At 45.0% G+C, this 106,560-nt stretch overlaps 4 protein-coding genes and 1 pseudogene across 17 annotated transcripts; 3 read left to right on the top strand and 2 right to left on the bottom strand.

The window, feature by feature from the left end:
- The first annotated feature begins 989 nt into the window (after positions 1 to 989).
- TMEM216 (transmembrane protein 216) lies at positions 990 to 5,004 on the top strand. 6 transcript variants are annotated; one of them, XM_037838248.1, is made up of 5 exons: positions 990 to 1,102; positions 1,746 to 1,847; positions 2,399 to 2,491; positions 3,932 to 4,133; positions 4,420 to 4,561. In XM_037838248.1, the coding sequence occupies exons 1-5, from the start codon at positions 1,090 to 1,092 to the stop codon at positions 4,433 to 4,435; spliced, it is 426 nt and encodes a 141-aa protein (XP_037694176.1). In that variant the 5' UTR covers positions 990 to 1,089; the 3' UTR covers positions 4,436 to 4,561. The 6 variants fall into 6 exon arrangements, with proteins under 6 accessions (XP_037694176.1, XP_037694173.1, XP_037694178.1 ...); XM_037838245.1 differs by having other exon boundaries at positions 3,881 to 4,133; XM_037838244.1 differs by having other exon boundaries at positions 1,081 to 1,120; positions 3,881 to 4,133; positions 4,420 to 5,004.
- Positions 5,005 to 7,689: 2,685 nt separating this feature from the next.
- On the bottom strand, positions 7,690 to 32,760 carry CPSF7 (cleavage and polyadenylation specific factor 7). Of its 4 annotated transcripts, XM_037838238.1 has the most exons (11): positions 32,662 to 32,759; positions 31,902 to 32,010; positions 22,586 to 22,804; positions 21,635 to 21,738; positions 21,087 to 21,259; positions 18,096 to 18,251; positions 17,837 to 17,894; positions 17,252 to 17,370; positions 14,892 to 15,060; positions 14,078 to 14,245; positions 7,690 to 9,773 (listed from the first exon to the last, which is right to left on the bottom strand). In XM_037838238.1, exons 2-10 carry the CDS (start codon positions 31,953 to 31,955, stop codon positions 14,083 to 14,085), a joined length of 1,215 nt encoding a protein of 404 aa, XP_037694166.1. In that variant the 5' UTR covers positions 31,956 to 32,010; positions 32,662 to 32,759; the 3' UTR covers positions 7,690 to 9,773; positions 14,078 to 14,082. The 4 variants fall into 4 exon arrangements, with proteins under 4 accessions (XP_037694166.1, XP_037694165.1, XP_037694163.1 ...); XM_037838237.1 differs by having other exon boundaries at positions 17,837 to 18,251; positions 21,114 to 21,259; positions 32,662 to 32,760; XM_037838235.1 differs by having other exon boundaries at positions 17,837 to 18,251.
- Positions 32,761 to 32,765: 5 nt separating this feature from the next.
- On the top strand, positions 32,766 to 82,083 carry SDHAF2 (succinate dehydrogenase complex assembly factor 2). Of its 5 annotated transcripts, XR_005217302.1 has the most exons (6): positions 32,766 to 32,921; positions 33,678 to 33,901; positions 33,981 to 34,090; positions 63,150 to 63,333; positions 66,289 to 66,343; positions 66,885 to 68,041. XR_005217302.1 is itself a non-coding variant. In XM_037838242.1 (4 exons), the coding sequence occupies exons 1-4, from the start codon at positions 32,886 to 32,888 to the stop codon at positions 63,278 to 63,280; spliced, it is 501 nt and encodes a 166-aa protein (XP_037694170.1). In that variant the 5' UTR covers positions 32,766 to 32,885; the 3' UTR covers positions 63,281 to 64,220. The 5 variants fall into 5 exon arrangements, 2 of the variants coding, with proteins under 2 accessions (XP_037694170.1, XP_037694171.1); XR_005217304.1 differs by lacking the exons at positions 66,289 to 66,343; positions 66,885 to 68,041 and adding an exon at positions 81,858 to 82,083; XR_005217303.1 differs by lacking the exon at positions 66,289 to 66,343.
- Positions 40,293 to 41,194, bottom strand: LOC119535822 (annotated as a pseudogene).
- Positions 82,084 to 83,140: 1,057 nt separating the features above from the next.
- Positions 83,141 to 92,844, top strand: PPP1R32 (protein phosphatase 1 regulatory subunit 32). 2 transcript variants are annotated; one of them, XM_037838241.1, is made up of 14 exons: positions 83,141 to 83,160; positions 85,314 to 85,452; positions 85,870 to 85,987; positions 86,265 to 86,418; positions 87,277 to 87,405; positions 88,323 to 88,386; positions 88,827 to 88,939; positions 89,406 to 89,465; positions 89,562 to 89,648; positions 89,872 to 89,985; positions 90,074 to 90,168; positions 91,774 to 91,938; positions 92,479 to 92,561; positions 92,748 to 92,844. In XM_037838241.1, the coding sequence occupies exons 2-13, from the start codon at positions 85,344 to 85,346 to the stop codon at positions 92,546 to 92,548; spliced, it is 1,278 nt and encodes a 425-aa protein (XP_037694169.1). In that variant the 5' UTR covers positions 83,141 to 83,160; positions 85,314 to 85,343; the 3' UTR covers positions 92,549 to 92,561; positions 92,748 to 92,844. The 2 variants fall into 2 exon arrangements, with proteins under 2 accessions (XP_037694169.1, XP_037694168.1); XM_037838240.1 differs by lacking the exon at positions 83,141 to 83,160 and adding an exon at positions 84,697 to 84,772.
- Positions 92,845 to 106,560: the final 13,716 nt, after the last annotated feature.

Raw genomic sequence — 106,560 nt, 5'->3', positions numbered from 1 at the left:
CTTTTAGAGACGCACATCTGAGGCTTAGAGCAGGAAGTTACCGCATGTCTCACACGAAGCTGGCAGTGGAGATAGGTGTGCTGGATCCACCCTGCTCCAACTTGCTCTGTGCCCTTCACTTAAGAACTTCATCGAAGCGCTCCTTTGCCCTCCAGCCTGCAGTTAAGTTCAGCCAATGGGGGTGGGGTGGTGGGTACCAACAGAAATCAGACGGGACGGGAGGAGTACAAGTATTCACCAGTGCCACTGCCACCTTCCAGACTGTCACAGCTTTACTGGCAGTTAGTCTCCATACACAGTACGCTCTCCAGCTTCCAGAGATGGCTTGTGCCCCTTTCCCTTTAAGCCTAGAAGTAACAATTACAGTCTCTCTTCACCCAAGGACCACCCGCCCCCCTCCACTAGCCAGGGGTACAGTGCTTTCCCTTGAAAGTTGATTGCTCTCTTCAACTTCTGAGTGTGCCATGTGTTTCCTGAGGGACCCTCACTGATAACGGATTCACAGCCAAGTCAGCCTGAGTCCACTCAAAGCTCTTTCTCTTTCCGTTCCCCTGCCTACAATCACCAGCAGTAGCCTCTACTGCCCCAGATCGTAACCAGGCTTCAAAACCCGAAAGGCTCTATTCGCGATTCATTTCGGTGTTTTCTGCCTAACTGGCGGGTAAATTTGCCGCACAAAACACCAAGGCTAAACCCCACCCGGCGTTTGCTGAGCACCATCGCGCACACCTCTGCTCTCTGGAGGTTGTTAAAAAAGAGAGCCGTGGGGCTGGGATCTATTTGCCAGTTTTCTGGCCTCACTGTCACAACTTGCTACTGCTGCCCAATGTCCTGCAACGCAGAGCGACAGCTTCACGAGAGGCCGGAGCTCCCCGCGCTCCGCGAGCTGAACTCGTAGGAACAACTGCATCCACGGTCCCCTTTGGCGCACGCGCAGACGGCACCCAGACGGCCCCCGCCCCGGGCAACCATAGAGTACGGCGAGCGGGCAGAGGGGCCAACGCGGGCCGCTCCATCCCCCGTTTTCCGTGGGCCTCGCTGCTCCGGGAGCGGCTTTTGCCGCGTACGCAGTTTCCATGGGGACTTAAGATGGCGCCGCGAGGTGAGGTTCTGGAGGTGTGTGAGTCGCTGGCCCCCTGTCCCTTCGGTACTCCCCACCTCCCTTCTCTCCCAGAGCTCGACCTGAACACTCCTCTCTCAAATGTTGAGTGCATCGCTCCTCACACGTCCAAAACGGGGGTTTGTAGCCCCACCCACCTTGAGTGCCTGAAGGTGCGGGTCTCAAATACCCCCCAAATCCTTGGTTGGATTTGTTCTGGGCCGGCTCGGTTACGAATTCGTTGCGTGACCTTAAACAGGCCATTGCTGGAAGGTGCGCCTTAATGTCCTCTCTCAAACAGGGACGGGATTAGATTTTAGAGGCGCCTGTCAGGTGTGATATCCTCTGAGTTTCTTCTTGACTTTCACCCCCGAAGCCAAAAGACAAAGTCGAGTTTGGCGGTGATTCAGAGGAGAAAAGGGGAGTGAAGGAAGACCCCTCACAACCCACTCCTCCGCCATCTCACTATCAGCAGTCAGAAGTGCCCCAAATGGCCCTTCCCTCCAGCAGCGACCTCGCGTTTTCTGCAAGTTAGACACCGAACCATGCAATGAACCATGCAGTGAACCATGCAATGAACCATGCAATGAACCATGCAATGAGCTGACACCCCGCCCATCCCTCTTCTCTGTGCTCATCTTTTCAGGTAAACGGTTGTCCTCCACGCCCCTAGAAATCCTGTTCTTTCTGAATGGGTGGTATTATGCTACCTATTTCCTGCTGGAACTCTTCATATTTCTGTATAAAGGTAAGGCTTGGGGCTTACCCCTGCTCCAATATCCCTTCCCCACTTCACCCCAGAGCATATTTCCACCAAGAACCTTCTTAGTTTTCATTCTTTTCTGTCCCTTGTAGCTTCTCTTCACTGCAAGGGAGAAGTCTTTTCATCAGATGGCTTCCTTGAGAATAAGTAGGAAGCCCCTCAACAAGAATTTCTTGAGTTTGGGAAACAAAATCTTCTCCATTGTGACTCTCTTCTGTCACTCTTCTTTGTTCAGTTCAAGGCCATTGGTGACCCTCAGAAACTATTCACTGGCCTGTGTACCTATGCATATCCGATCATTTGGATGTATCCACAGATTTTTGAAATTAGAAATAAAGCCTCATTAATGAGTCTTTCTCTAACAGACTTAGTCACAATATGAGTTAACTTATCCGACAGCTGTAATAATGTCCACATATCATTAACTAGTTCATGGAAAGCTGATAACACTCATGTTCTCTTTCTTCCCAAGTGTGTGGGAGTCCTTGTGGATGCTCTTATGTGTTGTTTGCAAACCGTGTCTCTCATATTGGCAGGTCTCCTGTTACCATATCCAACAGCCAACCTAGTACTGGATGTGGTGATGCTTCTCCTTTATCTTGGAATTGAAGTCATTCGACTCTTTTTTGGTGAGTGTTATTCAGAGACTATTTCCATTCCTTATGAGATGAGTTGGTATCTGTAACTTGATTAATGAGAAAACGTACATAACCTAGGCTCACAATCAGATTGGATCTGGTGGGGTATCCCATTACTCCCCCTCTGAAGTTTCAAGCTGCCTTATATTTTGGATCAAGATTTGCCTGTCTGTTGCTCTGTAGGGCTAGAGGTGGGTAGCAGCGTGGAATATTAGACAATACCTTCCAAATGCTTCACTATTATAGGAGTGTCAGGTTCCTTTCAATGCTTTGCTTTGGGAGGTTGGTTTCATTGTAACTCTGTGCCCAGGCAGTATATACCTCACAGGTCAGCACTAAATAAGATCCCCTCTACTTCTCTGAGTAAGGATCTCTAAGACAAATTTTATATCCCCCCAAATACTGAGCAAATCCCTTTTTAGTTAGAATATCTCATCTCTGAACACAATGACAAATCACAGATTTAGAAAAGATACTTGCAACACATGACAGAGGATCAAAAAGGCTCACGTAAATTACTAAGGAAAAGACAATTTAATAATAAAAAGCAAATTAAAACAACAAAGTAACATTTTTCACTCATAGATTTATGGTAAAGATTAAAAAGATTGACAATACCCAGTATTAGAGATGGTGTGGGGAACAGGTATTTTTATACATTCTAGTGGAAAATTACCATGTAATAGTCATATCCTTAAACCCAAAAATTTCACTTCCAAAACTGATTTAAAAAAAAAAAAACACTTCTACAAATCTGCAGAGATATCTTTAATCTATATGAGAGTGTTTATTGCCACATGTTTTGTACCATTAAGCATTAGAAACAATATAAATGTTCATTCATACAGGATTAGTTAAATACATTATGGTACTGGTTCAGTGGACTCATTCGTAGCCATTAAAAAAGAAGGCAGTATTTGTGTGTGTGAAAAATGTCCAGGTTACGTTAAATGGGAAAAAATAATTTGCAAAACAGTATGTAGAGCATGATTCTATCTTTGTAATGATAAACAGCAATATGTGAGTATAAACATACAAAAAATCTAGAATAGTACACATAGTTCTGTAATAATGGCTATTTCCAGGGGGTAGCGTCACAGGAGTCTTTCACATTTTATATTTGCTAAAATTATTTTCTATACTAGTTGAAAATTTTTCAGTGATGATGTGTTATTTTTACAATTAAAAAAGTTTTTTACCCAAATAAAGAACCCATTGTCCCTTAAGGAGGAGCCATACTGGAAGCAGGACCTTTGGAGTGAAGACTCCCATCCTGCAACCCCCTCAGTGAGACCCCATTTATAAATCTCCACACCCCCATTCAGGATCATTTTTCTCCGCCTTGCCAGACCATCAACTCCCCATCTACTTTCCTCTAAGGCCAGGGAAAGCAGGCCACTTGGAGGCGACTCCAAAAGCTGTGTCTGACAGGTACAAAGGGAAACCTCTGCCAACGAAAGATGCCACTTGGTATTAGCGTGGCCTTGACCTTCCCATCTGCCATGATGGCCTTCTATTACCTGCTGCTGCAGACCTACGTGCTCCGCCTGGAAGCCATCATGAACGGCATCTTGCTCTTCTTCTGTGGTTCAGAGCTGCTGCTTGAGGTGCTTACCCTGGCTGCTTTCTCCAGGTATTGCTGCTGAGGAGCCATTTCCCATCACCTGAGGGTTGGTTTCCTATCCCATCCCAGGGAGGGATTAATTGTTTTTCTGAAGCCTGAGGGGTCTAGTGGACTTTTAAGGCAAAAAGGGGTGTCTATTGGACTGCCATTCCCATTTAGGGTAGACAGTTACCTGCTTAGGGATATTCTCCTTGTACTTTGGGGCCAAGAGGCTTAGAATATAGAACAGTTTGGGCCAGCAGCTGCTCTTATTCACTGGTCTTTTAACATTGTGTTTCTTTCTTTCTGCCATCAGTATGGACAGGATTTGAAGTACAAAAATGTCAGCCAGCAGCCCTAATGGGCTGGCATCACATATACTTCTGGCACTGTAGCCATACCAGTGGGAAATGGTGTGGGTCAAGTTGTCCTGGGCAAGGTTGCAGCCTTTTCTCAGCACAGACATTTGGCCAACAAACCGATCATAAAGCCGCTGGGCACCATCTTCTAAACCAGGACCGTCAGCCCAAGAGACTCTTCTTCACTCCAGTATGGGGAGGGGCAAGGTCATTTCCATCCTGGCCCTTCTCAGAACCAGTTCCCTGCTGACCTCGAGCACTCCTCTTTGATCATCGTGGCCAGAGCATCTTGGGTGGACTATCTAGGCTTGTTGGGCTTCCGGCAGGACCTGAGCCACATCCTTCCTGTGCGTGTTGTGCCACACCAGTTCCACACGAGCACGGAGAGCCTCACTATGGTGCGCTCCCAGGGTGATGCAAAAGCCTTTCATCCCATCCCTCAAAGATACTAAGCTGCAGAACTTTTTTAGAAGCTCATAGTGTTATTTTTCTATTCTCATCATGAAACAAACATTATTTTATAATAAATTTGTATTTTCTGTTGTGGGGGTTGCAGCCTTTTCCTTATGGCACCTTTCCCTAGAATTTCATACCTTCCAAGAGAGGGTGGAGACTACCCCAGCAGTTTGTTCTCAGGCTGTGGTTGGTTACCGTGTGGACACAGAGGCCATGGTGAAGGTATCTGGCTGTTTTTCTTTCCCCCAAACTGCAGCCTGAATTAACGCTAAAAGCGCTACCAACCTCCTTCTCTGCTGCAGAGCTGCCCTCCTACAGGACTGGTTGTATCCTTCACCTCTGCCCCAAAGTCAGCATCTTTTCTCTCATTCCTCATACAGAGAACTTGTCAGCGCCTTTCCAGAGCAGGGCAAGTGTAATTGGAAGAAACGTTTATAAATTTACCAAAACTTGATTTTGGGGGTGTGGGGTGTAATATTTATTTTAGAATTTAGAGGTAGCGAAAAAGGAAGGTATACAGTTTTTAAAAAACCGTCTTTAAAACTGTTTCTCATGTTGCTTGGCAGCATCACCTTGCTGATGCTGTTTCTTGTTTTCTATCCCTTTTGTGCCCTTGCTTCCTAGCTGCCCTTGGAGTCTATCCAAAACCTACACTAGACAAGTCTAATCAACCATGAAATAGTAAGAAAAAATCCAGTAGGAACGTCCCTGTTTCAATCACAAATCCCATTAATACCTTAATTTCCTTTTTCTCACACTGTGGCTTTCTCTAGCCCTGTTTTGAAACCACTAGCATCCAACTGGAGAGGAACCCATACTCCATGGTCTCCCTAGTTCATTTAGAGGTTCAGCAGTTAAGTTACCCAGCAACACAGATAAGTGAATGGAAGGCTCAGTTGGAAGTTGAGAGATGGCTTATAAAATCCAAATGTTAGAATTGAAAGGGGCCTTACAGATCAACTAAATCTCATCCCCCACTTTAAGGCTTAGAAATGGAGTAGCAGAGCCAGCATCACAATCGGTTCCTAATGGAGCTAGAAACTACGTCTTATGAGTCTCAGTCTGTATCAAGTAAATTCCATTTCTCAATAGGTACCCCTTGTGGATGAAGAGACATGGTTGAAAAATGAGGCTAGATGAGGTATAGGACCTCATCATTCCCTTTATGGTTATGTGGACACTTGGTGCGTTGTTATGCTTCTTGTGGGCGGCTCCACAAACTTTCACTCTTCCTGATGCTTGTTGGAGCCACCTGAATGGATGTAGTCAGTCACACCAGAAAGAACATAAAACAGAAACCTAGGCAGTGGAGGATGGGAACCACTGCAGTTGTCTTTCAGGGTTAACATGGCCAGAGGCCAGGCTCCCTAGATTGCCAAGGAAGCCACTCTATAGCTCATACAGACCTGGAGGCACAAACATTCTGGGACAATGGAGAGGGCTGAGCCAAGAAACAGGCCTTGGTCATGAGTTAGCAGAGGCCTGTTCAGATACTCATATTCTGTGGCTAGCACTGTCATGACTGCAGTGACCATTTCTGTGGGCTGAGGTGTAGCCCAGTTCAGGAAGCACAGGACACAGATTCAGGTTTCTGGCTCCACACCATGGCAGCAACTCCTAGGGGACTAATTACTCAAGTGCCTGGCAGAATATATTTAACCCACACAATGATCCTATGAGGCAGAAAGAAGTGCCTCAGACATTAAATAATGTAGGGCATTCAGTTTAGAAATGGTTTGGGATATAAACCTAGCATTAACCCCAGGTTCATTTTCTTTCTACACCAACATGGCGCTTCGTAGATAAAATTGAATGTATTTGCTTCTGTCTCTACCAGCAGTCTGCATACTTTATGTAAAAACCATCCGGGGCATAAGTTGATTCCTGGACATTAACTAGCTATTGATTCAGCCCAGGATCAGGCATTTTAACATGCAAAGCAGGTAACCATGGTGAAAACACTGGTCTGAACTCTGAGAGGCACTCAAACTACTCTTCCTCTCCTTTAAGTTTCACATCATCACAGACCCTCTATAAGCAATTTCCCTTCTAAAGGTTGCTTGTTCTTATACTCATCTTTCCTTTTCTGGTCCCAACACACATTATCATCTAGTCCCTGGTTCATCTTTAACCATCTCTTCCTCCTCTTGTTCATGTGGCTATTTAAAAAGCCAGAAGAAACCTTTCTGGAATCCCAATGAGATCACCTCAGGAATACTACTTCTAAGCTTTCTCATCGCATGTCCTCATACTTAGACAGCAATTCAGTTTACAAAATATGTTCACATATATCTCTGATAAAACATCCCCGTGAGGAGGGCAGAACAGCTTTTTTTACACAAAAGAAAAAAACTGAAGTTATGTTGCTTGCCCATGTTTAGATGGTGGAACTAGGCAGGCACTAGCAATCAGGTCTTCCAACTCTGTCAGAGGGCTCTTCCTTTCTTTAACTAGACATCAGACATAAACAGTGTAAGGCAGGAAATCTGCTCTGAGAAACAAGTCTTAGGAATCTTGAAAGGGAAAGGCTGACTTGGAGGTTTTCTTCAATGAGGCTGTTTAGAGTGTTAAGGAACAAAGCTGAATCTCAAGGAGAGCCTCCAAAGGTTTGCACTAGTCTCCTAGGTGGGCTTAGTGCAGTCAACTACAGCTGGGAAGGACCCACTGCCCAACATGCAATTTCAGCTAAGAATTCATCCCACAACCTCTACATAACCCCATACCCCGTGCTCCAGACACCTCAACAAATCTATTCAATGCAGAATCCATACAACAGCTCACACCCCATTTATTATTTAAAAATATTTTGTTACAAAAGGAAAAAAATACAATGCAGTATAAAAGATTGACAGCGTCATCAAGTTTATTACACAATTTTCAACCTATCAGAAAGACAAACAAATCACCGACAACAGGGGGACGGGGCCTTGGCCTTTTGAGGGTTGGGTGTTTTTTTTTTTCTTTTTTTCTTTTTCCCTTTTGCTATTAGGAAATAAAACTAAAAATTGTGTCATTGAGTAAAAACAAAACAAAAAAAATGGGGAGAAAAAAATTCTCCAGGTAAACGGCTTTCCTGGTATTCTATATATATTTTCCTTAAACTGTCACCTTATGTGGTTTTCTCTACATTTTAAAAAGACACCCGGAGCTGCTCGAGGATAAGCACATCACTTAACACTTGGCCGGTTGGGCAGGGTGTCATGTTTTGAAGTGGGGATGGGGCTGGGGAATGGGGAAAAAGCTACTCCTGTAGCCTCTATCCCAAGGGAATGTGCCTCTTCAACCGTGGGGGTACTCCCGCAGTGACTGACTGAGGACTATGTCAGAAATGTGCTGGGAACAGAGGAAGGGTTCAAATTCGGTGTCTCCTCTGAGCTAGAAGTGTCTCCAGTGACCCTGTGTCTCATATGCCATGTCTGGTCTCACATGCCACGTCTCTTCTCATCTTAGATGTCATATGCCCAGTAGATGCATGCAGAAGTGGCATCACCCCATGGGTACTGCAGGACCTCGTTGCTGCCGCCTTCTTCAGCAGCAACCACATCACAATTTGGATGTTCTGGGAGAAGCAATTTCGTTTCCTATGTAGAAAGTGGCCCCCTGAATGGTGGTCCTTAGAACTCAGAACTGAGTTCATTCAAGTTAGGCTCTATTTCTTTCTTACTCCTTATCAGAGGCAGGAAGTACCTCTAGGCAGAGCGAGAGGAGCTATTAAGTCAACAGTCAAAAGGTGGAAAGACACCAGATTTGTGACTTAACCTGCCTACTAGTGCCAGGTTGTCCCACAGTAGGTAAAGGCATGTACCTCAGGAATGCAAGCCCATGCTTACATCAAACCTGGAAAAGAAAAGCCTACAGAAGTAGGCAATATCCAGCCCAATTCCCCTCCTTCCCCATTCCTGGTACATCACAAGGGTTCTTCATTGCTGAGGTCCCAGCATCCCAATATCCCAGTGGCAGTACCTTCCTCTAAAACAAGGAAGCAGCCTTTGTGGGGGAAGGGCTCCATGTATGAAATGGAAAATCCTCTGGGAAAGAGAACACCTAGCAGAGCTGGTTACTGTACAGGCAACCAAGCACTGAGCAGCAGAGGGTGGTAATTGGCTCTGCCAGGTTCCCCAGCAGAAAGCAACCTCTCGGGCCTTCTGGCCTTCTCTGCTTAGAAGGGGAGCAAATCCACTGAGGAGGCTAGGCAGCAGGGAGTTGAAAGGATTAAGTCCTCTGGGAGGTCAGGGAAATAAACCGTCAATATGCGAGAGGGAAAAGCAAGAACAGAGGAAGCTTTCCCTAAGATGACTTCTGTTTTCAGATAACCTCCTCAAAGGGCTGGGAGGGTAAAGAAGAGTTAAACAGAGAAGTGGTGCATTAGCAAGGAGTTTGGACACTCTTGGCCCCATCAAATCTAGTGCCGAGAGCAGGACCCGAGGCATATTTTGGCACACCCAGTCAGTCTCCTAGACCCCACACTGAGGATCCATTTTCTTTGGGAAAAAAGTCTTCCCATCGACCTCACCACCAAATTGCTCCTGGAGAATCAGAAACTCATATGTTTCCTTTGACAAAGCACCATTCTCTTTGGAGACCAGGGGCCTGGACATGGTGTTTTTTCCCTGTCTGCCACCCCTCCCAACCACATAAAGTCTTTAGGTTCTTTCCCCTGGCAAACAGGAGGTATAGGATTGGGAGGGCTGCCAAGCAATCTTCAATCCTGTGGGGCAGAGGGTATTCCCTGGGTGTCTGGAGGGAGTTAGGGGTTTACAGGAAGGGGAAGGGGTGGAGCGGCCTCCGTCCTTTAGTCCTGATCAAGGTGAGGAGATGCAAGTCCATTAAAAAAAATTTGCTTCCAACCAGACTCCTGCAAAGAGAATATCAGAAGAGAAGAAAGAAAACACAAGTTAGAGGTACTTTCTGATTAATAGGGGCTTTTATGAAATACACTGGCATTTTCTAAGGTTGTAATATAACAAGTAGGGGATGTAGACAGTGAGAGTATGTAAGTCTAGGAAAGAAAAAGTCAAAGGAAGCAGGATTGTCTGGGATATTCTGAAAAAGAGAGAAGCAGGAGCTTCCCTGGCATTGTGAGTAGTGAGAGAATGATTAGAAGAGAAGCTACAGTGAAAAGAGAGAAAGGAACAATGACATTTTACTTTAAGGGTAGGGGAAAAACAGATAATGAAATGTGATTTCTGAAAGCTGGGGAGTCTTTGGCTGGGAAAGTATGGAAGCTATTACATTTCAGGAAAAGCTGCTACCAGCAATATGGTGAGTTTAAATATTGTTTCAGAAAATCTGTTCTGAGCAAGCCTTAGCTTACCTTAAAGGGAAGGAAACAATCTGGAAATGGGAGGTACAATGGTAAGAAAACAAGTGTGTATATAACCAAATCCATTACAACACAAACACCCAGAGATTCTAAGTTGTATTAAAACTCGAGAGACTTTTAAGTCTTTCCCCAGATGGCAGCTGTGGATAAGGGACCAAGAAGGACACTAACAATAAGCAGGAGTGGCCTGGCCTGGCCAGAACAGAAAGCATGGAAATAAAATAATCAGTAGTCGCCAACAACGAAACCTAAAAACATGGTTTAAGAACTTCTGCCCAACAGTCCCATCTCCGCCAAACTTAAGGTCCCTATTTTACTCAGCCTTTGTTCCAGTGTTGCAGTATGCACCTGTGGGCGGTGGCCTGGTCAGTCTGATAGTGATCCCAGATAATATAGAAATAAGTCAAAAGGAAAAAAGAGAATTAAACTCAGGCTTAGAATTTCTATTAATTCTCAAACTGGCACACACAGCCTACACACAAACAAATGCTCACTTCCTGCATGCACTTCCCTCTAAGAGGCCTTACAAAAGGCATAAACCTGAAGGAGTCATCTAAGGGGAAAAAAAGGCCACATGCTGCCTAATTGTTCTACACACTGAAATGGTACTAAAATATTTTCAAGCTTGGGATGCTCAGAATCTGTTACAGCTTCTGCCTTACTGGCTTTTCTAAATATCTAAGCAGGCAGGTATTTGTCCCATTTTCTAAAAGGAAAAATTTAAACAGTGCCTTCTCAATTTCACACCTGTAGGGTTTCTGAAATCTTTGGAATGGATCAAAATTGATCAGAAAGCTCAGTTTTCAGTGGATGAGAGGATAGGAATGGGGTGAGAATGACTCAAGTAGGATAATGTCCTAAAATAATGAGACAACTGGCATAGCTGAAAACTAAAATCAAAACCTCAGATTACCTAAAAATATCCTCAAACGCCAAAGAATATATACATATACTCTGGAAGAGATGTAATTTGCGAACTATCCCTATACAAGATACAGAGGGCAACTATTACATCAACAGAAGTAGAGGACAGCCCACAATTCTTAAAGGTCTATGGCTACATTTTAGGCGGTAATGTCTGAGAACAGACAGAAGCCAGAAACCCCTGCAGTGGCCAACGGCCTCTAGGCCCCAGTAGTGGCCCCCACATAAGGATGGACAAAGAAGGTTGCTGCTCTATTGCCGCTTTTTACTCAGGGATCACCTGTTCATACAATATAAATACTATTATTTTCTAATTAAACATTTATAAAGCTAAGTTTTCTAAGAGAATGAGGCCTATGCACTGTCTCCCCAATACATAAAACCTCTGAAGTCACTACTTGGTAACTGCAGATGGAATTAAAGAGGCTGCAGGATGAGAATGTGAGAATTTAATGTTTTTTTGAGTATCTGATTCAGTTCTTTTCCAGGACAAAGACAGAATAACCAACACATATAGGGAGTGATCAGGAAAAGTAAGGAAGTAGAAAACCTGCCTCAGAGTTCATTTTTCTTATCTTGATATAGGTCAACACCCATCAGATGACTTTTCTGATAACTGCTGGGTTACAGGATTTTCAGAGCTATCCAAATTGAATCTCTCTCACACTGGAAGAAATAGTTCCATTTTATAGGCAGAAGAAACAAGGCAAAGTGATACCTAAACTTACATCGAGATGTTCAATTCAAAGTACTGATAATCAATGGATCTCAGTGACAATTTCTCTGTCAAAAGACTCTCAGGGGCAAAGTCACCAGTATTTGTGACACACAGTTACATATCCCAGCCAGCTCCAAAGGACACATACTGTGGGCGGTAGGGGTGGGAGTGGCATGGTATTGGTCCCACAAACAATACTAGCAATTATGCTAGCTCAAACAAGAAAAGAGAAATGCTGACACTGCTACAGAAAGGATGGCACTGGACCAAAGGCCTACTCTAAAGTCCACTTCCCCTCCTGCCCATTTCTCAAAACTGAACTGGTAAGCCAAAGCTGTTGGTAGGATCCATTTACACTTGAGTGTCCTTTTCCACTTGGCCTGGATATGTGGGCACCTCCCAAATCTCGACCAAATCTCGACCAAATCTAGAAAGAATTATCTAGAACCCAGAGCTTAACTGTTGATTCTAAATGGGTTATCCTGATTTCAATAATGTCAAGCACTCTAGGTTTTGTGGAATAAATGAGACGTTTAAGAACATACAAGGGAGACAAGTAAAAAATGCAACTTTTCATCTTTCCACCTGCCCCGCCTCCAAGAGAAGACAAAAACAATTACTAGCTATGCTTGTTTGAGTTGTTTGCAGATAATGCCAAATGACAAGAGTTCAGTAGACAAACAGTGTAACAGGAATATTTTCTTATCTGCTAGCAGATTGTCACTAGGCAAAATACTGCAGAATTTTCCAACCATTTACAGTCTAGCTATTGCTCATCAACTATAGGGACTCACAGGTGGTAGGGAGGGTTTCTTTTCCCTTCTTCATCCAGTCACCCATCTAACTCCACACCAATAAAGACACACAAACAGAACCACTGTTCATTCCCCTCACTCTCCTTTTCAATTACCATTACTCCGACCAAACTGGCAAAAAACTAAGAACGTCTTCATAATGCACTTAATGTGAAATAGAAGAGTGTAACGTCTGCAGCCACAGGATTAAAAAGAAACCCCAAAGTCATCTGGGTCATGCAACTGACTTCAAGAACCACAAATAGACCATCTCAGTCAGAGTCTAGCCTACTTGTAAAGATCTCCAGAGAAAGAGAGTCAACAACCTCTCTTGCTTACTTGTACACTACAAATATTTGCTAAAAGCTTTCTTTGAAGGTAGAATTGCTAAGCTGGTAGGATTTAACCTAGAGGTACAGGAGACCCCCAATACAGAGCCTGAAAATGAAAACAGAGGAAAGCAGAGCTGAATGCAGAGAGACTAAGTCCTGATGTCATAGCTAGAGGCCCTGGATCCAGCCAAGCTTAAAGTTAACCTGAGCCATAACTGAATCTTTCCATTACTTGAGTTAAATGTAAGTAACCCTAATACTCTTGCCTTTGTTCTGCTTAAGATAAAAACAAAAACAAAACACAACAAAAACTTTGCTGTCAATCAGTTTTTTTCCCCTAAAACAAAAAAATCCTTCCCTTGGGGTTAATTATCCTCCACATAATCTTTAAAAGTTAATAAACAATAATTTTTTATCCACTTTTCCTCTCCAACTAAAGTATTTAATTTTCAAAAATTTTTAAACAGACTTTTAAATCATTGATGTTGCACAATGATAACTAGGCAACAGTCTTAATTTTCTGTCTTGGTTAATTTTCCCAGTATTTTTTAAATTGAAAGTTTGGTGGGGTTAAAATATAATAATGATAATGGCTAACATTTATTGAGAACTTACTATGTGATAGGCACTATGAGTGCTAACTGTGCTACATGGGTTATCTCACTGCACACTCAGTAATCAAACGGGATGGCTTTTTTTCTTATCTTCATTTATAGATGAGGAAACTGAGGAACAGAGTATAGCTTAAAAAAGGAGCAGCAGGGCTTCAAACTCTTGACACCTGAGCACAGACTCCGTGCTCTTAGTTAATATGCCATGCCGCTGCTGCTCACTCAGATACCAGGTTAAGACCATCAAGAATCAAGCAAAAGCTGTTTAATCTTAGCTCCATCTCAGGGTGAGACTCCATAAACAAGAGGAAATCTGCCCTCCTGAACTTGCAGTAGTTACCTAAGCCAAAAAATCCTTCCACCCCCTTTATTTGCTTTAAAAAGGAAGAGAGAAAGCTTCACTATCAATAATTTCTCTTTCATAAAAAGGGCATCCACCAGGAATGGGGCTTCCCACCTTCCTCAGTGGTGCCGGTCCCGTTCTCTATCCCGGTGTCTCTCGTGCTCCCGGTTCCTTTCTTGGAAATAATCATCATGCCGATCTTCATTATGAAGCAGGTCCCGGTGTCTCCTGCTGCTCTCCCGGGACCGGCTAGGTGACCTCTCCCGGGATCGATGTCTTTTCCTATTAGAAAGATCCTTTAGCCTCACTCAGTGGGTCTAGCACATTCCTTCCAAGAGTTTTGTGTTTTGGTGTCTTCCAATATCTGTCTCAACTACTATTCTATTACTCCATCACGGGCCCATTTGTCTGAGAATGTTAGTTCTTTGAGGTCTAGTCTCTTTTTTGGAAAATAACAACAGCTAAATCTGTTGAGCTCTTACTTGTATCAGGCATGGTGTTAAGAGCTTTGCATGTATTATTTCACCTAATCTTTACAGCAGATCTATAAGATAAGTACTACTATTGTTCTTTTTTTAAAAAATGAGAAAAAGGAGGGTTGGGAAGTTGAGTTACTTCCTCAAGGTCACACGGGTAGTCAGCAGAACTGGAACTCAAATCCCAAGCCTGTGTAGCTGCACCACCCATGTTCTTAATTATTTATACCAGTCTGTTTTTTTTTTCCTAAATGAGCCCAATGCCTCACCCAACACAGATTTCTGACATTACAATATTTATTAATGGAAGTGTTTGATTAATTTCTTTCCCTGAAAGACAGGTGAGCTAGGTCCACTCTTGCCTGATAGCCCAGGCTCCTTTTCACTCTCTACCCATCCCTGGAGGAGTGCTGATTAGGGCTAGCAGGCCACTGAAACAATCGTCAACTCACCTGGAAGAGCTCCCACTGGCACCCACACTGTAGGACTTAGCTTCGATGCCATGAAGACAGTCCTTAAGGGAGGAGATGAGGACACGGCAACGCTCATCATTGGCGACCCTGGACTGTTTGATAACAGCAATGGCTGTGAGCAGTGTCTCAATCGCGTCACTGTAATCCCCTGACAGGATGGATGGGAAAGGCCAAGGATGAGCAGAAGCAGTAAACGAACTGGACCAAAAAGAGAACTCGGGAGGACACAAACCAACAGTAACCAGCTGTCCCAAAGAACCAAAGATGAGGCAGAAGTAGCACAGATAAAACTACAGCAACTATATTCCAGTGGTTCAGAAATCAGATGCTCTCAGATACTACCAGATAAACATCATCGCCCAAGGGCATTTTGACAACACCTATTAAAATAAACAATGTGCATACTTTTTGAACCAGCAATTCTACTAAAAATTTTCTACTTCTGTTCACAACTATGTATGTTTGAGGATGGTTGTTTCAGCACTGTTTGGTAAAAAACTGGAGAAAACATTTCTTCAATAGAGTCTGGCTATATAAATTATGAACAATCTAAAGAAAATTATATCGTTAAAAAATATGAGGTAAATCTGTATGTAAACAAGGTACATGGAAATCCATGGAAAGCGCTTATTAGCACAGTGCCAGGCACCCAGTAACAGCTCAATAAATGTTAGAAATTATTATATACTGATAAAATAAATGGCCAGACTATATTAATTTAAAAAAAAAAGCATGTTGCAAAACAGTATACCATTTTTGTAAAAAGAATCAAAATTATATATGTCATTGTTTGCACAGAAAGAAATCTGGAGAAATATACACTAAACTGTTAAAGGTAGTCTTGTTGATAGTCCTTGGATAGAGATCTTTCATTTAACATTACATATTTCTATGACTGAATTACCAAAAAACATATTACAAATATATCATCTATAATTAGAGATGTGCATATACCTATAAATATGCATAACATATATATGTAATATATATGTGATAAAAAAAAATGTTGCCATCAAGAATTAGCCCCTTCATTTCCCAAATATGAGCAATGCCTGGCTCACGAATAGTGGTCAGGGAATGGGTATTTTCACAGTGCTGTTCCAAGCTGGGTCAAGAACATGAAGGACAGAAGATAATGCAAGGAAAGCATGAATCTGAATGGGTTCAGTAAAAATAAGGACTGGCAGCTTCCTCTGTACAAGGAAACAAGGAAACAAGAATAGGAACTCCACAATCCTGTGGAAATCCAGAAACCCAGGGCATCAGCTCTGTAAAGATAGGGAATTTTGCCTATTTTGTAGGCATTCAATAAATATTTGTGGTTTGAATGACTGGAAAGAGAACAAAAAAGGAGATTTGGTTATGATTATCTTGGTGGGGAAGAAGAAATGATCATTTTCTTTATACTCATATATATATATATGACTTGTTACAAAAAGTATATACATATACATATATATATAAATTTAAAAAAATTCACTCACTTGTCAATGAAGGTTTTCTGGCAGGAAAAAAAAAAAGGAAGATAATAGATTTTCTGTCTTTAACTTACTCTGTGGATTCAAGTTTTACAGCCAAAGATGAGAAATGACAGAAAATAGATGATAATGTTTAGCATTAACTTATTTCTTAGGAGATCTGACAGACTACAGGTTATTTATGTTCATGTAAGAAAAGACATGAGAAACTCAGAGAGTGTGAGGAACTGAATATGACTAATGCCATTCTGTGAAACTTGAACCAGATCCTTGAAACTTCCTATATCCTTTTCCCTTGGGAACCAAAACAATGCCCACTTAATACTGACAGCAGGGCAAAAAAGTTAGCTGTAAGGGCTTATGCCTTAAAATGCTCAAAAGGCTTGCCTCCTTCTAGGACAGGCTATGTGGAGACCATCAGCTCTGCCTAGAAACCCCAGATATAATTCAGACTCCGTATCAAACCATCATCTAGTGGAGCCATTGTTCCTAAAAACCCAGGGTCTATACTTGGCATTGGACTCACTACACATCTACTTATCAACCACTGAGATCGAGATCTCCATGAAGCAGGAATTTCATTCTACAACAAATAACACAATGAAATGTTACTTGTTAATTATATTCTAGATACTAAGTTGGTTTTAAGGGGGCAGGTCTAGATAAAGGCTAAATAAATAGCAACACTGGAGCTTCCCAAAAGTTAAGAAATCTGATTACACATTACTCTTCAAAATATGCCATTCTTGAGAGAATCTTAACAGTGCTTCAACTTTATCTTGTTGAACTTCTTGCCACTGAAAATGAGAAAACAATGGAAAAACTAACGGTAAGAAGACAGTAAAAGTAAGGATGTATTACCTGCACTGGCTCCAGATACCGCTTTGGAAATAGCACTGCTGGAAATTGCTCTGTTTCGCTTCATGATCTCTTCAAATTCAGCTTCACTCACCGTGGAGGGCGGAGGGCCCGAATCTCGACTGCACACAGATAATACCAATCCTGATCGTTCATACCCCTTATTATCTTAACTACACTCTATAGTACTATGTTATTTGATTATGCTCTGTGTTTTATGTGTTCATCTTCTCTTCAAGGACAGAATTTGTCATTTACTTTTGTAATTTTTGACTGGCTCCAACAAGGCCAGACATTCACAGCAATCATTAGCAGTCCCTTATGGCACTCACTTTACTCAAACTCCTTGAAAGAGGATATGGAGGACATGGTTTGGGGCAAGTGAATAAGAGGCAAACAAAACAGTCAGTAAAACCACTAACAAATAGACGGTGAATTATTTCCCAGGACTCAAGACTATGACAACAGAGATCCCCCTAAGGAAAGCACAGGGATTCAGTGTTTCCTTCCTCGGGGAGAACAAAATGCTTAACCCAGTCTACACTACTATATCTGGCTCAGAACTGAAAGGAACAAGACAATCCTTACCTGCCATGGTGGTTATAGGGTGCAGAGGCCTTCATGTAAGTATCTGGTGGAGGCCCCACTGTAGCATTTGGTGGGGGGAAGAAGGCTGGATTGAGGTGAAGGGCAGGTGGGATGGCCCCAGGGGGAGGAACAGCCAGATGAGGAGGTAATCGAGGAGGAGGGGGCATGAGATGCTGGTAGTGGATACCAGGAGGAGGAGGTGGGACCCCGAAGCTTGAGGACAGAGGTGGTGGGGGCGGAATTGGGGGTGGGGGCAGACCCATCAGGGGGAGGGCTGAAGGAGGGCGATTGAAGTAGGGCAGCACACTGGGAGGCTTATCCACACGGGTAGATGAGGGTACAAGGTTCTCAGAGGGTGTAGCGCGTCCATCAGCAGAATCACTAGAATCTCGGGAGTGAGCCCGTGGAGGTATTCCTATGGAGTAAAACAGCACTAATATTACTGTTCTGGCTTTAGACATACCCATGGTACCAGTTCATCCTTCAGCAAGAATCTTCTGACACCATACTGGGGCAGCTCAAAAAAAAAGGGTAAAATCATCTACTGCTTTTTTTTTTGGCTGCAGAGAAAAAGGTTAGAGGCAACTCAGTTGAGACATAAACCTAGAAAACACTACTACCCTAAATCCTCTAGGTCAAAGAAAGCTTTTCATTCAGAACTCTTAAAGTTCTTTATAACATATTTAATTTATCCTTACATTTATTTATTTATTTATTTTTAAATGCAGAGGGATCCTAATAACCCATGAAAAAATAACAGCACTGTGTTTACTGCTGCTCAGCTAGATTCAAGCTGATGTGAAATTCCACGTCTCTGGGTAAGAGTTCAGGGCCTCCCTCCTTAAGCTAGTACTGCTTGACCTGCTTTATCCTGCTACCCATCTGGAATTTTCTCTTTGCAGGGAATCTGGAGAGGAGAGGAAGGGCAGGGAATGGATGACACTTCATCCGCAAACCAAAATTGTTAACTAGGGTGGGAAAGAGACACATAAAGCGTAGAACATTAGAGGGTAAGTGAGAGGTAAAGAGAAAACAGGAGCTAAGCCAAGAAATATCTGCCCACAGAATGAGCAGATGGTATACAGCTAACAGCAGGAACTTCTAGCAAAAGCTTGGTACAAAACATGCTTCAAATCTGGGGAACTCCCATTACATTTTGATGGCCCAGACTCTCTGCCCCACAGAACAGCCTACAGGAAGGGAACACTATCATAGCATGCTGGTAGGTGTGCACAACAGGGGCTCAAAACCTGTTGTATATAGCTGGAAAAATGGCATCTGACATTGTCACGTCCCTTGATTACACCTGTTCCCTCTCTCCAATTTAAGTCTACTCTAAGCCTGGTTAATGTGGAATCCAACAGAAGAATATCATCACATGGCCCTGGAAGTCATGCAGGTAGAAAGATGCCTTTAGCAGACAAGTGTGGTGGGAAAGAAGAGTGCTCTTACACTAATACTTGTTTATCAATTCCAGCTTCTGATTAAAGCATAAAGTGGAATGGATCACCTTGATAACCATCTTGATTTCTCTACCACAGTACACTGCCAGTGCTGTCACAGCATACTCTTGTTCTTTGTGTTTCAAACACATGGCAACCTGCCCCTACCTAGAGATCTTTCAAATTGAAGAAAGAAGTATAAGGCAAGTGTAACCCTCTGAAAGTTAACTGCCTTCCCAGCTACTGTTCCACATCTTCTGTTTTGAATCTATGGCTACAAGTCCCAAGAGTGGCAATCATTTTTAAGCAGAGGAAGCCCAGCAGCTATACTTAGTGAATTAAAAGAGCCCAAGTCCATCCACATGACAGAGCAGAAAAATACTATTCAGTCACCACCATCATTTCAGCAATATGAGGTAACACTGAGGAGTTAACAGCTAAGTGGAATAGAAATGTTACCACTAAGCTGCTAATTATGCATCTCAGGCAGAAAAAGTCAGAAAAGGGTTAAATTATCAAAAGACTGAAACAGAAGGGACTTGAAAATTCAAGTTGTCCAGAAATGTGTGCCTTCTAACCCAGAACAACGGCAGCTCACATATCCATCTAGACTCTCAATCTAGTTAAAGAATAATTATTCCTCTGCAACAGAAGTGCTCATACTACCACCTGGGTGATACATCCATTTAACACAGGGGACTAGTTTGAGATCAGGACCTAAACAGTGGCAGAATGTAGGTGACAAAATGTTGCCATCTCCCTGCTGTAGTAAAAGTAACAGAAAGGTTAAGGCAGTTGGCTGTTTCAGGCAGGGCCTTGCTTGGTGGCTGCACTCTGTGAGGCCAGGACAATCCAAGGTCTGGTCCTCAGTTTTTTTTTTCACGTTCAGAAACTCGATTTTATCAGCACACCCGAGGTTGACTGGACCCTAGGAGACTGATTCATGCTAACCAAACTCACAAGAGACTGATTCATAAACCAGAATTTATTAATTTACAATGAGAAATATAACTGCCAAGCAGACCAGAATACCTGTCGGCTGGTCAGTGCATTCTCTTCCCAGCAGGAGAGCCTAGTTGGGAAACCAAATTAGTATGAGAAGGTTGCTTAGTGAGTAGAGTCAGAATAAAGGGAGGGATGCCATCAAGCTAAGGTAGTATGACACAACATTCTTTACTAATCGGATATACTTACCAAGCAGACTAAAATATTTGGTAATCAAAAGAGTACTCTTCCCTGGATAATGCTGGAGAAACATGGTTACAATTCTTATTTTCCAATGTTCCTTTTGAGATTCCTTGCAGACCACCCTTCCAATGTATATTTATGGTAAGTTTACAACTATCTTTATACACATTAGATATACTTTAGGGTGGCTGCTTCTTGATAATTTATAAAGAGGCATCTATTTCTTATGTAAACTATTTCTAAATCATAATGTACAATGGGTTACAATTAAGCCCATTCACCATATACCTAGTTTTAGATAGAAACAAAAAATTTAGAGTTGATAGAGACTTTAGACATCATGTATTTATCTGAGGTGGGGAAAGAGGCCCTAAGCAGTTAAGTGACTTATTCAAGGTCACAAAAGTTACTGGCAGAGCCCAATTACACACTAAACCTACATGACTCCTAGCACAGGCCTCCTCCTTCTACACTAGACTTATTTTTTAGTCAACCTATTAAGCATGCCACTACCCATAACCATCAGCCACCCCCCCCCATCTTCACATTGTAGGCTGAGCCTACAGACAGAAAACAAACCCACAAACTTCCCCCCTTTCATACAGATGGTCTCCACGTACCCCCTCTTGGAACTCGGACGCACTCACGTTTCCGAGCCTGTGCCTCAAACTGTGATAGGTTCTGCCGGGTGGCTGGCCTCACGTCCACTTTTTCTCCATTAAGAACTTTTCCTGGCAGAAGTTCCAACAATTTGTGGACAGAATTTTCAGAGGCTACCACCACTTCAGCATACCTTAAGGAAGAAAAATTAAAAATGAGTGAGAGCTACTAGAGAGAAACAACGAAATTCTCTTTCATTTTTAGTGGAAAATGGTAAAGCAAGATACCGTGCTACTACTAAAAACAAAGATAAACTACAATAACAAAAAGGCATCAGCCTATAATCTTCTGATTTACTTGGAATTAAAAATCAGTTTTCTTTGCTCGTCAATGGATGGATGTTCCTCTACATTGCAGCTAGGACCCCATTCTAAGGTGGTTTGCCAAAAAGGAAGGAAGTTGGGGCAGAGGTGGGAGACACAAAAACCAGGATCAAAATACAGTGCAGAGCAGATCTGTTATCCCAATGGTAACAAATTAAAAGGGGCTTCTCAAATCCAGACCTCACCCTTTAGACTGGCCATTTGCTCGATTCTCTGCAAATTTCAATTCCACCACATCATAGACTCCTATAGAGCGAATAACCTGGATCAGCTGCTGGTCTGTGGTCCACTGGGGCCGGCAAGATGGAAAAGGAAGAAATGTCAAGAGCTACAGATACTCCCTCCTCCCCACCCAGAATGTCCCACACCCTTCTCCCAAACCTAAGATTCTAGTCACAACCATTGCCTCCCACAGGAAACCCTAAAGCACAGCAATATTTTAATTAGCATAGGCTTTTCTTATTGTCCTCACCTAATACAGAATTAGAAAAAACCCCACCCCTCCCCACCGTCCCATCACCAATCCCCATCTTTGAAAGATCAAAGCCTATTTAAATTATGACTGCCATGAGGGTTGGTTGTCTTCAGTGCAAAAACTGATTGTCAGCAGCTTTAAATTACTGATGTGATAGGTCAGAGTTAACAATTGCCAGGAACTTTTCCCTCTGTATATACATTTCCTAGTTTGGGAAAACCAACCCCACCAGCAGCCCCCAAATATGTTACATAACAATTTCTGCACAACAGTCACCACCTACCCAGTATGTACTAGAGCTATCAAGGTTTCTGAGCTCCATCACCCACCATTATCACAGGACCATGTAATGATCACCCAGAGTTCAAGGTGTTCACTCTGAAATCTCGTCCCAATGACCCTGCTAGACATAAAGCCCAAGGGCCAGGGGCAGTAACAATATGGTAGAAAAAGCAACTACCCACTTAATGATTGCTTTCTTTGGCACCAGTACATCCTCAGGATAGTTCTCTTTCTGAGATCAATACAACCTGATCCCAGGAAAAATAAATCCAACCCCATCAGAGCACAAAACAGTGCAACAATGGTTTCTGAAAATGCCATCACCTTCCAGTACTCACCCTCCACTCCACCCATAGCCTTTTGGGTTACCCATGCTCACCCAGGAAAAGCTGCCTACATAGACAGCAGCTCGTCTATTACGCAGGCCACTATAGGTATACAGAATTGCAGGGGTCTTGTTGTTGGGCTTGGGAGATGGCTCCTGACGAACAGGAGGTGGTGGCTCTGTGCTGCTGCTTCTGTCATCTGAGGGCTGAGAGGTGGCTGTCAGCACATCATCATACAGGTCAATCTGATCTGTATTGTTGAACTCTGGGTCCTAAAAGATGAGGGGTTAATCAAGGTAGGTTTCCAAGCCTTTCATTCTGTTTATTCTACTTCACTCTTAGCATTCACACAAATACTTTGTAAAATAATGTACAAAATGTAAAATGTACAAAATGTAAAATAATGTACAAAACTTCCTTCTCCTCCTCTAGGAAAACTTCCCCATTTAAACAATATTAATAATACTTATGTAGGTTTTTCTCCCAAAACCCTGTTAGTGGTCTGTGATGTTTCTGGCTTTAGCCACTGCTGAGAATCAAGATGCATAATGATCAAGCAAGCAAACTAAAAATATAATGAGGTGCATGTGCTACTAATTATGTTATTAATGCTGTCAGCTTCTTAAGACCACATCTAAGACACATTAAATGAAAATTATTTTCAACATCTTATGCTATTTCCAAAATAAGGCATTACATGAAACTCACTAAAATTTCAGAGCCAACATTTAATCTGCTTTTAATAAAAAATTGAGTATATTTATCTAGAAATAGAAAATGAAAAAAGTGTGTTAAAATGGGTACTAAAATGCCAAAGAAGATTGGCAGTTACTGGTTTGAGCTCTGATTTATAAAAGTGATTCAGGAAAGCTCTAAAGCTCATATTACACAATCCCAACTTTCTAATAACTGTAAAAGAAACATAAAAAGCAATAAAAGGGAAGGGAATAATTATTTTTTTCCTTCACCCTTCTAAGGTCCTTTCCTCAAATGACATTCAGATGAAATTCAGACCTAAAACATTATCATGTTATTTATATAAAAGGCATCTTTGAACAATACCAGAGATGTTCAATGGTATACAAAAAGAAACAATAAAAGTTCTCTAAAGTATAAGGTTCAGAAAACAGGACAAGAACCCGTATCATAAACTGCGTCACAGTAAGCATTTAGAACATAATTGTGTATTCTGGAAGATGTATAAAATTTAACTTTTGCCAGTGTGACACATTATTATATACCAAACCCCCCTAAAACTGTAAGACCTACTATAAAGGGACTTTAATTTTTCAGACTTTGCAATGTCAACAACTCAGAGACCTTTTGAAGAATCAGACAAGCAATTTTTCAGACAACGCTCCAAAGCATTTAAGCAGTGCTAAAGAATGATGCTGCCAAAATTACAAGAGATGATGTATTCACAGAAGTTTAAAGTGTTTCAAGGAAACCACAGCTCATTTCATTGCTTTCTTTTAAAAGAGGGAATAAAGGGGGAACCTAAGTTTGGTAACTTGTTTAACTCCATGAAGAAACAGTTGCTCTAACACAATTCAGGACAGGTAGCTCCAGTGATAATTTTCTCTCCCCAATACCATCACAAGAACTACTGATTCTGAGATGAGACTTGAGATTCAATACAAAATTCATTTTTATATCTTTTTAAATCTTACTATCACAAATCTTTGCAAACAGTCTTCTAGTTTCTCAGTTTATCTTAAGTACAAAGGAAAAAACACACACTAAGGTAATGATCTTGGATCACTGTAGACTTTTTGAGTGTTCTATTGAAAACACACTATTGAGAATTCTATTGAAAAAACAAGGTGTTGTTACGTTTGGATTGAAATCTGCTACTATTAATTCATTTTAGTTCAGCTGGTAATACGGATAAAGAGATAAGGGCCTGATAATGATAGGATTCTACCTATACCAAAACTTCCTATAGCATGTAAATAATTTCAGATGTTATGAATACTCAAAAAATCCCACAAGAAGAGGGCTTATATCTTGTAAAAATATAATCAGAAAGGGAATGGTAAAAGAGGGTAAATTATTAGGGACACCTTAAAAACAAGAAAAGGAATCAGTGAGGCACATAAGCACTGGTAGTCAACCTTTACAGACCTTGCAGGAAAAAGTTAATGTGGGAAGAATGAGGAGAGAAGCTAACACTTGAGAGCACAGGGTGGATAATAAACTGATTAAAGTGAAATCAGCTAGGGCAAATAACTTCACATTTTCTAAGTAAGTAATCCACACTGCATAGTTCACAGATCTTATATCTCAAATCCTCAGAACTCTAGCCAAACCACTTATCTATTCAAGTACCAGATATAGTGGTCTGTCTTTGTGGTCCAAGGTAGAGAAAGGACCCAAAAATCACTTGCTCAAACACAATGCTCTAATCCTTCGAGAGCACTAGTTCATATCAAGTCTCTTTGTTAGGCATGGTTTTGAATCAAGGATTTTTAAATGGAGCTTAAGAGAGAGTAAGGAAACATACCACCTTGGATAATCAGTGGAAGCAAGATGGGATTCCTTCCATGCTGTATCTGTGATTCATACATGTGTCTCTAAAAGTTGTAATACAAAATTTACTATTGACAATGGTAACTAACAATACAGATCTGGACAGTTCAGAAACCAAATACATCACAAGGCAATCTTTCATACTAGAAGTCTAGGCAATCAATCCACTCTTTCAGAGTCTCTTAAGAGAATATGACAGACTCATTCTGGAGGACGTTCGTATATGATAACCATTTTAAGAATAACAAAAGGATGAACACAAAATTGTGAAAAGATTCAAATGGTCTTTCTGGGCCACAGAATCTCAGTTCAAAGAATCTGCCGGTAACTGTTCTAATACACATGTAGACCTATTGAGGGTTCTATTGAAAACACACTATTGAGAATTCTATTGAAAAGACAAGATGTCAAGTTATGTTTGGATTGAAATCTACTACCACTAATTCATTTTAATTCAGCTGGTAATACAGATAAAGAGATAAGGGCCTGAGGTTCTTCTGATTACCAAATGAGTCGGTAGTTTACACAGTGATGGATTAGGTCAAGGAAAAACCTAATTCTGTAACTGAAATGAGAAATATGTTTAACATGCGTTGACATTAAAGGTTTCACTCATTCCAGGGAAATTAAATAGGATGTATGTATTTAATAATGAATGAATATCCCAGAAGAATTTTGTGTTTAGTAACTCTGTGGTTATCTCACAAAGTTTTTTGCTTATTAAACAAGAGAACTTGCATGATCCTGAATTTAAATTTCAGTAAGATCTTCCCTACCTGTATGCTCAATGTTCCTATCCTCTAGCCCCGAGGATAACTGAGGGAAGTAATGGCATAGGATTTATTTTTCTCAAACCCATCTACTTAATTCCATTATGTTTCTTTTAATTGTAACCTAGGTTCAAATTTTTTGGCTCTGAAATTATCATTTCCTCAGTTCTCATCTCACACCCTCTTTTTCTGAATACTGTACTTGTTATTCTGCACTATCACTGTGCACTGCCTTCATCAAACAGACTGGAATCTGAGTAGAGAGACCCATTTTTCCCCCTTTTTACCTCCCCGGCACAGTGCCTGGCAAACAGAGGTAGATCAATAAATACTAGCTGATGGAAGTAAGAAAGGGAACTGGGCATACTTTGTTTTCAGCACAAGAAGGAACAAAGACAAAACACTGAGCAGAGCAGCTACCTCTAACCACCTTTCCAGAGTTCTCTACCCCATCCCAAGAGAGTAGTTGTGAACCCCAGGAATTCTGCTGTAACAGGTATAAAGCAGTTCTGTAAAAGAGGCTTTTGCAGTACATGTTGTAAGAGATCAGGGAGTCAGCATCACAGTGCTCCATCAATTTTCCCAGGGAACCAAAGGGCACATGAGGGGAACTCTTGCACATGGGCCAGCCGGGGGTGAATCAACACCATTCTTAAACCACTCTCGAACTCAATCTATACTGGCTGGCCTCAATCTAAACCTACTTCTAGAAATCCTAGCTAGAAAGTAGTTTCCAGGTTACACTAAAACCCGCTTTGCCAAAAATTAACTTACTTATGTGTGGGGGAAAGTAACCCTCCCCCCCACCTCCTCCAAATCTACATTTTCTCCAGCTTCTCCAGCATCAAATACTGCCTGTTTGGTATAAATGTCTATTGGGTTCCATGTACCATCTCCGGCCTATCTTAAGACTCCAAAAGATCCTTTTCAATCGTAAAGACCATAGAACAAACTGTTGCAGTCATTAATTTCTACCCTGAAAGAGCAGTGAGGTTTGGACAAGGCTGTGTCCTGTCTTTGGCCTGCAAGTTATATTGCTTAGGGAATTACAGTTATGAAATCTAATATTTTTCAGACCAAATGTGGCTAGACCTGCGATCAAGGATCCTACTGTATCTATTACCCAAAGCAAACCAGTAGCATTGTTATCAACCCACAGATGAGGAAGTTATTAAGTGAAAAAAGCATCTCTGATAATAGAGGGAATCTAAGGGAATCTTTTCTTGATTTGTTAAAAAAAACATAATTTGCAAAAAGTGTAAGTCTGATGAATCAAAGGAATATGTAAACCTCAAGAAAACAATGTTTTAGAACAAAATTAATAATTTTTTGCTTCTACCCAAAATTCTTTGATTTGTTTGAGGTAAAAGCAATTTTTCATGTATCTAAGACAAACAGAAGTATACATGACTCTAGTTTGCCCGAGGAAATAAGGTAAAACTACTATTAACAAGTGTACTTGTTGAAGCTGTATAAGGATTACAAGGAGACAAGTGCACCATTCTCATTACTTTTTCTGTAATATCTGTGTTAAAATATCTATGTTAAAAAGCCATACTGAAGCAATAACCCTGATCAAGAAAAACACTTCAGGGCTCTGTCCCCCCAATCCTGCAAGCTTTGAACACCAGCAAGAACATGCAGAAACATCTTTCTAAAAACTCCAGACAACAGTTGTGCAAGTTTGAAACTGTTAAGGATCCCAGAAGAGCCATCTTTTAATCCGATCTTCTTGGCTGGAAGCTTCTGGTTGAGTGTTTCCATGGAAATGTGACTCACCCAACTGTGGTGGATGAGACCTCTGATTAAATTATTTCCATGGAGCTGTGACCCCACCCATTCTGGGTGGGTCTTCATTAGATCATTGGAATCCTTTCAGAGAGCTCACTGAGAGGAGCTCAGAGAAGCTGAGAGGGATATTTTGGAGAGAAGCTAAGAGCCAACACAGACCCAGATGCTTGGAATTGCTTGGAGATGCAGATACAAGGACATCTGGAGATGCTAAGCTAAGAGATGAAGCCCAGAGATTGCCCTAGAGAAGCTAAGAGAGGACTCCCAGAAGCTTAGAGAGACATGCCCCAGGAGAACAAAGCAGAGAGCTGAGAGAAGCTAAGACAGACAGAAGCCCAGAGACATTTTGGAGAGAGCCATTTTTAAACACAACCCAGGAGCAAAGGACCAGTAGACGCCAACCATGTACCTTCCCAGCTGACAGAGGTGCTCCACACGCCACTGGCTCTTCTTCAGTGAAGGTATCCTCTTCTTGATGCCTTAGTTTGCAAACTTTTATGGCCTTAGAACTGTAAATATGTAACCTAATAAATCCCCTTTCTGGTATTTGGCATAACGGCAGCATTAGCAAACCAGAACAACAGTTAAACAACAGTTAAAGTTACAGTAATAAGGCAAGTGCTTAATAAGAAAAAGTCACCTAAAAGCTGTAGGATCTCATGGTGCTCTGGCTGGCACCTCTCCCATTTCCTCACCTGCCCAGCAGAGCCAGCCTGTGCTCCCAGTGAGGATCCCTGGTCCCATTCCAGAGGGAACAGACTAACCCTCGTGCACATACTGGGAAACATGAGTATCTGGCCCAATCTGTCTGGTGTGGCTTGAGGCATCTGCTATCCCAGAACTTGCCCCATATGTAGAAATCAACTCATCCAAGGCAGAATGCTATGTGAGAGCAATCAGGTAGTGCTGTCTAGGGTAAGGGATTGCTGGCTATAGGACTTAGAGTGCAGTGCCCGGGCCCACAAGGAAGACGGTTTCCTAAGGAAGAAGGAACATTCCCAACCACTGAAAAGAGGGAATTCCTGGGGCTACTTGTGCATGCTCCAAGACACAAAATGCAATTGATCAGGGAGGCCCCTGTGCATTGGCCTGGAGCTATTCTCTAAACATTCTATATGGATAAGCTCAGAAGAACCAATGCACAGGTTAATCTGCAAAGACTGGTAAAGTTATTTTCTTCTTTTCATCTTCTTTTTTCCTTGTTAGCTCCTGGCATTTAAGAAAAACTCTGTCACAATGCTAGCTGGATCCAAGACTAAGAAATGGATGCCTCAGAATACAAATTCTAGTGATAACACATTAAAGTATCAAAATGTCCAGGTTTGAACAAGATTAGAAAACATACAAAGAAATAGGAAGTGATGGCCCAGGCAAAGGAAATTAAAGCATTAGAAACTATCAATGAGGAAGACCAGACCTGGGATATTCCAGACAAAGCCTTTTTAAAAATGGTCCTAAATATGCTCAAAGAGCTAAGGGAAAACACGAACAAAAAACTAAAAGTAATCAAGAAAACAATAGAAGAAAACAAGAAGAATATCAATAGAGAGACGGAAATTATGAAAAGGAACCAAACAGAATTGAGGACCAGAAATCAAAAATTCCCTAGAGGGATTCAACAGGAGATTGGAGCTGCAGAAAAAAGAATCAATGGACTGGAATATAAGACAACAGAAAATCATCCAGTCTGAAAAGCAGAAAGAAGAAAGAATGAAGAGTGAACAGAGCCTGAAGAACCCATGGGGTCACCACCAAGTGTACTAATATACATGTCGTGAGAAGCGGCAGAAAATATTTAAAGAAAAAATGGCTGAACACTTCCCAAATTTAGTGAAAGATAAGAAGATACTCATTCAAGATGTTCAACAAACTCCAAATAGGATAAATCCAACTAGATCCACATTAGGCCATGTTACAGTTGAATGCCAAAGATCAGAGAATTCTGACAGCCACAAGAGAGAAGCAATGTGTCACATACAAAGGATGTAAGATAGCAGTGAGATGACATCTTTAAAATGCTGAAAGCAAAAAACTGCCAACCAAGAATTCTGTATCCAGCAAAACTGTCTTTCAAAATTGAGGGAGTAATTAAGACATTCCCTGATAAACAAAAGCTGAAGGACTTCATCACTACTAGAACTGGCTCTAGAAAAAATGCTAAAGGGGGTTCTGCAGGTTAAAAGGAAATGTCGCTAGACAACTGACTGAAGCCACATTAAGAAATAAAGATCACCAATAAAAATGACATGGTAAATATAGATAGTAGTAATAATTGGATTTTTGTAAATTCACTTTTTATACTTCCTACAGAATTTAAATGGTAAATGCATGAAATGTAATGATAAATCAAAGGTTTGGTACTCATAATGTATGAACACGTAATTTGTGACAAAGAAATATAGTAACATAGTTTATGTATGCTAGTGATGTTATTAAGTAGGTATCAAACAAAAGAGATTGTTACAGATTTAGAATGTTAAATTTAAGTCCATTAATAACTACAAACAAAGTGTCATGAGAATATGCAGACTTATAGAAACAGAAAGTAGTGTAGATTACCAGAGGTGGGAGGCAGAAGCAAGGAGGAGATAATGTAAAATGAGAGTTAGATTTGTGTTTGGGAAGAAGAGAAAGTTATAATAATAGATGGTGAGGGTACTGCAACACTGAGAATATGATTAACCCCACTGAATGGTATGCTTAGGAGAGGCTGGGATTGGACAATTTATGTTGTAATATGTTTCCACAATTTAAAAAAAAAAGAAAAAGAAAAAACTAAAGAGACAACAACATTTAAATACAATCATGATACTGTATGTGATCTAAAAATGGAGAAAAGACTCAAAAGGGCATTACTAAATAAGACAAAAAAAAATTTTTAAAAAGAAAAAGGGCAACACTGGGACATAAGAAAAAATTAAAATACAGAATGCAAGCTTTATTAAATTTCTTGAACCTGATAACTGCATTGAAGATGATTATGTAAGTGAATATCCTTGTTCATAGGAAATGCACATGGAAGAATCATGTGTTCAAGGACTATGACATGCAACCTGCTCTGAAATGTTCAGAAAATACATATATAAATAGGTAGATAACAAAATGACAAGGCAAAGGTGTCAAAATGTTAAAATTGGTGGATCTGGGTATCTGTGAGTATGCTGGAATTCTCTGAATGAGTCTTGTATTATTTTTGCAACTGCCCTATAAGTTTAGAATTATTAATAATTAAAAAAAAAAACAACAACAATGCAGTACTTTTTAAAAGATACAAAATTAAGTCAAGTGAAAATAATGGCATTTATCAACCTCTCCTGCTCCCTCACATCAAAGTCAGAGTCCAACCAGGCCACTTCCCTCCTCTATTATTCTTTTCTCCTCTTTTCAGGTCTTTATGTGAACTAACTGGAAGACGTCCACAGAAAAACCAGCTTACCCAAGTAGAACGGTGCTGAAAATAAACCAGGCAAGATATTAGTAAACTTTAAGTAGAGACTTCAAAACATTCTTGAGATTTGGACTTCAAGATTTCAAAACCAAAATGCACTTAAAAGTATCCTTTTTAGAGAGAAGATATTTTTGTATACCGTTCTTCAATATATCAACATTAACAAACCAACAAACTCAGCTTACGATAGGTGCATGAGTGTATACCTGCTTTTCAACTAGTGAGTTCAACATCTTTACCTGTTCTCCCCCTAGAAACGATAAGGTTCATGAATAAAATTTACTACACCAAAATGCCTATGGACTTCTCAAGAATGAAGCCAAGACACTTAATGAAGTAAAATGTAAAACAACTGAAAGAGAGATGAAATAAAACGTTTTATACTGCGCCTTTGTACCACCCTATGGAGGGGTGGGACTACCTCTTTTTCCAATTGCAGTTTGTGAGAATGGAAAATCGTTCAAAATCATCCTCATGAATACTGCAGCAAACATAATTCTGATTTTTAAGTGTGGTTAGTCATTGAGAAGTACCTCCAACTTTGGCTTCCTGAGGGAGCAAGTTCCACAGGTTAATTCACCATTCAATTAAACCTGAATTTTTATTTGCTCTTAAACTCTTTAAAATTAAGCCTGGAGGCTCAAATGAATATAGAGCGGAATGTTCAGTACTTTTTAAGGTCTCTGCTAAAGAGAAAAGTTTAAACCTGATAGGAGTGTTCAGGCTTAGCAGGTCCTTAAGGACCAGCACAGCTTGGAAGCCCTGTAAGTTTGCTGGAAGTGATTCCTTAGCTGATGGAGAAAAAGCACAATGCTCCTGATGACTCCTCACCTGATTAAATTCCTCGTCAGCGTATATATCAATCAAGTCCACCCCTTCAGACATGGCTCCAGAAGGAAAATCGCGAGTTCGGAGAACAGACGAAGTAAAAAAGATGACACTGCGATATCCAGAAAAGAGTAAGAGTTAGAAAGCAGAAGGGTCCTGGGCTGGGAGGAGTCCAATGCTTGCCAACCTCCCGTCTCCAGAGACGCAGCATCCCGGCAGCCCAAGCTCGGCCCCACCCGCCCCGCCCCCGGCCTCGCACCGCCCCCCCGATCCCCCTCCCCGCTCTCCCAGGCCGCCCGGCTCGCGGGGCGAGCTGCCCATCACCCTGGGGCCCGACTCGAATTGCGCCGCAGCCGTCTGTGGCGCGACGGGGAAGTCCAGGCCTCAGCTCCTGAGGGCCCTCGGGCTACGCTGCGAAGGACGACCGCGGCGAAGCTCTCAGCCCCAGCCCACCACACCTGCCTAGGCCCCGAGGTGGGCCCGGCCAGAGCCCCTGTGGGCCTGGGAGCTCCGCCCGGATCCGCACCGCCTCCAGTCGCCTCGTTTCCCCATCCGGGCCGAGTCCTCGCCCTCCGGCTAGGCCCGCCCCGCTCCCTTCCCACAAACCGGGCCCGGCGTCCTCGGCCACCTCCCTCAAAGCCCCGCGCCGCCCTCTGCCCTCCGGCTCCGGACGCCCCAGGCTCAACCGACCCCCTCCCCGCCTCAGCGCCGGCCCCGACCCCTCTTCCGGCCCCGCCGGCCCCTGGCCGCGCGCCCCCGTTACCGAGAATATGGCGTCGGCGAGTCCGGACTAGGCCCGAAGCGCGCGAACCGCTCTCGGTCTCAGGTCCCGCCCCCACCGCCGCCGGCGTCACACGCACTGCCATTTCCGCCATACGCAGAAACGCGTCTTCCGGCTCAGACCCTCGCGCCCAGGTCCTCGAGACCCGCTGCCCGGGGATTCCCGGAAGTGACTGGGCCGGAGGCTTCCGGTGGTGGTCGGGGAAAATGGCAGTGTTCACGGTGTTCCCGGCTCTGGCGCGGGTGAGAATAGCACGGATCTAGAGTTTTAGGCGGGTGGCAGCGTTGGCTGAGGCTAGTCTTCTGCCGCAGTCACGGAGACCGCCGGAAAAACCCCGCTGCCGGAGAGTCGAGGGAAGGGCAGGTCCAAGGGCACGCCGATCCTGCAGCTCAGGAGATTCGGGTCGCCTCCACTCCTTCGTGAGCCCACTTCGTGCCTGTTCCGTAATATCGTTGAACGATCAATCAGGGTGCGGGACCCAATTCAGATGTCACCTACTTCCTGGGCAGATTCAGCCGGACCGCTTACGGTGGCCCCTCCTCCCTGTTCTTAAATGCTCTCTAACGTGTATTGTGGTTTCACATCGTGTCTTGATAGTTTTGTGCTCCTGTCTAAATTGGGAGGCTTTGTGGGGGAAGGGTTAGGACCTTGTCATTTCTGTATCCTCACATTTTTACACAGGCGGGTGACTGGAAACAAACCATACTGTAATAATCTTAAGGGAGCGTAAAGAAAGGAGACAATATTTCTGTTGGGAGACTCTCTTGGAGGGTACTGGTTAAGAACACGTTTGCAGTTAAGACTAGGTTCCAATCCTAACTGCAATTACTATTTGGTGGAATTGGGTAAGTTATTTAACCTTTTTGAGCCTTGGTTTCCTTGGCTGTTTAATGGTATTAAAGGCAAGCTAATGCACCGACTACCTAGTGAGAGTCCAGTGAATGACAGTGATAGTAGCCATTGTTATTATAAATATGTTTACTGTTTATTTGTTTCAGATGCTTGCTCTGTCAAGTCGCAGCCAAGTGTCTCCTTTGGTCAGTGTGACATCATTCAGACGCTTCTACAGAGGTGACAGCCCAGCAGATTCTCAAAAAGACATGATTGAAATCCCCTTGCCTCCATGGCAGGAGCGAACTGATGAGTCCCTAGAAACCAAAAGAGCCCGTCTACTCTATGAAAGCAGAAAGAGGGGAATGTTGGAAAACTGCATTCTCCTTAGGTAGGGGAATAAGAGTCTTGGCGTCTCTTCACTTTGACCAGAGACAGCTTTTTTAACCCCTTTCTCTTTTTCATTTTAGCCTCTTTGCTAAAGAATATCTGCATGAAATGACAGAGAAACAGCTGAACCTCTATGATCGTCTGATTAATGAGCCCAGTAATGACTGGGATATTTACTACTGGGCCACAGGTACTGGGCATGACAAGCAGCACAATGTGAAAATAGGATGACTTGGGCTGATAGGAGTCTGGAATTTTATCCTAGGCATTCTTTTTTCTTTTTTTTTAATTCATGGCAATGGACACACAACCCAGACACTCTTCAAATTTTCCCAAAATGTGTGAAATTTGTTTTTAGGGCTCTTTGTTTGCAAGTCACAGAAACTTGTCTAACTTAGGCAAAAAGGGAACTTAGTGAAGGTATATGGGAGGCTCACAGCATCATAGGAAGAGCTGAAACTAGACAGCTCTGTCTCCCTGCAGAGCAAGAGTTCCTCAGCAGTCTCTCTGTGGCACTTACTATCTTTGCAAGGAATGAATTCTAGTTGCGTATATTTAGGATTAGTTTTGGTTATGAGTAAAAAACAATTCAAAACAATAATGGCCTAAACAGGAGAGAATTATATTTCTCTTTCTCAACAATAGAAGTCAAAAGTTAGGCAGTCCAGAGCTTATAGAAGGGCTTCAAAAAGTCGTGAGGTCCAGGCTTCTCTTGAGTTGCTGCTCGTCCATCCTCAACATGTGTCCCTTACCTCATGATTCCAGATGCTTGCTAAAGCTTTGTCAGTTGTGTCCGTATTTCAGCCAGGAGAAAGTGTGAAGAACAGTATACCCCCTTTTATAGATCCTTCTCAGGAAGTTATACATTCGACATCCACTCATTTTCCACTGACCACACCTAGCTGTAAAGGAGAAATAATATAGTCTGCTCTGGGGCCATATGCCCAGCTAAATTGGACCTTCTGTTATCAAGGGAAAGGGAGAAGAATGGATATTAGGATATAACAGCTCATTTGTTTCTGCACACTATGGGTCTCACGTTTTTATGTCTCCACTCATATTTGTATCAGAAAACAGAAGCCAGCTTATAGGCTCCAAGGATGAAAAGAGATAATACAGGCTTATACAATCATTAGAAGGCTGGGAGAGTGATGGTCAGCTGACAGTCATTGACCATCAGCCCGCAGCAGCAAAGTGGGTAGTTCTTAAGAGCTGGTCCGAAAGTTGCTATGAATCTCAAGCTTTCACATTTTGGAACTTCCTCTGTCTGCAGAAGCAAAATGGGTGGATTTCAAAGACGTACCAAGAAGCTGCTTTAAACCTCATGTCAGCCCACTTAGGTCTGCAACCTCAGAGGATATTGGCGTGACCTCTTTTTGCCTCCCAAATCTCACATGAGTGCTTCTCATTGGCAGACTCTAACATGGAATCATATAGGAAGAGGGTTTTGTATCCCATGGTTCCTTGGCTTTCTTAGAAAGATTGTGGGATTGTCCAGTTGACAACAGATAAAAATCCTTGAAGAGAAAGTCCAGTTGGTTGAATTTAAGGCATATTTAGCTGTTTCACTTAACTGTTTCACTGTGATAAGCAGAAGGATCTGGAGGAAGGAGCTTCCAGGGACCTTGCAGCTTATGTAGTACAAGGACAGGCACAGATTTACCTTCTTACGAGGTCTGTACACATTGGGAAGAACTATTTCCCTACAAAAATGGGACCTGAATGCTGTTAAGAATTGGAAGGTGTTAGTAAGAGGGCTAGTACATTAGGTGTTTTTAACTCTTATAGGGAATAGTCTCCTGAAAGGTAGGACTTCTGGAGGACCATCATAAAATTCAAGAATATAAGTTGTGCTGTGTGATCAGGGTGAGGTCACAGATGAACCTTTCCCTTGCTGCACACAGTTGGCCAAGTACGAAGAAGAAATCACTTTCCTTCTGTATGTCAAGAGTGTTTGACTAGATGATCATAGCAGTACTCCATGCTAGAAGAGGGGATAGCCTGTTTTTCAAGGCACCAGATGAAGGAAATCAGCTAATAGCAAATAACCTTATTGGTTATGATATGGAGGTTTGACCCTTTGGGGCTGACAGCATCCCTTCCCCCTTCCTGATAGCACAACAGTTTGTTTGATTTTTTAATTAAGTCAGGTTTATTGAGTTGTGATTTATGTACAGTAATATTCACTCTTTTTATTATATAGTTCTCAAGCAAATGCTTACTGTTGCCTAACTACCAGATAGTGAAGGAATAGAATGATTCCATCACATCAAAAGTTCCCTTGTACCCCTTTGTAGTCATTCCCTCCCTTCATACCCAGTCTCTGGCAATCACAGATTTATTTTCTATCTCGATAGTTTTGCCTTTCCCAGAATACCATATAGATGGAAACACACAATATGTAGTGTTTGGGCCTGACTGCTTTCACTAAGCACAGGAGGCTGCAAATTATGGCCTGTGACCCGAAAATGGTTGTTACATTTTTTAATGGTTAAAGAGAAAATCAAAAGAAGAATATTCCATTACACATGAAAATTATGTGCAATTCAAATTTCAATGTCCATAAATAAAGTTTTATTGGCACGCAGTCACTTTTTTGTTTACATAGTCTATGGCTCCCTTCACTCTACAATGGCAGATTTGAGTAGTTCTAACAGATGTTATGGCCCACAAAGTCTAAAATATCTACTGTTTTGCCCTTTATAGGAAATGTTTGCCAATCCGTGACTTGGATAATGCATTGGAGATTCATCCACGTTGTATCACTGGTTTGCTCTTTTTTATCATTGAGTGGTATTCCATTGTTTGGCTCTACCACGGTTTGTTTTTCCATTGACCATTTGAAGGACATTAGGGTAGTTTCAGTTTTAGGTGAGTGTGAGTAAATCTGTAAACATTTAGTTAAGCTTTAATTTATCTCAAGTAGCTATCCAGGAGAAGGATTCCTATGTTAACTGTATGGGTAAAAGAAACGCCCCAACTATTTTCCAAATTAGCCGGGCCACTTTGCCTTCCAACCATAGATGTCTAAGAGTTCTAGTTGCTCCCATCTTTGCCAGTACTTGGTATTATCAGGTTTTATTTATTTTTAAGCCATTCTTTTACCATAACACACTAAGAAGTGTAGAGGTATATTACTGTAGTATTAATTGGCATGTCCCTAATGTTTAATCATATTGAGCATCTTTTTAAGTGCTTATTTGCCATTCATATATCTTTGGTGACGTGTCTTTTCAAACCTTTCACCCCTTTTTAAAATTGGGTTGTTTGTTTTCTTATTATTGTGTTTTGAGTATTGGTAATATGTTCGAGATTCAAGTGCTTTATCATAGCTATGTGTCTTATACATTTTCTTTCCTGGTCTATGGCTTGTCTTTTCATTTTCCTAACATTGGTTTTCAAAGAGCAGTTTTTAATTTTGATGAAGCACAGTATTTCAATTTTTGTAAAATGGATTGTGGGTTTTGGTATTGTATCTAGACACAAGAACTATTTTTTGAACCCAGTTTTTGTTTTCTTCTAGGAATTTTATAGTCTTAGGTTTCATATTTAGTTCTTTGATTCATTTTGAGTTTTTGTTTTGTGCTGTTTCTTCATATAGGTGTAAATTGTTCAAACACCATTTGATTGGTTGAAAGACTGTTCTTTCTTCATTGAATTGCCTTTGCACTTCTGTTAAAAATCAGTTGACCATATATATGCACATCTATATCTGGGCTCTCTTCTGTTCCATTGATCTTTATGTCTTTCCTTTTCCAATACCATCCACTGTCTGAATTATCATAGCTTTATGAAATGTTTTGTAATCAGGTAGTATGAGTCCTCCAACTTTTTTCTTTTTCAGAATTTTTTTGGCTCTTGTCTTGGTTTTCTAGAAGTGACATAACAAAGTGTCACAAATGAGGTGGCTTAAAACAACAGAAGTTTTTTCTCTCACAGTTCTGGAGGTCAGAAGTCCATGTTGGCAGGGCTGTGCTTCCTCTGAAGTCTGTAGGGTTCTGGTGGTAGCTTGCCAGCAACCCATGGTATTCTTTGGCTTATGGCATATCTGTCACATGACTTTCTTCTCTCTGTGTCTGTCCAAATTTCCTGTCCTTATAAGGACACTGTCATATTGGAATAAGGCCAACCCTAACTCATTTTGGCCTCATTTAACCTAAACATTTTCATAATCCTATTTCCAAATCGATCACATTCATGAGACCAGGGGTTAGGACTTGAACATATCTTTTGGGTGAATACAGTTCAGTCCATAACAGCTCTTTTAGTTACTTTGCTTTTCCATATGAATTTAGGATCAGTTTCTCAGTTTATCAAAAAAATAATCAGAAAACCCAGCCTAAATTTTTGTTTTCTCCATTGCACTTTTATTTGAATATAATATTTGGGAGAGTTTTCCTAAAGGGCCAATATTTCCCAATTTAATCAAAAGTCATAATAGAACATCAACGAAACAGTATTTGGGATTTCATTTTCTCACCCTTATCATTAAGACTCACTGCCTCCCATCGTTAGTATTTATTGAGCGTTTACAGTATACTAGGCACAATAGAACATACAGAAAACATTGTCCCTGCTCTTGAGGAGCTTAAATTCTAAAAGAAAAAAATATATACCTCTTTTAAAATGGTGTTTTTGTTTGGTGTTTTCTGCAAGGTACTGAGGAAATAGTCTGTAGGGTGAGCTTTGGGTGTAGCTTAGCCCGATCGTTATTTAGAGAATAGAGGAAGGATTTAAGGCAGACAATGACAGACCATTCAAGATAGGTAGGGCTTAGAGGGAGATAAACACAATCTCATCAACTAAGGAGAGATTTGCTGCTGTAAATAGGATGAGGGAAGTAGTCTGTGGGATGCCAGCAAAGGAAGTAGGGTAGTATCTTAGACATTGAGTGGAGCCAGAAAGATAGATCACGCGGTCTTTTTCCAAGTGCACGGCCACCAAGTAGGAATGGTCAGTGATGAGACAGAAGAAGGCTAAAAAAGGAAGGTAATCCTGTATACCCGACAAATAGAAGGAATAAAGGATCAAAATGAAGGCAGGCTACAAGAGTATCAAGAAGTTCTTAGAAGCCAAAAGTGGAGGCACAAAACTTACAGTTAATGCTATCCAGCATCATGGTGGGCCAAGAACATTGTGGCTTGTGTCTTCCTAAGTTAGAAAATGCCATATCCAAAAATTTAAATGAAAGGCATTACTTTTATCCAATTGACAGCCCCCCCGCACCCCAATAAAATTGTTTGGGTGAGGGGAGGAAGGGAAAAGAGAATGGACATGGTTGGGAACAGTAGTTACATGAGTAGAATTTTTGTCATTATGATAATCTTCTTATTTAAATTTGGTAAAAGCCTATTAACTGCCAAAAGGGAATAAGGAATAAATTTCCAAAAATGTACAATTTCTTTTAGAGAAGTTTCAGAACCAAAAGACTAATTTACATGAAAAGCTGTGGAGAAAGTTGTTGAAAAGTCCATTCATAAAACTTGTATTCCACTTACATCAACTTAATACACGTGTTCTTAACAATTATGCTTGGATTGTTCATGAAAATTTCATAAGACACTAAACAAAGCTAGCCATCATCAAGTTATTTCCCTGTTAACTCTTTTTACAGTGCATGTATGTTAGACAAGTATCAAAGAAAAAAAATCACAAAAGCAAAAAACCTAAAAAAACAAAATATATGGGTTTTTTGTTTTACTGCTATGCTTGATATACACGAAGTAATGGATATCAAGCAACTCATTTTCACTGCGTTGTTACTTGTACATTTGTTCTTACAATGCCTAAAACATTTAAATACGAATAAAATGAGTGTAGAAAAATAATGAAAGCAAACAGTAGGTAATTTAAATAATGGGATGTAAACCATTTCTGCCCTTCTTCAGAGTAAATTGGGTCATAACTTTTGTCTAAAGGAACACTTCTGCAGCTGTAATCAAAGGTGTGCACATTGAGACTGTGTATTCCACAGAGACACATGGTGCAACATATAATATCCATGGGATATCTTTTCTGCCACAACCTTGATAGTGCTCCAAACCTTAAAGTACCCACAATAACGACACTTGTGACCAAAACCAATTACCCCTTTTATCCCCCACCAGGACAAACCAATATGTAAGCGGTTTTCTTTGCTTAGACAGGGAAGCAGTTTTAACACTGGCCCTTGTGAAGCCACAATGTACCAAAAGCCAAACATTTATAACTTGTATAAAAATTCCATTTCCCCATATTGGCCACCTCAAGATGAAAACAGGTAACTCTATAATGTTAACTGGCTCTATTCCCCTAATAATAAACAAAAAAAACACATGGGAAACACAGAAATTCAAATAAAAGTAACATAAACTTGTCATAATCATAAAAAAAAAAAAAAACAACTTTGTGGGACAGCATGGATGACAAATGTTCTACTGTGTAAACTTTTAGACAGAAGTTGGAAGGCAGGTTAATTTTCCCCTCCTCTTGATTCAGCTTTGTCTCCTTGGGTAACTGATGTCCACAATGTCAGGTTGACTCTCAGTAATTGCATTATTAGCATGCTGTCTTTGTAAGACTCTTCACTTACTGTATCAAGTTCAGCAATGACTTCATCAAAAGCTCTCCTTGCAAGAGAGCAGACTTTCTCTGGGGAGTTCAGAATCTCATAATAGAACATGGGAAAGTTAAGGGCTAGACCCTGTGTGATAGGATGTGTTGGTTGCATTTGCTTTTTGCTGATTTTAAATGATTTTTGGTATGCTTGTTGTGACTGATCCACAGTCCCTTTCTTGTCATCACCAGCAGCAACCTCAGCCAAGTAAGGATAATAGTTTCCTTTCATTTTCAAATAGAAGACTTTGCTCTCTGCTTGTGAGGCATTGGGGATCAGGAACTTTTCCAAAAGAGACAGTACATCATTGCAGATATCTCTTAGCTTGGTCTCAATTTTCTCTCTGTATTCTCAGTCCATCTGCTGTTTTTTTCTCAGCACCTCTGTCTTTTGCTCAATACTTGAGATGACCCTCCAAGATGACCTACAAGCTCGTACAACATTTTTATAAGCAACTGAGAGAAGATTCCTCTCCTCGTTGGATAATTCAGCTCCTTGCTCAGTTACAGACTTCGTACAGGCTGCCATGTCATCCTGTCAGTCAGCCTGCTCAGCCAGTTTGGCTTTCTGCACCAGCTCGTTTTTACCCATGACCGGATGTTCTGTATCTGGAGTAGGTGGTGGTGGACAGATGGATCGCAAAGCTCACAGGCTTCGCCTGCCTAAATTTTGATTGGGGTTTCATTAAATCAGTAGATCAGTTTGGGAAGATTCTTAATGTAGAATCTTCCACTCTGTGAACATTTTATAGTATACATACATTTACATAGGCCTTCTTTGATTTCTTTCACCAGTGTCTTATCTATTGCTGCATAACAACTTACTCCAAAGTTGTTAGCTGCTTAAAATAACACACATTTATTATCTCAGTTTCTGTGAGTCTGGAAACAGGCATGGCTTAGCTGGTTCCTCTGCTTCATGGTTTTCCGTGAGGTTGCAATTCAGGGTGGCAGCCCAAGGTCTGCAGCCTCATCTGAAGGCTCAACTGGAGAAGGCTCTGCTTCCAGTTTCACTCTGGTTGTTGGTAGGATTCTATTCCTCATAGCCTCTTGGACAGAGAGCCTCAGTTCCTTACTGTCCTTGCCTCATAGACCTTTCCCATATAACAGCTTATATAATCAAAACATGCAAACTGAGAAGGCAACAGAATCTACTAGCAAGATGGAAGTCATAGTCTTTGTAACCTAATCACAGAAGTGACCTCCCATCATCTTTACCATATTATATTGGTTACAGTCGAGTAATTAAACCCAACCCACACTCGGGGAGAGAAGATTCCTCAAGGATGTGAAATCAGGAGACAGGGATTATCAGGGACCATCCTAGAAGTTTATATACCACAGTCAGTATTACAGTTTTCAGCATATTTTGCTAGACTTATACCTAAATAGTTCATGTATTTCAGTGCTATTGTAAATAGCAGCTTAAAATTTTTTTCAATGTCCAATTGTTCATTGTTGGATTGTAGAAATACAGTTGAATTTTGCATATTGACCTTGTATATTGTCATCTTGCTAAATTCACTTGGTTCTAGAAGCTTTTTTATAGATTCTTTGGGATTTTCTATGTAGACTGTTGTACTGTCTGTGAACAGAGGTGGTTTTCTTGCTTCCTTTACAATCTGTATGCTTTTAAATCTTTTATATCTTTTGCTTGCCATGCTGCACAGTCTAGGACTTCCAGTATAATGTTGAATAGCAGTGGTGAGAGCAGGCATCCTTGCCTATTCCCAGTGTTAGACAGGAAGTGTTAGATAGGAAGGCTTTTATCATCAAGCATAAAGTTAGCTGTATGTTGGTTGTAAATGCCTTTAATCAAATTGAGAAAGTTTCCTATTTTTAGTATATTGAATGCTTTTATGGGAATAGCTATTGACCTTTGTTAAGTGCTTTCTATGGATCTATTGAGATGATCATTTCTTTAATAATGTGACTTTTTTTCTCGTTTGTTGATATGAATTATTGATTGATTTTCAGATATTGAACTAACTTGGCATTCCCTGGAAAACACTACATGATCATATACATTGCTGGATTTGATTTGCTAGTATTTTGTAGAAGCTCTTTGTATGTTTATTTGTGAGGGATATTGGTGTGTTGTTTTCTTGGAGTGCCGTCATCTGTTTTGTTTGTTTGTTTGTTTTTAAAAATTTTTATTTTGAAATACTTTCAAACTTACATGACAGTTACAAAAGTAATCCTTGGGTTCCCACACCTCAGAGCCCATACGGAGAACTCCCCCCAAATACTTAAATCCACCAATTTTAACATTTGGGCACACTTACCATAGCATTCTTTCTGTCCATATATCTGCCTGTCTGTCTGCCTACCTATCAATCCATTTTCTAATCACTTGAGCATAAGTTATGTACATACTCCATGAACACATATAATGCCACGTACATTTCCCAAGAATAAGGGTATTCACTTTTGTAACTACCTTAAATGCAGTTATCAGGTTCAAGAAATTTAGCATTGATTCTGAGCTTGCAGTCTATGTTCTAATTTTTTCACATGTCCCAAAAACATCATTATTAGATCCTATCTAGGATTTTGCATTGCATTTAATTATCATTATCTCTTTAGTTGCTCTTTTTTTCTTTTTCTTAAGTTGTAGGAACATATACAATATAAACTTTCCCACCTCAACTACTCACAAGCATACTGTTCAGTAGGATTACTCATATTTATACTGTTGTGGTACCATTACCACCTTCTTTTACTAAAATTTTCCCATCTACCCAAACAGAAACTGTATAGTCATTATGTATTAACTCCCCATTTCCCCTGCTATTCACCTTTGGCAACCTGCACTCTACTTTCTGTCTCTGTGAGCTTGTATATTCTCTGATATGGAGCTTAAATTTAACATTCTAAACCCATAACTCTCGTTTGCTTAGATACCAACTTAACTTCAGTGGTATAACATTAAGTACAAACTACGTTCCAGTACCCCTCCATCATCCACGTTTATGTAGCTTTTGTCACAAATTGCAGGTGTGTACTTTGTGAGTTCAAAGCCAATGATTATATTTTATACATTTTATCATTACATTTATACATTTGCCAGTTAAATCTTGTAAGAAGGAAAAAGTAGAATTACAACCCCAAATTACAATAGTACTGGCATTTTTGCTTATCCACGTCATTACTCTTGTCAGGGAGCCTTATTTCTTCATATAGCTTCAATCTACTATCTAGTGTCCTATCCTTTCAACCTTCAGAACTCCCTGTAGCATATCTTGTAAGACTGGTCAGTGGTGATGAGTCACCTTTTATTTATCTAGGAATGTCTTAATCTCTCCCTCATTTTTGAAGGACAGTTACGCTGGATATAGAATTCTTAGGTGGCAGTTTTTGCTTTCTGCACTTTAAATGTGTAATCCCACTCCTTGTTTCCACAGTTTCCAATGACAAATTGGCACATAACCTTTTTGAGTCTCCCTTGTGTGTAACATGTTGCTTCTCTCTTGCAGTTTTCAGAATTCTCTTTATCTTTGGCATTCAACAGTTTGCGTATGATATGGATCTGTAATTTGGCTCTTTTTGAGTTTAAACTGTTCAGAGTGTGTTGAGCATCTTGGATGTGTATCTTCATGTCTTTCATTAAATTTGTCAAGTTTTCAGCCATTATTTCTTTGAATATTCTCTCTGCCCCTTTCTCTCTTTCTTCTTCTTCTGGGCTCCCACATTCATATAGTGGTATGCTTGATGGTTTCCCATAGGTTTCTCTGGCTCCGTTCAATTTTCTTCATTCTTCATTCTGCTTTTCAGAATGGCTGATTGAATTGTCCTATCTTCAAGTTCACCAATTCCTTCTTCTCCCAAAGTGTGTGTTGAAGCCCACAAGGGAATTTTTAATTTCTTTTACTGTTGGTCTTCAGCTCTCTTTTGTTCCTTTTCATAATTTCCATCCCTCTATTGATATTCTCTTTGGGTTCATCTATGATTTTCCTGATTTCCTTTAGTTCTTTGTCTATTATTTTCTCTAGCTCCTTGAGCATATTTAGGGCCATTTTTTAAAAAGTCTTTTTTCTGGAATGTCCCAGATCTGGCCCTTACCCACAGCGTTCTATAGGAGAGCTCTGTGAACTGCCTTCTATATGCACAGCAAGTTCTAGGATGATGAGTCCCTCAGGCCACCATCAGGCAAATTAGGCCAGACATTCATGCTCCCAGTACATGCACAAATGTTGCTCTGCTCCCATCCAGAACCAGAATCAGTGATCTGCACTGGTTCCATGCTCCATGCTGAACTTATGTGGGGATGGGGGAATGGCCAGTCAGGGCACCATAAGATCCTACCGCTTTTAAGTAGCCTTTTTCTTGATTCATTACTCATCCTGTTACTGCAGTCCTTTAACTGTTCTCTTGAGCCTTAAGAAAGATGTTTCTGCCAGTTCTTGCTAGTTGTTCAAAGCTTCTGTGTGGGGACAGTGCACTGAAATGTCTCGCTCTGCTGTCTTCATCTGAGTGGACCTTGTCGTCAGCCAGGCAGTTGACTATGAGTATAGCAAGTATGGTAGATGCTTGTAGAAGTCTTCTGGCTTCTTGATGCTTCTTGAACTTGACAAACTTATTTCCACTTCCGCTCCTCTGTGAGATGGCATGGCATATGGTATCTGCTGGTTTCTCCCTTCTCTTGTAGGTTTCATTGCTTCCAGCTTCTGGCTTCAGTGGCTTCCTCTCTGTTTCTCTGGTTTTCTCTCTCAGCTTCTGTGTTTGTCCTCTTTCAGCTTCTCCATCATCTGTTTTTTTTTTTTTTTTTTTTTTTTTTTTTTTTTTTTATTAAATTCAGTTTTACTGAAATACATTCACACACCATACAATCATCCATGGTATACAATCCACTCTCCACAGTGTGATAACATAGTTATGCGTTCATCACCACAATCTATCTCTGAAATTTTCCTTACATCAGAAAGACCCAAAACAAGAATAAAAAATAAAAGTGAAAAAAGAACACCCAAATCATCCCCTGATCCCACCCCATTTGTCCTTTAGTTTTTATCCCCATTTTTCTACTCATCCATACACTAGATAAAGGGGGTGTGATCCACAAGGTCTTCACAATCACACTGTCACCCCTTGTAGTCTACATTATTATATAATTGTCTTCAGGAGTCCAGACTGCTGGGTTGGAGTTTGATAGTTTCAGGTATTTACTTCTAGCTATTCCAATACATTAAAGCCTAAGAGGTGTTATCTACATAGTGCATAAGAATGTCCACCAGAGTGACCTCTCGACTCCATTTGAAATCTCTCAGCCACTGAAACTATTTCGTCTCATTTTGCATCCCCCTTTTGGTCAAGAAGATACTCTCAGTCCCACGATGCCGGGTCCACATTCATCCCCGGGAGTCATATTCTGCATCATCATCTGGTTTTGATCAGAATCATGCTGGCCTCATAAAATGAGTTGGGAAGTACTCTCTTCTCTTCTATGCTTCGGAAGAGTTTGTGCAGAACTAGTATTACTTCTTCCTTAAATGTTTGGTAGAATTCACAATTGAAGCCACATGGGCCAGGAGTTTTCCTTTAAAGTCAAGTGTTTTTAAATAGACAATGGACAGTTCAGGTTATCCCTTTGATTTTGGACAAGCTTTGGTAATTTGTGTCTTTCAATAAATTTGTACATTTCATGTAAGTTGTTGAACGATGGACATTTAAAATTCTTTAAATGTCTGAGTATTCCTAGTGATATCCCTCTTTTTGAGTATCTGTAGTGATATTCCACTTTTATTTCTGATATTGTTAATTTGTGATCAGTCTGGCTGGAAGTTTATCAATTTATCTCCCTAAAAGAACCAGCTTTTGATGTAATCAATTTTCTCTATTGTTTTTGTTTTCTGTGTCATTGCCTTCTGGTCTCAGCTTTATTATTTCCTTTCTTCTGCTTGCCTTGGGCTTAATTTGCTCTTTTAAAATTGAGTTTCTTGAGATGGAAGCTGAGATCTTTTCTATTGGAAGCATATAGTGTTATCAGCTTCTCTCCAAGCACTGCTTTAGCTTCGTGTTACAAATTTTTATGTTCTGTTTTCATTCATTCACAATATTTTCTAATTTCCCTCGTGACTTCCTCTTAGATCTATGAGTTATTTAGAAATGTATTGTTTAGTTTTCAAATATTTGGGGATTTTCCAGATAATTTTCTGTTACTGATTTCTAGTTTAATTGTATTGTGATCAAAGAATGTAGGTTGTACAATTTCAATTCTTTTAAATTATGTTGAAAGTTTTCTTATTGCCTGAAATGTGGGGTTTCTTGATAAAATTTCCATGTGCAATTTGAATTTAATATATGTTTAACACTCATGAATGAAGTGTTTTATAAATGTGAGAGCTAGTTGGTTGATATTGTTCTTCATGACTTCTATATTCTTACTGACTTTCTGTATATTAATTTTATCAATTACTAAGGGAAGAATGTTGAGATCTTTATAATTGTGATCTTGGGCATTCCTCCCAATTCAGATTGGTGTATGATGAGTGGGCAGTCGCATTTGTACCCCTGCAGTTATTCCAGATTATTTACTAGTTGTTCCTGGTTGTTTATTAGTTGTTCCAGGGGGACAAACTAGCTCCCACTCCTTTCTTTGTCACCATCTTCTTCCATCTTCAGGTCTTGCTTTTTTAATCTAATCTGATAGTCCCTATCTTTTAATTACTGGGTTTAGACCATTTACATTAATGAATTATTGATGTGGTTGGATTAAAATGTACCATCTTGGAGGCGGGGCAAGATGGCAGACTGGTGAGCTGTAAGTTTTAGTTACTCCTCCAGGAAAGTAGGTAAAAAGCCAGGAACTGCGTGGACTGGACACCACAGAGCAATCTGTCTTTGGGCATACTTCATACAACACTCATGAAAACGTGGAACTGCTGAGATCATCGAAATCTGTAAGTTTTTGCGGCCAGGGGACCCGCGCCCCTCCCTGCCAGGCTCAGTCCCAGGGGAGGAGGGGCTGTCAGCTCCGGGAAGGAGACGGGAGAGCTGCAGTGGCTGCTCTTATCGAAAACTCATTCTACTGATTCAAACTCCAACCATAGATAGACTGAGACCAGACACCAGAGACTCTGAGAGCAGCCAGCCCAGCAGAGAGGAGACAGGCATAGGAAAAAAACAACACGAAAAACTCCAAAATAAAAGCAGAGGATTTTTGGAGTTCTGGTGAACACAGAAAGGGGAAGGGTGGAGCTCAGGCCTTGAGGCGCATATGCAAATCCCGAAGCAAAGCTGATCTCTCTGCCCTGTGGACCTTTCCTTAATGGCCCTGGTTGCTTTGTCTATTAGCATTTCAATAACCCATTAGATCTCTGAGGAGGGCCGTTTTTTTTGTTTGTTTGTTTGTTTGTTTTTAAATCCTTTTTGCTTTTTCTAAAACAATTACTCTAAGAAGCTCAATACAGAAAGCTTCAAAGAATTGCAATTTGGGCACGTCAAGTCAAGAGCAGAACTAAGAGAGCTCTGAGACAAAAGGCAATAATCCAGTGGCTGAGAAAATTCACTAAACAACACAACTTCCCAAGAAAAGGGGGGTGTCCGCTCACAGCCACCATCCTGGTGGACAGGAAACACTCCTGCCCATCGCCAGCCCCATAGCCCAGAGCTGCCCCAGACAACCCAGTGTGACGGAAGTGCTTCAAATAACAGGCACACACCACAAAACTGGGCGTGGACATTAGCCTTCCCTGCAACCTCAGCTGAATGTCCCAGAGCTGGGAAGGTGGAGCAGTGTGAATTAACAAAGCCCCATTCAGCCATCATTTGAGCAGACTGGGAGCCTCCCTACACAGCCCAGCAGCCCAGAACTGCCCTGGGGGGACGGCACTCACCTGTGACATAGCACAGTCATCCCTCAACAGAGGACCCGGGGTGCACAGCCTGGAAGAGGGGCCCACTTGCAAGTCTCAGGAGCCATACGCCAATACCAAAGACTTGTGGGTCAGTGGCAGAGACAAACTGTGGCAGGACTGAACTGAAGGATTAGACTATTGCAGCAGCTTTAAAACTCTAGGATCACCAGGGAGATTTGATTGTTAGGGCCACCCCTCCGCCCCGACTGCCCAGAAACACGCCCCACATGCAGGGCAGGCAACACCAACTACACACGCAAGCTTGGTACACCAATTGGGCCCCACAAGACTCACTCCCCCACTCACCAAAAAGGCTAAGCAGGGGAGATCTGGCTTGTGGAGAACAGGTGGCTCGTGGACGCCACCTGCTGGTTAGTTAGAGAAAGTGTACTCCACGAAGCTGTAGATCTGATAAATTAGAGATAAGGACTTCAATAGGTCTACAAACCCTAAAAGAACCCTATCAAGTTCAGCAAATGCCACGAGGCCAAAAACAACAGAAAATTATAAAGCATATGAAAAAACCAGACGATATGGATAACCCAAGCCCAAGCACCCAAATCAAAAGACCAGAAGAGACACAGCACCTAGAGCAGCTACTCAAAGAACTAAAGATGAACAATGAGACCATAGTACGGGATATGAAGGAAATCAAGAAGACCCTAGAAGAGCATAAAGAAGACATTGCAAGACTAAATAAAAAAATGGATGATCTTATGGAAATTAAAGAAACTGTTGACCAAATTAAAAAGATTCTGGACACTCATAGTACAAGACTAGAGGAAGTTGAACAACGAATCAGTGACCTGGAAGATGACAGAATGGAAAATGAAAGCATCAAAGAAAGAATGGGGAAAAAAAATTGAAAAACTCGAAATGGACCTCAGGGATATGATAGATAATATGAAACGTCCAAATATAAGACTCATTGGTGTCCCAGAAGGGGAAGAAAAGGGTAAAGGTCTAGGAAGAGTATTCAAAGAAATTGTTGGGGAAAACTTCCCAAATCTTCTAAACAACATAAATACACAAATCATAAATGCTCAGCGAACTCCAAATAGAATAAATCCAAAAAAACCCACTCCGAGACATATACTGATCACACTGTCAAACATAGAAGAGAAGGAGCAAGTTCTGAAAGCAGCAAGAGAAAAGCAATTCACCACATACAAAGGAAACAGCATAAGACTAAGTAGTGACTACTCAGCAGCCACCATGGAGGCAAGAAGGCAGTGGCACGATATATTTAAAATTCTGAGTGAGAGGAATTTCCAGCCAAGAATACTTTATCCAGCAAAGCTCTCCTTCAAATTTGAGGGAGAGCTTAAATTTTTCACAGACAAAGAAATGCTGAGAGAATTTGCTAACAAGAGACCTGCCCTACTGGAGATACTAAAGGGAGCCCTACAGACAGAGAAACAAAGACAGGACAGAGAGACTTGGAGAAAGGTTCAGTACTAAAGAGATTCGGTATGGGTACAATAAAGGATATTAATAGAGAGAGGGAAAAATATGGCAAACATAATCCAAAGGATAAGATGGCCGATTCAAGAAATGCCTTCACGGTTTTAACGTTGAATGTAAATGGATTAAACTCCCCAATTAAAAGATATAGATTCGCAGAATGGATAAAAAAAAATGAACCATCAATATGTTGCATACAAGAGACTCATCTTAGACACAGGGACACAAAGAAACTGAAAGTGAAAGGATGGAAAAAAATATTTCATGCAAGCTACAGCCAAAAGAAAGCAGGTGTAGCAATATTAATCTCAGATAAAATAGACTTCAAATGCAGGGATGTTTTGAGAGACAAAGAAGGCCACTACATACTAATAAAAGGGGCAATTCAGCAAGAAGAAATAACAATCGTAAATGTCTATGCACCCAATCAAGGTGACACAAAATACATGAGAGAAACACTGGCAAAACTAAAGGAAGCAATTGATGTTTCCACAATAATTGTGGGAGACTTCAACACATCACTCTCTCCTATAGATAGATCAACCAGACAGAAGACCAATAAGGAAATTGAAAACCTAAACAATCTCATAAATGAATTAGATTTAACAGACATCTACAGGACATTACATCCCAAATCACCAGGATACACATACTTTTCTAGTGCTCACGGAACTTTCTCCAGAATAGATCATATGCTGGGACATAAAACAAGCCTCAATAAATTTAAAAAGATTGAAATTATTCAAAGCACATTCTCTGACCACAATGGAATACAATTAGAAGTCAATAACCATCAGAGACTTAGAAAATTCACAAATACGTGGAGGTTAAACAACACACTCCTAAACAATCAGTGGGTTAAAGAAGAAATAGCAAGAGAAATTGCTAAATATATAGAGATGAATGAAAATGAGAACACAACATACCAAAACCTATGGGATGCAGCAAAAGCAGTGCTAGGGGGGAAATTTATAGCACTAAACGCATATATTAAAAAGGAAGAAAGAGCCAAAATCAAAGAACTAATGGATCAACTGAAGAAGCTAGAAAATGAACAGCAAACCAATCCTAAACCAAGTACAAGAAAAGAAATAACAAGGATTAAAGCAGAAATAAATGACATAGAGAACAAAAAAACAATAGAGAGGATAAATACCACCAAAAGTTGGTTCTTTGAGAAGATCAACAAGATTGACAAGCCCCTAGCTAGACTGACAAAATCAAAAAGAGAGAAGACCCATATAAACAAAATAATGAATGAAAAAGGTGACATAACTGCAGATCCTGAAGAAATTAAAAAAATTATAAGAGGATATTATGAACAACTGTATGGCAACAAACTGGATAATGTAGAAGAAATGGACAATTTCCTGGAAACATATGAACAACCTAGACTGACCAGAGAAGAAATAGAAGACCTCAACCAACCCATCACAAGCAAAGAGATCCAATCAGTCATCAAAAATCTTCCCACAAATAAATGCCCAGGGCCAGATGGCTTCACAGGGGAATTCTACCAAACTTTCCAGAAAGAACTGACACCAATCTTACTCAAACTCTTTCAAAACATTGAAGAAAATGGAACACTACCTAACTCATTTTATGAAGCTAACATCAATCTAATACCAAAACCAGGCAAAGATGCTACAAAAAAGGAAAACTACCGGCCAATCTCCCTAATGAATATAGATGCAAAAATCCTCAACAAAATACTTGCAAATCGAATCCAAAGACACATTAAAAAAATCATACACCATGACCAAGTGGGGTTCATTCCAGGCATGCAAGGATGGTTCAACATAAGAAAATCAATCAATGTATTACAACACATTAAAAACTCGAAAGGGAAAAATCAATTGATCATCTCAATAGATGCTGAAAAAGCATTTGACAAAATCCAACATCCCTTTTTGATAAAAACACTTCAAAAGGTAGGAATTGAAGGAAACTTCCTCAACATGATAAAGAGCATATATGAAAAACCCACAGCCAGCATAGTACTCAATGGTGAGAGACTGAAAGCCTTCCCTCTAAGATCAGGAACAAGACAAGGATGCCCGCTGTCACCACTGTTATTCAACATTGTGCTGGAAGTGCTAGCCAGGGCAATCCGGCAAGACAAAGAAATAAAAGGCATCCAAATTGGAAAAGAAGAAGTAAAACTGTCATTGTTTGCAGATGATATGATCTTATATCTAGAAAACCCTGAGAAATCAACGATACACCTACTAGAGCTAATAAACAAATTTAGCAAAGTAGCGGGATACAAGATTAATGCACATAAGTCAGTAATGTTTCTATATGCTAGAAATGAACAAACTGAAGAGACACTCAAGAAAAAGATACCATTTTCAATAGCAACTAAAAAAATCAAGTACCTAGGAATAAACTTAACCAAAGATGTAAAAGACCTATACCAAGAAAACTACATAACTCTACTAAAAGAAATAGAAGGGGACCTTAAAAGATGGAAAAATATTCCATGTTCATGGATAGGAAGGCTAAATGTCATTAAGATGTCAATTCTACCCAAACTCATCTACAGATTCAATGCAATCCCAATCAAAATTCCAACAACCTACTTTGCAGACTTGGAAAAGCTAGTTATCAAATTTATTTGGAAAGGGAAGATGCCTCGAATTGCTAAAGACACTCTAAAAAGAAAAACGAAGTGGAAGGACTTACACTCCCTGACTTTGAAGCTTATTATAAAGCCACAGTTGCCAAAACAGCATGGTACTGGCACAAAGATAGACATATAGATCAATGGAATCGAATTGAGAATTCAGAGATAGACCCTCAGATCTATGGCCGACTGATCTTTGATAAGGCCCCCAAAGTCACCGAACTGAGCCATAATGGTCTTTTCAACAAATGGGGCTGGGAGAGTTGGATATCCATATCCAAAAGAATGAAAGAGGACCCCTACCTCACCCCCTACACAAAAATTAACTCAAAATGGACCAAAGATCTCAATATAAAAGAAAGTACCATAAAACTCCTAGAAGATAATGTAGGAAAACATCTTCAAGACCTTGTATTAGGCGGCCACTTCCTAGACTTTACACCCAAAGCACAAGCAACAAAAGAGAAAATAGATAAATGGGAACTCCTCAAGCTTAGAAGTTTCTGCACCTCAAAGGAATTTCTCAAAAAGGTAAAGAGGCCGCCAACTCAATGGGAAAAAATTTTTGGAAACCATGTATCTGACAAAAGACTGATATCTTGCATATACAAAGAAATCCTACAACTCAATGACAATAGTACAGACAGCCCAATTATAAAATGGGCAAAAGATATGAAAAGACAGTTCTCTGAAGAGGAAATACAAATGGCCAAGAAACACATGAAAAAATGTTCAGCTTCACTAGCTATTAGAGAGATGCAAATAAAGACCACAATGAGATACCATCTAACACCGGTTAGAATGGCTGCCATTAAACAAACAGGAAACTACAAATGCTGGAGGGGATGTGGAGAAATTGGAACTCTTATTCATTGTTGGTGGGACTGTATAATGGTTCAGCCACTCTGGAAGTCAGTCTGGCAGTTCCTTAGAAAACTAGATATAGAGCTACCATTCGATCCAGCGATTGCACTTCTCGGTATATACCCGGAAGATCGGAAAGCAGTGACACGAACAGATATCTGCACGCCAATGTTCATAGCAGCATTATTCACAATTGCCAAGAGATGGAAACAACCCAAATGTCCTTCAACAGATGAGTGGATAAATAAAATGTGGTATATACGACACGATGGAATACTACGCGGCAGTAAGAAGGAACGATCTGGTGAAACATATGACAACATGGATGAACCTTGAAGACATAATGCTGAGCGAAATAAGCCAGGCACAGAAAGAGAAATATTATATGCTACCACTAATGTGAACTTTGAAAAATGTAAAACAAATGGTTTATAATGTAGAATGTAGGGGAACTAGCAGTAGAGAGCAATTAAGGAAGGGGGAACAATAATCCAAGAAGAACAGATAAGCTATTTAACGTTCTGGGGATGCCCAGAAATGACTATGGTCTGTTAATTTCTGATGGATGTAGTAGGAACAAGTTCACTGAAATGTTGCTATATTATGTAACTTTCTTGGGGTAAAGTAGGAACAGGTTGGAAGTTAAGCAGTTATCTTAGGTTAGTTGTCTTTTTCTTACTCCCTTGTTATGGTCTCTTTGAAATGTTCTTTTATTGTATGTTTGTTTTCTTTTTAACTTTTTTTTTCATACAGTTGATTTAAAAAAGAAGGGAAAGTTAAAAAAAAAAAAAAAAAAAAGAAAAAAGACAAATAAGGAAAAAAAAAAAAAAGATGTAGTGCCCCCTTGAGGAGCCTGTGGAGAATGCAGGGGTATTCGCCTACCCCACCTCCATGGTTGCTAACATGACCACAGACATAGGGGACTGGTGGTTTGATGGGTTGAGCCCTCTACCATAAGTTTTACCCTTGGGAAGACGGTTGCTGCAAAGGAGAGGCTAGGCCTCCCTGTATTTGTGCCTAAGAGTCTCCTCCTGAATGCCTCTTTGTTGCTCAGATGTGGCCCTCTCTCTCTGGCTAAGCCAACTTGAAAGGTGAAATCACTGCCCTCCCCCCTACGTGGGATCAGACACCCAGGGGAGTGAATCTCCCTGGCAACGTGGAATATGACTCCCGGGGAGGAATGTAGACCCGGCATCGTGGGATGCAGAACATCTTCTTGACCAAAAGGGGGATGAGAAAGGAAATGAAATAAGCTTCAGTGGCAGAGAGATTCCAAAACGAGCCGAGAGATCACTCTGGTGGGCACTCTTACGCACACTTTAGACAACCTTTTTTAGGTTCTAAAGAATTGGGGTAGCTGGTGGTGGATACCTGAAACTATTAAACTACAACCCAGAACCCATGAATCTCGAAGACAGTTGTATAAAAATGTAGCTTATGAGGGGTGACAGTGGGATTGGGAATGCCATAAGGACCAAACTCCACTTTGTCTAGTTTATGGAAGGATGTGTAGAAAAGTAGGGGAAGGAAACAAACAGACAAAGGTACCCAGTGTTCTTTTTTACTTCAATTGCTCTTTTTCACTCTAATTATTATTCTTGTTATTTTTGTGTGTGTGCTAATGAAGGTGTCAGGGATTGATTTAGGTGATGAATGTACAACTATGTAATGGTACTGTAAACAATCGAAAGTACAATTTGTTTTGTATGACTGCGTGGTATGTGAATATATCTCAATAAAATGATGATAAAAAAAAAAAAAAAGCACGTTAAAGGTTCACAAACAAACAAAAAAAAAAATGTACCATCTTGACTCTTCAAAAAAGAAAACCAGACATCCACATGCAAAAGAATGAAAGTGGACCCCTCCCTACCTCATACCAGATACAAAAATTAATTCAAAATGAATCAATTACATAAATAAAAGATGTAAAAATGTAAAATCTCTAGAAGAAAACAAGGGAGAACTCTTCACAACCTTATATTAGGCAGTAGCTCCTTAAACTTTATGCCAAAAGCATGAGCAACAACAACAAAAATAGGTAAATTGGACTTCATCAAAATTGTAAACTTTTCTGCATAAAAGGACTTCATCTTGAAAGTAAAAAGATAATGTGCAGGATGGGAGAAAATATCTGATAAGAGTTCAATATCCAAAATATATAAAATACCCATACAACTCAACAACAAAAAGACCAGCAATCTAATTTTTAAAATGGGCAAAGGACTTAAACAGACATTTCTCTAAAGAAGATATACAAATGACCAATGAGCATATGAAGAGATGCTCAACTCATTATCCATTAGAGAAATGCAGATGAAAACCACAAGATGCCATTTCACACCCACCAAATGGCTATTAAGAAAATGGAAAATAACAAGTACTGTTGAGGATGCAGAGAAATAGGAACCCTTGCACATTGTTGGTGGGAATGTTAAATGGTGCAGCAGCTGTGAAAGCTGTTTGGAAGTTAAGTGTAAAATTACCATATAACCTGGCAGTTACACTCCAAGGTATATAAAAAATTGAAAGCAGAGACTCAAGCAGATATTTGGGTGTCAGCATTCATAGCAGCATTACTCACAGTAGCCAAAAGATGGAAGCAACCCAAGTGTCCATCAGCAGATGAGTGAAGAGACAAAATGTGGTGTATCCATACAATGGAATATTATTCAGCTGTAAAAGCAGCGAAGTTCTGATACATGCTGTAACACTTTGTTCCATTTATACAGCAATAACTAGAATATGCAAATTTATAGCAACAGAAAGTAGATCACTGGTGACCAGGGGTGGGGATAGGGGCACAGGGAATGGGAAGTTAATGCTTAATGGGCACAAGAGTTTCTGTTCTGGGTAATGCAAAAGTTTTGGTAACAGATGGTGGCACTGGTAGCACATCACTGAATAGTATACATGAAAGTGTTTAAATGGTAAATTTTATGTCATAATATGCTACCATGATTTTTTTTTTTTTTTACCAAAATATAGGCAAAGGTCTTCTAGAAAAAATAAAAAGGAACATCATGTGATTACAAAAGCAGTAACCAGATATTTCCAGCTCTTCCCCCTCCTGGGTCAATGGTAGGATGGCACTTCCCTGATCCCTTGGTGCTGGATGTGGTTGGAAATGACATGCCACTTCTGGACAGAGGTATTACGAGCCAGTGAATAGGTCCCCGTAGCTTCTTCCCTCTGTTGTGTTGACATCTGAGACAGTCCTTGAGAATGCACAGCGAGCAGAGGCCCCTGCAGTCCTGTGATGCACATCTAGTGTAGGCAAGAGATAAACTTTTGTTGTTTTAGGCCTCTGACATTTTAATGTTTGTTACTGCGTCATGACCTAGCCTATCCTGACTGATACAAGAGGTTTCAAATGTTAACATTAAAGAAAGGAGAATTGAAGTGAAAAAATCAAAACAAGAAAAAGGGTAAAATTTATAATAAAGATGGAATTTTCAGGAACCATTGTTAACTGAACATTACCTTAAAGGTATAAAGCAAAACTATTAGAATAAAAAAATTAACAGGTCAAGAAGATAAGTTTTTTTAAATTACCATCATTTTAGCTTTCTATCTGTTCCATCTGTTCTTCTATTTTTCTGTTTCCAGGTGGGGTTTTTTTTGTTGTTGTTGTTGTCTTGAGTATTTTTATTTCATTTTATCCTCACTGTTGGCTTATTTTTTGTACCTCTTTTTATATAATTTTTTTTAGTGGTTGCCCTAGAGTTTACAATATATATTTTTCAACTTTTTATTTTGAAGTAATTTCAAACTTAAAAGACAGTTGAAAAGTTATAGAAACCCCATTCAGAGAACTCCCATATACCCCACCCAACCCCCCAGATACCCAGACCCACCAATTTTCGTATCTTGCCACCTTTGTCGAATCATTTTGTTTCTATCCATCTTCTGAATATTTGAGACCAGGTTGCACAAATGATACTCCTTGAAAACATAATATTTCCATGTGTATTTCCTACAAACAAAGATATTCACTTATGTAATCACCTTAAGGGCAGTTATCAATTTTGAGCAATTTAATATTGCTATAAAACCTACTTTCTAAATTCTAGTTTTTTTCTTATTGTCCTTTCAAGCCTTTCTCTATTTTTAGATCCCACCCAGTATTACATATGTAATTGTTATCTCTTTAGTTTCTTTTTTTTTTTTTTAATTGTGGAAATGTACAACATAGATCTTCCCATCCCAGCCCCTCCCAAGCATACCGTTAAATATTAGGATTAATCACATTCACAGTATTGCAGTACCCTCACCACCATCCGTTACTAGAACTTTCTCTTCACCCTAAACAGAAACCCTGTACTTGTTTTTCATTAACTCCCCTGACACCACCCCCAGTAACCGGTACGCTACTTTCTGTCTCTGTAAGTTTGCATATTCCCTAATAATTTTCTTCGCAGTTACCACAGGGCTTAAATTTAACATCCTAAATCTATAGCAAGCTCATTTGCTTTGATAGTAACTTCCATAATATATACACACTATGTTCCTATACCCTGTATCCTCCCACCTTTATGTAGTTCTTGTTGTAAATTACATGTGTATACATCATGAGTCCAAATCCACTGATACATCATTACATTTCTTTTGTATACATCTTTTAGATCCTGAAGGAAGTTCAAAGTGGAATTACAAACCAAACATACAATAGTTCTGGTATTTGTATTTACCCATGTCATTATCTTTACCAGAGATCTTTATTTCTTCACGGGCTTCAGTCAGGTGTGTAGTGTGCTTTCCTTTCAATGTGCAGAACTCCCTTTAGCATTTCTTCTAGGAGCAGTCTAATGGTGATGAAGTCCCTCAGCTTTTTTTTTTAACTGGGAATGTCCTGATACCTCCCCCATTTTTGAAAGAGAGTTTTGCCAGATACAGAATTCTTGGTTGGTAATTTTTTGCTTTCGGCACTTTAAATATATCATCCCACTGCTCTCCTACCTCCATGGTTTCTGATGCAATATTGGCACTTAATCTTATTGTGGTTCCCTCAGTAAGATTAAGTGACACATTGCTCCTCTCTTGTGGCTTTTAGAATTCTTTTTCTTTGGCATTCAACAGTTTGATTATAACATGGTGCAATGTGGGTCTATATGGATTTATCCTGTTTGGAGTTTGTTGAGCATCTTAGATATGTATCTTCATGTCTTTCACTAAATTTGGGAAGTTTTCGCCATTACTTCTTTGAATATTCTCTACCCCTTTCTCTTTTTTCACTCCTCTGGGACTCCCACAATGTGTATATTGGTAGTGACCCACGGTTCCTCAGTCTCTTTTCACCTTTCTTCATTTTTCTTTCTGCTCCTTAGACTGTGATTTCAGTTGTCTTCTCTGGCAATTCACTGATTCTTTCTTATTCCAGCTCTAATCTGCTATTGAACTCCTCTAGGGAATTTTTAATTTCTGTTACTGTGGTCCTCAACTCTGTTTGGTTCCTTTTCATAATTTCCATTTCTCTATGGATATTCTCTTTGTGTTCGTTTATCATTTCCCTGATTTCCTTTAGTTTTTTTGTCCATGTTTTCCCTTAGCTCTTTGAGCACATTTAGGACCATTTTTAAAAAGTCTTTGGAATGTCCCAGGTCTGGTTTTCCTCAATGATGATTTCTAATGCTTAGATCTCATTTGCCTGGGCCATCACTTCCTGTTTCTTTGTATGTTTAATCTTTTGTTGAAACCTGGACATTTTGATATTTTAATGTTATTGCTGGGATTTATTCTCTGAGACATCCATTCCTTAAGCTTGTATCCAGCTAGTATTAAAACAGAGCTTTCCTTGAATGCAGAGAGCTAACAAATAAACCAAGAAAAAGAAGGAAAAAAAGAAAACAACTTTACCAGTCTTTGCAGATTAACCTGTGTGAGTGCTCTCCTTGTGAGCGTATCCATATAGAGAGTTTAGAAAATAGCTCCAGGCTAAAGCTTAGGGACCTCCCTGGCGCTTTCTGCATGTGTCTCTTAGACCTAGGAAGAATTCCCCCATTTATGCATATAGGAATGGCCCCTCTTCCCTAGGAAACTATTTCCTTAGAGTCCTGAGCAGTGCACTGCAAGTCCTATAGCCAGCAATCCTTTGCCCCAGGTAGCATGACTTGACTGCTCTACCGCAGTGTTTTATGGAAGAGCTATCTATGTGCCATCTTCACACAGGGCAAGTTCTGAAGCAGCGTGTCTCTTGGGCACCACCAGACAGATTGGGCCATACCTGCATGCTCCCGGTACATGCACAAGGGTTACTCTGCTCCTTCTGGAACTGGGAGCAGGGTTCTGTACTGGGAGCGTGGGTTGGCTCCTTGCTGAGCCAGTGAGGAGTGGTTGCAGGGCCAGCCAGGGCTCCATGAGATCCTACTATTTGAAGTAGTCTTTTTCTTTCTTCAGTGCTTGCCCTGGTGCTGTAATCCTTTAACTTTTCTGGAGCTTTGAGAAAGATGTCACAATATATTCTTATAATTTATCACAGCCTGTCTTCAAGTAATATACTGCTTTATGTATAATATAAGAACTTCAAACAGTATATTCCGATTTCTCCCATTTTTGTGCTATTATTGTCATACGTTTTACTTTTACCTATGCCATAAACCCGTAATACATTACTATCGTTTTTGCTTTGAACATTCAGTTATCTTTAGAGTGGTTTAAAATAAGAAAAATAACACAAAATTTATTTTATATTTACCTTCATTTTAACCATTTCTGGAGCACTTCATTTCTTTATGTAGATCCATATTTCTGCCTGAAGAATTTCCTTTAGCCTTTCTTGTAGTAAAGATCTATTGTTATGAATTCTTTCAGTTGGTTTGTCTGAAAAAGTCTTTATTTCTACTTCATTTATGAAAGACTTTTACTGGATATAGAATTCTAGGTTCACAATTTTTTTCTTCAGCACTTTAAATTAAGGACACTTATTTTGCTAGGCTGTTAGTTTGGGGGTTCAAGTCAGTCTTGTCAGAAATTGAGGTAGATTTGGGTTTTGTTGTTGCTTTGGTTATTTTCAGTGTACCACCAGTTTCAAACTTTTCTAAGAGTTACCATATGTATTTTTTGGTTTCATAGGTTCTGATGAGAGAGATGCTTTTCTTTGTTCCTTTGTATGTAATGTATCTTTTCTTTCTGTTTTCAAGACTCTTCTCTTTATCTCTGATTTTTAGCTGATTAAATGTGATATGTCTAGGTGTTTGTTGTTTGTTTTGGGTTTTTATCCTGCTTGGGAGTCTGAGCTTGTTGGATCTATATTTTTATATCTTTCATTGTTGTTTGAAAATTCTCAGCCATTGTTTCTTCAAATATTTCTTCTACCATGTTCTCTCCCTCTTCTGGGATTCTGATTGCACATAGATAAGAGAGTTACTATTCCATAGCTTTTGGAGTCTCTGGTTAGTATTTTTCACTTTTTTCTCTTTGTATATCAGTTTAGGTAATTAATATTGATTCATATCAATTGAACTATCTTTCAGTTCACTAATTCTTTCCTTGTCTTTGTAAAATCACATGATTACCCTTTTGAAGGCATTCTGCATATTTGCTGCTATATTTTTATTTCTGGCATTTCCATTTGAATTTTACAGTTTCCAGCTCTCTCCTGGAATTCCTTATCTATTCATACACACTGTCTACTTTTTCCACTAGAGCCTTTAATATAGTATATTAGTAATTTTAGATTCTTTGTCGGGAAGTTCCAACATCTGGACCATCCCTGGGTCTGCTTTTGTTGATTGATTTGTCCTTTCACAGTATATTGGGTTTTTGTTTGTTTGTTTGTTTCTTGTTTTTTGCATGTATGTATATTATAATTTTTTATTGAAAGCTAGATATGGGCAAGATAGTAAAAACTGGGTAAGTACATTTATCCCTATAAATGGGCTAGGCTGTTAGTATAGGAGATTTAATCAGTCTAGTCAGGAAATGAGCTGTGTTTGGATTTTGTTGTTGCTTTGGTTACCCTCAGTGCACCACCAGCTTCAGTTTCCTCTAGTGTTACCCTGTGCTCATAGCGGGGTCTGCTTTGCCAGAGGGTGTTTCTCAGTGTTGCCTTATACCCTCAGCTTTCAGCCTTCCCTGACTTTCTGTGCCTCAGAGAGAGACTCCCTCCATGCTCTTGCCCTCCCCTGAGGTGTATTCCTGTTGCTTTTCACTGGGTGCTTGTTAGCCTGGGAGAGAGAAGGTTGAGAGGGTCTGCTCTGTTACCCTGGTCCAGCCTCAGTCTTCAACAGGCCCAGTGGCCTTGGGCTTTGGGGGGATCCTGCCCCTCCCCAGCAGTAAGAGACCTCTAAGGGTGTAGACTCAGGATGGTTTTCTGACCTTCCCACAAGGATAGAGGGTTTTTTCCTTTACCCTTTTTCAGCCCAAATGGATCAAATGGATCCACCTCTGCCCTGGGGGAGACAGGGTTTGCTGACTTAACCCCAGTTACTTGAGCAGAAGGGTCTGAGCTGGGCTTTGTGATGTTTTTTTGTTTGTCTGTTTTGCAGCAGTAGCTGCTCCCCTCCTCCTGGCCCACATCACTGGGGGAGGCTCTCTCCATCCTCTAGCTCTGCACCCAGTCTTTGTCATGGGCAGGCCCAGTGAAGGTTTGTGGAGAAGCACCTGAGAGCAGGTGCCAGTTCCCCTCTGTGGCTCCCAGGGAGTTTATACTCCATGCTGGACCACACTTGGCTCTTAGCAGTTCATTAAAAACTTCAGCCAAGTTCTTACTCATTTGTGTGTTGCTCTGTGTCTCTTCCTCCTGCATCCTGTCACAGGTGAGCAAATGCTCCTATCCAGTTTCTCCTTGGAGGGGCCTCTTTATTCTTAGATTCCATTGTTTTGGTTGCATTGCCCTGTGACCACAGCACTATGATGAGTTCCAGAAAAGTTGTGCTATTTGTAGTTTATGTGGCTTTTTCTTATTGTTAGAGTGAGTGTGATGCTCTTTCCAACTTTCACATCCTAGGGGGGAGCCTAAATCTCCTTGATGTTATTTTGATCCTTACCAAAAAACAAAAACAAAAAAAAACAGAGCACCCCACTAGATGTGCTGTGTGAGGGGGAATATGATTTTGTTTTGAGGAATTCCCTTTCCTAGCATTGTATTTATTCTTGATAAGAGGGTAATTCCAGAGAATATTACCTAAGCTCTGCCAAAGGGAGGCTTTACTTGTGACTTGAAATCTTGAGTTTCCCAAGAGTGGCAAGGTCAGAGATGAGCAGCATATGGCCCAGACTCACTGCCACCAGACTAAAGTTGGCACTTCCTCACTGATGCTGTTGTTTCCTGTCCGTTTCTCCAGGTTTATGTAAATTTTGTGAGCCTTTAGTATGGTTGCAATAAATTTCTTTTTTCTTGAGTTTATAGAGTTAGTCACAAGGAACTATGAACTGGTAAAGGAGGTAGAACTTTTGCTTCAGAAAATTTATAGACTAGAAGGGGAAACAGTACATGGAAAACACCTGAAATGCCAAATGCAGAGTAAAATAGTAGAGCCAAGATTGAACAGGCCAGGGGAGGACAAACTTGTTTGTAAAGGGCCAGATAGTAAATATTCTAGGCTTGCGCCATGAGGTCCCTGTGGCAACTACTCAACTTTGCCATTAGCACGAAAGCAGCCATGGTCACAGGTGAATGAACGGCATGGCTGTGCTCCACTAAAACTACATACAAGTGCAGGCTGCCATGGCTTGTCGGCTCCTAATAGTCTAATTTAATCATGTGTGTTTAGAGAAAGAATGGAGAAGGCCTGTCTATCCACCCGAGGTTCTTGGCCAAGGCCCGAGTTTCAAGTTTCAGAGTCCACATAATTGAGCACTGACTGAATGTGACATGACTCTTTCTGCTCCTTCTCCTCTTTCAGAAGCAAAACCAGCCCCAGAAGTATTTGAAAATGAAATCCTGACACTGCTAAGAGACTTTACCAAGAACAAAAACAAAGAGCAGAGACTGCGTGCCCCAGATCTTGAATACCTCTTTGAAAAGCCACGTTGAGCCGTCACCCGGCCTGCCGCTGGGGCTCAGCCCAGGGACCCTAACTGCTTGTGGTGGGTACTGCCCTGGTTTCCTGCCCCTCCTTAGACCCTCAGCCCACCCAGACCATGGGTCCTTCTGCCTCAGGAAGCGGACCTACTTCTCTCCCAGGACATGTAAATAAATGTTCATTGTGACTCATTCTAAAACATTGGGTTCGGTTCCAAGTCTCAGAAGTTGTCTGTCAGTGTTGCCGGCCCTCAGGCCTGGCTACCCCCTCCTGCTCCTGTCTCCAGAGGCAGGCCTCTGCCACTGGAGGGCACTCCAGGGGAAGCAGCCAGGCGAGCTCAGTGCTGCAGCCAGAAGTGGGCTCAGCACAGAGGCCACCACATGTGCTGGATGCAAAGCCCCTGCAAGCAGCCCAGGGCTGTGGTAGTGCCATCCCCCCTTGCAACCCAATACGGTTCTCTCCACCTGGGGAAGCTGATCCAAGACCCCTGAGCTGAGTCCCTCGGACACATGGCAGGCAGAAAGAGGGGAGCACAAAGGAGGGTTGTGGGCGCACTGCTTCTGAGTCTCCATCCTCCTCATCAGAGTTTCTTTAAAATGTTTTACTTTGCCTGCTGAAAGTTAATTTAATATTAGAGAATACTGGAAAAATGAAATTCATAATTCCCCAGCACTCTCACAACTATTTTAATTTTGTCTCTTCTCATATAATCCATAGTCGTGTTTATAGAGATTTCAAGGTCACAATCCTAGGCTTTATTTCCATGTAGCACTATTGCAAACTTTTTCAGTATTTTTGCAATCCTCACAATTATTTTAGTTGACACTATAGTAACACTTAAAAATAATATGAGAATGCACAACTATGCGATGATACTGTGAGCTATTGATTGTATATTTTAGGTGGACTGTATGGTATGTGAATATATCTCAATAAAATTGCATTAAAATATTTATATGTACATTAGAATGAATTGGTTGGAAGTCTTTCGCTCTAGGACTGGAAGACTTCTGTGTGACTAGAGGTGGTCTCAGTGGAGGGGTGTTGCCTTGTCAGAACAGTCGGTCACCAAGGCTGGGAGCATCTGTCTACAGGTGTTGATAAGAAGAAGGCAGGCCAGAGCTGGAAGCATATGGTTGGCGATTACAAGAGCTGCACGCAATGGGGCAGTACCCTTTTCCAGTGTTGCTGAGCCTCCTCCTGGGTCCTGGCTAAGCAGGAAAGGGAAGACAACCAACCTTGACTTATATTATCTCATTAAACCCTCAGGCACTCCTACAGAGAATTGGTGGTGTGCCTATTTTATTTTATTTTTTTAGTAATGATTCTTAGACTGTATTTATTTCTATTCATCTTTAACAAGGAGAATGGAAATCCAGTTCAATGGGCTGCGTCCAAAAAGTAATGAGCTATTAGGTCAATTGTCTCTTTCAAGATAGCAAACAGTGATTTACAAAGCTCATTTTCCAATTAGCAGGGCCAGTGGAACCTTAGGTGAAGAACCAGTGAGTTGCTGTGGACCAGCCTGGAGTCTGGCTGCTGCAGACAGGCCCTTGCAGTTCCTTTCAATTCTTTTTTTTTTTTTTGCAAGTTTCACAGAATGTCGTGGGTCGAGTTCCACAACTTCAGTCATTTCCATTATTGTAAAATATAACATACCTACAGAAAGGTGTCATCTCTCAATGTACAGTTCAACAAGCAGTCATATAGGTAATTACAAAAATTGTTATGGATTACAGTTCCACAGTTGCAGTTCTTTCATTATGCAATACAAGGTATATGCAGAAAGGTAAAGACCTTCAAGGTATAATTCAACAAGCAGCTATAGAGCAAATCCCAAAGGACTGCTATAAGCTACAGTTCTACCATGTCATTTACGTCCTTCCAGCCATTCCAACACCCTGGCATCCAAAAATACATATAAAGTTTCAGTATCCATAGACCTTTGTTAAATCTTATCTTATTTGTTGCTACTGCTTCCTCTCACTTAATCTCTTTCTCTACAGGGGGATTTAGGCAGTGAGCACCCTAACTTGTTCATACTGAGAGGGGGTATCGACAGTATGGGGAAGGGGGCTGCATCTGACAGTTGATCCTAAAGAGGGTCTTGCCTCTGAGCCTTAGAACTTGTCTGGCATAGAAACACTCTGGTGTATTTAAGCCTCCGAAAGATAAAACTTAATGAGTGCATCTTTTACAGAATCTCAGGTAGGGACCTTACTTTTGGTAAGGGCATGGCATGCTGTAGCCATTTGGGATGGATGTCCAGCTGGAGCTTATATAAGAGAAACCTCCAGGATGGCCTCTTGACTATTTGGGATCTCTCAGCCACTGTGACCTCAGATTGTTATCTTTCTTTTTTCCCCCTTTTTGGTCAAGTTGGTATTTTCAATCCCTTGCTACCAGGGCCAGGCTTATTCCTAGGAATCATGTCCCACGTTGCCAGGGATAATCATTCCCCTGGGAGTCATGTCCCTTGTTGAGGGAGAGATTAATGAATTTATCTGCCAAGTTGGGCTTAGAGAGAGAAAGGCCACATCTGAGCAATGAAAGAGGTTCCCTGGAGGTGCCACTTAGTGGTGTGCCTATTTTATAGAAAAGAGAAGTGGGCTCAGAGAGATTAAATAATTTGTCCAAGGTCATATAGCTTTTTGGTCAAAAAGCCAGAATTTAGTTTAGCTCTATCTGCCTCCAAAGCTTGTGAACAGAAATTTCCACTAGAACACGTTTCCTTTACTGTTGGAAATTTAGATGAAATCTATGCTTGGAAAGGTTAGGGCAAAGAGACTCAACAATTCTGAGACATAACCTCTTTGTTGGATAGGGTGTAATCAGCTGCTAGATGCTCCCTAAAGTGAGCAGATCTGAGCTTGCCCACCCAGGATAGCTTTCTCAAGGGGGGTTAGCATCCAGGACATCAGTTAGGAGTTCAAATCTAGGCTCTGCTGCTTGCTTGCTGGATGAATGAATGAACTGACTTAAGTTTCTCTATCTCTAAAATGTTCCCTGTCCCAAACAGGGGAGATCAGATGAGATGAGAGAAAGCATGCACAGCTCTTACCACCTAGCATGAGGTAAGCACTCAGTAAACATTACATGTCAGCATTTGGTCATCGAGACTTCAAACCTGTCCCCTAACACGTTTCCTGGCAGGTCACTGAGGTCACCACGGCTATGCAGGGCATTGGCACCTGTGGATAGGCAAGCCAAGCCTATTACAGTAACCACAAGGATGTCTCCAGCCAGTGAAGACTGGAGAGACAAGACCTTTGATGGAAAAATCTGTAGCACTCTCACCTAAGCAAGGAACGGGGGGTGCAAATTGGGAAGCAGAAGCAGGGCGGACAAGAAGACGTCACCCTGGAAGCTTACCAAAGATTCTGGCCATTGTCTCAGGTCTCCTTTGATGTACTGTGGGGAAAATGGGAAACAGGCAGAGAGTTTATATATAGAAACGTATCTGGGCGGTAAGAAGTGCATGTGAACTGGGCAGTGGCTTACCCACCCATCCTCTGCATGTTATGCAACAAACCCCAGTAGCCAACTATGCAGTTTGGGCTTTTGTTCCCCCTGAAGTCTGATCCCTTCTTACCCTGATTTTGTCATCTTTAACAGAATGTTCAACTGCTGCCACTTTCACCTGGGGATGGCATGCTTCGAAAGGAAATGTTTTCTTCCCAGGCTGCTGGCTTGTGTCATCTTTGAAAGTGACGGATCTTGCTAACTTCAGCTGCTCAGTGTCAGGCCCAGGGCAGCTACGTAAACAGTTTTTCCCTTTATTAGGCATTACATAAAACTAGGCCGGCCACAGTGCATTTTTTAAAAATTAATAATTGCATCGCAAGAGCCAGCAGCCCTCCAAGGATCCATGAGGAGCTGAAACGACTCAGTCCTTTCAGTTTGACATCGACGCATCCGTGCACAGTGACCTCATTCAGCGCCTGCCTGGGCCGACAAGCGCCTGGTTGTGCTTCAACCGATCTGAAGGGGTCTCGTGAGCCCCATTGCACAGGCTCCCATGGGACATGTCAAACTGGGTCAGTAGAGGCTGTTCTCTTCCCATTATTTCCTCTCTTGGTCATTTTAGCAGGGAAAGGGATGTCACTGGGATAGTTGAGAGACTTGTATTTATCCTTCAGCCCATCTGCTGCTGTCAGGGCTAGATGAAGAGAGGAAGATGCAGTGATAAGTAAGCTCCAGCAGCCTTAAATAGCAAATCAGGTCTGTAGGACTTTGCGAAGTCAGCTCTCTCTCTTATTTTACTACATCCTCAGAGTATCCAAGGATGGTAGACTCACCTTCTTGCAGATGTGAAGCTGATAGGTGATCGGCTCCCAATCAAGCCACCTTGCAACATTTCAGTTTTCCAGGGAGACCTCTGGGAATGAGGAATGGAGTTAGAATCTTCCCCGGTCAGGTGAAATGACATTGGTGGGACAGGCGACTTTAGGCAGGTAGTGCTCTTTGCCATCCATTACAGTGGACTGTAGAAAAGGTTAAGTTACCCAAGGCAAATATCAGGCTTCAAAGGAGAAAAAAATCTGCCCCAGTAACCTGTAGCCACAGAAGAAGAACAGAAGTCTTTTGCTGGGTCCCACATCTTGCCGGAATTCAGATGCTCCTGCCAAAGAGGAGAATGTTCTCTTTAGAAAGGGCAAATGGACACATCACTTCACCTAACTACGTAGCAGCATGTAGTTTTAAAAAGCAAATCATGATGTAAAGATGTACATTTTGTTTCCCAGTGTATTTCAGGCTATTTAATTAGTATTTAATAAAATGTTTACATTTGACCATGCCCTGGGTCCCATGTTTAGGGGAAATAGGGTGGCGTCATTAAGCAGCTGTTTGCGAATCAGGGCAAACTTAGGATCCTGCATCTGCATCCAGCTGGGTGGCCTGGGGCATGGTTTTTAATCTCCCCATGCTTGTGTTCCTCATCTGGGAAAAGGAAAGAGAAGAAACCTGACCCCCCAGTGCAGGCAGAAGGATTAAATGAAGTAAACACTTGAGAGTAATAATAGCTGGCATTTGGGGTTTGCTTACTAAATGCCCAGTACTGCTAAGAACTTTTTTTATTCTGTCATTTAATCCTCACAACATCACTATGAGATAGCTACAGCTGTTATTCCCATTGCACAGATAAGGAGAGTGAGTCTTGGCTAGGTGAAGTTACTTGCTTAAAGTTACAGACAGGAAGTGGTAGAACTAGAGTCTGCAGCCTGGCAGTGGGCCTCCAGTGTCCATGATCCTAGGTGCAGCACCATGTGCTACACTGCCCCCAAACATAAAAACCATCACTTTTACTCTTCCTCTGCTAATGACTTCTCATCATGGAGCTCGTCCTGGTCCGTGGAGGCCTGCTGGTGTGGAATACTTTGCACAGATTTAGCCACCCTCTCTTGGTTCTTGAGGGACGCCAGGGCCAAGACCCTTACAGAGATAACATCCCAGCCTCGGTAGAGCTCCAGACCTTCCCACCCGAGCCCTCCAAGCAGGATGAGTGCAACCCAGCTCTCCAGTGACAGTTTGGAGTCTTGGGAGACTTCCTTTGGTTTCCGGGTCTGGGGGGTAGGGGATGGGGAGCAGGGGGAGCCAGGGTGATGGGCTCAGATTCTGCCCTACTTCAAGTGTTTTGTCCTTACCCTGAGCTGCAGAGGTGAGGTTTAATGCCTTCTGGATCTCCCTATTATTGGCTGTCCTTTTCCTCCAACTCAGAGGCTGGCTCTGAAAGTTGGACATGCCCAGCTGGGAAGTACTTGTGAACCCCATTCCAGGTTCCCAAGGTGAGTTGCACAGCCCCCATCACACCCACTGCTTCCAGCTCTTTCTCCAGTGCTGATTCGTTAGAGGGCCAGAGGCTCTGATGCCAGGCAAATTACCAGCAGGACCCTCACCTCCTTGCTTCTCTTGGCTTCTACCCCCTTAACAGGGTCATGTAGAATTGAGAAAGTTTTAGTAAATGCTGCACTAGATACTGTGTTTCCAGCATAAGAAGAAACAAGAAGTCTGCTTGGTCCAAACAGGAAAAGGGATGCTCAGAAATCTGTGAAAGATACATTGTAATGGCCTTCAGCAGATGCTGGGGAATCAGAGAAGGGTGCGTCTTGTTCTGTCCTTATGGAATTCACTGTTTAACTATGTCGTTAATTCCCAAGCAGAAATTGTCCGCCCCCAGGTTAGACCCAGTGGCAGAGCCAGGAGCCAGAGCAGTGGATAAGATACAGGCCATGCCCCAGGGGACCTCTCCAGAAGAAATAAGTGATTTTCCAGAAGGGACATAAAGATTTTGTCCATGCGTCTCAGCCAGCAACCACCTGAGAGCAGGCAGTGGGACATGCAGCCTTGCGTGGCAAGTCTGTCCCCCACCAGCCATGGAGCCCTGGCACACAAACCTTTAATATCCTACAAATAACTTCCCTTGTTCCAAATTTATCCTCACCAATCAATTTTTTGTTGGTGATGGTGTAGAACATTTATTAATTTTTCTGCAAAACACGCTAAGTCAGTGGGAAATAATTTTAACCAAAAATTGTCCATTTTTTTTCCTATGGATCCTGCTTTGTATTGGGAAATGACATTGTGATCCATTTCACCAGAAGTAAAATATTACAAAATATTTACAAGAAAATATTTAAAATAACCCAAACACAAAAGCCAAGATGGGGTGAGATAAACCGGTTCCTCAGAAATCGCCACTCCAGTGCCCACAGCACACAGGAGAGTAAAAACAAATAAGTAACTGAGACACCCGCACCCCCATCATATGTTTCAAAAGAACTGGAGAAGGGAAAGAAATGGGATGGAAATGGTGATATGAAAGGGAATGGATGTTAGCAGCACTGCTTCAATATCAATCTATTCTCAATGAAACACCTTCTCATATGCAGTAAATTCTGACCAAGGCTAAACTTTAAAATATTCTTTGCATTGAAATTAGAAAATACCCTTGCAGTGGAAGTAGCTCTTTCAGCTGACCTTAATAAGAGCCTCTTTCTCCATGAACCACTGATGTGAAAAGAAACCTGTTATGGCATCAAAGGCTGTCACAGTAGCGCTTCTGTCTCTTTCATGCAAGCTTCAGATGCATCATCCTTAGTTTGTACTGAGACAGGAACAAAAGGACGAGATTTGGGGGCTTCTTTGGCAAGAATCATCCTCAGACTTTCTTTGGGAGTAGCAGTAGCCCATTTGTTTCCCCGACGCACCCTTGGTACAGTGGGCACAAATCGAGCCGTCTCCACCTTGGGGTTAGTGATCTGTGATTTGGCACTGACAACTGCTGTGGCTTCTTCTCGCTGGTGGCTGCACAGGTATCATCCACCTTGGGTCGCTGAATCAAATTGGGTGGGGCACCCAAAACCCCTGGGTCGGGCAAGGGAGCTGCCCAGGTGGGGCAGGTCCGTGTGGAAGCACCGAGGGTGGACGCATCATGCCAGGACGAGGCGGAGAGACACCTGGAGGTGTGGGGGGAGGTGGCCTTGGTGGAGGTCCCCGAGGAGGAGGGCCAGGAGGCAGAGCTGGAGTGGGCCTGGGGGACGGCCAGGAGGAAGGCCTGACTGTGGGCCAGTGGCTGTGAAGGTGGTGCAGGGGCCTCACCAATCAGTTTTAAGATTGTGGGATAGCTTCTTTTTTTCCTGGCTGCTCTTTTTTTAAAAAAAAATTGAAGCAAAATTCACATACCATAACATTATAACATTAACCATTTAAAAATGAACAATTCAAGCTGGAAGGAGGTAAATGACATGGTGGAACCATAACCTATAATATTCTTTGTAATTTGCTCTATAGTTACACATTGAATTGTGTTTTGAAAGTCTTCACCTTTCTATATATTCTATTTTGCATAATAAGGAAAGAACAAACTGTGGAACTGTAACCCATAGCAATTTTTTTAATTACCTGTATAACTGCTTGTTGAGCTGTACATTGAAAGTTAACACATTTCTGTATGTTATATTTTACAATAATGGAAGTAGCTGAAGTTGTGGAACTGTGACCCATGAAATTCTTTGACATTTGCTCTCTGACTACTTGTTAGATCGTACTTTGAAAGTTATCACTGTTATGTATATATGTTAAGGTTCACAACTTTAAAAATGCATTAAAAAATGAACAATTCAGTGGCATTTGGTAATTCACAATGTTACACAAGCACTTCTATCTAGTTCCAAAACATTTTCATCACCCCAAATAAATCCCGTATCTATTAAGAAGTTACTCCCCATACTCCCATCCCCCAACCCCTGACAACCACTGATCCGCTTTCTGTCTTCATGGATTTAACCTATTCTGAATATTTTATCTAAATGGAATCATACAGTACATGGCTTTGTGTCTGGTCTGACTTCTTTCACTTAGTACAATCAGCACTTCATTCCTCTGTATGGTTGAATTGTATTCCATTGCATGGATAGGCCACATTTTTTCCATCTCCCCAAACAGAAACACTGTTTCAATTAAGCAATAACTCCCCATTCTCCACTCTCAGTCCTGCCCCTGGTAACCTGTGTTCTAATTTCTGACCCTATGAATTTGCATATTCTAATTATTTCACATTAGTGAGATCATACGATATTTGTCCTTCTGTGTCTGGCTTATTTCACTCAATCTGATGTTTTCAAGGTTCATTCATGTTGTCACAGGTATCAGAACTTTATTCCTTTTTACAGGTGAATAATATTCCATTGTATGTGTATACCACATTTTGTTTATCCATTGTCGATGGACACCTGAGTTGCTTCCAACTTTAGGCAATGATGAAAAATGCTGCTATGAATATCGGTGTGCAAATATCTGCTTAAGTCCCTGCTTTCAGTTCTTCTGGGTATATACCGAGAAGTGGGATTGTTAGGTTATGTGGTAATTATATATTTAACTTTCTGAGGAACCGCCACACTGTCTTCCATAGCGACTCCACCATTTTACATTCCCACCAGCAATGAATGAGTATTTCTATTTCTCCATTTCCTCTCCGAAACTTGTCATTTTCCAGTTTTTTTTTTTAATAGTAGCCATTAATTGGGTGTGAAACGGTATATTATTGGGGCTTTCATTTGTATTTCCCTGATGGCTAATGACATTGAACATCTTTTCATGCGCATATCTTGTTTTATTGTGCTTTGCTTAATTGTACTTCACAGATACTGTATTTCTTACAAATCGAAGGTTTGTGGCAACCCTAGGTTGAGCGAGTCTAGTTGGTACCATTTTCTAGTAGCATGAGCTCACTTTGTGTCTCAGTGTCTCCTTCTGTTATTGATTTCCAGCTTAATTCCATTACAGCTGGGGAAGATACACTGTATTGTTTCAATAGTTTTAAATTCATTGAAATTTGTTTTGTGACCTAATATATGGTCTATCCAGGAGAATGACCCAGGTACACTAGAGGAGAATGTGTAGTCTGCTGCTCTTGGGTGAAGTGTTCTATATATGTGTTATGTCTAGTTGGTTTATAGTGTCATTCAAGTCTTATATTTCCTCATTGATCTTATGTCTAGATGTTCTATCCATTATTGAAAGTGGTGTATTGAAATCTCCTCCTATTAATGTAGAACTGTCTTTCTCCCTTCAAATCTGCCAATATTCACTTCATATATTTTGGGGCTCTGACATTGGGTGTTTTTGTTATATCTTCTTGTTGAGTTGACACCTTTATCAATATATAGTGACCTTCTCTGTCCCTTGAAACAGTTTTTGACTTAGAATCTACTTTATCCAGTATGAGTATAGCTACCCCAGCTCTCTTTTGGTTACTCTTGTTTTTGCAACCTTTCACTTTCAACCTACTTGTGTCTTTGAATTTAAGATGAGTCTCGTGTAAAGAGCATATAGTTGGGGCATGCTTTTTTAACCATTATGTCAATCTCTGCCTTTTGACTGGAGAGCTCAATCATTCACATTTAAAGTAACTACTGATAATGCAGGACATCTGCTATTTTGCTGTTTGGGATTTGTAACTCTTACACCTTTTTGTCCCTTAATTCTTCCATTAATGCCTAATTTCATATTTTGTTTTTTTTTGGGGAGGATACCATTTTGAGTCTGCTCTCATTTCCTTCTGTATATATTTTTTTCAGATATATGGGGCTTACATTTAACATCCTAAATCTATCACAATCACTTTCAATTTGATACCAACCAAATTTCAATAACATATACAAATACTGTTCCTATACCCTTCCATCTCTCCACCTTTTTGTTGTATTTTTACCAATTATATCTTTATACATTGTATGTCCAAAACCATAGATTTATCATTACTTTTTATGCATTTTCATTTTAGAACCTGTAAGAAATGAAAAGTAGAATTAAATACCAAAAAAACACAATACACTAGTACTGGCATCTCTAATTACCCATATGTTACCTCTACCAGAGATATGTATTTATTTATGCCACTTCCACCCACTGTCTAGCACCCTTTCCTTTCAGTCTAAAGAACTTTCTTTAGCATTGCTTATAGGGCAGTTCTGGTGGTGACAAATGCCCTCAGCTTTTGTTTATTTGGGAATGTCTTAATCTCTCATTTTTGAAAGACAGTCTCACCAGATTTAAAATTTTGGGTTGGCATTTGTTTTCTTTCAGCACTTTAAATATTTTATCCCACTGTCTTCTTGCCTCCATGGTTCTAATGAAAAATCAGCACTTGATCTTATTGGGGCCCCCTTGTACTTAACATGTTGCTTTTCTTTTGCAGCTTTCAGAACTCCTTCCTTGTCCTTGGCATTGGACTGTTTAACTGCTATGTATCTAGGCATGGTTTTCTTCGAGTTTATCCTGTTGGGGTTCACTGGACTTCTTGAACACGTATAGTCATGTCTTTTGTTAAATTTGGGAAGTTTTCTGTCCCTGCTGAGGAGCTGGGGGAAAATGGGGAAATGTTGGACTTCCCCAACTTGGTTGTTACTGATGTTCTCACAAACATTGAGAACTGACAGTTTGGTATGCCGAGCCCTCTATCTTGGGGCTTGCCCTTATTAAGCACGTTACTGCAAAGGAGAGGCTAAGCCTACTTATAATTGTGCCTAAGAGTCTCCCCTAGAGTACTTCTTTGTTGCTCAGATGTGGCCCTCTCTATGTGGCAGCTTGTTTGCAATATAGATAAGAGAAAAGGTTCTATGATCAATGTGATGGTTAGGTTCATGTGTCAACTTGGCCAGGTGATGGTGTCCAGGTGTCTGGTCAAGCAAGTGCTGGCCTAACCATCACTGCAAGGACATTTGTAGCTGGTTAATAAACCAGAAAGCTGGTTTATTAAATCATCAGTCAATTGAATGCAGCTGTGACTGATTACAACAATGAAGGGTGTGTCTTCCACATTGAGAGAATGCAATCAGTTGGATTTAATCCAATCAGTTGAAGACTTTTAAGGGAGAAAGACAAAAAAGTGTTGCCTGAGGAGTTCATTGAAGGCCTTCATCAGAGTTGCCAGTTTGCTGCCTGCCTTACGGAACTTGGACTCGTGCATCCCCACAGTTGCATGAGACACTTACACAAAATCTTATATTTATAGATTTCTCTTGTTGATTCTGTTTCCCTAGAGAACCCTAACTAATACACCACCCTATCCTTCGTCTAATTTTTGTCCCCATTTTCCACTCATCTGTCCATACACTGGATAAATGGAGTGCGAGCCACAAGGTTTTCACAATCACACGGTCACACTGTGCAGGCTACATAGTTATACAATTGTCTCCAAGAATCAAGGTCACTGGGTTGCAGTTCGACAGCTTCAGGTGTTTCCCTCTAGCCATTCCAACACACTAAAAATTAAAAGGTGATATCTATATAGTACATAAGAATACCCTCCAGAGTGACCTCTTGACCCCACTCAGACACTGGAACCTTATTTTATTTCATTTCTTTTCCTGCTTTTGATCGAGAGGATCCTCTCAATCTCACAATGCTGGGTCCAGGCTCATCCCCAGGAGTCATGTCCCATGTTGCCAGGGGGATTTACATCCCTGAGTGTCATGTCCCATGTAGGGGGGAGGGTAGTGAATTCACCTGCTGAGTGGGCTTAGAGAGAGAGAGAGGGCCACATCTGAGCAAAAAGAGGCTCTCCCAGCTGGAGGGGGGCGGGGGACAACTCCTGGCCACAATTATAAGTGGGCTTAGCCTCGCTCTTGCAACAACTAGCCTCACAGGAAAACCCCCAGATCAAGGGGTCAGCCCACTAAATTGGCAGTCCTCAGTGTTTGCGGGAAAATGAGCAATAACCCAGGTTCCCTTAGGTTTTGTTTATTTGGGAATGTCTTGATTTCTCACTCATTTTTTTAAAATACAGCCATGCTGTATTGCCATCTCATAAGAAGAGGGATTATATTTATTTCTGTTACTTGGTAATTTCATTACCTCCTAAAAGCAGCAGGGAGAGTGCCCCCTTTGGGAGTCCTTGCTGCCTGGACAAGCCTAATCACCCTTCCCTCCAGGCTGCCCCCTGATGTCCACCTTCCTCCTGGAGTCTGCAGCAGCCCAGCACTCTCTGGTTTCCCTCTCCTGCCACTCCTCTGTGCACCCTGCCTGTGCCACACATCCAAGCCCTAGTTCTCTGCCTCGCCCTCTAGTTGTCGCTACCCCCTCAAGATATCACCTGTAAAAGCCAGACACACTGATGTGGCTTCATAATGATCTCCTCTAGGCACTTCCTCCAACAACCATCACAGAGTTAGAGGCAGAGAATGAGTTATTTGGATGCATGCTTTGGAAATGCCACTCTGGCAGACTTCTGGGAAAAGGTGTTGCAGAGGCAAGGAGGTGAGAAAGGGCAGGGCGTGTCTGGAGAAGCCACAGCAGAGAGCACGCGGTGGCAACAAGTTGGACCTGGAAATGGGGGTCTGGGTGGGGGGTGGGGTGGCTGCCCGCCTGGTGCTCAGATAGAGGAGGACGAGAAATAAATAATGAGCAGTGTTGATTTCCACCCCCATAATAAACATTTTTGAAACTTTACTATGTGCAGGCACTGCCCTGAGTATTTTCATGGATTGGGCAATGGGGAACAATTACAGGTTATAAAAAAGGTAATAGTGTGGTCAGATCTGCTGGAGTGGAACTTGGGTAAGAATTAAACCATCCTAGCTCTGAGACCTGCCTCCATTGCGGATGCACCGTGTGACCTCAGACAAACTTCTTCACATCGCAGAAGCTTTGTGTCCACACCTGTAAAATGAGGATGATATATAGATAATACTTAGAACTAAGACTTCCCTGTATGAGAGGCTGCCGTGCATAGTGGTTAAGCTTGCAGGCTTGGAATCAGCCAGGCCTGGGTTTGAATCCTGCTCTACTGCTTTTAATTTCTGTGGCTTGGACCAGGTGTCTGGGTGTATATGTCTGTGTGTGTGTGGGGGGGTAGCACTTAGTGCCTATCAGGCACTTTGCTAAGCAAGCACATTACATGGAATCCCCTGGGATTGGGCCCAGGTGGCTCTGCCTCCAATATTCTGCTCTTACTGCTACCCTACGTGGCCTCCAGACCCTCAGGGTGAGATTGTTTAGGTGTATCTCTCCCCTACTGCAAGTTCCTCAGGGGCAAGTACCATAAAATATGCCTCCTTCCAGCCCCTGTTTTAGTAGAGTGCTGGGTACAGAGTTGGTGCTCATTAAATGCTCCTTGAATGAGTAATTGACTTTCTGAATGAATGAAGGTACAGACTCTTCATGGAGCTGCCTTCACTGTATGCATGACCATTCAAGTCTGTTGCTGATAGAGGCTGTTCATGACTCCTAATAAGTTTGTGGGAAATATTATGAGTCTCCTCTGAGGTTTCCTTTAAACCCCAAACTCAGCCTGCTTCCAGATGTTTCCTTTTCCTCCTATGCATGATATAGCTACTTCTTTCTAATAGATATGTTTATTAGTCAGACTGACCATACTATGATAGTAAGTAAAACTCCCAGTCTTAGGGGCTTAACAAAGCAAAGTTTATTCCTCACACAGGCCGACTCCAGTGTGAATCAGGCAACTCTGTGTGTGGTGACCCAGGGATCCAGTCATCCTTAGATCCTATGGCTCCACAATCTCAACACATGGTCTCCACGGTCACCACCGAAGGGGATGAGGGAATGTGGAGAATTCACATCCACTCTCAAATGCCTCAACCCTAACGTTGCATGGGGCTTGGGAAGTGTCCTTTTCTGGGTGCCTGGGAAGGAGGAGAGGCTCAGATATGTTTGAGTGCTAGAAGTCTCTATCACAGTCCACCCTCTGGTCTCTAAATTCTGCATTTGATTCACATTTCTTCCTTCTTCCCACACACAGCACACATTAACCCCCTTTTAGAGCAAAAAAAACCCCAACTGATGTGCAGCCACCACCTCCACTTGAGAGTCCAGGGTCTCATGGGAGGAGCTGAGATCTCTTTAGCGGGTCTGGATGTGGCTCCTGATCCAGAGATGGATGAGTTTACAAGACAAGTTATCTGCCTTCCCCACACACACTCAACACACAAACAGGGAGTAGGGGCAGGGTAGCCAAGCAACGGCCCACACGGAAGGGGGCAGAACAGGTGGCAGCAGCAGTCACTGGGAAGGCACTGGGAAGGCTTCTTACACTGAGGTGGGCAAAGAGCCTCGAGTCTGCTCTCCAGAAGGAACTCCCTGCACCATGGCTTTCAGTCATGTGGTGGTTCTGCCTTCTTCATTGGCCTCCTTGGTAGGCCTGGCGGGCTCCGCACTGATTTCTCAGCTTGCTTCCTACCCAGGGAAGTTTTAAGTCTCAAGAAGTCACAGGCTTTTGAAAGACAAGGCTCACGGTTTCTTTGGCGTTCCTTTTCTCTCAAAAATTCAGTGCAACTCTCATCTCCCTGCCTCACACCCAAACTTCTTTCCCCAGAAGTTCTCAAATCGTCATGTCTTTGCTTATGTGGCAGTAACAAATAAAGCCCCAGATTTCAGAGGCTCAAAGCCACAAGGTTTATCTCTCTGTCACCTCACAATCTGTTGTAAGAAAGGTGGCTCTCCAAGGGCAGCTGACCCCCATGAGGTGTGTTGGTGATCCAGGCCGCTTCTGTCTTTTGGTTCTGTGGGTCTTCACCCACGCAGAGAGAAAACACACACCCACTCATAAGCATCTTGGCCTGGGAGTGGCGCTTGTCAATTCCAGAGCTGACAATGTGGCCCATATCCGGCTGCAGGGGCAGCTGGGGAATGTGACAACAATCCTATATAGGCATTGAGTGCTTTCTCTATGGCCAGGCTGTGTACTAAGCCCTTCAATATTGCCTTACTGAGTCCTCAGCCTAACCCTATGGATCAGGGTCTTCTGTGGCCCCAATTTACAGCTAAGGAGACAGGCTGAGCGAGGCTGAGTGAGTTTCCCAAGGGCACCCACCCGCTAGAGGCAGGGCTTGAGATTTGAACCCAGGTCTCAGTGCACCCAGGACCCACCCTCTTGACCCCTGCACCAGCCTTCTTGCAGATGCCACAGCTGAGAATATCTCCATATTCCATTCGAGCGCTGGGATTGGCTCCTTATATTCCTCTCCATCTCATTTCATTTTCCCCAGGAGTCATGAATTTTTCATCCTTCAGTGAGATCAACTAGTTCACCCAGAGGAGACAGTGAAAGAACAGAACAGGCAGAAACAGGACAGCCAGCAAGTACACACGACGGAGTGCTTCCAGGAAATGGCCTCGGAGGGGGCAGGGAATGAACCACAAGAAGTTACACCAGATGGAGAGTTCTAGTGACGAGACCATCAGGGGAACCATCTCCTTTTAGGAAAGAGAAAAGAGAGAGAACTAGACTTAAAAACCATCAGACTGGGGCTAATTCAGCTCCCGGCAGTGCCTTGGGGTGGTGAACAGAGCCGGCAAAGCATTTTCTAAAGGTGGGAGCTTTAGGAGCCTGGGCAACTCCCCCTCCTGGCTAAGGCAGTGGTGTCCTTTGGAGGGGCCCGAGTCACAGTGGGAGAAACTGGGAATGGGTGACATCTGGCCATCTTCTGCCCTGCTCCCTGGGCCCAGTCTTTACACCCTCAATAATCACACCCTCCCAGAACCCCCCAAATCCTCTTGGGCAGACATTATGTCCAGTAGCTTTCTTATCTTGCCTCATTTAATTCCCCCAACAGGGAGTGGCTGTCATCCTCGTGTCCCAGGCAAGGACAGGGAGGTGAAGGAGCCAAGGCCCGAATGCAGGCCTGTGAGGCCCCCAAGCCAGGCTCTTCAAGGCTATGTCGTCATTCAGACCTGGGGGACGCTGAGGCCACTTCCCCTGGCTCGGTCACCAGGACATCCTCAGAGCAGCTGAGCCCAGTGGAGGGACCACCTCCCCCTGTCTAGGACTGAACCCAGAGGTGGCTCTATAAATTCAGACCACCCAGTGACCCCCCCAACCCATGGAAAAGGGAACCCCATGGGTCTTAGTGTTCCCCCAAATGAGCCTCCCCTGCCGTGGTCCCCTTTAGGCCACAGCCCATCAGGGAGGGTCACGCACCTGAACTGGCTGAGGTTTGTCAAGCTCAGCACAGAAGAATCTGGGTTCAGAAACAGTTTTCCCATCGGTAGAATGGGGGGGGGGGTTGGTGCATGCTGCTTGTAGGACATTGGGGCCCCCGTGGACATCTCTCAGGGTCTGCCCTGGGAGAGACTGTCAGTGCAGGTCCAGTGGATCCCAGAAGGCCAGGCTGCAGCGTGGCCAGGGCACAGCAAACTCTCCTCCGCCACCCCTGCCATAAGGCAGAAGGGAAAGACCTTGGAACTGGGTGGGCTGGAGTCCTGTGTCTCACAGATGGTGTGGGGTAAGGGGACGGGGATGTGGCATCAACCAGCATTTGGATATTGGAGCCAAACATCCATTTGAAGAAAGAGTTCTGAGGCCAAACAACACATCCCAAACCAAAAACAAACAGACCAAACCTCCTGTTCTAATCCAACCCCTTCATTTCACAGAAAATAGGACCAGAGAGGGGTGGTTACTTAAGGAAGGTCACACAGCACTCTTTGTGCCAGAGTCGGACCTCAAACCTATGCTCTAGAAGAGGGGAAAGGAGCAGGGAGGTGTCCTCGGTTCACTCGGCACATTAGCAACTCTGCTTTTTCCTCCCAGGCCTTCCCTGGGGACAGCCTCTGATCTAATCCCCCACCCCCAGCCTTCAGCTCAGGGACTTCAAATGTATGAGTACAATTAAGACCCATCTCCCCACCACACCCGTCCCCCTGGTCATGAGTGCTCAATTCCCTCAGCTGTGCCCCAGGGACCTGCTTCCCACATTGTAATCATTTAAACTGATTTGGATGATTTCAAACTGATTTTTTTGTGGCTTCTCACCCAGCAGCCCACAGCACAGGCCAAGGAGCTGGGGTGCAGGGGAGAGCACAGGAGGAATAATTTTATTTTTTTAAAGGGTTTTTAAAAACTGTCATTGAAAGTCAGATTTTGAAAATAGCTTGGAGAAACTTAAGCTCCACCCATGAGGCACCATCACGAGCTTTGGGGTCAGCCTGCCTGCTGTCTCATGCCAGTGCTCCCTCCTTCCAGCTCTGTGGCCCTGGCCCAGTTATTTAGCCTCTCGGTGTCTCAGTTTCCAATGGAGGTGTTGATACCACCCACCACATAGGACTGTGGTGGGCTTTAAATTTGCTAACTGGGTGAAGCACTTAGAACAGCACCTGGTGCCTTATATACCTTGGATGAGAGTTGGCTATTATTGTCGTCCTATCCAACTCCTGCTTGGATGCCTCCTGAGGTGGGGAACTCACTCCCCCAAAGTAGCCTGTTCCCCTGTTGGATGGTTCAGTGTGTTAAAAGCTTTTCCTTCCACTTGGTTGAGACCCATTTGTCTCTGTCTGATAAGAGTTTGGGCTCTGCTCTCCGAGGCCAGCCATGAAGACGAATGTCAACCGAAGCAAAACGACACATGCCTGGTGGTGTGCTCTCTCATTTGCCCGAGTCAGTCTTCCTTTGGGGAACTGAAGTCCACACAGCCGGGAGCATAGAGAGCAGATGTCTCTCTCAGTTCAGGACTCAGTCAGAGGATGGTGCCCTCTGGCCTCAGAGACCTCATCGGAGCCAGCCACGATTGGTTGCTGGGGCTGCTGAGGAGCTCCATGGCGTTGATCTTCCAGGCTTCAGAGGAGAGGAAGCTGGTCAACCCCAGTGGATCCACAGCCCCTGCCTTCTTATAGGAAGGAAATGAGAGCAAATCTCATTGCTCAGAACTGGGCAGGTCTAGAAAAGGGAGGCCAGGGCAGCCTGTCCCTTTGGAAAATCACCGGACTTGACCACGTGGTGTTAAAGCCCATTGCTTCAGTTCCAGCACTTAAATGTGAATTTGGAAGAGGTCCAGTGGGAAGGCCTCAGATTTTGGAGTCCAAGCCAGGTTTGAATCCTAGCTTCACCCCTTACTGCCTGTGAGGTCTCTCATATGTAAAATGGGGATAATGACAAGAGTTCCTGTCTTGTAGGGCAGAGGTGAAATGCGACGAGATGACGCCTATAAAACTCTTAGCTCAGCATCTGACAGTAGGAAGTGCTTAATAAATGGGACCAGTTATGGGAAGAAAGTGGGGTGGGTGGACCCAGAATTTCCAACTTAGAATCATATCTGGAAGGAGACTTTAGTCTGTTCTTTCATTTTACAGATAAGAAAATGGAGGCCAGAGACCAGAGGTCCAAAAATCCCACAGCAATGCGGTTACAGCTGGGACCAGCACCCAGGCGAGCCGGCCCTTAGTTGCCCAGGCCTCCCCCTTCTGCTCTGGAGCGCCCCAGGGTGGGGGCCGGGGTGATGCTGGGTGGCCTGTGACTCAGGTGACCTCCAGCCTTATTAGAGCAGCACCTGCGGCATCTCCTGCAGTTCCAAGGCACAGCCACTGGGTGTCGCCACACAACCAAAAACCACAGTCCACAGGGAGGACCGCGCAGCTGCCCGCTGGAACCGGAGCTCAGACGTGGAGAGCGGCCACCTCGCCAGATTCCAGCAGCCGAAGTTTCCCTCGCAGACCTAAGGGACAATTTCAAACCTTTCTACCACCCCCCACTCCCTCAAATGCTAAAAGGAAAACCTGGCTACAGCCTCCCCGGAGCTGCTTTCCCAGCTGAGCCCTCCTCTCCACACCGGGTGCTGCAGCAGCAGGGAACCCTCCCAGCTCCGGTGTGGCGACCCTTCCCCACCTTTGCCTCGGCGGCCGTGTTTTCCACCCGGGGTGTCCCCACCTTGTGCAGCACCTCCTGCCTGCCGGACACTTTGCAGAAGGTATTTCACCCAGCATCCTGGTAGCTTCCAGGTGCAGAAACAGCTTCCGGGAGGTGAAGCCCAGAGCCCCACAGGTAACGAGGAGCAGAAACAGGTTCTGACCCAGTCCTCTCTGACTTGCTTTCACTGCATCATATCGGCCGGGTCAAAGATCCCCTGTAGACTGGAGGCTCCCTGAGAACAGGACCCAGGCAGAATTCCTGTTTATGACGCTCAGACCCAAACTTTCCTAGTACATAGTGAACCCCCAAAAGGCACCCCTCCCCGAGGCTTTTCCCTGATTCTTAGATGGCACTTACCATGTGCCGGGGGCTGGGCTGAGTGATTTATGTATACTACAACCCCACAGGAAGGTACCATCACTACCCCGTTCTCCAGATGGGGAAACCGAGGTACCAGTAGTATGCACAAGGTCTTATAGTTACTAAGTGGCATAGCCAGGGTCCATGCCGCCTGACTTTGGATTCAGAGCTCTTGCTTCTAACCACATCTCTGTGCACATGTTGAGGACGGCCACTCTTTTCACCCTGGGCGAGCTCCCGCCTACGGCAGTCTCACCCTACCTTGTGTTTCATGGTTGGAGTGCACGTGAGCCTGCTTCGCCACACTGGGAGCCAGCCCCTCACCGGAGCCCCTCACTTCTGCGTCCTTGCAGCCTGTGACCCTAAGCAGAATCACCTTTGTTTAGGGTGGGTGCCTGCCACCCCTCTGCTTGCCCCATACTCCTCCCTGGGTCCTGGGTCTTCTGAGTCCAGGGCCTCTCTGTAGGGGGGATCAGATGTGACCACAAGCCACCCTGGCAAGCCTGGTCACTGCAGGGTGAGCATGGCCAGTGTATCTGGTGGCACTCTGCCCACGGCTGCCCCTCACCCACTCCTTACTTTCCCTTAAGAGCGGGAGCTTGCCGGGAGCTAGCTTGTATCAGCCAAGGAGAGCAGAAGGTGAAGTTTTCAGGAAATTTGTAAGCTGGTTGTTAAAAGAAGCCATTATTAAAAATTCCATTACAGACACTTACAATTTAATAAATTATATTACGAGTAAAGGCAAGTACTCAGAACTCATCACCTCCTGATGATTTTTCTCCATGTCGCTCTTAATTTATGCTCTTATGATTATTTATGCTCATTGTCTCTGCATGGTGATGACTGTTCCAGCGGTGGGGGGGGGGGGGCAGGGGTGGTGCTATGGCTCCTCTCTCCAACTCCCTGATCAGTGACACTGTTGGTAGTTTGAAATCAGCCTTTCCTGGAGTATTTACACCACGGAAATCAGCAGGTGCTACAAATCAGGTCGCCCCAAACCCAGATGTGAAGCCTCTACAAAGCCCTAAGCCAACGAGAAGGCAAAGGGGCCATCGAGAAGGCAAAGGGGCCATCGAGGAAGGGGCTTGGAGGGTGGCGTGGCTCTCCCTGGTTTGAGCCCAGGCCCTGCCTCCACCTGCAATTTGTCCTTGAGCCTCACCTTTCCCATCTGTGAGATGAGGCTAAGAATAGCAGCTTCATGATCCAGAGCATTCACTATCTGCCAGACACTGGGTCTCCGAGCTCATTAACTCCGAGTCACCTCCCTTGGTGGAGAGGAGGAAACATGGGTGCTAAGAAGCTAAGGACCTCATCAAAGACAGATTGGGTTAGAACAGCAGCCCTCGACAGCTGTGGTATATTGGCCCCATAATAGCAGTACCCTGCTCACAGGTGGTTTTGAGGATTGCATAAGATCGTGTGTGTAAAAGTGCTTAGCGCAGATTTGGCTCTGGCAGAAGGTAGTAAACATTAATTTACCACGAGGCAGAAGAGCTGGGTGTGGGCCCACGCATGCCTGAATCCTAACTCTGCGCTTTCCTGATTGTGCCATCTCCGGCCCGTTCGGACACTTGGCTCGTCTAAGCCTCGTTTTCCCCACTCGAGAATAGAGATAATAATAATTACCTGGAAGAGAGGCTCAGAGGACTGGAGATAAAGAACATAAAGTGCCTGGCGAGAAGTGGGCACTCTATAAATGGGGGTGATTGTTGGGGATCACCTTTTATTTCACGTCACTCGCAGAACGGCGCTTCTGGCTCTTTCGAGGAAGGCTGGGGACTGGGGGGCTGGGGCCGTAGGAGGCTGCCCCCCACCCCCCACATCCTGATCCCGGTCAGGCCGGCCCCTGGAATGGCTTCAGAGTCCTGGGGACGCTGTTGCTAGGCGCCGGTTGCTAGGCAACGTACTGTTTGCCCTGGTGTGGCCACCTCAGGGAGGGCCCGGGCCCCTCAGGAGCGGCATCTGTCTCCTGCAGCCTCAGCGGCCGTGCGGAGGGCAGGTGAGGGTGGGGCCGGCGGCCGCTGCGCCCTGGAGGTGGCGCCGACTTCCAGGGGGAGGCGGGCGAGGCCGAGGGAGCTGAGGGACAGACAAGGGGCCCCAGGCTGGGGTGGCCACGAGCTTCCCAGGCAGGAGGCTGTCCGGTCACTCATTCCCCGAGAGGAAGGCACATCATGGTTAAAATCGGGGGCCGAGGAGTCAAATATCCCGGGTCCGAACCCTGGCCCCGCCACTTGGGAGCAGATCCTTAAACTCGTGGAAGCTCATTTTCCCCAGGTGTTAAAATGGGGAGACAAAGAGTTAATAATCAGGTGTGGGGCAGATGAAATGATACACAAGTTAACACGAGACATGTAGTGGTAATTGTCTGTTCTTTCCTCATTTTGGAGGGGGTGGTGGGGAAAGAGGTGTCCCCCTGGGAGAAGGGGACAGCCATATTGGGAATTGATCGTAACCTCTGTGGTCTCCTCAGGGGGCCGGGGGGCAGATCAGAGGCCCCCTGAGCTGCTGGACTAAACGTGCTCCTTGTGCTTCCTTCCTAGGCCCTCCTGGGCCCCGACCACCCCAGCATCATGATGGGGAAACTTCCCCTGGGGGTTGTCTCCCCTAATGTGAAGATGAGTTCGGGGGGCTGCACGGACCCCTTGAAATTCTACGCCACCAGCTACTGCACAGCCTATGGTGAGGGCATCTTTGCTCGGGAGCTCCCTTCTGGGACACTGGGATGGGGGCAGCCCTCTGGCTCACCACAGTGGGGAGTGACACCTCCTGAGGCCCCCCAGGACCATGTCCTCCCCTGTATTGGCAAGCTGGCCCCGCCACGCTGCCCCCTCCCGATTCAGTCGCTGGGATCCTGCCTCGCTGACTTTGTCCCCATCACATCGACCCCACCTCCTGCTGTCACCTTCCCGAGGGGCCAGCTTCTCTCACAGGTCCCATCCTACCCGCTCCTGCCCATGGCTCTGTGTCTTCTCCCCACCAGGGACCCCTGGGCCCCTTGGGGATGGGCTGGCCCTGCTTGTCTAGGAAGCCCTGCTCACTCCTGTCCCAGCCCTGCTGACCCATGGTCTCCTCGTCTCCGTGTGTCCTCTCTGGCAGGCCGGGAGGAGTTCAAGCCCCGCATGGGCAATCACATAGGCACAGGCTACAAATCAAATTACCGGCCTGTGGTCTCCTACCAAGCCAGTCTTGACGCCCTGGACAACCCAGCCATGGGGTACGGTCTGTACAACCTCCTTCTCCTCGGCCCCTGCCAGCCAGGTCTTAACTCTCAGGGATGGACGTCAGAACTCATCCGACCCACTCCAGGCTCCGTGGGTGGGAATCTGAGGTCCAGCAGCCCAGAGCCTTGCCTGGCCTGGGTCTGGGGTCCTAAAGCATCTACAGGGAAGGTTGAGGGAGGTGGTAAACTCCTGGGGGCAGGCAGGGTAGTCCCCAAAGGCAAAGGCTGCTGGCTCTGGTGGTCCTAGCTCCTGCTCCTGCCTCACCCTCAGGGAACAAGTCCAGGACAATTTCCAGACAGTGACCAATCAGAGTTACCGCCCACTGGAGGTGCCCGATGGCACGTGCCCGCTGCCCTGGAGCCTGCATCGGACCGGCTCCGGCTACACACGGGAGAAGCCCAATGTGGGACCCCTCACCAAGGAGGTCAGTGCTGGGCCAGGGAGAGGGGGATGGGAAAGGTGGGGACCCCCTCCAGCAGGCTGGGACTGCACCCTTGGCACCTGATCAGGACTGAGATATCCGGGCATGGAGGAGGCACAGTGCAGGGTGAGGGGTCTACTCCCCTTTATCACCTTTTACCCATCTCCAGTCCCACCATTTCCTCCCCCTCCATTTCCATCCCCATCCCCATGATACCCACCATTGCCACCGATCCATCTGCATCTCCAAGCCCACATCTCCATCCTCACCACCACCATTATTATCCCATCACTGTTGTCACTCTTTTGTCATTATCACCCCCATCTTCTTCATTTCTACTACCATTACGGCCATCATCACCAACAGAACAGCTACTCATTCATTCATTCATTCATTCAGCCAGTATATTCTGAACATCGCTTCTATATTTGAAGGTAGCAAGATCTGGGAGAAAAATACAACAGGGAAGAGGTAGGGGGAGCAGCAGGGGCGAAGGGGCTTCAACTGCAAAGCAGGAGGGTCAGGAAAGAGCTTGCTACCTTGACAAGACTTGAGGGAGGTTAGGAATTGCGGGGCATGCAGCTCTCTGGGGGAAGGGAATTCCAGGCAGTGGAAACAGCAAGTGCAGCGGCTCTGCGGCAGGGGCATGTCCACTGTGAGGAGGGACAGCGAGGAGGAGAGTGGCTGGAGGGGAGTGAGGAGCTGCTGCCAGTCTGTGCCAGCCTGTGGGGTTCTCCTCCAAGCGCCGTGGGGGTGCTGCAGGCTCTGAGCAGAGGAGGTGCAACACCCGAATCTGGGTCAGGAAGTAACTACAATCCCTCACCTGGGCCTGGAGGGTAATGGGCTGCTCCCTCTCCCCAGGTCAGGAGGGTCCATTTTGACACCCGGGAGTACGGAGCCGAGGGCATCACGGGATTGGAGCCCAAGGACGTGCCCCTGCTCCACCAGCAGCAGGACAAGGGCTCCCTGGAGTGGGAGAACGCCCGGCACGTGAGTGGGGGGACCCAGCCCTCCAAGGGCTCCGGGGCTGGGCACAGGGGCCGCCGGGCAGAGGGGCTGGACCCGCCTCCTTCTGCCTCCTCAAGTCCGGGACGGCGCACACTTACTCAAGATGCCGATGCTGTGTGGGCTCAGGGCACCAAGGAAAACCGGGGCGGGCGGAGGATTTGATATTTACAAAACAGCATCAGCATATCACAATCGTCCATTCTCTGTGAGATTTGGAAATGTAAACAGTTACGCGTATCTCGGGCAATAGTTCCAAATTGCTGTGACAACTCATGGACCAGCTACATGGACTGGTATCTTAAGTGAAAGTTGTAAAGCAAAATATCTGTCTTCTGCTTGGTTAACAAATGTATATTTGTAGCCCTTTCATACAATAGAATTTGAGTTGTTTATAGAAAGATAAAACAAAACAATAATAAGAGAAAATTGCCTTCCTGGATAGAAATAGAATAGCAATGTTGATGGATATTGCAAATAAAGAATTCAGTTCTTTAAAAACAACCAACCAACCAACCAACCAAACAAACAAAACACGGCATCAAAGTGGTCACCCTTGGTGTCCCATCTCTCCACTACCCCTTCCAGACACCCTGAGCCCAGGGCCTCTCCTCTCATTTAGGCCCTACTCCTGGACTGGGTTATGGAGACTCTGGGCCCCGTTGCTCATTCCTAGGAGCCCGGTGTGGCGCGTATCTTAGTGCTTATTGTCGCAGGGGGACTTGCCATCGATGGTGGGGTTTCTTGTGTGGTGATGCCCGGTCTGAGCGAGACTCGTGGCAGGGAGCTGTACCAGCCCTTGCTTCTCAAGACATTCTCTACAGGCCTGCTCAAGGCAGCTCAGAGCCCGGATCTGGGCCCAGTCCACCTCACACCCCCTTCATCTGCCCTCTGTGTTCCAGGGCCCGCACTTCATGACTTCCGAGTACAATTCCAAGTATCTCAACGAGCCATCAAACCAGCCGGGTAGGCCCACCTGAGCTCATGCTCCTCTCCCACACCCCCTCCCTACCCCCTTGAGCCCTGGGAGAGACCCCCAGGGGGATCTGGAGCTGGAAGAAAGAAGGATGTGCAGGTAGTTTGGGGGATTGATTTCTCCCAGGCTGACTTCGGTGCCTCAGGCCTGCCACCCCTCTCTCTGCTCCCATGCCAAAGCAGGACTTTGCTTGCTTCGCAGGCTGCTTGGGCCTGGCCACAGCTGGCTTCTGGCCTGCCAGCCCTACCTTTTCTTCACTCTGCTCCCTTGTCCTCTGGCCTGGGCTCTGGAGAATACAATCCTGGGGGTTTGGGCTCTAGATCCTTGGAATGAGCCCCCTGCCCATCGGCCTGCACACTTAGCCACCACTGGAGACCGTGTGGCTGGGGCCAGGCGGTCCGCGGGCAGCACTGGGCACTGTCTTTTGCAGATCTCCTGCAGAAGAAATCAATCGGTGCCAAGGAGGGGACGGGCTTTACCGAAGAGTCCACCAAGAACCCCATTGTCTCCCAGCCGCCCTCCCAGGCCCTCCCGGGGGACCCTGTAAGTCAGGCCGGGCCCTGCCAGCTTGCTGGAGACTCTCCGCTCTAGGGTTTCTGGCTTTTAAGGAAAAAAAAAAAAAAGTGAGCCACAGAACCTTTAGTTTAAACACAAGATGAAAGAGCAGTTGTTCTCAGTGGAAGCCACTGGTTTGGTCCAACTCCCCCATTTTACAGATGAGAAGACTGAGGCCCAAAGAAGAGAAGGGGCCTAGGCAAGGTCACTCAGAGTTCTGACAAGAACCCTGGCCCACCAGTTCCCATTTAGAATTTTTCCCTTCCTTCTTTGTTCCCAAACCCTTCTGTTTCCTCAGTTACCTCAATTACACTCATTTGTGCTGGGAGCAGCCATGGTGGGGGCCTGGAGGCAGGGTGGGGGACAACTAGCTTCATGCAGCTCAGGGGGCAGAGGCTGGGCCAACCAAGCTGCCTCCACCGGGCTAAGGTTCCCCCTGGGGCCTCTTTTCCAGACCCTTCTCCCTGGCAGGAGTGTCACCAAGTCGGATTTCCTCCCAATGACCCACCCTCATGTAAGCTGGAGCTGAGCTGGTGGGGGGCACAGACTTGCAGGTGGGGGGCCCTCCTGTAGGTGCCGCTTGCACACTGCTCTGCTTTGCTTCCTCCAGGGAGATGAGCTCCTGCCTGTACTGGCCCGAGGCTCCAAGCGGGAGACCAGCTTCAGCCGGGTGCATGAAAGGACCCTGAACCCCAGGGTGAGCAGCCCTGGGGGCTCCCCCAGAGAAGGGTGCACCCAGAAGGAAGCAGTCAGGGTGGCCCTCAGCTGCCATGGAAGGGTCTGGGGAGAAGGCAGGTATCTGGAGATGCCCAGGAAGGGCCTCCCAGGGGGAAGGGGAAGGGCCCGGGGCTGGGGGCTCTGTCCTTGCTGCCCCACCTTAGCCAGCCCTGCCACCCTACTTGTGGCTCTATCTCCCGCAGGCACCCCCTCCCTGCCCAGAACCCGGCAGCATGAACCACTGGCAATTCCAGGCACCCCAGCGGGTGCAGCAGACGAATGTGGCCCTGCTTGGCCGGGAGACTGTGGGGAACAAGGTGAGACCTGGAGCACTCCGTCCCTACCCCAAATGTCCCTCCCTGCTGGCCTCATGCCCCCCCCCCCCCCCACATCCTTCTTCTGCAGGAGCCCACAGGGTTCAGCCTTAACAACCCCAGCTACGTCCGGAGCCCCTATGACCCTGACGTGAATAACCGGTACCTGACCACCTACAACCAAAGGTGAACGCCCCCTTCCCTGCCCAAATCTGGGGGTGTGAAGTTAGCACCTGTTTTACAGATAAAGAGACTGAGACTGGGAGGGGAAAAGTAATGTGCTCACAGCCTTGCTGAAGACCAACACTGTCTGAGCAGCGATTCATGGGCAAGAGTTATTGGGGGTGTGGAGAAGTGGAGAAGTGGGAAGGAGAAGGGAAGGCAGCCAATAGTGGGTACAGCACCCAGCCAGATATCCTGTGGGGCTACTCCCCAAAACAGGGCAAAATGCACAACTCGCAACTATCCCCACCAAGGGGCACGAGAGCTGGGGTACTTATTCCCCCACATCCATCAGTCATTGGTTAAGGGCTGTCCCCAGGGGCGACATTCAATCCCAGGCACTTCTTTGCTCAGGCAACCCAAGGGTGTCCTCCTCACCCCCAACCCTGACAGAGCCACAGTGCAGACTATTGGCGATCAGACTGGGGGACATGGGAAGAATAGGGGGTCTGAGGGGGTCTGAATGGAGGAAACAAGAGCATCTGCTAACACACCATGTCCAGCCCACAGCAGGTGGGCGCGATGCTTCCTCTAAATGTCAGCTCTGCATGGTGGGAGGCCTGGGCATCAGGGAGGGCTTCCAGGAAGAGGTGGCCCTAGAACCTCGGTAAGGATCTCAGGGTTAGGAATAGGTGGGGGAGGGCATTACAGGAGAGGGATAAAGAAAATGTAATTCTTAGAAGGGAAAAAGCCTCTGAGCTGGGAAACCCAAGCCTCCATCACAGCGGCTATCATCTGTGTCCATCCTGCTCCCTCCACCCCCCACCAATTCCAGTCCTTCCAAGATGCCCCCCTCCCTGTCTCCCCAGACTCCCTCTCCCCCATGTCCTGCTCAACTCAAGAAGTACCCCCCTGGCCCTCTCCTCGTCTCTTGGCCTCCCTGCTCCAGGATGCCGCACGGAATCCATTCATCCAGCAGATCTTAACTGACAGGGTCCCCATCAGATGCTCCCAGCCCACGAGAGAGGCAACACTTTACCACCTAAAGAGCCTCCCCGGGATCAGAAGGCCAGGATGGGACAGGGCACAAGGGGCATCCAGCTCAGGGGGAGAGTGAGGGCTTCCTGGGGAGCCCGGCCGAGTGGACCTGGGTTTAGGGAGTGCGGGCGAGGGAGCCAATGGGGAAAAGGCTGGGGAGCCCGCCAGCAGTGTGGACAGCCGGGAGCCTCGATTCCTGCTGGGGACAAGCTGCAGGGGAAGGCCAAAGGGGTGGTGTGCTAGAGGGTCCCCGGAAGAGTTCAATCAGGGGGCGGTCAGATGTGCACCTCAAAATCCCCCCTGGGTGTGAAGGGTTGTGAGGGGTGAGAGCAGGGGCAGGGAGCCCAGGAGGAAAGCCGCTGCGGGACGTAGGGCAGCCCCGAACTGCCCGATCTGCTGCAACAGCTGCAGCTGCCCCGGTACAGGGCAGAGCGAATGGAAACGAAAGAAGCGGGGGGCGGGAGGTTGGGGGGGGGGGGTCTCAGGTTTGGGGAGGGGCTGGCGGAGGATGCGGGGCAGGGGGGGGGAAATGGATGACCCTGAGAGTGAGAGCCCCTCCCCCATGGCAACACCTCCCCTCCCCCATTCCAGTTACTTCGAGAACATCCCCAAGGGCCTAGACCGGGAAGGCTGGACTCGAGGCGGCATCCAGCCCCAGAAGCCGGGAGGCTACGCCCTCAACCAGCCGGTCACCCGCATGGAGCCCACCCCCAACCCCACGGACAGCCTGCGGCGCCTGCACCCCCACGTGGGAAGGTGGTGCCTCCCTCCTCCGGCTCGGCAACCCCTCCCTTCCCTTCAAGGCCCCGCCCCATCCTTTGCCTAGTCCTTTCCCCGGCCTCTCTTCCCTTCCTCTGTCTGTGTGTCTGCTTGTCTGTCTGTTTGCAGCCCATTTCCTCTCCCCGGCTTTGCTCAGTGCTTCTCTCCCCTCCCCTCCAGGCCCCGCTCCCTCCGGCCCATCCTCACTTTCCAGGGACCCCTTCCCCCCCCACCGCCCCCCTTTCCCGGGCGTCGGACAACCCTCCCCTGAGCCTGCTCCACCCGCTTCCTGCCAGGCTACAAGGGGGTGGGGAGGGGGGAGGGGCCCAAAGATGAATGGGCTGTGGTTCTGCCCCATTTCTGCTCAATTCGATTCCTCAAAAATTATATTTATACCGTCAATGGCTCAGATTTGGCTGGCAAAGAATGCTTGTGGCTTGGCCGCTGGGCCGAGTGCTGGCTGTGCGGGAGGGGCGGGCAGCCCTTGGGGCCCCGCACCCCACCCCGCCCTCACCGGCGCCCCCTTGTTCCCTGCAGAACCCTGACCTCAGCCGACCCCTTCTACCGAGACACGCCCCACAGCAACCGCTTCAATGCGCCCAGCTGAGCCTGAGGCCTGGGTGAGGGGCCCGGGACCCCCGCCTGCATTTGCTCCCACATGGGGGTGGCCATCGTGGGCCAACCTTGCCCGGGGACCCCAGCCCTAGAGTAGGGGTGGGAGGTGAGAGGTCCAAGGGCCTCTCAGGTGTGCGCAGGTACACAGGACCGCCTCGGAGCTCCTCAGGCCTTATTCCTGTTTCCCACAGATTTTCCAATCCAACCGGACTGGAGCCGGGCTACTGTCCTCCACCCCACCCCCACGGAACCCCTCAGCTATCTTCCTAATGAAATAAAAAGCAGCAAAACAGAGAAGTGTGTCAGTCACTGTCAGGAGCAGCTAGGAAAATGTGGGGTAAGGAGAGGTGGGTGTAGAGGTGAGGGGTGTCAGGTACAGGGGTGAGGGGTGACAGGTGCAGGTGGAGGGGCTGGGGCCAGAATTGGAGGCGGACGCCCCGCGTGGGCTCAGGGCTGAGAACTGCCTCATGTCTTGTGGGAAGAAAAAGGCAACCCTTCCCCCAGGGCCCCCAGTCTGCCAGGCAGAAGCCAGGCCAGCTCTCAGCACCTTTTGTCACCTCAGCTAGTGCACGGCTCTGGCTCTCTGACTATATGTTTTGTCCTGCTTGCGCCAGCCCCTTTTATAAATGAGAAAGCTGCACACAAGGTAGAACGGCAGATGCCCTGGGCTGGGGGTGCTCCCTGCACCCACAGCCTAGCCCAGCCCGCAAAGGGGCAGCCCCAGGGGTCCAGCAGCACCCACTCTCCACACTGCTCCTGCCCCGCCTCCACCCCTGCTCCTTCGTGGGTGTCTGCGGAGCTGCTCTGATGGCCCCAGGGCCTGTATGTACCTGGCAGTCTTGAGCCGCAGGCCTGGGGGCTGCCCACAGCCTGGCTGGGGCTCCATGTGGGGTGTGGGTGGCTCCAGCTGGTTCTAGCATTGGGGGACGGAGGTAGGGGACACTGCGTCTCTTGGCTGAAAACCCAGCCAGACTCAGGACCCAGAGCCCCACAGGCTGTGTGTGTGTGTGTGTGTGTGTGTGTGTGTGTGTCTGTGTGTGTGTGGTTTGCTTGGCTGGTCCATGGCCCCCAACATTTGGGGGGATCACCAGACCAGAGATGCTGGATTGGGCCTCAACTACTGCTTGCCCACCCACAAACACACACAAGCACACTGTCAACACAAAAGCACACACAAATTCCGACCCCTAAAGACACACACATACAAACACACATAAAGGCACATAAATACCAGCAGAGAAGTATATGTAGACTCACTGACACAATCACACCCTCAGAAACCTATGGAAACACAAAAAACATATCTTCACACAAACACCCAAGACAGGTTTACATTCAGTCACACCCACACACTTATAGACAAATCCACAAACACATCAACAAGCATAGACATGGACACACAGACACACAAAAACCTGTGCAGAGAATTACAGAACAGATACCCAGGCACACATACACATTCCACCCCATCCTCATTTCACTTCTCCATTTCTGTCTTCTCCCGTGGGTGTCCTTTTACAGCTCATGTATCCTGCTCGTCCTGCCTCTGCCTGGCTGGACAGGGGGTTTGGGCGGCAGGGCCATCGGAAGCTGGCTTTGCCCTCTCTCCGTCGCCTCCCCTCTCACTGTGCTGGACTCAGCTTCCAGGACATGTGAGCTGGGGCCACCCCAGGGTTGATTCCTGAGCTGGAGCTATAGTCCCACAACCCCAGAACCCCTGCCTTGCCCCCTGCTCCAGCCAGAGCAGGAGTCTGCAGCTTCTCCGCAGACAGCCTGTCCAGGACACCATGTTTTGGTCCTGGGCCCGAGTCTAGGAGTTGTGGGAGGACAAGGCAGCCCAGGGCAAGGGGCGGCGGGGAGAAGGGCATGGTGGATTGAATGGGGTCCCCCACAAAGGCAGGTTCTAGGGTTCTAGTCCTGACCCCCCAGTCCTGTGGTGGTGGATTCACTTGTAAATAAGATCTCTGAAGATCCTTTTTAGATGGGGCCAAATTGAATGAGGGTGGGCCTTAAGCCTACATGCCCCAAGTCCTCATAAGGAGAGGAGATCCAGACAGAGACGGAAGACAGAACAGTAGAAGCAGAAGCCACAGGGGGAAACCGAGGGGGCAGATCGCCAAGTGACAGAGGCAGAGGCTGACCACCAGCAAGCTGTCACCCAAATCCTGCAGACTTGGGAGAAGGCGTGGCCTGCTGAGACCTTGAGTTTGGACTTCAAGCCTCCAAATCTGTGAGACAATCAATTATCAATTCCTGTTGTTTTAAGCCAGCTGCCTGCGGTATTTGTCACAGCAGCGCTGGCAGACGAAGGCAGGAGTCTAGGAAGGGCTGAACCTAGGTGGTTTGGGAGCCCCTGATGGCACAGGGCAAGGACCTTCCCATCTCACAGATGAGGAGAAAGTTGGGGCAAGGGCTGGAGTGGGAGCTCAGAGTCAACCCCAACTTATACTCCATGTCCCCACCACTGTCCACCAGGGCAGGCTCTGTGGGGAAGGTGAAGCCGGAGCCGGACCTTGAATTAGATGGGCCAAGTGGCCAGTGAGGGACGTGGAGGAGGCCAGGCTGCTGGGCAAGGACATAGTGGTGAGGCAGGCCCTGGACACTTGGCCAGGAAGTGGGGGTTGGGGGGTGGAGGTGGATCTAGCTGAAAGGTGGGCATCTCAGAGGAGAAGGCAGGCTGGCCAGAAGATCAGGCCTCAAGCTAAGTCCCCTCCTGCACTACGAGGCTCGATGAGAGCAGAGACCAGGTCTGCCTTGTTCCCAGCTGAAACTCCAAAGCCCACGACAGTGCCAGGCACATTTGTAGGTGTTCGATAAATGTTAAGATGAAGGAAGGAGTGAATGAATGAGCACGGCTTCCCAGAGCTGGCCAGCTGGGGCTCCAGATGTGGGCTTCGCAGCCTCACCCACCCAGATGCCAGGATGCCAGTCACCTGCATGCCCTGGTACCTATGCAGCCTGGCAGCTGGGACCCTGCTCTACCACCCCCCACATCCTGACTGCCATGGCTGTGGTCCCCCCAGGCTGCCCCTTGTCACTCTTCATGTGCCCCCAACCCCCTTCCTCACACCATGCCCAGCCTTCTGGTCAACCCCAACCAGGCTCCCCCTGGAGTGGCTCAAGGGTCTCCACATTCTAATCTTGACCTCAGCGGTTCCAAGACCAGTCAGCATTGAGCCATCCCGCCTGCATCCCCAGGGAGGGAGTGTTGGGTGTCTACTCGAGACACTGGAACCCCATGGAAGGGTCCATCTTGCTGTGTGGCCTTGGCCATAGCACTCTCCGGCTCTGTCCTGCCAGGTGAGCATGGGGTGGGTCCTACCTTTCGGTGGGCCTGGGGGTCAGGAGAGTCTGGAAGAGGTGGGGTGCAGGAAGCCCCTCAGTGATGCCCCTGACGAGAGGAGCAGGTGAGGCTCTGAAACTGTGGCCTCATTCGTGCTTGGTGACCCTTTCCCCTTGGCCAGCTCTGACTTGGGCCTCTGGCCTGGCCTTCGGCCAGCATCAGCCCAGAGTCCTTTCCTCTCCCTGGCCAGGCAGTCAGCAGAGGGTTGCTGTCACAAGCATGAGCTCTGGAGTCAGGTGGCCTGGGCTCAAATCCCAGCTCTGCTTCCTGCCACAAGCTGTGTGACCTGGAGCTGGTCACCTAACCGTTCTGAGCGTCAGTTGATAGCAACACCTACCTCGCTGTTGACTCATGGGATGATGCAGACAAAGTGCTCAGCATGCAAACAGGAGCTGCTTCAATGCTGGAGCCGCGGAAACATACGCCCAGAGAAGCTTGCAGACTTGACCAAGGCCACTCTGCAGATAGCCACAGGATCTGGCCCTTGCCTCCTCCTGCTCAGCCCTGGAGAGGGCCCCTCCAGACCCTTCTCTGGGATGGCACGGGCTGGTGATCAACCTGTACAGCATCACGCAGAGGCCTTGGCTGCAGATCCAGGGGCCCGGGCCTGCCCTGCTCCTAGGGCTAACCTCTGCCAGGCCCTTCTGGAAGCTTCCTGCCTTCCCCTTCCCCCATAACCAGGCTTTGGGCATTCAGCCGAGTCACTCTTTCCAGCAAGTGACTATTGTAGCTGCCACCTAAAGCATCCCGCTCCTCCCCGCAGATGTTTTAGAAAACTTTCTGAGGTGTACAAGGATGGTGATTAAGCTTTATTAAGCCCCCACAGCCTGCCGGTGTGGAGAATATTCCGTGGGCCTTCATCTTTTCAGTGAGAACACAGAGGGGCCTCCCTCTGGGGGAAGCTTGGGGATGCTGGTGGGCGCTGTACTGATGACACGGGTGTGGGGGCGGGGAGCCTGGAGGGCTGATGGGGCAGTGTTTTCGGGACTGACGCGGGGGGCCGCATGATCACCCCACTTCTGACGCAGGCGTGTATGTGCAAGGCTGTGGCCCAGCGCTGCACGGGGGCAGCTGGTGTTGACAGGTGCCATCTGGCCTGGGTCACGTGGCAACACGCTGAGCTGCCAGCTCATGGGCTTGACAGCTGGTCAACTGGGGAAACAGGGCCCCCCAGGGGCAAAGGCGTCTGTCTGTGGGACCTGGAGGTGGGGGGTTGGTGTTAGGGGGTGGTGTCAGAAAGCCGGGGGCCACAGGGCGGGGGGTGTGGTCCACACACGCAGACTGGGTATGTGAAACTCTGAATTGGTTCGGTGATTACGTCTCCAACCAGCTAGAGAGCCACCCATCCCCACGGAACCGTTGGCCTGAACAACCAAACAGCCCAGGCTTCTGTTCAAGGGTTGGAGGGGGTCCTAGGGGTCCCCTAGGCATCATGATGCCTCTGAGTCACCTTACTCTCTCCAGACACTGCTACAGACAGGGGTCCTGCCAAGAAAGTTCTTTGAGACATAAAACATTACTTCTTTGGGACCTTTGGGACAACCAAGTCACCCCAAGTCAGGGAGATGGAGACATATGGCTTTGTGAGCATCTGCTTGGGTCTCTGCTCCAAATATGGGGCTTTTCCTAGCTCATCCCTTAACTGGGATCTTGGGCTAGAGCCTGGACCTTTCCAAGGGAGCCCCACATCCAGCACATTTGCAGCCAATGATAAGCACAAGGTCTTTGTTTTCTTTTGCTGGAAGGGGTGTGTGCGTGTGTTCAGAGGTCCCAGGGAAGGGGCAGGACAGAAAGTGATCTGCCTCACCCACCTAAGAGAGAGACTGAGCAAGCCACTTGTTCAGGAAAGACTTTATGAGCCTCTGGGCCCCAGAGGCCTAGCTTGGGGTGCCACGGCCTGGTGTGTCCCCATGGTAGGGTAGCCGTGCAGCAAAGCAGCGTTCTCCCGGTGGGTGCTGGCCCTGGGGTGGGAGGCTGGCATGGAAGAACCTGGGCACACTTACTCCTGAGCACTGCGAGGAGGCATCTCCCAGTGTGGGGCAGTGATCCCTCGGAGGCCTCAGGACGTGATGACAATGACACCACTCCCAGGCTGAGGAAGGCTGGCTGGGCGGGACAGCAGAGTTCTTTGGAAGCAACAGAAACTGACTCAGGGTAATTTAAGCAGAAAAGGTATTTATTACAAAGATTTGGCAGGCACAGGGTCAGGTTCCCCAGCCAGGAAATCCAACCAGAGTTACCTCCAGGGCCTGTGGGTGCACTGCTGATGTAGCTCCCACCCGTCCTCAGAAGGAGGGCTGCATTTTGAATTTCAGATTCAAAATCTGGGGCGGGGGCTTCTCATGGGTGGCTCCCAGGTCACCTGCCTGCACCCGACTTGCAAGGAAAGCTGTGAAAGTGAGTTCCCAGCCTTTTCAGCTTCCATAGGAGAAAGTATGGGCTCTGTTTTGGAAGGTGGTTGGATTCTCCAACTTAGGAAGGGAGTTTAGATCCTAGAGGCTGAAAGAATTCAAATGTCCTTCACATGTGGGTTACCATCGAGAAGGGGATGAGCACCTATGGAGGGCCTCCCGTGAGACAGGTGCTGTACACACCTGGCAGGGATACTGCTGGCCCTTATGGCAACTTTGTGAGAAATGGAAATAGGCACCCTTCCTCAACACACTTGATTCCCAAGTGTCTGGAGACCAATGTAACAGTATACAAATCTACCAGTCTCTGATGCAAATGGGCCCTTTAAACATGGCTCCATTGTACAGTGCACAACCTGCACAACTGTGCACACCACACATAAGGATTTCACAGGCACGTAGTCCAGTGCCTTAACGTGTCTGTAACTGAACTTAGCAAAGACATCGATCTCATCATTTCCAGTCTAACTCAGTCCCTTCGAATGTAAATCCATTCCTGCAGGATTCAAATCTAGCCAGTTCAGGAATTCTGCTTCTCTTTTCCATTTTCTTCTCCCAAAGACATGTATATATTCCAGGGCTGCTACAAACTTTCTTGCTGTTAGGGGTCAGGCATCCCTCCTTGCTGACTCTCTGTGGTCTTTGGTTATCCATGCCTGTCCTCCCTGCCTCTGCCCAGAATCAACCATGACCCTCTGACCTCTAGTTGTGAGGGTCATGCAGTCACCCTGCAGGGGCCTTAATCAGACCACGTGGCCTCCCAGGTCCATCAGCCTGCTCTCAGCCACTCCCACATCTATCTTGGAAGAGCAGAAACTTCAGAAGCTCCCCTTCTTGACAAGGGGGTATAGAAAGGATTCAGGGGAGGGGCTGGCTAACCTCCACTTCTACTCTGCTGAGTCATCCTCATCTAGGAAAGGGGCTTGTGGGAGATCTGTTGCATCCTCAGGATGCACCTGGTAAGGGAAGTACCCCCTGCCCTGGTGCCACTCCCCTGGCTCGGCCCCAGGGACGGTGGGGCCAACGACTCCTTCTTGGGCCAGCATCCAGACTGAGGGGTGCCCCACTGTGACTTCTCTCCCACCTGCCGGCTGATCCTGTGTCTCCATTTGGGTGGGATCTGTGCTTCTGTGATGACACCTGCTTCCCCACTTCTGGGTTGATGCATCACTCTCTGCTCTCCAAGTTCAAAGCCAAGTTTTGGAACTACAAAAAAAAATATTTCTCTCTCTCAAAGACTGGCGCTTGCAAGGCTATAGTCTCAGCTCTGGATTTCAAAGCTTCTTTTGTGACTCAAAGCCAGGGATTTGTCTCTTTGTTCTGGGTTCCTCTTGGAGAACAGGGAATGTAGAAAGCCAAGTTGTCATCTGAATGGAGAGGAATGGATTCAAGGAGAGTGTTAGTATCACAGATTACTGAGGCTTCATGATCATCTTCCAAGGAGAGGGTGATTCACTCTTTCAAGGGCCGGGATTAGGGCCAGGCAAGTGAGGCTCTTGCCCCAGGTGCAAAATTTAAATGGTGCCCCCAAATTCAATAATTGTTGTAAATAATATTTAATGAAGTACCTTTTAAAATAATGCAAGATGTTACTAACAGGGGAAACTACGTGTGTGTATGTAGGAACTCTATACCTTTTGTGCAATTTTTCTATAAACCTGAAACTGCTCTAAAAACAAAGTTTATTATGCAAAAAAAAAAAAAAAACTTTAAAAAAAAGTAATGCAAAAAATCCATAATGAACAAAATGTCAATGTTTTCAATAAAGACAGGATACGTATGACTGATTTTTCCTTTTGCCTGCATCTTCGGTATGGCTCAGCCTAGCCCTGGTACTGATCGGTCTTTATTTGAAAGTTTAGTGTTTTGTTCATCACAGATTTTTTGCATTAAAGTTGATTTTTTAACATATTGCCTTGAATTAGTATTTGTCTGGATTCCTGAGTTTTTTGGTGCCCCTTAAATTTTGTGTCCAGGGCAAGTGCTTTGGTCACTTCCCTCCAGTCCCGGCCCGGGGCCCATTCTCCAGATGTGAGAATTGAGGCTCCTGGAGGGCGAATAGCTCAGGTGGAAGAGACGACCCAGGAGAATAGTCAGTAAGCAGGGACGAGGCAGCAGGCACTGTACTGTGTGCCAAGAACATCAGGGAACTAGGTCTCTGCCCCCCTGGACCTCACATCCTAAAGTACAGGGGAAACAGACGTCAGTGACAGAGTTCACTGTTAATTATGTATTTAATCACAATTAGCATAAGCACTTTGAGGGAGAAATGCGGGAGTTCAAAATCTTTTAATGTGGGGGCCTGATAGGCTCTGGAGAATTCCAGAAGGATTGTCTGGGAGAGGAGGGTTTCTGCTGAAACCTTAAGGGTGAGCAATGGGAGCCGGGCAGAGTGGAAGAGGGCTTGAAGCTGAGGGCCCAGTGTGTGCAAAGGCCCTGGGGTGGAAAGACACTGGAGAGTTTGAGAAACTGGGCGGAGGTGTGTTAATCAGTGTAGACTGATTCTGTAACAAACAGCCCTAAAGTCTAAGTGGCTACACCCATTAAAAGTGGGTCAGGGGACTTGTCTCCACATGGTGATTCAGGGATCCTGGCTCCTTTCCTTCTGGAACACTGCAGGAGATAAAAGAGAGCAGAGGCTTGTTCATGAAGTGGCAGGTATCACTTGTGCTCACTCCACTGACTCAGCATGCGTCCCAGGGCCCTGCCTACAAGTAAGGGGCCTGGGAAAAGTAGTTTACTGAGCACCCCGAAAGAAGAGCGAGACAGCAGAAGTCGGTGAGGCCTGGCCGGGCCAGGCAAGTCCTTGGAAGTCAGGGTCAGGACCTGGGTCTGTATTCCCACTGCATATGAGAAGACTTGGGGCAGGGGTGTGAGAACCCACCAGGGTGTCAGGCTCCCACTCGCGGCATGGGGGTGTGGCAGTGTGCACCAAGTCGGCCCCTCCAAGTCCCCACACTCCCTTGGCCTCTGCGGTGCCAGCTCTGGTGTCCCCGGGAGGAGTGAGGGCGAATGCTCAGCTTTCAGCAGCCACAGGCTGGTCACTTTCAGAGCTGGGGTTCCAGGGAATGTGATCTCTAGAGTGTGTCTGGGCTCCGGTTTCTAGAGGAGTCTGGGGGTAGGGGGGCGGGTTGGAGTTGCTGAGCTGGCCTCATGAGTTTGGCCCTCTGGTGAATGCCCTGGGTCAATGCTGAGCCAGAGGCTGCCTGGAATTTGCAGTTCCAGGGTGCCCCTGAACTTGGGGGTCTTTTTATCCTTGTCCACTTGAACCTGTTTTGGGGTCCTAGGTTTACCCTGTGGGTTCCAGGATACTCCCTGGTTGGGCAAACACACTGAGCCCTGGGGTCTGGGATGGGAAATGGGGAGGGGTATGGCTCTTAGCCATGCTTGTCCTCTCCGGAAACATCAAAATCTCCAAGGAGGGCAGTCCTGGAAAGTGATTTGTTGTGTGCAGGGCTTGGGCGAGCATTTGGGCACCTGGGTGGTTTCTCCAGTTTCTCCCAGCCAAGAGAGCCAATGAAGCATTGTGGGAACGGCCCTGGCTTTGAAATAAGACTGAGTTCGAATCCTGGCTTTGCCTCTTAGCAGCGGTGTGACCTTGATCGAGTTACTTAACCTCTCTGAATATGTCTGCTCATTTGGAAAATGGGGCAAATAGTACCTGCCTGGCGGAGCTGTGGTGAAAAGTAAATTAGATAACCCATAGGTGCTCAGTAAATGACCACTCCCATCATCATGTAGAGGACAGCCAAGAAGGGAAGGGTGCAAGTTACTCCAACTCCCTGTCCCCTAGGCAAGAATCCTTCCTCCCCATAACGCGCGCGCGCGCACACACACACACACACACACACACCTTTCCTGTGTTTGCAGCCAGAGGGATACTCCACCCAGAATCAAAGGCAAAGTTCACAGAGGCCACAAGATCCCCATGCCATGCCCCCTCCTCCCTCTCTCTTTCTGACCTCATCTGATCCCAGGCTTCCCCTTGCTTCCTGGGCTGCAGCCACACAGTGCACCTTGCTGCTCCTGGAAGAGCTGGCATACTCCTACCCGGGGCCTTGGCACTGGGGTTCCCACATATGCTTCTTCACCTCCTTCCCATCTTGGTTCAAATGACTTCCTCTCCACGAGGCCTCCCTGGCCGTTCCTCAGTCCTTATCTCCCACCCTTCCTTGCTTTGTTTCCTCCATCACACTTACCACCTGCTGAAATGCTCTAAAGTTAATTTTGTTGATTATCTCCATTTCTCTGTAAGTTCCACAAAGGCAGAGATTTTGTCTATTTTGTTCACCTTCATAGTCATCCCCAGTGTCTAGGCATAGAAGTAGGTGCTCGATGTTTGTTGAATGAATAACAGAATGTAGGTGGGGACTCGAATTCTGGCTGGTGCCCTAAGGGGAGTGGCAAGTAGGAAAGCTTTCCTTTCCCTTTTTTGTCGAAGGAGGGAGTTGGACCAGCGAGGGTTCTGTTGAGCCCCAGGAGACCATGTACCCGTGGGAATTGTGTACATAGTTGGGCGAGTCCCAGCCTCCATGTGTTTTTCTGGGATGAGGCTCCCTAGCTCCTTGCAGACATTTTACAGAGTCTGTGATCCCCCGGAGGAGCTCACCCCCCTCCCTGCTCTGACATTTTGTGGTTGGTTCTGAAAGGCTCAAATCCTCGCTTTCTAAGAACACACGGTGCTAACATCCTGTGATCTTATTCAATGCAGCAGACACAGGGGTCCTGGCCCCAGGGAAGGGAGGGGGAACAAGAGGACAGCTCGGCAGGGTGGGGTGGTGGTGGGGTGCCTCCGGGGATATGAGAGGGGCGACAAAGGAGACTTCTCTATTATGTGGGCTGTTTTCTTCCTTTCATAAAAAAAAAAAGACTTAAAGCAAGTATGACAAAATGTGAATTGTCAACGCTAGATGCTACGCACATGGGTGTTTATTACAGAGCTTTGTCTTTTTTCTGTATTTCAAAAAATTATTTTAAAAATGCAGATTTGGTGGGGGTGGGCAGGACGGCCACAGCACTTCATGGTTGGGAAGGGCAGGTCCGTTTCTGGAGCCCGTGGCTGTCTTGGGGTATTTTCCAGGGGATGTATTGTGTGTGTATTGGGGTGTCCGGGGTCTGGGCCCCTTCTGGGAGCTGTGGGAGCCCCCTCTCCTCCCCGCTGCCTCCTGCTTCATCTCAGTTTCCTGCCTTCCTGGGGAGCCGGGAAAGGCTGTGAGCTCCGTGTGCGGGGACGAGGCTAATTCATTAGGATTGGGCGCCTGCGGAGCTGGGGTGATTCATCGTGACAGTTGTCCCGCTGCCAGCCTGCGTGGGCCCGGCACATTTTACCTTTACCCGCTGAGAAGCGCCTGGCGGGAGGCGAAGGTACGGAGCTACCCCAAGCATGCCAAAGAGAAAGCAGAGGGCTGGTCCTCCGTGCCCTCTGCCAGCCTGAGGCTGGAGTGCAGGGGCTCGTGTGGCACCTTCCCAGGTCGACAGAGCCCCCGAGGGCCACCTGAAGCTGGAGCGCCAGCTCTGAGCATGCAGGTGAGGGCGGGCTGGCTGAGTCACCTCCACAGCACCCGTTCCCTGGGGGAAACTGCTAGGAGAGGGGAGCGGTAAGGAGGCTCAGCTGCATCGCACCAGCCTAGCTGGGTCCACCCCCAGCTTTCTGGAGTCTGAAGTGCCACCTCCTCCAAGAAGTCCTGCCAACTGAATAGAAGGCAGAGAGTTGGATTGGGGCTTAAATGAGGGTCTGGAAGGAGCTTGTACCCACCCCACCCCCGTCCAGGTCTGGTGTCTGGGCTCCACTCTGTCCCTGCCTGGGTCCCCTGCCTTGGCCTGGAGTCCCGTCTTCATCTTGTGGGTCTCCCTCCGAGGACAGGGTCCGTGGCTGATTCCGGGCTCAGAGCAAAACCTGCTTCTGTATTCCCCATCACATGCTCACCCCATGACACCCCCTGCCTGAATGCACCTGCTATTGTTCTGCCCTTTCTTTCTGTTATCCAACAGATATTTATTGAGAATCCCAGTAAAAGAAGCCAGGAACAAAAAAATGTACGTAGTGAATAATATCATTTATTTGAAATCCCGGAACAGGCAAAACTAATCCACGAGGGTGGTGGCTGCCTCTGGGAGGTGGGGGTGGACTGGGAGAGGCATGAGGGAAGTCTCTGGGGTGATGTAAATGTCAAAACTCATCCAATTGTACATTAAGTTCTTTGCAGTTCACGGTAGGTGAACTTTGCATCCATTTAAAAAAATGCTGCACATTTTCATTGAGTACCTACTATGTGCTAGACCCTGGTCAGCGCTGAAAGAGACAAATGTTCCTGTCTGCAAAGCTCATGCGCCAGCGGGTGCAATTCTCAGCCTTACATTGCATTGGCAACTACCCTCTGCCCTTAGGGGGGTCTCCCTCCCTCCCCTGCAGCAGGGATGGGGGTGATGGGGGAGGGGGGTCAAAGGACAGGATGCTGCTCTGATGTGGGCCTGTTCAGTCAGTTACATGGGCTACCCCAGCCAGGAAGGCTGGCAAGGCAACACGCCATGGGGGGTGGGGGGTGGGCACAGGCTACTGAACCCTGAACACCCAGCACCCCAGCTGTGACCTCAAATCCAGTTGCCTAATCCCTCTGGGGCTGCTTTAAATACCTACCTTCTTTTTTAAAAAAAAATTGTGATAACATAAAATTTGCCTTTTTAACCATTTTTAAGTTGAATAATATTAATTGTGTAATTACTTGTGTAATTACTTTTCACAATGCTGTGCAACCATCACAACGATTTCCAAAACTTTTTCATCATCCCAGATGTAAACCTTATACCCCGTAAGCAATAACTCCCCATTCCCTCTTCTCCTGGCCCCTGGTAACCTCTGATCTATTTTCTGTCTCTACGGCTTTGCTTATTCTAGGTATTTCTTATGTAAGTGCAATCACACATTATTTGTTCTTTTGTGTCTGGCTTATTCCCCTTAGCTTAATGCTTTCAAGCCTCATCCATGTTGTAGCATGTATTTTCGTTTCTTTTTATGGCTGAATTCCACTGTACAGTTATACTACATTTTGTGTAGCCATTCATTTGCCAATGGATATGGGTTATTTTCATCTCTGGCTGTTGTGAATAAGGCTGCTATGAACATTGGTGTACAGGTATCTGTTTGAGTTCCTCTCTTCAATTCTCTGGAGTATATATCTACAAGTGGAAATGCCAGGTCATATGGTAAATCTGTTTAACTTTTTGGGGAACCGCCAAACTGTTTTCCACAGCGGCTGTACCATTTTCCATTTCCATCAGCAATGCTCGAGGGTTCCAATTCCCCACATCCTTGCCAACACTTGCTATTTTCTGTTTTTTTCTGATAATAGCCATTGTAGTGGGTGGAAAGTGGTATACCATTGTGGTTTTGATTTGCATTTCCCCAATGGCTAATGATGTGGAGCATCTTTTTCTGCTTTGCAATTTTGCCGTGAGTTAGAGGTAATACAGAATCGGCTTCACTGCCAGAAAATTCATTGCCAGAGGTGGAGGAACCCCTCCAACTTTCCCTTTTTGGTGTAGTATATGGTTAAAAGCACAGGCTTTGGGGTCGGACTGCCTGGTTTTAAATCTGGCCATTCACCAGCTGGGTGATCTTGGCCAAGTTACTTATCTGTTGGGAGCCTCAGTTTCCTCATCTCTGAAATTGGGATGATGGGGGTACCTACCCCATAGGTGTGTTGCAAAGCTGAAATGCAAGGCTCTTAGCCCAGTGCAGGGTCCATGGTAGGCACTCAGTAAACGGGAGTGAGCGTTGACAGCTCTGGCAAGAGGGCTGGATGGGAGGGGGGAAGGCAAATGGCTCTTGGTGGGAGCAGACCCAAGAGGATGGGGGTGGTCATCAGTGGAGCCGGATCCACCCACAGCCACCACAGACCTTGAGCATAAGAAGGACCGTGGCCGAAGGTGGCCGTGTAAGTGCACCAATGAGTAACCTGTTGGCCAACATGTTGGTGGGGGGAGGAGTCAAGCCCTAGGCACCCCCCAAATTCCCAGATGGGACCCACACCGAAAAAGACCAGGAAGTGACAGTGCCCCGAGTGAGCTTAAAGTGGCCTCAGTGGGGGAGATTGGTCGCACGCAGTTGGACGTGAATGGCCGGGAGTGACCTCGCCTCTCAGCTCCCCCTCGAGAGCCGCTTGTCCAGAGTCCTGGGTCCCGCGCCGGCGCTGCCACTGGACGCGACCTCGGCACAGTCGCTGCGCTTCCTCGGTCTTCGGCTCCTTCCTC

Source organism: Choloepus didactylus, chromosome 6 (assembly GCF_015220235.1).
Source record: "Choloepus didactylus isolate mChoDid1 chromosome 6, mChoDid1.pri, whole genome shotgun sequence".
In the NCBI taxonomy this organism is placed as follows: Eukaryota; Metazoa; Chordata; class Mammalia; order Pilosa; family Megalonychidae; genus Choloepus; species Choloepus didactylus.
This window is presented reverse-complemented; position numbering and strand designations above follow the sequence as displayed.

Bases quoted from the DNA above. Each gene is read 5' to 3' on its own strand.
- TMEM216 (XM_037838244.1), top strand. From the start codon at position 1,090: ATGGCGCCGCGAGGTGAGGTTCTGGAGGTGT. The intron at 1,121-1,745 runs GTGAGTCGCTGG...TCATCTTTTCAG, and splicing joins AGGTGAGGTTCTGGAGGTGT to GTAAACGGTTGTCCTCCACG. The intron at 1,848-2,398 runs GTAAGGCTTGGG...TCATATTGGCAG, and splicing joins CTTCATATTTCTGTATAAAG to GTCTCCTGTTACCATATCCA.
- CPSF7 (XM_037838235.1), bottom strand. From the start codon at position 31,955: ATGTCTGAAGGGGTGGACTTGATTGATATATACGCTGACGAGGAATTT. The intron at 21,739-22,585 runs GTGAGCATGGGT...TGCCGGCCCCAG, and splicing joins ATGTAGGCAGCTTTTCCTGG to TGGACCACAGACCAGCAGCT. The intron at 17,371-17,836 runs GTAAGGATTGTC...ATCTGTGTGCAG, and splicing joins CCCTATAACCACCATGGCAG to TCGAGATTCGGGCCCTCCGC.
- SDHAF2 (XM_037838242.1), top strand. From the start codon at position 32,886: ATGGCAGTGTTCACGGTGTTCCCGGCTCTGGCGCGG. The intron at 33,902-33,980 runs GTAGGGGAATAA...TTTTCATTTTAG, and splicing joins GAAAACTGCATTCTCCTTAG to CCTCTTTGCTAAAGAATATC. The intron at 34,091-63,149 runs GTACTGGGCATG...CTCCTCTTTCAG, and splicing joins TATTTACTACTGGGCCACAG to AAGCAAAACCAGCCCCAGAA.
- PPP1R32 (XM_037838241.1), top strand. From the start codon at position 85,344: ATGATGGGGAAACTTCCCCTGGGGGTTGTCTCCCCTAATGTGAAGATG. The intron at 86,419-87,276 runs GTCAGTGCTGGG...CCCTCTCCCCAG, and splicing joins TGGGACCCCTCACCAAGGAG to GTCAGGAGGGTCCATTTTGA. The intron at 89,649-89,871 runs GTGAGCAGCCCT...TATCTCCCGCAG, and splicing joins AAAGGACCCTGAACCCCAGG to GCACCCCCTCCCTGCCCAGA.